Source organism: Hydra vulgaris, chromosome 14 (genome assembly GCF_038396675.1).
Source record: "Hydra vulgaris chromosome 14, alternate assembly HydraT2T_AEP".
NCBI lineage: Eukaryota > Metazoa > Cnidaria > Hydrozoa > Anthoathecata > Hydridae > Hydra > Hydra vulgaris.
In genome coordinates this window covers 42,652,504-42,796,682 of record NC_088933.1, presented here as the reverse complement: position 1 = coordinate 42,796,682, position 144,179 = coordinate 42,652,504, and the positions used below count along the sequence as shown (strand labels likewise).

The 144,179-nt window shown below is 27.9% G+C and overlaps 6 protein-coding genes across 6 annotated transcripts in view; 5 read left to right on the top strand and 1 right to left on the bottom strand.

Moving 5' to 3' along the window:
• The window catches only part of LOC100209760 (F-box/LRR-repeat protein 5), a 19,886-nt gene extending 4,162 nt beyond the window's left edge, over positions 1 to 15,724 (top strand). The window contains exons 3-9 of the mRNA XM_065818298.1: positions 12,028 to 12,126; positions 12,285 to 12,315; positions 12,658 to 12,904; positions 13,185 to 13,371; positions 13,507 to 13,589; positions 14,822 to 15,079; positions 15,189 to 15,724. Of these exons, the coding sequence (XP_065674370.1) occupies positions 12,028 to 12,126; positions 12,285 to 12,315; positions 12,658 to 12,904; positions 13,185 to 13,371; positions 13,507 to 13,589; positions 14,822 to 15,079; positions 15,189 to 15,438 (1,155 nt within the window). The 3' untranslated portion in view covers positions 15,439 to 15,724. The remainder of the gene's footprint in view (positions 1 to 12,027; positions 12,127 to 12,284; positions 12,316 to 12,657; positions 12,905 to 13,184; positions 13,372 to 13,506; positions 13,590 to 14,821; positions 15,080 to 15,188) is intronic.
• Positions 15,725 to 48,730: 33,006 nt separating this feature from the next.
• LOC100210201 (SLIT-ROBO Rho GTPase-activating protein 3) lies at positions 48,731 to 114,428 on the top strand. Its single transcript, XM_065817671.1, has 17 exons — positions 48,731 to 49,337; positions 56,328 to 56,526; positions 57,022 to 57,178; positions 71,412 to 71,474; positions 71,552 to 71,704; positions 83,717 to 83,845; positions 85,373 to 85,591; positions 85,968 to 86,069; positions 86,533 to 86,727; positions 86,880 to 86,958; positions 87,545 to 87,572; positions 87,986 to 88,113; positions 90,979 to 91,056; positions 94,109 to 94,243; positions 107,678 to 107,783; positions 110,096 to 110,358; positions 112,855 to 114,428. Exons 1-17 carry the CDS (start codon positions 49,268 to 49,270, stop codon positions 113,718 to 113,720), a joined length of 2,970 nt encoding a protein of 989 aa, XP_065673743.1. The 5' UTR covers positions 48,731 to 49,267; the 3' UTR covers positions 113,721 to 114,428.
• Positions 114,429 to 122,112: 7,684 nt separating this feature from the next.
• Positions 122,113 to 124,910, top strand: LOC136091145 (uncharacterized). The gene is made up of 2 exons (XM_065818128.1): positions 122,113 to 122,644; positions 124,807 to 124,910. The coding sequence occupies exons 1-2, from the start codon at positions 122,113 to 122,115 to the stop codon at positions 124,908 to 124,910; spliced, it is 636 nt and encodes a 211-aa protein (XP_065674200.1).
• A 15-nt stretch (positions 124,911 to 124,925) lies between these two features.
• On the top strand, positions 124,926 to 125,402 carry LOC136091144 (zinc finger MYM-type protein 5-like). The gene has a single exon (XM_065818127.1). The coding sequence runs from the start codon at positions 124,926 to 124,928 to the stop codon at positions 125,400 to 125,402; it is 477 nt and encodes a 158-aa protein (XP_065674199.1).
• A 5,615-nt stretch (positions 125,403 to 131,017) lies between these two features.
• LOC136091143 (zinc finger MYM-type protein 1-like) lies at positions 131,018 to 132,540 on the bottom strand. The gene is made up of 2 exons (XM_065818126.1): positions 131,912 to 132,540; positions 131,018 to 131,816 (listed from the first exon to the last, which is right to left on the bottom strand). The coding sequence occupies exons 1-2, from the start codon at positions 132,538 to 132,540 to the stop codon at positions 131,018 to 131,020; spliced, it is 1,428 nt and encodes a 475-aa protein (XP_065674198.1).
• An 8,684-nt stretch (positions 132,541 to 141,224) lies between these two features.
• LOC136073336 (uncharacterized) lies at positions 141,225 to 143,131 on the top strand. The gene has a single exon (XM_065818464.1). It carries the CDS (start codon positions 141,749 to 141,751, stop codon positions 143,093 to 143,095), a length of 1,347 nt encoding a protein of 448 aa, XP_065674536.1. The 5' UTR covers positions 141,225 to 141,748; the 3' UTR covers positions 143,096 to 143,131.
• The last annotated feature ends 1,048 nt before the right edge of the window (positions 143,132 to 144,179 follow it).

Below are 144,179 nucleotides of genomic sequence, written 5' to 3'. Positions count from 1 at the left end.
TTGAATATAAATTAGTATCTAGAACTGTTGCCTATAAAGCCTATGGAAATACGAAAGTTAAATTTTTTTGCCAACTTGTTTATCTGGTATTGCTAGTTTTCTACAAACAGTTGAAATATTATTTCATAATTCAAAACAGACTCTTTGTCAAATGCTTTTTCAAAATTCAAAACAGACTCTTTGTCAAATGCTTTTTTCAAAATTCGAAAGAGTCTGTTTAATTTTGTTCAAAAAAAAACAGTTTTTGTGTTTTCTTGAGCTTTTTTAATCAAAAGATTGTTGTGGATTTTAAGCATTTAGAAGTTGTATAATCATCGGTTGTTTGATGATGATCATTAATCATTGAAGTTGAATAGTCATTGATTTTATCAAAGCTAGACATAAGCTGCTGTGTACTATGCGTTGCTCAATGAGGAAATAGGCTTATAAATACAGAAGCATTCAAGATATTGAGCTGATTTTTTTACAAGACATCAAATTTTTGTTTATATTTCTATATTTAAAAGAAAAATATCCGGTTTTTATAAAAAAATAGTTTACTGTAATTTTTTTGTTGGTTCATCCGGATTAATTCCTCACTCTCTAAATTTCCTCTCTGGAAAATTACATTAGTCCGGATATTTTTATTCAAAAAACAGTAGGCACCAATATTTTATAGAATTTTACAAACTATATCATTAACACAATTTAATAATAAACAATATCATTAAACATAAACTTATTAAATTAATAAACAAATCTGCTATCATCTGATTTTTCGTTCTTCAGTTTCTTACAAAGTTTCTCAATGTTCTTATAGATGTTTTTAATAACTTGAAGCTATGAAAAGTTTTTTTAAAAATTCAACACAGAACAGCTTATCAGTATACTATTTTAGTTTGTGGTATAGATCTTTCTAGATTAGTTAATTACTAGTTAAAATTTATTAAATTATTTCTTGAATATTTTTTAAAAACAAAAAACAACAAAACTTTGAATTGTTATTATAAACAATATTGAGATTTCTTTACTAAAAAAAAAAATAAACAAAAGTAGTCTAAATTATTAACAATAGCATCACATTCAAAAAAACACTTAATATCAAATGCCACAAACAAATAATTAACTTATTTCTAGTGTTTTCTGCCAAGAAAGTTAGATGTGCATGACTAACTCGTGCAATTTTGCTTTCTTGTTTATTATCTTAAGTATCCTCCAACATATAGGAGGATACATAAAATACATCATAAAAGAAGCACCATGAGTTATATGTGCAGAATGTGACACAGGTATGGTTTTTCTAAATGTGTTATTAATAATGAATGCAAATAGATATTCAGATTTATGATTGAAAATCTATATATTCAGTCTTGTAGTCATGCTGTTTATATCAATGAGTAAATCTCGAAACAACTTATTTATTCACATTTAGGTGTTCTTTGAGGTACACTATAAATAATAAAAAATATATTAAAGCATATACAACACCAACAAAAATGTCAAACTTAGAACTGTTTTTATGAAACATAGTAAAAGCAATATGTGTGTGTGCGTGTGTATGTCTATATATTTATATCGTTGGTATACAAGGGAAAAGTCCATTTTTGGCAGTATGCAGTTATACCACCATTTAGTATTTTAAATTCTCTTCCGTTTCACACAAATTTAATAAATCAATTATTAATGAGTTATAAAGATCTTTTATTTCAACCAGTACACAAAAACTTATTTTAACTATTATGCAAAAACGTTCATTATCTCAAAATCTGTTATCTGTTTTTCGACTTGCATTTCCCTTGTATAATGATGATGTATATACATATATATATATATATATATATATATATATATATATATATATATATATATATATATATATATATATATATATATATATATATATATATATATATATATATATATATATGATATATATATATATATATATATATATATATATGATATATATATATATATATATATATATATATATATATATATATATATATATATATATATATATATGTATATATATATATATATATGTATATATATATATATATATATGTATATATATATATATATATATATATGTATATATATATATATATATGTATATATATATATAGGGAGATATATAAATTTATGCACTCCTGCTTATAATGTATCCATAAGTGTGAAGTAGTAAATCACCTGCTTTTAGTTTATGCTCACTCTGTTTGATAAGTTGATAACTCTGTTTAATCAGACTTTCTTATTAACTGCTGTTCCTCATATGTCCTAATCTATATTTCAGGATCTTTTTCTAATCTTTTATATATTATTTGTTATTATTTAAAAAGTTATGAATTGTATTTATTTAGCATTATATATATATACATATATATAAATATATATATATATATATATATATATATATATATATATATATATATATATATATATTTATATGTGTAAATATATATATTTATATTTACAAATATATAAATAAAAATCAGGCTTGGTCAGGAAGTGGAGCAATCACTCTCAAATGCTGACCACGGAAATAATGTTTGGTTGCTAAAAACTGGCCAGGTGTTTTAGTTGTTTTAAGAACATTTAAGTTTATGTATGTCCTTAAATTTTCGTTTTACGTGTGTGTGTGTGTGTGTGTGTGTGTGTGTGTGTGTGTGTGTGTGTGTACTCTCAAGTGCTTAATAGAAGTGGGTGGGGTGGATGTTTATAAATTAATTTTTAGAAAGTTTTCCCATCTACCCTAAGCTCATTAAGCCCTCCCCCCCCCCCCCTTGTTTATTAGTATTTAGTTGTTATCAACAAAAAAATTATTTCTCAAAACTAAAACCAAAATTTAAGTGAAAATTGGCCTTACGAATTAAAAAACATACTAGTGACTGATAAGTATCGAAACTTTCAGACTAAAATTCCCACCCACCCTTTTATTTCTATCCCCCTTGTATTAAGGACTCGAGAGTAACAGACAATATTGTTTCACCCTCTAGGACACTTCAGTAATGTAATGATTTTAAGGGACTAAATCTATGCAATAAAACTAGAAAACTGTTTTGTGCACAAACTACAGAAATAGTGGGCAAACAGCAATTACGCATCCCATAAGGAGACAGCTCAACAAAACTACAAGTTAAGGAGCTATATCCAACATTAGATAATATTGTTTCACAACACAAACATACTTACATGTGTGAGTGCAATGGTGTACTGAGTATTTATTACTAGTTTTTCAGCTTTCCATTTCGGAAGACCCATTTTAAAATCTATTCCTGCAGCCTCTAGAGGGTGAAAGAGTTTTTTAGTAATAAAAAGATTCTGGCATCACCATACATGCTGTCTGCTGTTCATAATTTTGGATCTAACCAATCCATTGATTCGAATATGGGATTTAACAGCGAACTAAATCTATTGTTTATCAATGAAAGAGTGATGTCGATTGCTGATTTTCAGCAATCGCCATCACTCTTTCATTGATAAACAATAGAACTAAGACATTCCAAGTTAAGATTAACCATGTTGCGGAGCTCAATCTTAACAAACTCTGGATTGGATTTTTTTCAATTCGTAGCCTTCTTTGAAACATGAAGAAAAAAGATTAGTTGTACCATCTTTTTCTTTGATTCTAAACTTTAGTAAATATGAATCAATAATATCATTGATACCTTTGTTGCTAAATTTGTTTAAGCTAGCCTTAGTTACATCCACTGCTGGTTTTAGTTCATTCACCTTTAACATTTTCTTTTTAAAAACCAACGATCATGGAGATAATTTTCTAAAATATCCAAATAATTACAAACTATACATAATAGTCTGTATTCATGCAACCGTTTGGATATACTAGAAATCTTAGCATGCATAACTGCTTTGGTGTCGCAATCTGCAAGAGCGTTTTCAAAACCCACAATAAGCGAAGGTCAGTTATGTAATAGTCTTGTAAAGCCGCGTCTCCTGTGACTTATAACGCGCGTTTCCGATATTTTAGGCAAGTTGAAGTATGTAATATTCAAAGCCTCAGTAGCTTTTTTAACCGCGCTTTTTAATTTTCCAGAATTGTGAAATAAACTAAAAATGGAAATATAAGTGTTCATATAATATAAACTGCAATATATCTTTTACAGCACCTTTTATAGCTAATTCTAAACGGTGGTTTACGCAGTGAATTTTAATTAGCCACATTCTATTGTTTTTTAATTGTGTTAACACTCCGTTATAAATTCTAAAATTGAGGCTTGCTCTGATTCAACGCGCACAAGAATCAACTCTTTCTCATCCTTTATTTTTCTAGCCTGTGAGCCATCGGAGAGAATTGATAAAAAACTTTTACCATTGATGATTTTAACAACTTTTTCTTTTACAGCACTGGCAATGCAGGAGATATATTCACGTGCTAAAAAAAGAAATTAGAATAAAAAATATGTAAAAAAAAACTTTTTAAAAACAACATTTTAAAAATAGACTAAAAAGTAAAAAATAAACTATTTCACAGGACTCAAGGACTTTGTGTACATACACAACCTGAAATATCCATTAAAGTCAATGACTGAAATTATTGGGCATCAATAGGAGTGAGTTGTACTTAGTTGCCCAATATTTTTAGTCATTGACTTTAATGGATATTTCAGGTTGTGTATGTACACAAAATTTTTGGTTTCGTGAAATAGTTTATTTTTTACTTTTTAGTCCATTTTTAAAATGTTGTTTTTAAATAGTTTTTTTTAAATATTTTTTACTTTTTAGTCCATTTCTAAAATGTTATTTTTAAAAAGTTTTTTTATATATATTTTTTATTATTTAACAGCGATTCTATTTATTTACGCTAAACTAAAGCTCTAAAAGTTTGTTGTTTGTTTTAATTACAATTAACGATTTCTTTTATTTACGCTAAGGGATCATCCATAAATTATGTAACACAAAATTAAACTTACAGACAAAAGACAAAGGATTAAAATTTTTCCCTCGCAGTGTCATTAATTAAATTAAGTATATCAACAACCTTTAAAGTCCCGCAAAATTCGCCATGCCAAAGAGCAAAATGATCTCTCACTTATATTTTTTAAATAAGTTTTGCGTTGCGTAATTTATGGACGATCCCTAAACTAATGCCTGGTTAGGGTTGTTTGTTTTAGTTACTTTTTTAAATGATTTCTTTTATTATTATGCTGACCTTGTGTTTGTTTTGCACGGACACCAAAAAAATAAAAAATAAACAAACCGACAAGAAAGCAAGTTAAATAAAATGTTGTTAAAAAAATTAAAAATCATTTAGAAAAAAAAAGATTGCAAAAGTTATAAAAAAATCAATAACCTGCTTTATTGTTGCATTTTCCTTCTTAAAGAAGTACACCATTAATTCTTTGACATTTTATCAGCGCCTCGAAATGGCTATGTGGCATGCTCGGTTTAAGAGCCATTTTATAGGCAGTTCTTAACATCTTTGATAATGCATCGCGGCTGTTATGTGGTACCGAGTTTTCTTTATCAAGATTGGTGACTTGACTACTTCCAGGATCTTCAGAATACCCATTTTCAATTTGTACTGCCAACCTATGACATTGTACTTTAAGATGGCGATCTACCTTTATTATTATCAAAAAAATTCACGGTTAAAATTAAATAATTCAATAAAAAGTCAGTTCTCTTTGCAAAGTAATAATATATAAGATAAATTCATGGCACATTATATAATACTTTATACATAATACTTTTAATGAAAAATAGTAAAATAACTATATTTATAAGTAAAAATTATGCTAAAATTATTACCTTGACTGTCAAATTAAAAAGTAAATCATTTTATTTTTACCTGATGTTTTGTCACCAAATAAGTTCCCTAAATAAAAAAATAATTCAACGCTCCTTTAACTAAAGTATCTTTTAATATAGCTGTTTTGTGCCTAGCACAAATCTTACACCATATTTTAACAACCAATCCATTTACTTTTGTGTACCCGATAACTGATTCTTTCCCCCAAGAAAGAAAAGTTTTTAAGTTCTTAGATATTGGTTTACTAGCTCTAAATTTTTTCGCTTCAGTTGATATTCTTACAAACTCGTTGTACTTAAAGTTACTTTTTTCTGTTTTAAATAATAATTAAAATTAGAAAACCAACTCACTAAACATCATCAGCAGTATTGTGAAGCAGTTCCACTTCCTCCTCATGAAGTATTTTTAACCATTTTAGTTGATTTCTATCTAGTTAATTTAATTTCTACTGTAACTCAATGATTTAATTATTTGATTTGTTCATCTTACTAAAAAGAATTGTTTCAAATATGTTAAACTTTTTAAAGTACTCGAAGCATAAAATAGTTGTTAAAAAAATTAACTTTTTTATTTATAAAATAATTTAGCATAAATAAAACTAAAACTAGCGTTAGTTTTATTAGAATCTTGTTGGAATTTTGGGGCTGGGGGCTATTTTTATTATGAAGGCCTTTTTTATGTACCACAGCTTAAAAATGACTTAAAAAAAGTTGTCTTGAATATTTTGGTGCCCCTAACATTGCGGGGCCCGGGGCTATAGTCCTCTCTAACCCCAATCCTCCTTAATCCAGCACTGGAAATAAGACACGAGTATATAAATAAAAATTATATTATACTCTCTGCATGGCCTACTATATAACACGGCCGGATTTGTTGCCTTGAACGCAAAAAATTAGTGGGCCGAAAAAACACGAGTTTGAAGTTTACAATGAACCGATTTAATAATCTTAAATTAAACTTTTTTTAATTCAAGTAATACTTTATTTTGCAATGCCAAAAAAGTGTTGTGTTGTTGGTTGTAGAAGTAATTATAAGCGAAAGATTGAAGAATGTTCCAGTAACAGCAACCACGTAACATACAAAACTGTGTTTAGTTTTCCTGATAGCAATCAGTTAGATCTTCGAAATTGTTGGATTAAGTTTGTCAACCGAGCTGATTGGAGCCCCACAGAAAACTCAGTTATATGTATCGATCATTTTGAAGATAAATATTTGAAAAGAGGTAAACGTATAACATTGAATTATTGCGAAAATCCTATACCAACAATTATTACCAACCAAAACATCCTATCAAAGCCATCTTTAATTCAATCAACCTCAGCTTTACGTAAGCCCCCTGCAGTTCGTATATATTCTCATCCTTTTCTCGATGAAACATACGATTTTAGAAAACATGATACAATTAAAAGCATTATAGATCTTAATGAAAGTTTTTGTCCAACAGGATTTTCATTTAAACTAGTTGATAACCGTGTGTTATTTCTTCGAATTTATTTCGACGACGGGGATGCTACTCCTAACATTGAGAGTATTACTATTGATAAAGACTTACATGTAAAGCTACATATGAAAGGTATCCCAGTTCCATTGCCTAAATGGTTTAGAGAAGGCAGTGTTTGTAAATTGACCAGTGCCAGTGTGCTTGTTAATTTTGTTTCTTATATGCATGAAGTTGCAAAGAACGTATCAAAAAGTGTATTATCAGATTTATATAAATTATCTCTTTATAAACCACAAGGATGTCCAATCTACACAAATGAAATCATTAGATTTTCTCTAATGCACAGATATACATCAAAACAGGCTTATACTTTGCTATTAGAAGAGTTTCCACTTCCTTCGTTGTCTTATTTAAAATCACTTTCAAAGGGTGGCATTGATCCATTATCAGGATTATTATTACTTTTGGAAAATGGTAGTATTAGTGCTGACTGTGTTGTTTTAATTGATGAGATGTATTTACAAAAATGTGTCCAATATCATGGAGGAAGTTTAATTGGTGCTGATGATGATGGTAATTTCTATTCTGTTATAATTGTGTTCATGGTGGTTAGCTTGAAAGAATCTATCCCCTTTGTAATTAAGGCCTGTCCAGAATTTCAAATTTCTGGTTCTATGATTAGTTCACATATAGAAGAAACGTTAGATACTTTATATAAAGCATCTTTTATTGTACGAGCTATAATAACTGACAATCATGCAACAAATGTTTCAGCATTTAAAATTCTACGTTTAAAGTTTGGTGAACAAGATAATGAAATATATTTTACTTTTATGGGACACCGGGTTTACAATTTATATGACAGTGTTCATTTACTGAAAAACATTAGAAATAATTTATTAAATTCAAAACGGTTTGTATTTCCACCTTTTGATTTTATTGAGTTTGATGATATTATTCATGTTGAAGCTGGAGAAATTTCTTGGAGTTTATTGCATAATGTTTATGAGAAAGATGAATTGTTACCTGCTAACTTAAAAAAAGCTTTCAAATTGTCTGCCCAAACTTTACATCCAGGAAACAACAAACAAAGTGTTCCTTTAGCTTTAAATATTTTTGATGAAACCACCTCTGCTGCAATCATCAGCTATTTTCCAAACGAAACTGCAGCTGCTGGATTTCTAAGGCTTATTAATATTTGGTGGACTATTTCTAATTCAAAGGTAATGTTTAATACAAACAATAGGATTGGTAATGCAGCTATTCCAGGTGACAAAAAGTCACAATTTTTTCGAGTTTTTGCAACATGGATTAATGAATGGAAAAACTTGCAGTTTCAAAGATGTAATAAGTATACTTTATCTGCTCAAACAACTAATGCATTAATTACAACACTGAAGGGTACTGCAAGTCTGATTGAAGATTTATTTTCAGAAGGATATAAATATGTTTTAACTAGCAGGTTTCAAACTGATCCATTAGAAAGACATTTCAGTAAATATCGACAAATGAGCGGTGGAAGATTTTTAGTCAGTTTACGTGAAGTTCAAAGCTCTGAAAAGATATTATGCATGAAATCCTTAATTAAAGCCAATATCAATTGTTGGACGAGCAATCTTAAACTTGATACAAAAATTGACAAAAATGAACTTTTAATAAAATTGGAAAAATATAGCAATGAAATTCAAGAGAATGAGCTTTGTCATGACTCTTACGAAGTTGCAATCAATATATCCGGTTACATCACGAAAAAGATTGGGGATAAATATAACAGTTCTAACTGTCTGAAATCATTAAGTTTCAATAAAGTCTCAACAGAATATCTGGAAATTCTTTCACGTGGTGGTTTAACAAAACCTTCCAAAGAATTAGCTAACTATGTTTGTAATGGGTTTATAATTCTGGACACTGTAAAGAAAATGTTATTAAAGTATTCCCATGATATAAAAAATGCATCCTTGCTAGCGCTAGAAAAATATCAACCAAGTGATAGTGATTTTATGTGTATAGAACATGAGGAATGGGGAAGGCATTTGGTAAACACAATTATTACCAACATATATTTTAACAATGAGCAACAAATTAAAAATGGAAACATTAGAAAAAATGAAGTTGCTGCCTTTAAAGTTCGACAAACCAAAAAAGACAAATGAATAAACCCATAACAACATAGTATATGTATATTGTTTTTTTGAGAAACAAAAGAAACTTGACTTGATTAATCTTTTTGTAATATATGTAAATGCTTTCAGTAAATGTGTACATTTAAAAATTATGCTAGTTTTACTAACATTTTTGTTAATTTTAGTTGTTTGAACCAATAATTTTAAGACTAAGATTTTGTAGATTAAAATTGATGGCTAAAATAGATTGTTCATTCGGCTTAATGCAATCATGATTTATTATTAGCTAACTGTTTTAGTGTTTGAAGGTTAAGAATTTTGGTAATAGTAATAATTATAGCTAAGAGCAAATTATTTAAATATTATTAATGTCTTTATAGAATTACCTTCAGGTTTTGATTCAAAAGCTAAAAACCTAAAATCGGACCACTAATTTTTTGCGTTCAAGGCAACAAGTCCGGCCGTGTTATATAGTAGGCCATGCTCTCTAATAAATAAAAAAACATTTGTTTCCTTATTAAGCAATCATAAGAAGTTACTTTATATAAAAAACGTTGCTTAATTTTATAAAAAAATTATAAAAGAGCAATGTTTCAAAAATATTTGTTTTAAACATGGTTTATTTTGCTTTAAGTTATTTTGTGTTAAAAGTTATTTTCTTTTCTTAGTTTTTTTTTTTTTTTTTGTAATAGTCTCTCATCGGTCCAATAATCATTTTTCTGCTTTTTTGTTTTTGTCTTTTGAAATGTTTTCAAAATGACTAAAAAATCTGGCCAGCTTTTCGCAACTAAATATTATTTCTGTAGTTAGTTTTTGAGAGCGATCGCTTCTGCTTTCCGACCAAGACTGATAAATATTTATATACATATATTATAATTTAATATTCATAGCTTATTTAACAATAATAATAACAACTTAATATATAAAATATGTTATACTCACAAGAGATACTTTATTGATTTTTGATGTTTTATATTTAGTTAGAAACAATTTTTTTCCTTTTCCACAAATTTTTATTAAATAAAAAGCCAGACTTTCAAAAATTTTTAACCATCATAAAGTGATAAAAACGTGAACTGCAAAAAAATAGCACATGCAAATACATTTTTGCTGGTGAAAATATGCCTTGAATGTTCCTTGTTAAAACATGCCTTGGAGGAAAATCATCAAACAAAAGTTTGCTGAGATTAAAAGTTGGCTGGTTTTATATTGCCATGTGGAAACATTAAACCACGCTTAACTTAAAAGTTATAATTAAAGACTAGGAACCAATGTACCGCTCCACGTCCAGTTTAATTTTTATATGTATTAACTAACCGGTTTTTTATAAGGTCCACTACAATGAATTGATTTTATACCTTGTTACTACAGAGGTAGCCAGAATTTCATTTTATTTCTAAAAAGTCTATTTATTGCAGAAAACTAATATAAAATATAAAAGTTAAAAGTTAAAAATATAAAAGTGAAAAATAAAAAACTTCCTCTGTAGTAACATGATCTAATCAATAAATCTTTACAGACACTCAAAAACAATGGTACAAAGATTTTTTTTTTCTTTTCTTGGATTTTAATTTACAAAATGTATCATTTATTTGATAATATGTAAAAAAATTGAGGAAATTTGGATATTATTGTATGTAACATAAAGATTTAGTGAAAACCCAGGTTTTTTTACCCCTGAAAATCCCGCACTTAAAAAGGCAAATTTAAAAAAATTTGAAACAAACATTTTTTTTTAAATAATGCTAACTTATTTCAGTTAAAAAATATTAAAAATAATAAAATTTAAATTTTTTTTCAAAAAAGTAAGTAAAATCCTATTTCCGCTTCGCAACTCATAGTGCTGTGGCTTAGAGTGGTTAGAGTTATAGTTTAGACCTCAAAATTCCAAGGTTTGATATCGGCTCTAGACATATAAGCAGTATTGGTGACAAAGTTAAATGATTGAGGCAGATGATTGGACAGTTAAATGGCAGATGATTGAGCAGAATTAGTAGGTAGTTTATTAAGGAAAAAAAGAAGTTTGAAGTCTGTAACAAAATTCATATAAAAGTTTAAAAATATGTCAAACCATTAGAAACATGTTTAAACAGAGATGATGAATTTCTATTTTGTTAACATTTTTTATAAAAACTTCATTGCATGAAAAAAATGTTTTATATACAAGCCTCAATCCAGTGCAACCTCAATCCAATGCAACCTTAATCCAATCCAACTCTTTCATAAACTACTTCTTTTTCAATCAATTTTACCTTTTGTCCTAGAAAGATTTGACAACTACTAATCCCATAAAGTCTTCAATATATCTAAAAGCATACAAGAAGTACCTTCCTTCATACCTTCAACCTTCCTTCATACCTTCAGCCTTCCTTCATACCTTGAGTCTTCCTTCATACCATCAGTCTTCCTTCATACCATCAGCCTTCCTTCATACCTTCAGCCTTATATAACACTAATAAAATCATAATTCATTGCATAATATTTATTGTTTAGGTTAATCAATATTATAAAAATATCAGCTAGTTTTTTTATAAAAGTACTGTATAAATGTATGGTATGCAAGCCAATTGTGTTGATTCATTTAGAGTAAATTATTGAGGAGACAATTTTTATAATTAACTTTGTTATTTACTCTTAACACCTTTATGATGAGATTTAGAGGCAGCCATTGTATAATAGTTTTAATAGAACAATAATGTTGTGTTTAATAGGTGTTGCAACCAATGTTACTGAAGTATGTTTCACCAGGGGAGTTAAAAAATATAAAAAATGTTGTTCTTCAGTTGCATAAAAGTCAAAAACTTGAGGAGGTTAATTCTTTGAATCTAAATTTATATTACAGTTTATAAGGTATTTATATGTTAACTAATTGGCTTAAACAGTTTAAATATTATTATTCCTTATTTCAAAAAAGAATATTGCATAACTTTGGAAAAGTTTTTAATTTTTTTTTATTTTAAAATTTTAGAAAATTCTTGATTTAGAAATTGAAAAAGAAGGTAAAAATTTTTTTAATTAGCATTCTTTAGGTAGTGTCAGTTTACTTCAGAGAAACCTTTAAACACAGAAACTTTTTAGTCATAATTAAGTAAAAATAAGTGAAAAGTATGTTTAGGTATAGACACAGCTTAGACATTTTTAGCTTATAGCATACCTATGTTTTTTTTGCCCAAGACTTGCAATATAAAGACTGTTTTGCAGCCTACATATTAGAATTTAACTATTTTGTATAAATATAGAAATAAAAAGTTTATTTTAATTTTTTTAAATTTTCATTTTTTGCAGCACTTAAAAGGTTGAATGATCAATTATAAATTTTTTACTTTAATTGTTGTTTGTAGATTCTAAAGTTTTTGATTTGCCAGTTGAACTTTTAATTAAAGTGTTTTCGTATCTTGGTCCTAAAGATTTATGCCACTGCTCACAGGTAGCTAAATTATGGAAATCTGTTGCAGTGGATGGTAGATTATGGGAAGTCCTTCACCCTATTCGATGGGCTAAAGGTGATTGGAGGTTTAGCTCAGTATCAAGTTCAGATGAAAACAACTGTGATTGCAGTCCAAACTATAAGTTGCAAACGTTTAATGAGTATTGTTATTATTTTTTGTGTCAAAAAAAAAACTTGAAGAAAGTTTAAAACATTCATATTTGCTTTTTAAATTTTTTTTTGTTTGACTTGACTAAAAATTGTTATATACCTGTTAATACATGTTTTAAAATTCCCCTTCATACAAATGTTTGATAACCAACCACCTTATTACACCCACCTACCCATCCCCCACGCCACTCTCACCCTCACATAATATGAAATGTTACTATGACTTTTAATTTTATTGAATTATAAAAAAAACATTTTGAATGTTTCTAGATATGAATCATTCAAATATTCAAATGATTATGAATCATACAGTGTTGAAAATGATGATGAAAATGATGAACAATTTAAAAAAGAAGTGAAAATATTAAATGGAATATCTTGTTATTTACTTCCTCATGTTGGAAGTTCTGTGAAATGTTTAGTATTGGAATGCAGCAAAGCTATTACAAATGGATTGGTTAGTTTTATTTAAATTTATTTACTTTAATTTTTTTACTTCTGTTACTTAAACTCTTGTTTGAATTTTAAAAGATTTTTAAAGTTTTTTTAAGTTTTATAAAATAAATATTTGTTACCTTTTTTTTCTTTTTAGCTGTTCCGAATTTTAACACAGTGTAAAAATCTTCAGTATTTTGATGTTTCACAAACCATTATATCTGACTTAGGTCTAATGGGGTATGTATCTTATGGGGAGGTAAATATGTAAAAAAAAAAAAAAAAATTAGCATGTAATTTTTAACTTGAACAAAAACATGCTGTAACATTTTAAAACCTGAGATGGCTACCATCATAATATTTCTGAAAAACATTTGCCCAAATTTTTGGAAGTTTTTATGGTCATTTTTTATTTATAACTTAACTTTTAAATAATAAGTTTTTTGAAAATGTTAATTTATTATATATAGTATAATGTATAATATATAATGTGTAATATATAATATACATTGTATGATATATATTATTACAAAATATATAATATATTTTCAATATATATAATATATTTTACAAAATATATAAGGTATTTTCATGAGTCTTTTTGTATTTTGCACCCTTAGTTATTAAATGCTCATTATGACTCCTTATTATATATTTTATTATTGTGGTATTATATATTACCATTTTCTCACATTTGTTATTGCAGTTTTTCATTTAGCAAAAAATCTTTATATATCTATTTAAAAAAAAAAAAATTTAATTTCTCGTTTAGCAAAAATCTGTTACGTAATTAAAAAAAAAATTTTAGCTGATTTTTTTTAGAAGAAAAATGAAAAACTAGCTTTAAAGTTGTAGCAAGCATCTAGGTTATGTTGCTGACAACTGTGTTTAGCAAGGGTCTAGGTTAGGTTGCTAGATAACTGTGTTTTGCAAGGGTCTGGGTTAGGTTGCTAGATATCTGTGTTTAGCAAGGGTCTAGGTTAGGTTACTGTCAACACTGTTTAGCAAAGGCCTAAATTAGGTTGCTGACAACGGTGTTTAGCAGGGGTCTAGGTTAGGCTTCGATCCAATATATGTCCAAAAAGTTAGTTTTATATAATTATTATCAGTTACTTATTTGAGCAATTCTTATTGTTAACTTAAAAAAAAATTTTTTCTCAAAAACTAAATTTGGAAATCGTTATTTAAAATGTTTTGGCGTATTTCCTACACATTGTTCTTAAATTATTTACAGAAAATTTTTTTAAATTAAACATTTTTATAAAATTTTCATCATTTTTTTAATTATCAAAATGTTTAGAGAGTTTGGTAACGATTTTCAAAAAGTTACCAAGCGCAACTAATACCCAGCAACAAACACAACAACTGCATCACCCACTAAATACTAGTCACATTAAGTAAAGCTTACTTAATGTGACTAGTATTTAAGGATTTTATTTAAAACCTAGTAAAAGTTGTTTGTTTAAACTTAGGTTATTTAAATCAGGCTGTCAGGAACTACGACATTTTGATGTATCTGGGTGTAAAAATATTACAGACAAAACTTTAGTGAAGTTATCAGCTTCTATTGGTAAAATGATAACTAAAAAATGTTGTGGATCTTTGTGTCAAGAAAAAGTCGTTCCAGCCAAAAGTTTTAATACTAGACTTTCTCCTAAAAAAAATCAATCAAGGCAATTGCAAACTTTAAGATTATCTGGCTGTTATAAAATTACTGATGTTGGGCTCAGGTATTTTTTACACAACTACTGATGTTTTAACAAGTAATTATTTGGTAAACGCTTTTCAGTATATATGTTGGTAAAGTTGATTAATTTAAAAACTTTTTTTTTTAAATAGAGCTCTTGCAAAGTATGGTGGTCTGCCTACCTTACGCCATTTAGATTTATCAGGTTGCATAAATTTGACTACGGAAGGCATTACCTTACTTGTTCGAACTTGTTTAGAACTTGAAGAGTTTTTTTATTGTGATAATTTGTCTGATGTTGATTGCAAAATTCAATCCCAAGGTTGTCAAAATAATGGTTGCGCCAATAGAGTCTGCTGTCGAACAATACCCGCTCGATCTTCATTTGATTTCTTAGGTTAAGTTATTTTGATCTATTTATTGTATAGTATTTTTACTTGTATTCAATTATCTTTATATTTTTACTTGTATTCAATTATCTTTCTAATCATCACCGTGTACAAATAATAAAATTATATTTATAGACAAAAAATAAATGTTTGCGTGTATTTAAAGTTAATCGGTAAACCTACAAAAAAAAATTGTTTTTTAATATGATTTGTTTTTGATTGTGTTTTATTTCTTGTATCTTGTATGCTTATGTATATTTGTATAATTATTTGCAATTAATTTGATTTTACCATTTTTACTTTGGCGTTCTTTGATTGCAAAAAATATTTTTTCAACTACTTTAAGGTTTTGGGACACTGTTTTTATGAACGCTATTTTTTATCACCATTTTGGGACAGTGTTTTTAAGAACGCCGTTTTTCCCATAATTTATAATCAATAATTATTTTTTATGATAATTATGAACTAATTCATAAATATTTCAACTTAAAAAATAGTTTTGGGTTTTGAAAAGTTTTCAGTAAAATACGATTATAGAGAACACGATAACCCACGATATAATTTTTGATATTTTAATTTTAATTTAGATGTAAAATACTGACACGCTTATAATTGTTGTTTTTTATTTTATCACTTCAATATATTTTTTTTATTTTTATGACAATATTGAAATGAAATATCAATATATTTCATTTCAATATTGTCATTTTCTCTGAAATAAAATTTTCTTATTAAAATAAAAACACGTGTTATAATAGCTAAAATGCTTGTTTGGTTGTTTAAAATGATTGAAAATGTTTCCAAATAAATAGCGCTCGTTGAAATTGTTTCCAAAATAAATTGCACTTGTTGATAATTTTCTTCCAAAATAAATGGTGGTTAGTTTCAAAAATTTTAACATCTTTTTTAATCTATTAATGATCAACTTTCAGTTTTATGTATGCGTTGTGAAATACTGCGGAAAAATTACAAATGAATGAGACCAGGCAATATTCTTATATTTCCTGATCTCACTCATTCACATTTTCGGATAGTTTTTAAAATAGCATTTAAAATATTATTTATGAGTCGTTTATGTGGTCTTACAGTGAAATGATGTAATAGTGTCGTTTATGTGGTCTTACAGTGAAATGATGTAATAGTGTCGTTTATGTGGTACTACAGTGAAAAGATGTTTAAGTGGTCTTACATTAATAAGTAGAGGTAAATATTTTTTGTACTATAAAAGTATAATCATGTTTTATGTTCTAAAACGGGGTTAGACACAAAAACTTTTGTTTTTTTATTTCGTCACCCTATCTGGACCCGAAAAATGGAAAATCTGTGCAAAAAACTGTTAATAATAAAACGAATAGTAGAAATTTTTGGTTTCAAAATTTATTTTGTAGTTCATAACAAAATTATCAATGTTTAAATTAATAAAATTTAGACAAAAAATTCATAACGACTCAATGTAGTTAAGTCACTTTTCAAAAAAATGCCGTCGATCGGCTATTAGTTTTTAATCAATCTATTTCCGTAGATATTTCCGTAAAATATCTGGTCTGCAAGGTAAACAATTAAATTGTTAAAAAGTAAAACATTTAAAATCTTACAGAGGACAACAAGCAAAGAAGATTTTATTTGTTATAAATTTAGTTGCAGCATTATCCTATAGGATAAAAAATTGTAAAATATATCTGGTCATTGTAATATTATGATATTATATTGTTATAATATATGAAACTAAAGTTATAACTTTAGCTATAAGGTTATGACTTTATTTTCATATATTTTGCCGTTTAAAAATATTGCAATAACCAGATATATTTTACAATTTTTTACATCAGTAACGGCAGGACTTCGAGAAGATCATAAGGATCTTATCATAAAGATATATGTTCAAAATCGATTAAAATACAATAACTGTAGTGAAATAATAATACACTTTCATGCAAAAAATTTAAATGCTATGATAAATTATTTATTATTGTTTTTTTAAATTTTTTGCATAAAAGTTTTTTATTGTTTCACTACAGGCGTTGTATTTTTTATCAAAAGTTGACCATATATTGTAATGGGCTTCATATATAGTTGACCATATATTTTAATATATATTGTATTAAATATAATTGTAATATACGTAAAGTGCATCATAAAAGTTGACAATATATTGTAAAGGGCTTCAGAAAATAGTCTTACCAAATTTTGATTTTCCTTCCAATCTGACTTTTGCTTCATTCAAACAGAATCTTAAAAAAATCGTCTTTTTAATTAAAAACATCTTTATTTATTTTTGATCGTATTTTTTTTTTTTTTTTGGTATATTGTTTCGTTTAACAATTCAACGATATTTTAATCTCGTTTAATTGTAAAACGAAAATTTGTCAAACAAAACAATATATAAAAAAACAATCAAAAATAAATGAAAATGTTTTTAATTAAAAAGACGATTTTTTTTAACTTTCTGTTTGAATGAAGCAAAAGTCAGATTGGAAGGAAAATCAAAATTTGGTAAGACTATTTTGTTCCAGAGATAAGACTATTGTGTTCCAGAGATAAGGACTATTTTTTTCCAGAGATAAGGACCTCGGTAAGAAACAAAAAACTTTTATGGCAAAAAGAGCAATAAGATTGTTATTGACCTAAAGATTACATTTATTTTTAAGTTTCAAACAATAAAGATGTTTTATAACACATTGTTTTAAATTGAAAAAGACCATTTTTCTAACCGGTGAAAAATGTTCATTTTCAGAAAAGGTTTTTAAAGAGTTTTATAGCAAAATCTAAACAATAATATACAATATATATTTAAATAATAATCTAATGGAATAGATAAGCACAATAAGAAATCCTTTTTTTCTCACCAGGTTCAATGCCTACAATCTAATGGAATAGATCAGCACAATAAGAAATCTTTTCTTTCTCAACAGGTTCAAATCTGTAATGTCTATTTCTCAGTTACAAATTAACTTTGTCGATTCGACTTATAGTGGGTTATACGCAATTTATGATGTAAGACCATTATACGCATGCAATAATTATCCTCCTGGACTCAATGTTATACTGTAAAGTTTCCAGAACCAATCCTACATTTTTCGAAAATGTGGGATGAGAGCAGTATTTTTACCTTCATTAAAGCTTTTTATTGATGATAGTGCTCATTTCCTTTTCACCTCTGCTAACAAATGTTGACTTTGGACATTTTCCTCCAAGTATATTGTAAAGACATTCAATGTTGTTTTGGGTTTTCCCACGCGTGCATTTCTTAAACAATGAGTCATTCCTTAAATCAATGAAAATTAAAAATGCATAAATAATAGAGTAATGACCTTTTTACCACCTCTTTTCCCTGTATCAGATTTTAATGAGCTTTTATTATAGATTAGATTAAGTCTTACTTTCAAGGTGATTTGATAAAAATATCAAGCTGAAAAAGATTTAAAAATCTTTATTTATTCGCTTTTTGTTTAATTTTTGCGGTCCCTTTAAGCATTTATAAAACTAAACAGAAGCTTCAGAGTCACATATACAATATTTTGTAGGGTCATCAAAACACACAAGGAAGTCAATTATTTACGATAATCTGATTTGGCAGGATAAATATTAGTGGAAGGTTGTCCTTGTTGCGGCAGGAGTCATCTCAGTGTGGTGACAAAAAATGCAAGTGAGATGGTAAAAAAAATTCTTGTCGTCTCTCCAGCCGTCTGTTTCCTTAATTTTTTTTTACCCTAGCTGAAGGCTATTCTCAATTGATCATAATTGCTTATCAAATCCTTCGCAAAGAAGTATTCAATGTTTGTTGATTTAGTCAATCCATTGAGCTCATCATCCATGGCAACGCGAAGAATGCAATCAAGCACATAGTGTTAGCAACCGATGAACTTAGATTTATGGTAACTTTTCTTTTCAAACATTTGGTGCAGCCGAACAAATGTCTGTCTTCTTACCAGAATTTTTACTTGTTGTATCGGCAACAATTATCACAATCAATCCCCACTGGTTAAATTCATCTAAAACATTGTGAAGTCTTTCTGCAATTGTTTGAGCTTATCCATCTTTTAATTTGAGCATAGTAAACTTAATTTCTTTTGCTTCATTCTTGAGGAACTCTACCTGATATTCGAAGCCATCAATGTATTTCCCGTCAAGTTTTATGCTCCATTTCTCCAGTTGAATTGTTTCTACCAAGTGTTTCTTCACCTGAGCAGTATTTATGCATATAGCTTTGTATATTGCTGACTAGCAAAGGGTTAGGAGTTCAATGTCCTCACCAAAAAGCTAGCAGTTCACCTTTGCTGCTTGGTTGGAAAACAGCTTCGAGATGTAATAAGGTGTCTTGCGATGCATGTTGGGTTATGCTTCCTCTTTCTCGTTGATGCTCAATCTCATTATCCTAAGAATTTTCTTTGCTGCTTTCGGATGAGTGGAAGCCCATGCTACTTTCAGACCAATCATATAGCGCTGAGCTGGTAAATGTGGAATCAGGTGGCGCTAAGCTGGTAAGTGTCGCTTTGATTAAATTCTTTTGCTTTGATGGATGCATGGTCTTGGCACTAGCAAGTTTGCCAGTGAAATAACCAACCTTGATCTTTGCTCTCAATTTGCAGTTTATACAGGTTCTCATCCTCTTTGCGCAACCATTTGCCTTTAACCTTAGTGGTGTTAAACAGTTTATTCAATGTATTAAAGTTTTGTTTTTTTCTGCTGTGCTCATAGTTTTTCAAAAGTTTTGCTAATTTTGCACAAATAACTTGATCAGATACATGTGAAAAGTTTAATGTTTTTTTTCATAGGGCTTACAGATCAACAACAATTATACTGCTTCTCTCTCTTCGTTTTTCGGTGGCAGATTCAAGAAATTTGAAGGGTCCAATGTCTTGTTTTTTCTAGGGCATGCTTTTATTTATTTTTTGTTCCAAAATCCTATAGGACGTAATTCTATGTGATTTTTTATGCATTGAAATAATAAGTAAATTTACTAAAATCATTATCATTAGATGTCACGAATAGTGATTTTGCTGAATACCAAATACCGAATACTTGACGCTTAGCCGAAACAACGAATGTTTGGCTGCTTCATTAAAGTGCATATGTAAACTATACTTTGGGTGTTACTGTTTCATTTGGGACTATGTTGTATTACAGCAGGCATTAATTATTTACAGTTACATAAATTTTTTTAAATATAAGTATATATCATACTCTTCAAAACATTTTTAAAAAATTACAAAAATAATCATTAAGGGATATCTTGCGTTTCAGATGTAAGTTCAGAAGTTGCTATAAATAGATATAGCATAAAGAACTCCAAACTTATAAAAAATGATATCTTCACTACAACTTGAATTTGAAGCATGGTTAAAAATTAATGGGAATGCCAATAATACGGTTACTTTTTCTATTGATGCACGTTCCAAAGCTAATTTCAAAAGATTAAATAAAACACAAAGAGCAAAATAATAATAATAAAAAATTTAAATGCTCTGAGGAAAGATTAAGTTAATGAAAAGTAACCCTTCTTAGTGAACGGCTGCTTGATGCTGATGAACCGTCACTGGTGTCTAGTAGCACCGGTAATGGTTCATCTCCACTTTGTAAGAAAAAGAAAATGTGAAACAATCAAACCAATCTCTACAAAACGTATGCACATATATAAAGATATTTAAAAAAAAAGTCTAATTGCAAATGAAATTACATGAAAATGTTGCTTAATTGGGACAGCAAACCCTTACAAATGGTGGTCAGCAAACGCAAATTATTATCCTAACAGAACTGCTAAAAAAAATTTTATTATTTGCCTATGAAAGCATTAATACTGAACAACTATTTTTGGAAGTATGTATAGTTTATATATGTATAATATAAAGTATGTATAATTTATGAGCAATTCGCAATCATTTCATTAAACGATCAAAATGTTTTTACTTATTACCAAAAGATTTTAAGTATCAATTATGCTAAATATTTGTTAAAATAAAAAATAAGAATAACTTTTTTGTTGCAATCTGGTATTCTGTATGGAATTCTGGTATGGAATAGTGAAAAAAGTTGTCGAATAGGCCTAATAATGAATAGTAACCAAATATGCTAAAAAGATTCCTAACACCAAAGCCTTATTTAGTAATTCCTTAGTACCTACGGATAATTTCATTTATTCTAATATGTTATTTTCTGATTTATCCTTTAAAGAGTTTGAAAAGGTTTACAAATACCTTCACAAAAAAAATAAAGCAATTAGAGCTGACGTAATTAATGGAAACTTATAGAGCGTTATGAACAGTTAAAAGTTATTCTATTTATAGTTTTTATAGCATCAATTTTTAAAAAAGGTGACAGAACTAATATTAGTAACTACCGCCCTATCTCCGTCCTTTCTACATTCTTAAAAATTTTAGAAAAATTAAGCATAATATATAGAGCCGTCCCGAGGGGGCGTATGGGGGTGTCTAAAATCCAAATTGGATCTATAGTTAGCAGTTGGCAAATGTCAGCCAACAAGGACCGTATTTTTTTTTATTAGATCTTAGTCAGTAAAAAATTTTCTTGGCCTTAGTCGGTAAAAAACAGATACGTCAACCTCCTTTAAGATCTTTTCGGGTCGGCCCTGAAAATAGAATGTTCCATAGGGTAATGATTTTTTTTCAACCCCATGCTCCTGTACTGTAGTTTGAACTTTTACCTAAAAAGCACGAAATGAACTATTATTTGCATATCTTTTGAAAAAAGTTCACCCCGCCATTGAAAAATCGATTTTAACATAAAATCGATTTTTCACTGGCGGGTTGAACTTTTTCAAAAGACATGCAAGTAATAGTTTATTTCGTGCTTTTTAGGTAAAAGTTCATCAAACTGCAGCACAGGAGCATGAGGTTGAAAAAAAGTCATAACCCTAATGTTCAATTGTTTTAATAACAATAATCTATTATACAAAAATAAATTTGGTTTTAAAAAAATAACTCCACTGAACATGCAGTTATTCAATGTGTACACAATATCTCCAATTCTTTTGAAAACTTTCAATTTACATTAAACATTTTAATTGGTCTATTTATATTGTTTGATACTATAGATCACGATATTTTGCTCCATTAATCTAAACATTACGAAATAAATAGCAGAGTTTTATAATGGTATCAAAGCTACGTATCAAATTGAAAACAATTTGTTTATTATAATGATATATATATATAAATATTTGTTAGGAATATCCTGTGGTGTTCCGAAAGGTTCTATTCTTGAACCACTTTTTTTCTTAATTTATTTATTTATTTATTTTTTTTTAAATTTTTTTTTGCCGTATAATACTATTTACAATGAGAAAAATCGTTTACATATATAATAAATGGCCGGAGCAAGAAGAAGACATACTGTTAACGGGGCTCGGTGATAAGACAGTATGTCTTATCACCGAGCCCCGTTAACATTGAAGCCGTCAGTTAATATTACAATTTAAAAACTTTAAACATAAAAGTATATATATATATATATATATATATATATATATATATATATATATATATATATATATATATATATATATATATATATATATATATATATATTTCTACAAAGATATTATAAAACTTATAATAAGATATTAAAATAACATAATTTTTCAATAACAACATATTTAAATGAAAAATAAAAGTCAGAAGATCCAACAAAAAAAAAAAAAAAAAAAAAAGTTATTAATTTTTCACAAAAAAAAAAAAAAAAAAAAAAGTAGATGAAAACCTATTCAGTTTATATATTTTTTTATTATTTTATAATCAAATTTTAAAATAAATATTTTAGATCGAAATTTTTTTCTAATAAGAAACGTTTACATGCTATTTTGAATTGTTCAAAAGATATGTTTTGAAGAATGTTATTTTTATTAATTTTTTGAAAAAATTCATTCCATAGAAATGCTCCACGATATTGAATTTGGAATGAACTGAGTTTGAAATAGAATCTTGGAACTACAAAATTATCATTTGAAAAATTTGTGGGGTACTTATGAGAAATTTTAGTAAAGTAAGAGTGAAATATATTAGACGACAAACCATGTTTAGATTTAAACATGAACAGCATAACTTGATATATGTTAAGTTTATAAACATTGTTTGCATTAAGTTCCATTAAGAAAGGCTCTCCATGAGCAGTTCTCTTAACGCCAAAAACAATTTTGCATGCAATTTTTTGTTTACTATAAATTTTTTTAAGCTTTCCATAGTTGCTACTTCCCCATGCAATATTGCAATAGGATAGATAACTATGGATAAATGAAAAATATATAATTTTTAAAGATTGATATTAAGAAATGGTTTAACTCTATATAGAACAGAAATATTTTTGGAAATTTTATTTTCAATAGATTTAATATGAGATTTCCATGATATATTTTCATACTATTCCCAGGGAGTTAACATTTGATTCTCTTTTAATAACTGAATTATTCATAAAGAGATTGGGTAATTTTAGAGGGAGGTGATCACTCTTACTAGGTTTATGAAACAACCAAAAATTTAGTTTTCAGTACATTTAATGAAAGTTTATTACAAATAATCCAATCATTAACTTTTATTAGTTCTTCATTAAATATTTTAAAAAGATCTTTTATATTTTTATTTGAGTAAAAAAGATTAGAGTCGTCAGCAAACAAAATAAGATTTAAAGTCTTTGAAGCTAAATATAAATCGTTAATGTACAACAAGAATAAGAGTGGTCCTAGGATGGATCCCTGGGGAACACCACAAGTTATAACTTTGTTTCCTGTTTCATTTTCTTTATACACTATGTATTGTTTCCTGTTTGACAGGTAATTTTTAAACCAGAGTAGGTTATTGTTTAATACTCCATAGAGTTCTAGTTTTTCTATAAGTATGTCATGGTCAACTGTGTCAAATGCTTTTGACAGATCAATAAAAACTCCTAGTGTATAACAATCATTATTGAACCCATCGGATATATAATTTATTAAATCGATTACTGCATGATCCGTTGAATTTTTTTTTTGAATCCAAATTGTTTATTATACAGTATTTTGTTTTTGGTTAAATATTTATTAAGCCTATCATACATAATACGTTCTAACAATTTTGAAAAGCATGGTAAGACAGAAATAGGTCTATAATTTGACATAATTGTGTTATCGCCAGTTTTAAAAATAGGTGATATTTTAGCAATTTTTAATTTCTCCGGTACAATACCGGATTGTATTGAAAGGTTAAAAATATGAAACAAAGATGGTTCTATGATATCGAAGATTGCTTTAACTACGTTCACGCTAATTTGATCAATGCCAGCGGATTTATTATTTTTCAGACTATTGTACGCATTACGCACCTCAGTTATATTTAAACTAACTTCTTTCATAGATATATTGGTTGGTTTTATATAGGATTTGAAATTTATGGTGTTTTTGGGATTTTACTTGCTAAATTTGGGCCAACTTCAAGGAAATAGTCGTTGAGCTTTTCAACGATGGTTTCTTTATTACTGATCATTTCCCAATCAATTTTGAGTTTTTGTGGCAAATTATTTTTAGAACATCTTTTTTTACCAATTATCTGGTTAATCACATTCCAAGTTTTTTGAGTGTTTCCTTGTGTTTTTTTTAGCATCTTAGCATAATAAATTCTTTTAGAGTGTTTCTTTGTTTTTTCAAATAAACTTTTATAATTTTTGTAATTTATTTCATTTGTGAATGATTTATGCTTTAGATACTTTTCATAAAGTTTTTGTTTTCTCTTAAATGATTTAAGTAAACCAAAGGTTTACTTAAATCATCTAAGTAATCATCTAAGTAAAATCATCTAAGTAAAAGTAAAAAACTTAAATCATCTAAGTCTTAAGTAAACCTTTGGTTTACTTAAATCATCTAAGAGAAAACAAAAACTTTATGAAAAATATCTAAAACATAAATCATTCACAAATGAAATAAATTACAAAAATTATAAAATTAATCCAAGGGCTTAAAAGTGATTTTGAATTTATAACTATTTTTTTTAGTGGAAATGCCAAATCGTAATATTTACAAAACTGCGCCAAAAAAAGATCATACGCCCTATTTGCCTCTTGTGATTGTAATATAAGGTCCCAATCAATTTTTTCTGATAAGAGATTTCGAAAGTGCAACAGGGAGTTTTTATTGATCTGTCGCATTTGGATTGTAGATTTTAAAGCAGAATGATTATCAGTTATATTATTTGTAATTAAGAATATTGGGAAATGATCTGTTATGTCAGTTTTGATTATACCAGATTCTAGGAGGCAACTATGAATATTATAAGTAAAAATATTATCAAGTAATGTTGATGAAGTGTTAGTTATTCTGGTTGATTTGCTTATTGTTGGAATTATATCATGTTGAATTAAGGTATTTAAAAAATATTGAACATTTACATTTGAAGAATGATTTAACAAGTTTATATTGTAGTCACCAGTTAAGTAAACGTGTTTCTTTGTTATGTTGGTGTTGCTTAAAAAAATTTTTAAATAAGATTTAAATATTTTAAAATTCCCACCTGGCTTTCTATAAATAGAATTAATGATAATATTTTTGGTTGCTTTATTTGTTATTTCGATGCACAACGACTCACAATCTGTATCATTAACATTGACGTCATTACGCAATATAAAGTTAATAGATTTGTGAATAAAGATACTTACACCGCCACCAACGTGGGTTTTACGAGGTTGGTGAATTGATACGTAGTTATTTAATTCATAATTACAATTTTTTTCATTGCTTTTTAACCACGTTTCCGTGAGACTAAATATTTTAAAATCGTGGTTTAGATCATGCAATAATAGTTTTAGATTATCAAAGTTTTTATTAATACTTCGAATGTTTAGATTTAAAATTGAAAAATTATTTATTTTTTTACTAAAAAATTGAGTAGATTCACGGACTGAATAATATTGAAATAGTCATCAAAGCTGCTATTTTCCTTATTAAAATTAAATAAAAAGTTGTCATCCATTTTAAAAAGAAAAAATAATAAAATAATTTCGTAATCACGAAAATAAGATATTAAAAAATTAAAATACTAGGATATTAAATTATTACTTTTCTTTGAAGCCCAATCGCGTATGATCAGCTTATCATACGAGATGGTTGCAAACTTTCCTGCCGCTCGTTCGATTTTCATCTGTTCTTGTAGATTCTTCCTAATTTGCACTGTCTCAGCGCAAAAATCTTCATTTATATAGATATTTTTACCTTTAAGATTAGTGGTCTTTTTAAGAATATCGATTTTATCTTTAAAGTCCAGAAGTTTTATTATTATTGTTCTTGGTTTAACTGAGTTTTTTTGGCCAGTTCTGTGTGCCTTTTCTATTTTAATGCCTTTAAGACCTAAATAATTTTCAAAAATTTTATTTACCTTCATTTCGCTGTCTTCCCAGCTTTCACCATCGTTTTCTTTAACTCCGTCAATTCTCAGATTGTTCCGCCGTGATCGATCTTCCATCTCTCTTAGTTTGCCTCTAATTTTAATAAATGCTGATTCGTTACTTTGAATTGCGCTTGTTGTTATACACTTCTCTTGTGAATTAACGTTTATATTATTTATTAGTGAATTAACGTTTATATAATTTACGCAAATAACTTTTATAAAACCTCAAATCTTTTAAATATTATGTTTGCAGATGATACCAATTTGTTTCTCTCTAATAATAATATTTACAAACTCTTTTCGACTATTAATGACGAACTGCAATAAGTATCAAATTGGTTCAAATGTAACAAATTAACCCTAAATATAAACAAAATGGATTTTTTTTTTATTCCCTCTGCAAAAAACGTTTCTTAACAACAATAATGCCGCAAATTTTATTGATCAACTTGAAGTAATAAGAGATTTAGTATTTATAAAATATTTAGGTGTTATTCTTGGCGAGAGCATCAAATGGAAACAACTTACTAATTACATTTGCGCTAAAGTGTCTAAAGGAATTGAAATCTTATACAAGGCCAGAATTTATTTAAATAAAAAAAAGTTTAACACAACATTATACTCACTTGTTCACAGTTATATAAATTATGCAATTACTGCCTGGGGTAGTACAGGGTAAGTTAAAACGTCTTTACCGCCGTCATAAACACGCTATGTGTTTTATCATTTTTGCAGATCAATCCTCACATACTAGAGTATTTTTGTAAAACGAGAATACTCAATGTATACAAATTAAATGTATTTATTTGTTTATGTTTCATTTATATGTGGAAAAAACGATTTATGCCCGTTAGTATTTAAGGATTTATTTATTTTGAAACCCATAAGCAAATACACCTTAAGAAATAACAATTTTGTAAATGAACCGCTTTGTAAAACAAGTTTAATTTTGTCTTTCATACCGTGCACCATATCTCTGGAATAAGATTATTTTACCAAATTTTGATTTGTCAATTACTTTTCCATTCTTCAAAAATAAATTTAAAAAATTCATTCTCTTAATTGAAAATATTTTAAAATACTTTTGATAACGTAGCCTTACAATATGTAATGAAATTTTATGATACAATGTGTATATTTTTATTATAGGTTTCTATGTAAAAAGATTCTAGCGATTAGATTATTAGGATCTTTTATAAAATACCTTAGTTTGTATTTTAATTTTAATTTAATTTTGTTATCTAGACTTCGAATTTATAAGTCTACGAATTTTACATGTTTTAAAGGACTTTTTTATGTTTACGAACACAAAACATTTAAAAAATATTTGTGACATTTCTAATTATCATCAATGCTAGTTATTGACAATTAGCTGCAACTTTGAAAACATTTAAAACTGCACATATTTGTAACCAAAATAAAAAAGCAACTTACAATATATATATTTTTTTGGTTACAAATTCCATTGAATTGTTGCATGAACAGTATTCATGCGACAAACTTTAAAAAAAGTTCGCCCTGTTTCATAAGCATGGTAAAGTCAAAAATATTCCTCTGAAATTACCCAATCTTATATACAACAATATAATAATTAAAAAGAAGTCATGCACAAACATGAGTAAATTTAGATTTCATGTTAAGTATATTGAAAGCAAGACATTTTATTTATATTTCACAACTATTTTGGTTTATGATTATTTACACCATGATACTATGAACAAAATACACTTCTGTTAAATAAAAAATTATTTTCAGAAAATACTGTCAAGATATATGATTAAAAAAAAAACAATTAAGAAGCGTATTTTAATTATTATATGAATATGTTATGAAAGACATTATTATATAAACTATATATAAAGTGCAGACGTGGCGCAGTGGTAGCGCACTTGCCTCAGAAACGAAGGATCCGTGGTTCAAACCGCACCTCTTGCGACATCGGTTTGGAAGGAGGAGTGAACTTCCGATTAAATACTCATCCGCAGTACTCTAGGATAAGACTTCTTTGGACACCTAAATAAAATTGCAAACATAATAATAAAAAAATAAACTCTCTTACGTAAGCCTGAGGCTTATTAGCCTAATATACACCAAGTGAAACTATTTATGTTTAAACCAAAGTATGGCTAATCTTCAAGAGCATTTCAAGGTTACTTTAATGAAATTTTTTATAAATATTCTTCCAAATTTGAAGAGAATAACTTTGTCGTACCTTTAAGACATCTTAAAATAAGTTCTTAACAAATTCAATATCGTAAGCTTTTATATATTTATATATATATATATATTTCGTCATCTTCGTAAGAGATTATTTACAATATTTTTTTAGTTAAGATGTGACAGGAGTATGCAGATGATAAAAGTCTAATCATCTAGTCCCGTTGTCATTTACATATTTAACAAACAATAAGTTATCATATATAAAAAAATATTAGAATCTCAGTAAAATAATCTTAAATGCTTTTAAATAAAAAGTGTTACATTTTTTTTTTTCAATTTCTTTTTTCTGAATACAATACAACTTAAAATAAAAAAATAAATAAAACTTAAAGATAAGTAAGGATGTAGAGAGTGATATCGCTTTTTAACAAAAGGAAAAGTGAAAAAAAAAGTTAAGAAAAGTTAAAATAAAAAAAAATATTTTTAAAATAAATACAATTTTAGTTACTTTTAAAAGTTTGAGATAAAGTTATAGTTTTACTATTATTTGGGAAAAATGAGTACCGCAAGTGTGGCCCTCGGTATATCATTGAGAACTTGGATTGTTTTAATTAAGTTTTTGGTACCTGATAATTTAAGCAAAGAATGCTTTGTTTGATATTTATGATCTATAATAAAGAAAAGGTCTTTACAAATATTAGGCAGCAAATGATATATTTTTTCAAGATACACGTTAGTCTTGACGGATAATGTTACAATAACTAATATAGCTATGAAGAAATAAAAAGTAAATAGATTTTAAACAGTTTTTATCAAGCATATATCTTGTATTATACATAATTCCAATACTTTTTGAAGTTTTACTTTATTTTAGATTAATATGCTCTTTTCAACTTATTTGCTAATCGATTAAAACTCCAAAGAATTAACACAGAATGTTGCAACCTGGTTTTTCTTTTGAACTATTCGGAAGTTTTAAAGGCAAGTCAGATTTAGAAGATTCAGAAAAGAAAATATATTTGCTTTTAGTTGTGTTTAGAGAGAGTTTGTTGGTTTTAAACCATTCATTAAGGTTGTCAAGTTCATACAAAGATTGTCTTATTGTTAGAGTGGGTATAAAAACTTGAGTTTCGTCAGAAAAAAGATTGAAGTTTAATATACTAGATGATAAGTAAATATCGTTGATGTAAATGTGAAACTCTGCGGGTATTGTTTTCTAATTTAGTGTAGGTTTTGTCATAAGATACACATTGTCTGCGATTTTTAAGATAGGAACAAATCCATTTAAAATTATTATTTTTGACTTCATAACTTTTAAGTTTGTACAAAAGAATATTATGGCCCACAGTATCGAAGGCTTTCGAGAGGTCAGTAAACACTCCAAGAGTATATTGGTTGTTTTCAAACCCATTTAAAATTTCTTTAACTATTTTAGTTACTGCATGTTCTATCGAGTGCTTTTTTCTAAATCTGTACTGATTATTATTTAGAACTTTGTGAGTTGTGAGATAGTTGTAAAGCCTATTATGCATTATTCGCTCTACAATTTTAGAAAAACATGAGAGAAGTAGGTCTATAGTTTTTTTTATTATTATTATTTTGTAATTTATTACATTTTTACATTTTAAATTTTGGTATAAAAATATAAAGTTCACAAGATTAAAATAAAAAAAGTAAATGACATTTAAAAAATTACAAAATCAGATTGATAAAAAAAAAGAACGTGGGGGCACTCGTAGAAGCCCGTTAGGTCTTGTCGTCTAGAACCGCTAACGTAAACGCGATAATTTCTCGTAAAAGATAAACAAGATATTTAAAATTTTCTTAAGAAAAAAATCCTTTGAAATATTTAAAACTGTTATATATACTATATATCCACGAAAAATTGCATAAAAGTTTTGATATATATATAAATTTTTATATATATACCAAGAAGATTAATAGAAGGTAAAAGGGGGATATGCAATTATTATATATAAGGAAAGTTGGAATACAGTGGATCGAGGGGCACAGTGAAGAGACATTTTCTCAAAGATTAGAATTTTGTTCGCCTTGATGATGTAATCATTTAATGTGCTCATATATTTGCGATCTTTATTTATAGTTGTTACCTCATAATTTTTGACTTGTTTATTTATAGTTGTTACCTCATAATTTTTGACTTGTTTATTTATAGTTGTTACCACATAATTTTTGACTTGTTTATTTATAGTTGTTACCTCATAATTTTTGACTTGTTTATTTATAGTTGTTACCACAAATTTGCTTTGGTAGTTTAGCTTTTCTTTTAACCCAATAATTTAATTGTCCCAAGAAATTAGATTTAAACTTAGTTTTTTTGGTAGGGCACAACGAATCGGAGTACAGTAAATAGGTTGATTCACTATGCCCTAATAATGATCTTAAAGATTAAATTCATGCATTTTTAACAAACAAACTACGTGAAAATGAATTTTTTAGCTTTAAGTTATGAATAATAATACTTTAATAATTTTTTAATTTTTTAATACCTTTATAAGTTTTGTTATCAAAAATTTTTTTTTTCTTCTTAATTTTCAAAATGTCTATTTTTTCGATTTTATACTAATCTAATTAATAAAAGTATGCCAAAAGTATAGTGTATAATGTCTTTACTCCCTCAGCCTCATCGTTATTTGGCTATGCTTCTATTAACTATTATTAATTCACAGCTGTATTAATTGATTCACTCTGCCCAAGTACTGGGGCACAGTGAATAACGTGGCACAACTCATTTTAAACCTTCATGTGGGGCGTTAGATAATAAATATTTGGGTTTTAATTTTTGCTCAATCTAAAAAATAAAGAAATCCACTGAGCCGATCCACTGAGCCACAACTTCTCCTTTTAAAAGTATATTACTAAATCATCAAGTGTGAAAATTGATTCTTTAGGTTTTTGTTTAAATGAGTTGTAGTTACATAGCATTACCCAGCTAGCACACTTACGTTGGGCCAACGTATGTAAAACCATCGTAAACGTCGGCTGTTTTTTCCAATGCAAAACCAACGTTGATCCAATGTCATTTGTTTAATAATGAAATTAATACCAATGGAACTAAAAACAGCTGGCTCATTTACATTGGTTCAACGTATGTAAAAACATCGCAAAAAATTGATTGTTTTTACGATGTAAACCCAACGTTGATCCAATGTTATTAAATCGACGTTGATTTAATGTGTATAAACCAACGCTGAATTAATGTATGTAAAAACATCGCAGAAAGTTGATTTTTTTTACGATCTAAACCCAACGTTGATCCAATGTTATTCACCCGTCGTTGATTTGATGTATATACATACATTGGAACAATGTTGGATTTTATACAGTGGATTAACGTTACGTTTGCAAAGAGAAAAGGCGGATATTCAAATATACATTTGTATAATTTATGAGAATTATTTTTCATTTAGATATTTCAGTTCATCATGGAAATATATTTGCTTATATATTTTTCTCTTTTTTATGTAATGAAATATCAAGCCACAAGCAAAACAAACATAAAGAATGTCTCTTTAATCAGATGCAATTGCATATCTATAAATGCATTTATACATGTACATAGGATTATACACGCGTTTAAATACATAATATTTTATGTTTAAATGTATATGCATAACATGAAAAAAAATAAATTCGGTTCCGATAAAAGGTAAATATAAAGTTGAGGAAACGTAAAATATAACGTTGAATCAACTTAAAATACAACGTTTTACCAACGTAAAATACAACGTTGTGCCAACGTAAAGTACAACGTTGAATCAAAGTAAAACATTACGCAATACCGACTTAAAATGCAACATTGAACCAACGTTGTTTTTTGGTTGTTGGCGATGTCGCATTTGTAACCAAAATGATATAAAAACAACGTTGGCGGTCGATGTTGGGCCAACGCAACGCACAACATTGTTCTAACGTTTTATCAATGTATGTGTGCTAGCTGGGTATCGTAATTTTTTGCAAATGGGTGGCCAAAAATAGTTTTAAAGAAATTAATAACTTTTGTTTAATTTTTTATCTTCATGTCATTTAAACTAACAGTTTATTAACTTATTTAGTTCAAACACCTGGACGGCGCTGCGTTTTGACCCAATTTTAAGAGTTCTTTATAAAAGTACAAATAACGAACTTTTTTTTTTTTTTTTTTATAGTTGAACTTAATGAAGGAAAAATTTTTAAGATTTGTTGGGCCCTAATGACTGTTTTTTTGAGAGACAACTCCGAACAACTAGCCGCGCCTGCGTTGGAGCAGGTACTTTGTAAAGTTAACCCATTATCCTCACAGACCTAATTAGTAAACTGTGTCATAAATACCTAATTAGTAAACTAGGTCATAAATACCTAAGTGGACACTAGTACTTCTACAAAAGTTTACAAACTTGTTTTAATTTTTAAAAAGAGAGTATTTAAAAAACTTTCTTCAAAGTAATAATTTTTAACAATTTTTACTCTTAATATTGATGTATTTATTTCACACGTCAATGTTTTCTTCTTCCAAATAATCTTCATTAGTAGCTTCTAAATCGTTCATTATTTTATCTTCTAAATTAATAATTTCTGTTGGTTCCGATAATTATAAGTCTGAGGATTCTAGTTCTGTCAGTTTTATTGATTCCTTATTGTCTACTTCTAAAATTAAAAAGCTCTTTCCTTTTTTCGGAAGTTTGAGTACAGTATACTGTTTTACTGTATACACAACTTATTGCAATTAAGATATTTTTGGAAATTTTAATAACTGTCTTATCAATCCCTAATATTTCCTTTTGTTCTTTTGGGTAAGAGAACGCTTTTCTGCAAACATTTCCGGTGGTGATGTTCCTGCTCCACTAACTGCGGGAAAATCAACTCGGAGATGCTTCCTTTTAAATTTTAATTGCTGGATAAATCTCTTTTTGTTATCGTATACTGTCTTGAATTCGCTGGTTTCTCTCCATTTTTTGAACTCGAGTTGGTATAAAATATATAAAAGACACTCTGGAAATCTTATCCAAGCATGTAACGGAGATATGTCATAGAAAAGTATACCTTTTTTTGCTGTAAATCCACTTAAAAACTTCAAACAAATCATTGCAGTTGGTTCAGCTCCACAAATACAACAGTACTGCGTTGATGATGTGTTTGTAATAATTACTAAAACCTTTCAATCAGAAAATAAAAGCATTCATGCACAAAATAAAATTGAAATCAATAAAAACAAACTTTCCATTAACCAATTCAATATTCACTGAATGCAAATCCAAAATTTCAATTTTTACTTGACGTTTTTTTCCTAAAACGACTACGGCAGTTTATTTGATGAAATGAAATTCAAACGACCCACAAAATCTTACTCTAATAGACATTAAGTTGGTACACAAAAGTCATTTTTTGAATTTGACACACTAAGCGTCAAAAGTGTAGTTATAACTGCAAACATGCTAGAATTTTGAGTGTCAACTCAATCGGAAAACGCTTGGTTGTACAAAGCCTGCCCAGTAAATCTATCCATATCCCAACTGTTTAAAACCAACATATTTTCACTTAGTTTGTTACTGATATCCAAATAATCCGTTATTTCTTTTTGCCTCATTTTTACAACTCTTTCAGCGGTATGATTCATAAGGGCTTGTAAATCTACTTTGACTCTTAAATCACTGACTTCCAAGTGATTATCCTGTGGACCACGCAACTTAAGTGCTTTTTCAACTGTTGAATAAGATGGATCTCTTATTTTAGATGTCTGTTTGATTCGTTTATAGCCAGGTACGCAAAGGTCTATGTCAACTATTATTGCAGAGACTTTTTCAGCTGTCATTTTATCGTTGTCATTTGTCAACTGAACAAGCATATGATGTGAATCTTTTTGATTTTTTTTAATTAGGTTAATTTCAAGCATGGAATGTTAATTTTAAGTTCTGGATAATAACACATATGCAAATAATTACCTAATTAAATGTCAATTATCAATAATAAACTTTGTATTCAATAATCATTTTCAATTGATTATTAAATAAAAGTCTTATGTAGACTTATGATCAATTATCACTTGGGAAAACAAAAAAATGAAAATTGGCTATAATCCAGGTAGCGCAAACTTCAAATAGAATTTTCTCCCATAGTCGCAAAAAGTCACAGCTAATTTTTTAGTTTCTTAAAAATAGACTCAATTCCACGTTATTTAATAATAGTTTGGTCGGTACCTTTTGATACTATATTTTTTGAGAGTTCACGGAAGTTGGAAGTGGTGATTTAAACTGTTTTTTTCGGCTTCCAACATCATGAAAATTGAAAAAAAAAAAGATTTTTTTTTTTTTGAGCATCTTAAGACGTATATAATTTGATGCTCTTTAATATATATAAAAAAATTATCAGAAAAAAAAATTATTCGCGAAACGCTGCAAGAAAAACAAAAACATGTAATTTTTTTTGAAAACTTAAACTTAGCAATCATTTTTGACTTTGATGGTCACTATCTCTGGGATTACTATCGCCAGAGCAAAAATATTTTATATTTTCCTTAATCTGAGTATTTTAAAGCAGTAGGAATTTAGTTTTTAAAAATCTGAGAACTTTTTTTTGTATTTTGGCCACCCCAAAACACGTAGTGCATTGTTCATTAAAAACTTGAAAAAAAGTTTTCAAAACTATTTCGTTCCATAAAAATGGTCCGCGAAAAGAAATGCAAAACGTACTATAATTTGTTTAAAAATATGACTGCTTAATAAAATTATCATTGCATAGAATGTATTTATTTTTATCTTTTGACAAACACAAAAGAAGCCGGGGAAGAATTGATTTTACATAAAAACATAAATCAAAGAACATTATAAACAAAGATAAATAAAAAAATAAAGTTGATATATATTTAATGCATTCATTTATCTTAAGAGGCTTTGCATGAGTAAAACGTTTACTAAAATTTGTTAAGCGTGCTAAATGCTTCTGATGATGATGAAGATGTTCAAGTTTGCTTTTGTTGGTACTAGCCACGGCCTACTTAATAACAGGCCTGAAAGACGCGCAAAAAAAAAAAAAACTGTAGGCGGATAATTTGTAAACAAATATGTCAATTTAAACAATTTTGTAAACAAATAAGTTGGGTTAAAATTTAAAATCCACTATACTAGCTGCTAAGTTGCTTGTTTTCAAATGTTGAGAGCTGTTTATTTTAAAATCCTTTTACAATAAGATAACATTTCTTAATCGATTAATTAAAAAAAAAAAACACTTTTCTTTAATAATATAAATGATTTCTTTTCAAATTTCACAAACCCTACAACTCCACAAAACATATTTTACATACATTTATATTTCTGCTCCGCTGTGAAAGCTGGTTCTTTTGTTGATCGAGGTGAGTAAAGCTTGCTATAGTTGTTAAATAATATGTTAGATAGTTTTTTTCCATGAAGCTTATCTATGTTTTCAAATCGATAAAATTCTGCTATCATCATTGTTATGTTTATAAAACTTGTCCTACAAACTGATAACATGATGTGATGAAAAAATACGTAGCAATAAATAACCCATTGACACATATTGTCTCCAGGTATCTTCAAGCCTCCTCTGTTGATTTCTTTAGTAAATTCCCCAAATTCTTCGTAATAGAACTGTGTATCATATTCATCTACATCATTTCTACTGATGTATCCTGAATATAAACTAAGGCCATTTTTACAGACTTAGACAAGGCTAACTCCATATTTGAAAGGTTATGAAACACATTTAATGGTATTGTTATCATTTAGCAAAAATCCACATTTCAAACAAGCATGTTCACAACTTGTTTGAATTCCATCAAAACCTGTGTTTAAATCAAAGAGAAGTTTTGTTTTCTTAATGTTTACTTTTTGTAAAACTTGTTGAACATTAATGAAATATGTTCCACCAGAACCTTGACGTAGCTTACTAAACATTTTTTCTATGGGATCACTCAAAAAATTTCCTAGACATACATATTCGTGTGAAGTGCTGAGGAGATGCTTAGTTAACTCGACCAGTCCTCTACTTGTGTATGCAAGAGCAAGAGCAGTATCCTTGGTAAGTTGTTTTACTCTTTGTCCTTGTTTTTTAGGAACCATTTTTTCAAACATACTTGCTATATCAAGTAAAAATTCTAATCGTTGATCATTAGGGTTATCAAAGACAGCCCTTTTTAAGTCTTTTGTTTTAACATCTTCGAACTGACTTCTTACATTTAGGATTTTGAAAAAGTCTACAACTTTTTCTACAAAATCAACAGTTCCACCTGAATCCTGCATTTCTGGATGAATTTTTAGTGCAGTTAATGTTTCAAAACAAAAAATCTTAAGACATAAAGCAACATTCTGTCGTTCTATAGGTTTTGGTCAGACAGAAACTTCATTAAGCCTTGATAGTTTCACAATAGAATTATTTTCTAACTCAACCAGCTTCTTCAAGTCAACCCACTTTGCAGTTTTTTCAAGGCTGCAGTCAGAATAACTCTTGCATTTTTTCAGTTAACCAATTGTTTCTAAGAGATTTGATTAAATGTACATGATCATAGAGCAAAAAAATGTTTTCAGTTGTGCGCCATGGAGAAATCAAATTGAATTTTTTAAAGAATGATTGATTTACTCTATTATTATAAAATTGCAACAGTAATGCCATTACATGAACGAATCAAATTTAACATATCAACAACTTGTTCATATTGAACATCAGCAGTTAAACAATACACTGGCAATGCTTTGTACAAAAACTTCTTTCCTCCAAATAATGAGCAAATCATAAAACTCAAAACAGAGGTTGCAAAATATTCTGGAGTATTTACTGCTTTTCCAAATAAGTTATCGCCTTGATACGTTAGTTGTGGTTTTACATAAACTTCATCGATTATAATAATTACATTTTTTTGATGAGGATTTTCTAGTTGCATAAAATATTTGTTGAGGAAATCAAAATCCTCTAGCTTACTAACCTTAGATATAAGTTTACCAAGTGTTACAATACTTGGCATTTCATAGTCATCTCTAATATGACTGTAAAGAGATCTTGAAATTGAAAAATATTCAAAAGCCCTACTTAGAATTTTTGGAGAATATTTCTATTACCAACAAATGTTAATGCATGCATGCTAACAACTTGTTGTAGGACAATGTTTTTTTTATGATCCATTTCAACATAATGTAAATATCTAATAGCTTCTAAAATTTGTAAATAAGATGTAATTTTATGTATTCGATTACTGCACAGTGGTATAATAGAGCATCTAGATCCAAAATGAAAACCTTCAAATCACATATCCATTTTAACTTTTAAAAGAAACTTTAGAATAGCAGCGGTATCAATATAATCAATACTTTGGACTATTAAACCATCATCCACTGTAAAAGATATTGCTGGAAATGGAATAACTTCTTCGCTTACTTTTAGGCAAAGATCATCAAAACAACTAATTTCATACAAATCCAAGTGAGCTGAAATTTCATCAGGTTTCATGTTACGCGTAGATGGTAGTGATTTTGTCATTGTTCTTTTTGTTGGTAGAGGTGTAGGAACTTGACTTTGAAATACACAGATGAAAATAGTTGGTGGATTTAAGGGACAAATTTTTCCATGAACGTGACAAGTTTCATAATTAACTGGCCAATGATTTTCACAAATGAATGTATTTGGACTATTTGGAATGTTTTCTCTTGGAATAGATCTAATCCATCGTTCTCTTTCTTGAGGATTACGGTTTTTGTTTGGTAATCGAAAAAGTTTAACTTTATGCTCTTTATCATAGTTACCTCTACAACCAGTTACACAACATTTAAAGGGCATGCTCTAGTAATTTTTGTTTTAAAAGATAACATTTTGCTAAATATATAAAATACAAATAAAATAATATTAATTATTAAATAATTACAAGCAATTGATTTTAAATATATATTGTATAGTATATCATATGATATATAGATATAATGCAGTAATTTATTTACATAATATGATCATATTATGTAAATACATTACTGCATTATATCTATATACATAACTGATTTAAATATATATATATATATATATATATATATATATATATATATATATATATATATATATATATATATATATATATATATATATATATATATATATATATATATATATATATATATATATATATATGTATATATATATATATATATATGTACATATATATATATATATATATATATATATATATATATATATATATATATATATATATATATATATATATATATATGTATATATATATATATATGTACATATATATATATATATATATATATATATATATATATATATATATATATATATATATATATATATATATATATGTATATATATATATATATGTACATATATATATATATATATATATATATATATATATATATATATATATATATATATATATATAAACACTAAAAATATATATAAACACTAAAAAAAACACAAAAATTTTCTCCATTTTTGTTTTTACAAACATCCGCCTACAGTTTTTTTTTTGCGCGAGCGTCTTTCAGGCCTGTTATTAAGTAGGCCGTGGTACTAGCCCATGCAATATTTACATAGTTGATATAGCTGAGAATAAAAGAGAAATATAATTGAGTTAGAGTATTCTTATTCAAAAACCTTTTTACTTTATAAAAAATTTCTATACTTTTTAAAGTTTTGTTGCGTAAGTTTTCAATGTGACTTTTCCAAGTAAGATTATTATCAATATAAACACCTAACAATTTTGTAACATTTACTCTGTTTATTTCGACATTATCAATGAAAAGAAATGGCGTTTTGTTACGAATTAATTTTTTTTTAGAAGGTAGATAAAAGAATCTCAGTTAGTGTTTTTAATGTTGAGTGTTAATTTGTTTGATTTAAACCAGTAAGAAATCTGGTTTAATTCTAGGATTATAAGTGTAAAGCAGTGTACGGTTGTTATTAGGAGATAAAAGTAGGTTTGTATCATTGGCAAACATTATTGTCTTTAATCTGGATACTTTATGAAGATCGTTAATATATATATAAAAAAGAAGAGGTCCGAGAATTGATCTTTGCGGAACACCACGAGAAATCTTTAGCAAGTTCATTGGTGAAGGAGCGCTAACGAACACAAATTGTTTGCGATTATTCAAACAACTTTTTAACCATTTAAGAACATTTTAAGTTATTTCGTAATCTTTGAGTTTTTTAAAAAAATTTCAAGGTCTATTGTATCAAAGACTTTTGATAAGTCAATAAAGATGCCTAAGGTATAATCAGATTTTTCAAACGAATCAGGGATACTATGTGTTAACTGGGGAATCGCGTGTTCTGTAGAGTTATTTTTTTTAAATCCATACAGATGGTTAAATAACAAATGATTGTCAGTAAGATGTGTAAACTCTGTTATACATAATTCTTTTTAGAATTTTAGAAAAAACTGGAAGAACAGATATAGGACAAAAGTTATTAACATTTGTCAGATATCCTCTTTTGAATATCGGTGTAACTTTTGCTACTTTAAATTGATCAAAACTCCTTATCATATTGAAGATGAAAAAATCCTAAAAAATTGTCTTTAATAATTCCGTTTGAAATTTTATTTATATTGATATTTATACCATCAAACACAGTCGGTTAGGTTTTAGCATACTAAAAGCAGTTTCAAATTTGTCAAATAATAGTTCAAAAAGTTCAAGATTAGTTGTTGTAATGGACGATACAATTGCATATCAATTTTTTTTTTATATTCAGAATTTTTTTTGTTAAATTAAGTCCGACTGAGACAAAAAATTTATAAAATCCAATTGTTATTTCATGAAAATCATGTATGATTTCATCATTAGTTTTAATGCCATTTTATAAAGCGCATGATTTGGATTTAGTAATTTCTCTTAGAATTTGCCATGTGCGTTTGGAATGGTTTTCGTTTTGCTTAAGTAAATTATTACAGTATTTTTTTTTTAGATTCTTTTTAAGTCTTTCAAAAACTTTCGCATAATTCTTGTAAATGGTTTTGCTTTTAATTGTCTTAGATTTTAAATATTTAATTTTTGTTTGACTTTCTTAGACTGTTCGTAATCCATGGCAATTTTACATTTTTCGGTTTTAGATTTAATTTACGTTTCGGAAAGTTTGCATCATATATTTTATAAAAAGATTTTAGGAATTGGTTGTAAGCTAAGTAACGTCAGATGAAGTATTTATAATTTTCCGATGAAGCAATGACAGTTGTTCCCTAAACAATGATAAATTTGCTTCGTCGTAGATGCATTTAAAAATGATTTGTTTGTCAATTGGTATTTCATTTGGTTCTATATTTATTAACGAAAAAATAGAGAAATGATCGGAGATTTCACTTTTATACCTTTTTTATAGATTAATTAAAAATATCGTTTGTTATGATATTATCAATTAGCAAAGCTGTTTTTCGGCTATTCTAGTTGGTTTATTTATTAATGGAAACGGTTCAAGGAAAAAATCCCCTAGGAAAAAATCATCTTCAAAGAAAAAAATTCATAAAAATATTGCTTTGAAATTGATAGATTGCCAAAACCCTCAGTTAATGTAGCGGCACTCCTTGCATGTTCTACCTATTTGTCTGTCGACGTTTGTACACTCCTTTCATGTTCTATCTATTTGTCAGTGAATTTATGAAAAATGAAGGACTAAGTTTGTGTATGTATTATAATTGGGGATTTTTTTTCAGGGCGATTTTTTCCTGCTACCAATTGAAACATTCCATTTTTAAATAAATTGTTATAAAAATTTTTTTATGGTGTACTTGATGTGATATTTAAAGCAATTTAAGTCGAAATCACCAATTAAATACTTTAATTTTTTTTTTTTTTGGTCAGTTTTTTTTTAATTGTTGTTTTTAAATAACTGTTAAAGTATTCAATTACCGTAAACCGGGGTAACTTTGGCCAGCGGGGTAACTTTGGCCATTTTTAAAAATTTTAATTAAACATCTATAACTTTTTAACAGTTAAGTAACGTTATACTATTTTTGTTTTATTTGTAAATGCAATCTTTCTTGCTTAAATTTTGATATGAAGTTTGTTGCAAATGCTCTTTACTATAAGTAAAAAAGAATGAAAACTACATCTTGGTAAAACACAATCAAAAACTGTAAAACAGAATGTTGTCTGGGCGAAGATAAAAATGATAGCAAACAACTCAGTTTTACTTCTGTTTTAAAGACAAAGGTTCAGATAACATTAGGTGAAAAGTTTTTGGCTCAAGTAACAACATTCTGGTTTTTTTACAGGGTGGTCAAAGTTACCCCGTAGGTTTATACTCTTTTGGGGTAACTTTGGCCATGTAAATAATATTCATTTTAAAGTAGTTTGATCGTTATTTATTATTACTAGAGTATTTTTTTGAAGCATGTTGTCTGAACAATTTATTTTGAAAAACAGTTTTTAGCATGAATGTATTTTAGGATTTTAAAAAAAGTATATTTTCTTGTTAAACTATTTGTTGTTGTTGTTGCTAAATCATAATTGTATTAACTTTATTACAAAATTAAAATTTATAGACTCTTATTTTTAAATTTAGTTGCAATTTAATAAAATTATATAATAGTTTAATAAATTACTACGTTGCAGTTTGCTTGTGTTGTTTATATTTACTTTTGTTTAAAGCTTAATCCCTCGTAAATATAACAAGCATAGTGTTGGAAAATGTGCATAAACACTTGTTCTAATACCAGTTCTTTTGAAAGAGTGTATGGGTGCAATTAATGAACGTATGTCTATTCATCAAGCCTCAAAAAGGTTTAGTATACCAGGAAGCACTATACATAATAAAATGAAGTCAACGCATAAAAAATGCATTGGTGCACCAGCCATATTTACTTATGATAAGGAGCAGTTATTTTCATCTAGAATCAAGGTTATGTGTGATTGGAGATTTCCATTAAATAAACTTGATGTTAAAATGTTATTTGCTGGTTATTTAAAATTGCAAAATTGTACTGTAAAAATATTTAAAAACAATGGTGATGATTGGGTCTCAAGTTTTATGAAATGTTCACAGTTAACCCATAGAATTGCATCAAATATTATAAGAAAACATGCAGCTATAAACAAAGAACAACTAAAAATTTATTTTGACAATATTAGACTTGAGCTTGAAAGAATTCCACCTTATAACATTTGAAATTATGATGAAACAAATTTGCGTGATGACCCTGGAAATAAAAATGTTGTTATGAAATGTGGAACTAAGTACCCTGAGAGAATAATGAATTGCAGTAAGGTTGGTTTCTCTATAATGTTTTGTGGAAATGGTGTCGGAGAAATTCTTTTGCCTAGATTCATATGCCTTCTGCCCAATTCAACCCATATGCTTTAACCTCTTGATATTGCATTCTTTGCACCATTAAAGAAAGCATGGAGAAGTATACTTCTAGTTTGGAAACTTACTTCTTGTGATAAAAAATTTGCAACGTTACCAAAAGAAGATTTCTCTAAGTTCCTGAATGATTTAATGACATCCATTAATGAATGTTCAAGAAAAAATTTAATAAGTTGATTTAGAACTTGTGGTTTGGTGCCATTTAATCCTAATCCAGTGTATATCAAGTTACCAAGTGAAAACGTCTTGAGTTCTCGTAAAGCTTTAGACCAAGGTCTTTTAGACATTAAATGAGAAAAAAAATGACAGTGGTGATAAAAAAGATGTTACACAAAGTAAAAATAAAAATAACATATCGAACATAAGACTTAAAATTGAACCAGGACAATCTATTTCTGTAGAATACGATAGTGAAACAGAAACACCATCTGAAGGTGAATCAGTCACTACTGAATTTATGATAGATTACTAAAGAGATGCCTAATTTTTTTTTTTTTTAAACAGAGTTTATGTTACAAATTGTTTGTTTATTCTTTAGTACTCTCTTATTTTTTGCTTTTTCTGACATTTAATAAAAAAAAAAAAAAAATAAATCAAATTATTTTAGCTAATATGTTTCTTTAATACTGTTTATATTTATTTTTATTGTTCCTTCTTTAATTTCTTGACATATTTTAGGTACCCATTTCTGAAATAAATGCTAAATGTAAGTTTAAATTACATTAAATGTGATTAATAACACTTAATTTACATCTGGTGCTAAAAAAAAATTCACTATGACAAAGTTACCCCATTGCCGGGTAACATTGACCACCTCATTATTTCCATAAAATCTTGGATTTGATGAATACAATGAATACGCCATTTTACTAATTAAATGATATTAGTAATGCACAACTTTTAGCATCAAAATAGTTTTGGAAAAATATTCCTTTTTTTCAAAAAGTTATCTTCTTTATCAAAATTGGTACAAAGTTACCCCGGTTTACGGTACGTCAGAAGATAGACGATAGCAACAACCTAAAATAGATAACTTTGAGATATCACTCAAAATATTGGAAGCACTCTAGCTAATTTCAAGAGGTCAGGTTAAAAGCCATTTTTAAATAAGGGTAAAAATAATAAATAAGGGGTATTTAATAATATCTCAAACTTCTTTAACAACCATAGGGCATACCATCAAGACCTGCGCTTTTGTTTGGATTTATCATATTAAAAGCAAGCCGAAGTTTATCAGGCAGTACCTCAAACTCATCCATTACGAATTCCACCTCTTTCAGATATGATTTATAGTTTTTTTTTTCCTGGGGTTATTTTGCTTGCTAGGTTCTAGGTTTATAAAGAAATTATTAAAACTGTCTGCTATATCTTTTTGATCATTAGTTATTGTTCTTTCATCCTCAACATATAAATATTTTGGTAAAGCATTACCACAGGCTTTCTTTTCTTTTCCTATCACTTCCTTTATTATATCCGAAGTTTTTTTGTTATTTCCAATATTATTTGGTAATAAATTTGAGAAATATTTTTTTAGCTTTTTTTTCAGGTTTTCAAACCGGTTTTTGTAAATTATATATTTTTTATCGTTTTGATTGCTTGTTTGTTTTTTTAAGCATTTTTCATTTATTTTTTTTGTTTTTTCTTAAAAGAATTAATAAGTCCTTTTGCAATTCATGGACTTTGTAGACTTTTGAGCTTGATTTTGATTTTGATCCTTCATTGGAAACGCAGTAAAGATTAAACTAAGTTTATTTCGGAAAAATATTCTTCATATTTTAAATTAAAAAAAAAACTTTAAATTATACACTTGTGAGAACTTTAAGGCTGAATGGAAACAGATTACGGATTTAGATTTTAAATATTTTTTTTTTAAAATAAGGTTAAGGTAAATAATTAGCATTTAAAACCATTGCTGCGTGTCTTCAACTTTTCTTACTAAAATTTACTAGTTTTAATTTAAAAATCAGTTTTTAATATTTATTATTTATAACAAAATGTATATGACGTAACTCTAAAATTTTTGTTGATTGCTTTCGTAGTTATCTTTCTTTTGTTGCATTTCTTTAATTGTTTCCATGGAAACTTGCTGAAGTATTTTGCTAAAGTTTGTGATTATTGTTTACTATTTATTTATTGTTTATTATTAATTTATTGTTTACTATTTATTTAAATATTTAGTACCCGTAAGTTATATTAGGCTGTTTTTTAGTAAATAAAGTGTTTTTTATTTAAATAATTTTCCATTTAATTTTTTGTAACTAACGGTGAAAAGTATTTAAACAAGTATCGCATGAGCGAAATTATAAGGGTCGAAGTAGGCGGAAAAATATTTATATATATATATATATATATATATATATATATATATATATATATATATATATATATATATATATATATATATATATATATATATATGTATATATATATGTATTATATATATATATATATATATATATATATATATATATATATATATATATATATATATATATATATATATATATATATATATATATATATATATATGTATATATATATGTATTATATATATATATATATATATATATATATATATATATATATATATATATATATATATATATATATATATATATATATATATATATATATATATATATAAGAAATAGGTATAGCTCTTCACAAACATTAAGCAGTGAAAAACTTTTAATGGAGGCCTGAATGAGCAAAGAAAGTTTTAAGTTTTATAACGCAATATAAATAAAGTTTTAGACCCTCCTCTTGCTTTGCAAGTGCCGCCAAGTTACTTTTTCTGAAAACATTCTCTTACCTGCGAGGTAACAGCTCGCAGCTAAGAGAATGTCTCCCATTATTCTGTAAATATTGGGTAATGACATGTGAACTGTAACAGAAAGTAGCTCTAAATGCTCAGATTTGTCTATTGTTTTAAATTCTCATTCATGAAGGGCAGCTTTTAAATAAACATTTGATTACTTTGGGATGGAAATGATTGATTGCATTGATTATGAAACTCTCATCCCACATGATGAAATGCCTATCGAGTAATTAAAATATTATAAAAATCTTAAAAAAAAATTAAAGTTTGCTTGCTTTACTGCTTATTGTATTTTCACATTTTGAATTTTTGCCTTTCATTTTTCTTATTTTGTTTTGTGTTTTGACTTATTCTAAAAGAAATGCGCATCATTAAGATAACTAACTAAAACGCCAGCTGCAAAGCGTTGGCGTTTTAGTTAGTTATCTTAATGATGCGCATTTCTTTTAGAATAGCAAGTGGTTTTTGATTAAAAATTACGTTAGGGATATAGAAATTGTATACCTCCGAACTGAGAGATAGACGGAGTAAACCTCTGTCTAGCTGCTCAAAGTTGCTTTATACAGTTAACCCCGAAAAACAGCAATGTTTGAAGAGATAAGAATTCACTCGTTCAAATACAGTTTAACACGTGCTTAAATGTTCAAAAACCTTTGTCAACTTGAACCAGGTTTATTTTTCGCACTTTTTAAAATTTTTTTTTAGCATTTTAAACCAAGTAATTTTATAGTATTATTGAACCAAGTTTATATCATTTTTATAACATTATTGAACCAAGTTTATAGCATTTTTATAGCATTATTGAAAAAAGTTTAAACATAAAAAAAAAAAAGTGTCAAATGACCAGAAGTACCGACTGGTACTTCTGGTCATATAAGAGTAAAAGTTATACTACACTGCTTTTTTTTAACAAAAGAAAATATTGTTATAACTAATATTAAACTAATTTAATTTTCGTGCAATTGTAGCGCCCGTTTTTACATCAATAATGTAAAAATGACTTTCGTAGGTGATAATACTGATCAATATCACATAACATCCAGTGAAAACATACACCAAAACGTGTTTTTATGAAAAATCAAACGAGTTGATTAATCTAGAGCCTCACGGCATTCGTTTTTGCAACCGTTTTTTTAATAAACTGAACAACTGTTTTTTATTTAGAAAATCTAAGCAATTAAACTAATGCATATTTTGCAATTAAAAAAAAGCTTATATTAGGTTCAAACATTTGTGCTCCATGCCTTAGTTGTATTGTGGACGAGTATGTGGAAGATAAAATAGTTTCAACTGTGTTACTTTCGTAACACAGTGACAAGAATCGAAATCGTGAATAAGGTTTTTGCAGAATAAAATAAAAAAAAAATCTTTTTTTTTTTTGGACTGCAAAAGTTATACCAAAAAAAAACAACTAGTGATTGTATCGGGGGAGGAGGGGGGGTGTCACCAAAGAGTTAATTACGAAAAAATTTAAAACAAGTTATATTGAAGCTTTGTACAAAAAATCTAACATTTGCAATATGTTATTTAGGTATTTTAAGTTGGATTTTTATACATATAGAAACAGAAAAAAAAAAAAGAATAAAGAAACATTTAAATAGACTAAAAACTTTTGTTGTTGAACATTTGTTGTTATTCACAACTTTACCCCCTGCAATTTTATTTAAATGCGTCAATTAAAGCGTTTTCTTAATAATAAAACGATCATAGAATCATTTTAGAAAGCGTTGAAATAAATTATTTATTGACTATATATATATTTTTTTCATTTTTTTTCATTAAAGTTTTTTTTAAATAACCTTAAATGTTTAATTTGGTATTTGTGGAAAAACTGATAAATTATAAGTTGTTACTTAAGTTTCGTTTAATCATCTTATTACGTTTCAGAAGTGACCATAATATTCATAAATGCAGTGAAAGTTTGGGAGAGAAGGGGGTATAAAATACGAAATAAGCAAAAAAATAACTGCTTATAAATTTAGATCAAATTAATTTGAATGTATAAACATTAAATGCTTAAGTTTATGTTTTGTTATTATATTATTACTTGGGTTGAAATTGAATTAAGATTTAAACCTTAATACAATTTCAACCCCATTAACAATTACTGGAGTTGAAAGTGTATTAAGGTTTAAACCAAAATAAAACTTCGACCCCAGTATTAATATCAGAACAAAAAAAAAAAAGCAACGAAAAAAAAAAAAAATCGATTTTTTAGATATGTTTTAATATTTTAATGGATTTGATATTAAAACAAATTTATTCTAAATTTCGCGGGTATTCTTTTTTTTTTAATTTTTTATCCGTTCTCAAAAATATCCTTAAAACTTTTATAAAAAGAAAAGGCCTTTCTTAGGGAACTTATTTGATCTGCTCTTCATTAGAACTTTTTTTGTTTTTGGATTAAATCAACAGAAATTTTTATTTATATAACATTTCGCAAAATACAATATATATATATATATATATATATATATATATATATATATATATATATATATATATATATATATATATATATATATATATATATATATATATATATATATTCTATAAATATTATTGATTACAAAAAATTTTAGATTACTGGCTTATCACAAAAATGCCAGTATAAGGCGGTATTGTGGTAACCTTATGCATTTATAAAATCCTTGGTCATCATGGACACTTATCATCGTGCTAAATAGCTATTTGACTCTGAAACCGTTCAAAAAAAAAGAATAAGGTATCTCCAAAATTGTTGAAAAGTTTGGCACTTAATAAAAATATAAGGCATTTTAAAGAAATAATATTTTTGTATCAATTTAAGCCTGACACTTGAAAGTCTGGCCGCTCAAAAGCCTGAACCGCTGTACGACGATAACAATGTTTTTTATTTCCAACGGGGTTTGATCGAATTATCAGGAAATAAATCCTTAATACTTAAGAGAGTAAATATTATTTATTTTTTTTCCTTCTAATTAATCTAATACATGTGAGTGTTTATGAAGTTAACGCTTGTATACATTTTACGTAGTTACTTCACATTAAAAAAATTTAATAAAAAATCTCATCGCTATTTTTAATGAAATGAACAGCAAGTAAATGGCCTGTATATTCGTTTCTACTTTCGCAATTGTTATCCGATTTTAAATTGAGTAGCTAAGAGTACCTTCAAAAAGAAAAAAAGTTCATGAATGTCTTCTACTGGTGAAAAAAACAAAAGAGATAAACAAGTATTACTTGATATTGACAATTCAGTCAGAGGTAACTCCATTTTATCTTTAGCTACAGATTTAGTCATTAAAGTGCTTTATTCTCGGTATTTTGAAAAAAAAATTACACAAATATAAACATAAGTAAATAACTTAGTATAATCTACATAAAGAGTGTTAGTATGTTTTAAAAGTTATTATATGTAATATTTTATTGTAATGTACTCTATTTAATCTACGTAATTTTTTTAAAATTATTTTTATGTCTATATTTAATTGATAATTTTAACCTTAAATCCTAATACTGTTATTGTTAGTTTATAATTAATCTTTTTGTATCATTAGATATTAGAATATTTGTTTAGTCTTGATAAATTTAAAAAAATTTGTAACGAACTATATTAGAATCATATTCCAGAAACATGTATTTATCTAAGATTTTTTTGATGGATTTTTTATTAATTTTTGCGCAAAATTACCTTCGCACTGTTTCTGGCATATTTTCATTTTTTAATAAGAGAAATCAGTTATAAATCCCTACTTAATTATAGGAATTTGTCCATTAATTATAGCATTAATCTGGTTATTTAGTGATCAACAGGTAAATATTGCTAAGGACATACTAGTACCTTACTAGGTTAGAGCAGTTCAGTTATGATTGATAAAACTATGTAGATAATAGTCTATTAAGAAATCCACCCAACTTTGATGAATGAGCCTTTTTTTGAAACATTTTAGGAAAGTGGTTGTAACAATGTAAGTTTTAGCTCGGCAATGTGTTAATGGTTAAATTAATTTTTTTCACTTTTGGTTAGAACCTTAAAAGAAGATTCAAATCAAAACTGATCAACATTTTTTTCATTGCATAAACAAAAATTTATTTTAAACAGAAGGCAACAACTTCAAATTTTAACATTGACCACAAAATCTTGGTCTATCAGAAAACCAGACAAACTATTTTTAGTTTGTAAACCCAAGGCAAAGTCATTAAATAATTGAACTGATTATCTATGTTTGTATAATTATTAGATTGATTATGTATCTTTACACATACAAGCTGCCCAAAATTTAAATATGAAAATGTCGAAAGTGATATAACAAATGTAATAACTTTATCGGCTTTTTCCCATAATTACCACTTAGATTACTTTTATACTACAAATGTAGTAGTGCGGTGAATTTTTTTATTTCGTTGATAGTGACACCTGAAATCCCTGGTAATAGTTCGTTTTGCGTAGTTACTAGCTTAAGTTTCTTAAAACATCAAAGGTTAACATCATTAGCTAGACTAATATTAATATGACAGTCTGATTAAAAATTATTTTATGCACATAAAAATTAAACACTTCAGGGCTCTCTTTTATATTTCATGAAACTACTGCATAATTCATATAAAAAGAACCTATAGCTCAAACCTTTTTGTATATATAATATTAGAAAAGTTTTAGTTTAAAATTATTTTTCAAACCAAAACTCATATATTCTAATAGTTATATAACAGCCTATTTTTTTACCATTTTGGTGCAAACTACAAAATCATGCAAACAATAGTTTTGAAGATGAAAAAGATGCAATTAATGGCCCCAATCCTCTTTTCTTTGTTTTACTAATTAAAGTATTAAAATTTATCTGGGTTCTGGCTGATACTGAAGTAGGATAAGAGCAGAGTTATCTTTATTAATGAAGCATTTAGAAGAATATTCTTATTATCAATTACAAATTGAATCGATATCAATAGCCATCGTTTGTTATTCTCTTCAAAATAAATTTTGGAGCTTTTACATATATGCCACCTTTGTCAAAGATGCTTTATGAAATTAAACAATTTATTGTTAGCAGTTAAGTTTATGCCATTTACAACTGTATCCAAAATATTAACTTTGAGTTTTCTTGTATTATATATGAATAAATATCAATATTTTTCATGTTTTAACTGTAGAAAAATATGAATTACATTTACAAAATTATATGAATAGGTGTTTTAAGATATATTAATATTAAAACACAAGATTGTAACACTAATCTAGTCTCACTGAGACCCAATTATTACATATCCATTAATAATAAAATACGCATAAAGTTTTTGCTACATAAAATCAGATGTATTAATTATCTTGTAAAAACCATTATTAGAGACCTTGTGGAAATCGGGAGGTTATAAACTGAATTTACATTGATAATATAAATATTGAACAATCTATTTCAAGTCTCAAATTACTGGACCACCTTGGACCGCAAAAGTATTTGACTATCTAAGTTTGACTTTAATAAAAACAAGTACTTAAAATATGCCGTCATTTAAAATCATTTTATTTTACATAACTTATGTGCAAAATAGTGTTGTAATAGCTCATTTGAAAGATTTGATTTTATTAAGTTATGCAATAAAAAGAGAGGTTTTAAAATTAACTGTTTTATGCTTATTAGTAGCACAAAAAACATTATCAAGTTAAAAAAAGTCGAAAAAAAAATTTATATAAAAAAAAGCTTTTTTATCCTACATCTTAGAAGCAAATGGCATAATAATTATATGACAATATATACATTTTATAAAGGCTGAATGTTTAAGTAATAAAATGGCATATACTAATATAATTTTTGAGAATGTATTTCCACCTGGTCCACTGTGTGATACTGGATTAATCAATAAATTTATGCAACAAAATAATAATCATATCAAAACCATTTTTTGTCCCAAAATCATTACTTTCTTGATATCTGTCCCGGAAAACATTTTTACAAATTAGTCATCATGCTGAAGATCTACTGTTTTTTTTACATCCAAAATTTCTTTGCAACAACTGGCAAATTGCTGTTTTGCGGAAAATCCTTTTTTTGCTGGCAAAAAAGCCTTTTATAAAAAGGCTTTTTGCCACTGCTTATTCGTCCAATTCATTCAACCAAAAATTCTGGCAATCTTCTGAATATTGTAAATAGTCAAAAGGATCATGTTTGAAGAAATGAAGGTGGTACAAAATATTAGGAGATTCAAGAATTTGCACCAAAGCAAAACTCAACAAAAATAAATCGAAAAGATATAAAGAAAATAAATAAAAAGATTAAATCTGCACTGTATCTGCTTTAAAATTAAAAGCATAAAAATAAAAATTTTACTGTATTTTATTTCTTTGTTTATTTTAAGTGTAAATGCTATTTCTGCTCTAAAAAAATTATACAAGTCAAGGAAAAAGAATGGTAAAAAGATTATAATTCATATAAATTCAACGAAAATAAAAAGATTTTTTGATTTATAATTTGTTCAAGAGTTTTATCAGTCAGCATATAAAGATATACTTTAATATTTATGCTAGAACAATGAGCAATTATTTATTTATTTTTTTAAATATTTTAATTAAACTTTACAATTTTTATTGGTACACAAGTAAGCGAGATAACTAATTGCTATTTATTTGTAAAGTTTGTTTTTTATTTTTAAATGTAACAAAACTTTGTTGTAAAATTATAACAAGCTTTTAATGATAGTGTTTAAATATAAAATATTTGATTGTATACACTACCCCTATTGCAACGGTGGATCCATTGATGTGGGAGGGGGGGGGCAACCGCTCTTAGATATTTAGGTTTATTTTTTTAAAGATTTATCACAGGATGTTCTTTGAAAACATAAGAGGAAATTGAGAGTTTGTTTAAAAGTAGCATGAAATTTTAATAAAATTAAGCAGTGCAAATTTTAAACTTTGGGCTTGCCAGCTCGCAAAACATTATGCATGGAAAATCTAACTTTTAACAAATGATCTGGAACCACCAAATCAAAAAAAATCTAAAAATGGCCCTCCATTACTGAATGGTCTGGCTCCGTCCTTGCCCTATTAATACTGTCTGTGCTTGCGTTGGATTCTTTGAATTGTGAACCCAAAAGTTTATTTTCTGATGAACTTTTTAAAGTTTTAGGAGACCATTTAAACATTTTTTTTAAGAAAATTAAATAAACTAAAACAACCAATCTCTAGTAATTCTTATTTACCTTGGACAATTAGGCAATTGAGTAAACAATTTCTTCCATTTACAAAGTTTTTCACCAATTACAAAGTTTTGCAATTAGTTTATTGCAATGTTATAAAAGGCATAATAAAATAATAAATAATAAGTTTAATAAACCTTGTTTTGTTTAAAAACTTAAATAATATTTTATAATAATAAATAGCACTTTATCAGGCTTGGTTAGGAAGTGAGTGCGATAATATTTACACAGCTTTTTAGATGTTTGAGAACATTTAAATTTATGTATGTTTTCATGTATGTTCGAAACTTTTTGACACGCTCAAATAATTAAATTTATAAATAATCTTTTGTAATCAAATATTTTAACATTAGCAAAGCGTTTTTAAACTAAGCGATGATTTACTTTTATTAATCGTTTATATAAAGAAAATTTTCAATTTCATGTTTTAAATTATATAAAGTTAAATAAGTTTTATTAAGAATTATAATAAATAATAATGTAGATTGATTTTTTATTCTTTAAATGTAAGTCTTTTAAAAATGTTTGTACAATTGATTTTATAAAAATAAAACTTTCAACAATAACTGTGTTTTTAATAAAATTAAAAAATAGTAATCATCAAAGTTAATAAAATTAATAATCAAATAAACAAACAGGAACTTACAGGCAACTGAACATAAATGTACATATATACATAGTGCATTATGAGTGGATGAACACCGCACAGAGGGTCGAACAAAACATAAAAATACAATTATATAAAGCGCTGCGCCAACAGTCCATATAGAGCAAAAACATACAAATATATTAAAAAGTCTACTCACTTAATACATCAATGGTATTGTGAAGCAGTTCATAAATATATTTTACCTTTTTAGTATAAATATATTTTACCTATTTAGTTTAACCATTAAAGTTTGTTAAATAATAAGGTCATTATAATATTTTTACAGTACTGCAATTATTTAATTATTTATTTTCTTTATCTTACTTAAGTAAAATTGTTTTAAATATTTTAAACTTATATTATATATTCCAAAATACGCAAAACATAAAATGGTTATAAAAATACATTTCCTTTTTTATTTATTATCTAATTCAACTACCGTTAGTTTTATTAGAAATTAAAACAAAACATAGGTACTTGAATAAAGAATTATATTATACGTTTGATGAATTGAAGAACGTTTGTTTGTTTACTAAACAATCATTAATAGTAAGTTGTTACATTTTATAAGTGTCTCTTTATTTTTTAAAAATATTATGAAAGAGAGAAGTTTAGAAATAATTTATTCTAAACATAATTTGTTTTGTTTTTTTCTTCGTTAAGAATTCATTTCTTATTTTAGTTAATTTTTTTCTCCCATCGAGTTAAATTTTTTTTTTGCGCTTTTTGAATGTTTTCAAAACATCTAAAAACCTGTGGTCATATAGAGTGCAATTGCACCAGCTTCCTAACCAAGGCTGCTTTGTTGTCTAGCTTGACTAAGTATTGAGAAATAATGTCAAATGTAGCAAAAGCTTTGTAAAAACTAAAAAAAATGAAAAATTTAACTATATTTCTCATAGTAGTGTAAATAATGAATTAGTTTCTTAATATACTGACTTTTAAAATTTGTTAATAAATACATATCAAGTCTTTTGGTTATTGTTAAAAATGACTTGAAGTATTTTTTTCCTTGACTTTCGTAGCTGAAAATAACAACAAATCTAAAAAAGAAAACAAAAACAGTGTAAATATTTTTCAATTTTTTTTTGATAACAAAAATAGTATATATAAATAGTTTAATGTTTCTTAATTTATTTGTTTTTTAAATAATATGTTTCTTTTCCAAATGTGTTTATCATAACTTAACTATACTAAGGCTAAACATTTGTATTAAACCTTCAAATCATAAATAACATTAAAATTACATGTCAATTTACATTAAGTAAAAATGTTCATTACATTTACATGTAAATGAACAGTTGTACTTAATAAAATAAACTATTATAAAATTTTAAAGCCTAATAACATAATAAATATATCAAAACTATTATTAGGCATTTGTTATTTGAAAATAACAAACGTCCTAAAAAAAAAAGAAACTAAAAACACTAAAATATTTAGGTATACTATTTTTTTCACAAAATTTAACTTTTTTTAATTTTCAAATTTTTTTTTAGATTATTTTATTTACATTTTCTATTTTGTATAGTGTTCATTTTTTTTCTTTGAGTATTTTTATTCTTTGTAGTTTCTCATAGCTTTATTTTGCTGCAAATTATTAAAACACTTACCATACAAAAATGTGGTCAAGTTTTCTAAAAATATTATTTAAGGCGTGGACAAACAAGGCGTGCAACTGCACAGAAACTCAAGGTAATTTTCAAAAAATAAAAAAACAGAGCTATACCTTAAAACAATGATTTATGCACAGCTCTGTGCAACCATCATTAGTTTTTTACCTTTTAGTTTGTTATTAATGTCAAATGAGGAACTGAAGGTACTGTGGTATAGCATTGCCAATTGCTATGCCTATTGGTAATGAAATCCTGTGCAGTTTTTTGTATTATTATTGTTATTATTATTATTATTATAGGTTGTTAAGAAAATTTACCAATTTATTGTGTTATTCTTAATAAGACTTAACTTGTTCTCTGTTTACAACCACTAAAAGTAAAAATTTTTAATAAAATAAAAGTTTCTAACTTTGATATTTTACGTTGTTTAGAAATATAATTGATTATTATTATTTTATTTAAGAATTTTTTTATATATATATAATAGGGTATATAAAATAAGTCTATATAGAATAAGTTGATTAAATTTATTTTAATATCAATGTCAAAGTGAAATTTTTTTTGTTTTGTTTTGTTTTGTTATTCACCTCCTCAAGGCTAAGAAGGCCACTACAGAAGAGGAGGCTACTTAATAGTGGTTATAACCCTCTCTCAACTCTCTAACTCCGAAACACGAACCTTGACGAACAAGGCCGTTGCGCAGAGAAACAAGTTGAAATATAATAAATGTTAATAGTTGTGAAACATTTTTAATATTTAATGACTATATATTATAAAATTTTATACTACATTTAGAATTGACACGCCAGTTTGCAGAACAACAAAGATCCTTAGATATTCGAACAGAAAATAAAATATTTTTAGTAAATGATTTGCAAGAGTTTTTTAGACGTCGTTCTGAGCTTGATTTAGAATATGGTAAGAGTCTTGAACGTTTATGTGACCGATTTACTGAAAGGTTTACTAAGCAGAGAGCAAACTATGGATTCAGCAAGTAAGTTCAAAAGTTTGTTTTTGTTTGAATTTTAGTAATTATTAAAGATATTTTAAATGAAGCTTTTTGTTAGATTTACATAAAACAGTTATAACAAATAATGATTATATAACCAGTTATGTGGAATGAAGTCATGCAACAGGTAGTTTTAAGTCAAGACATATGCATTGACCTTATGAACATTAATTAAACACAAGACGAACAAGCAGTGAACATTAATTATTTATGGAGAAGGAATTTTATCTCCATTATTATTCAACCAGCATATGAAATCACTTTCAATGACTTAAGTAAGCATTAAGCTTGTGTTAACCCACCTTAAATTCCTGATATTGACCAGTGAAGCCACATGAAATTGGATCTCGCTAACAAAAAAACAAACAACGAAGTTTGTATAATAAAAGCTACTTAAAATAATAAAGTAAAAAATATATTATAAAAATATTTAAAGAGTCAGAAATTTAAATTTTAAATTTATTTTATAATCTTTTATAGAAAAGACAGAGCCTCTTATGTTAACTTGTGGAGTAAATTACTTATTGATGCAAGATTCAAAGCAAAGACAGCAACTAATCTCAGTGAAATATATACAAAAAATCTAGTGATGAGATTGACTGAGATTGCAGAAGATGTGCAGCGTATTTCTAAAATTGTAAAAATTTATTTTAAATATTCATATTATATAAAAATTAATTTTAAATTTATTTTTCAAAAAAAAAAAAAAAAAAAAAAAATCAAATACAAATATTTATTTTGGCAAAGTTTACTATATTCACTATTTTTATCCATTATTTTAGTTTTATCTATTTTCTCATAAATTTTAGTAAAAAATAACAAGCAGCATATATATATATATATATATATATATATATATATATATATATATATATATATATATATATATATATATATATATATATATATATATATATATATATATATATATATATATATATATATATATATATATATATATACATACACAGTATATATAATATATATATAATATATATATATATATATATATATATATATATATATATATATATATATATATATTGTTAATATAATTACATAAAATGCTAAAATGCCTATATATATATATATATATATATATACATACACAGTATATATAATATATATATAATATATATATATATATATATATATATATATATATATATATATATATATATATATATATATATATATATTGTTAATATAATTACATAAAATGCTAAAATGCCTACATAAATAACATTTCAGAGTGGTTTGTGAGTGACCTTTTTTTTAATATTTTAATGGAATAAATGTTATTTTAGTCATTAATAGGCAAAAGTTCATTCATTCGTGCTACAGGAAATAATGTTTGAGAAAAAAAAATCAAAAAGTCATCACCCTAATATATATATATATATATATATATATATATATATATATATATATATATATATATATATATATATATATATATATTTATATATATATATTTATATTTATATATATATATATATATATATATTTATATATATTTATATATATATATATATATATATATATATATATATATATTTATATATATATATTTATATTTATATATATATATATATATTTATATATATTTATATATATATATATATATATATATATATATATATATATATATATATATATATATATATATATATATATACACATACATATAGCACTCAAAATTAGGGTCCTAACTGCCAACCTAAAAGTGTATGAGGTTGGCAAAAAACTCCTGACCTTTTTTTCTATGTTTTATGGTAAGACCTTTGTATCATATTTTTTTGCCCACCTGATGCCAACTTTTAAAAAAGGAAGGTCTGCAAATTAATATCGACCTCAATAATATTTTTCCTTATTTTGAGGACATTATGTATGTATGTATGTATGTATGTATGTATGTATGTATGTATGTATGTATGTATGTATGTATGTATGTATGTATGTATGTATGTATGTATGTATGTATGTATGTATGTATGTATGTATCTATGTATGTATGTATGTATGTATATACGTATATATATAAATATATACTTCCAAAGTTTCTCTTCAGCACAAAATGAGTAAATACTCTAATAAATAAGACAATTTTTTTAATTTTTGTTAAAATCATTTATTTTATAAATACATGTTTTGACTATATCATAGCCATCATCAGTTAAAATATATTAAAATGCTTAAATCAAGTTAGTAGAATTAAGTTGAATTAATAGAGACCTTATAATAAAAAATACAATAAAAATGCAATTAAATAATGTAACAAATGTTTTATAAAGATAAAAGAACCGGTAATGTTAAAAGGAACTAGATTGAATTTGTCATTTTTACATGGTTCATTTGTTTATTAATAGTAGGTTTTTCCCACTCTATGTACATGCTTTCTTTGAGTTTTAATATAAATTTGTTGGAGGCCGAATCTAAAATTGAAAAATTAGCATGATTAAAACTATTAAAACAGCTTTCATTTGAATGTATATGTTTATAAATGTGTGAGTTTTTATCCTTTTTTTGGTGCTTGATTATTCTTGTCTTTAAATGGTGAGTAGTTTCAATATAACAAGATTTACAGCCTGCGCATTCAAATTTGAATCCGCAACACTTCAACACTTAGGAGCTGATTAAATTTCTAGTTTGATCATTAAAAATAGATAGGTTGGTATAAAGCTTTATGTAAAAAAAAGATGATTCTTATTAATACTATTATCTAGTCCAATATTATAAATAAATTCTTATCTACTTGAAAATAAGTCTACTGTTCTAAATGCTGTCAACACAATTTTTACATAACAGAATTGGAAACTCTTAACATTTAATTAATGCAGTACTGATGTGAGTTGATTAAGAAATCAAATAAAGTTATTGAACTTAAAAAAATATGATAGACTTGATAAAATAAAAATGTTTCATACTAAAATCTTACATAAGACGTACAGATGAATTTATTTCTGGTTTTTATCTAATTTTGTTCATGTGTTTCTTTGGCAGAATTAAAAGTTATATTACTAAAATTCACTGATGATTATATTTTGAGGACGTCTCCTAATTGTACTTATAAAGTTAAAACTATGTCTATTGAATAAAAATTTTTGTTTTGGACTTTTTTAATTTGCAATAGTATTAAAATTTGTAATTGTGTTATTTTTGTTAAAGTTAATAATTAGTAATTCTTTTTGTTAGAGTTATCAATCTGATTATATAGCCAGATCAAGAAGTAACATATCATTATATTTAAAAAAAACTTTAAAGACTGTGTTTGTATTATGGATTATACTCAATTTTTTTTTAACCTTCACAATCACAATCACTGGTGTAATTATGAAAATAATATTACCATTGAATATCTATTTGGAGTTACACCTGCTGGAGAAAATAATCTTTTTTTATCTCCTGTCTAGGGTGGCCATAAATCAGACAAGCAAAGTACTATTTAGTCAAACCTCTATCAGAAACTTGAACCTGACTGTGTACTTGCTGTAGGCCAATCTCACGGTTTTTACAATGAACTATACAAATGAAAATAACCCAAAGAATGAAAAATACATCTGCAGTAGAGTAGACTATATAACTATTTCAGGAATACTGCATGCAACTGGAACAACATATTTGAAAACTTTTTGATGAATGATAACTACTCAGTCTTCATCAACAGTTACATACAGTTAATTTGCACATTCCATCAACTAAATTTATTGAAAAAAATATTCGAACATGCTAGAGGTTAAGGAGGCAGTTAAAAATAAAAGAATACTCTGGAGCAAGTATCTTAATGCAGACAATAATTCTTGCGAAGCAATTAAAAAATAACATTGAGTTGCATGTAAAAATATGAACAAGGTAGACCAATCAGCAACCAAAAAATATGAAAAAGAAATTGCTAATCAGTCTAAATCAGACCCTAAACTCTTACATGTACACGGAAGACGTAAGCAAATGACAAAAGAGTCAATAAGATCTCTAGAAGATAATGAAGGTAAAATTACGAATGAAGAAGAAATTGCCTACATAATAAATGAATGTTTTCAATCATTATTTATCACAGATACAAACAAACAAATGCCAGAATTCAAAAATCAATTATAAGTCAAATGCCAAATAAATGAATTCTCAATAAAACAATCATATGACCAAGAAAAGCTCAAAAACCTGATGGAATCAAAATCCAAAGATTATGACAAAGTGCACTCTAGGTGTTAAACACTATTCATCTTCTTTTGCTGTGCCACTCACACACATATTCCAAAAGTCTTTAGCTGAAAGTCAAATACCTGAATTATGTAGAAAGTTAAATGTCACACCAATATCAAAAGAAGGGAACAAATTAAAAAAAAAACTATCGGCCAGCATCCATCACATTTGTCCCTTGCAAAGTGATGAAGAGTTTCTTTTATGAAGCATTACATAAAAGATAACCTAATTACCAAAGATCAGCACAGCTTTTTCCAAAGCGAGGTTGTGACAATTTATTAGTAGTAAGAGACATCCCAATATCCCTAGATTATTTCACAGATGTCATCTATACTGACTTTGCAAAGGCATTTGACAAAGTATACCACAAGCAGCTCTTACACAAGCTTAAAGCATATGGCATATGCGGAACTCTGCTCAAGTGGATAGCTAACTGGCTAGTGAACAGACAACAGGGTGACAATCAGTATTCATAAATCAGATTGGGCAAAAGTCACAAGTGGTGTTCCACACTGTTCAGTGTTAGTATCTCTATTATTTATTCTATATATATACTGATAACAGCAAGATTTTAGGCTTAATAAAGAGCAAAGCAGACACTGTAACGTTACAAAATGACCTAGACAAAGTAGTTCATTGGTCTTAAAAATGGCTCATGGAAGGTAGAAAAATTCAAAGTGATGCATGTTAGGTGCCTAATCAACAAATCAACTCAAGACTACACAATGCTCGATCAATTAGGAAGCAGAAAAATACTTAAAGCACCAAAAATAAATGTGATCTGGGAATATTTGTTTCTCATGATTTGAAAATGAAATCTCAGATAGAATGCAGCTGAAAGAGCCAATTGCGTGTTAGACTCTCTCTAAAAAGTTTTTAGAGGCTGAGGCTTTTCCTTGTGGAAAGTCTTGTACACCATATACGTCAGACCACATCTTGGGTTTGCTATTCAACCCATCTACAACCTTCCCTCATCTACAACGAGATATATGTATCCAAGAATGTATTCAACAAAGAGCATGAAAAACAATCACAGAAATGAAGCATAAGTCATATGAGGAAAGGCTCTGTATCTTTTGAAGAAAGAATCTAGGTGATTTGATTCAGCAATTTAAAATCATTCACAGTATCAAAAAAATAGAGTTTGCTGTACCACAGGTGTATTCGCCATCAATATTAAATTACTGTCTACAAGGACACACATGATGATTAACTAAGCAAAAATTGTGAAGAGAGGAATAATTTCTTCACTAACTGCGTGGTAAATGCATGGAACACACTTTTGTTAAATGCAGCTTACCCAAAAAAAACACATTGATAGAAAAAATACACATTGATAGAAAAAACTAAAAATAAAGATTCTATCAATGTGAATTGATAGAAAACAAAAAAACAAATAACGAGCGCAACATCAGTAATGACAGTAATGACTTAATGACAGCCTGGTGTCACTCTACTTCATAAGAATTTTATACTTTTTTTGTTGAATTTAATATTTAATATAAATTTCTAATTTCTGAATAAACAAGTTCAAATTCATTTTAGTCTATGATGAAGAGACTTATGTTCTAGGTAATAAATTAGATAGCTAATCAATTAGTTCTTTGAAATTTGCTCCCTTCATTTTATTTTCTTGATTCATATAATTTGCAATCTTTTAAATTGTCTGTTAATCATTATCTTGCTTTATAAACTTCTTCTTTTTTCTTCCAGTAACGTCCAACTCTAAGAGTGATTGCTTACGGCCTTGTTGGAAGTAAAGATGTTATAGAGAAAAAAAAAGAGATGTAACCTTAGCAGATGTTAATTTTGCGATGGATTCGAGATATGGTTTCCAAGTAAGGTTGGAAGTAAAAGTTAATCCTAGAAGACAAAGGGTAGATGACTCATCAAGTACATTACTGTTCATAAATATAGGAAGATCTAGATTATTGAGAAAACGATTAGCTGAAGAAAATGGAGTTTTATCCAAGTTAAAGTTAACCAGCCACTGAGAGCCCCATGCTGTAGCAGAAGTGAGATCATTTTCAGGTATAGAATTAACAATAGAACCTTGAGGAACCCCTGATGTTACAGGAAATGAACAAGAGTGCTGTCCATCAAGGATAGCTTTTATGGTATGATTGGTAAGGAAGGATTCAATAGTCTTAAAGATGTAACCTGATACACCATAAGACGAGAGCGAATGAGAAGAAGTTGCATGCCAAACTTTATCATAGACAATACCGAAAGCAATAGCCTTAAACTCTCAACATCTATCTAATGCATGATAAAACCTATCAGTTAGTTATTTAATTTAACAAAAATTTAACGAAGTCAGCAGTAGAACAAGATTGAAAACTGTACTGATGATCAGAAAGTAAGTTATTAGATTTAAATTGAGACATTAAGTGTTTTTTAATTAAAGACTCAAAAACCTTGTTTATGATCGAAAGAAGACTAATGACACAGTAGTTAGACAAGCTAGATCGATCTTCAGAACTTTTAAAAATAGGGATAACAGATGTGGCTTTCCAGCAGGCTGGAAAATAAGGTTCTGATAAGCACTTGTTAAATTGTTTTGAAAGTATAGAAGACAGCTCTGGAGAACACTTCTACAAAACTATAATAGGTATGTTGTCCACTCCACCAGCTGTAGAAGAGTCTAAGCAGGAAATCACCTTAGATACAGAAGCTGGAGTGATATAAATGTCAAACAATGGATCAATTTGTTTGTTGGCTGTATCAGGTAGGATGTGATTAGTGGAACCATGAGATAAGATTGATGAAAAGTTCTCAGCAATCAATTCAGCTTTGTCTTAAGGTGAAGTAACAAAACCTGAGTCATGCAAGACAGGTGGAATAACAGATTTGCCCTAATAATTTTATAGAAAAGATCACAACTCTTAAGATTCTTTATCTATTATATCAAACTCTTAAGATTCTTTATAATTTATTTATCACTACAGTAGTATGTTAATATGTTTATTGATAATTGTGAAATTGAAATAGCTGATAATAGGCTTAAAGAAGTTATGAAAAAGTATACTAATTGGCAACTTGAAAATAATTGACACCTAATTAAAATAATTAGAACAAGGCAAGATGAAATTAATTGTTGTCTAAATATAAGAAATGCTGCTTGGCTAGAAGAAATTAATTTATACCAATATTAGAACAATATGGTTAGGCAAGTTGAAAGTAATCGACACAAATGAAAGAGGCATGGCGAGATAAAGTTAATCATCTGCTAAATGTGCGAAATGCTGCTAGACAAAGTAGAATGCAACATTCCCAACATATCATATAAATATATCTGATCCATTGTTACAAACACTTTTAAAGATTTTCCAGAAGTCTCTGGAGTATTTTTTAGAAAAAAATTATACTCCTTTTTTTACAATGGTTTCTAGCAATAGTAAACATATGTCTGTTTTCTGGAGAATTGTTTGGCGATAGATATGGAAGTAACAGTTATGATTGGAAATTGCAGCAGCACAATGAGAGGAAAACCATGGAGTAGAGTGAGGCTTTAATTAGAATCATCGAGAGAAAATAAAAGATTTCATGCCAACCTGAATCCAAGAAGTTACATAAGAAGCACATTTATGTGAGCTACCCAAGGGCCATCACAAAGAAACTCACGGAATGAGTCCCAGTCAGCTTTAAGATAGTTATATGAGGTACAATGATAGGGGGATTCTGATGATGAAAAAGAATGAGGTAGTTTTAGTTTTTTGATAAATATCGCAAAACTATATTTACATTTCTTTGTGACTAAATTTTACATTTTTAAATTTTAAAATCATGTTTAATTTTAAATCTTTTTATTTAAAAATAAAAGATGAAATAATTATTTTTTCTAACAAAAAATTAATTCATTTAGTTCCCGTTAAATGCTTTTTTTTATGACCTAATATTTTCTGAATAAATGTCACAAATGGTATTAAATAATAATTTAGGTATTCTAAAATAAGAAAGTTTTGGCTTAACCTAAAATTCTTAAATGTATTAAAAGGTAGATAAAGAATAATATGTTTGCAAGCTTATAAACATTATTCTTTATCTACTTTGCAATCAAACAGTTAAAATAGCTCAATTTTTTTTCTTCTAATGTTATTTCACCTCCCCAAGGCCATGAAGGCCTCTACAGACCAGGACTTAATTGTGATTATAACCTTTTCTCAACTCCATAACTCCAAAACAAAAACCTTGTTGAACAAGGCTGTTGCACGGAGAAACAAGTTGAGCGCGGTACTACCAGGGGCGTGATGGGGATTAAACTCTTAACCTCTCGCTTATAAAGCAAGCAATCTCTACCACTACACCACTGGTGCTTGTTATAGCACATTCTATATTTCTTATACAGTTGTTCTTTGAATAAAAAGTTAGCTTTCAATTGTTGAGTAAAAATTGTTGCAAATAATTTTTGAAATATTTATTCAACTTTACCATAAAGCTACAAAAAAGAATTAACTATTTTAATGCTTTGTACATTCATTTGACAGATAGCAATTGAAATAACTTCCTAATAATTTTTAAAAAAGTGTTTTGATGCATTTATAATTTGTGGAACAATTAAATTAGATTTTCAAACTCAAATTTGAAAAAAATACTTTTATAAATCTTAATGATTAACAAAAAAAAAAGGTTAATGTTTTTATTCTTCAAGTTTATTGACTTAACTTGATCAAAAATAATTCAATAACTTACTTTAATCTATTAATACAAAAAATGAGAATAGATTAAGTAAGATTGTGCACCAGGGTTGACAAAGACCCGGGTTTTCGAGCAAAAACTCAACTGTGTCTTAGGGTATTTAGTTTTTTGTTAAAGGTACTATTTTTTAGTAAAAAATTTGATTTATAGTTGTTTAAAAGCTCTTTTTCATTTTTTACAGCATAATCATTTTATAATCATTCAATGATTAATAATCATTCAATAATCAGCATTTCTTTCTGATATAAAGTTAATCTAATAAAAATAATAAATTTTGAGATAGAGTTATTGTTTTAAAACTTTAGTTAAGTAGATTATACGTTCTTCAACATTATAAAGAGAGTGGAATGAAGTGACTCCATCCATGAATTAAGTGATCCATCAAGTAGAGTAATATGTAATTAGTGCAAAGATAATGTAATTAAGGTGATTTCATTTAGCAATTTATCATTTTTAGAGTCAAGGCTATCTAAATCTATAGCATCAAATAAGTCTAACCAGTCAAAAGATAAGGAGCCAAATACGCTTTATTACTGATTATTTTTGTTCATCAATTGTTCAGTCAATTGCAATGGTGTTGTGATGGTAAATATCTAAATTTGTTACTATAACACAAGTAATCAGAAAGATGAACTGGGTTTAAAAATTGCAAGGATATGCAAGTTGCAAAAAATTGAATGTGATCAAATTTTAAGATGTAAAATATTTGTTTAACTTTACTTAGTGTTTAAGATTTCTCTATGTTTTTTAATTCTCGAGAAATGAGAAATTAAGAATGAGCTTCTTGAGAAATTTTGAGAAATGTCAAAATCGTAATTTTTTTTTAATTTTAATATAATTTATGTTCATAAAATGTATATGGACAAACATTAGATTAAAAAAATGTATATGGACAAACATTGGGTTAAAAAAACAGCATAACAAATATAAAAGTCAATTAACATAAGAAAAAAATGGTATAAAAATATGAAAAAAAAGATATACTCTAAAATAAACAAGTGTAACAAATTTTTAATTGTTATTTGTTAGTTAATTTATAAAAGAAAAAAATACTAATACAAAAATGTGAAACGAAAACAGCAATTAAACAAATTGTAAGCACATAAGTAATGATTTTTATTTATTGTTTTTGAACTAATATTTTAAAAAACATAACATATTCAATGACGTTTAATAGTCTATTTATTTTTTTTGTAACAAAATCATTAGCAGTCGAAAAATTACGTTCGTTTTGCGTTGAAGTTGGTTTTATTGTAGATAATACATCTTTTAGATTTTCCAAATTTTGTGACCTTATTCCAGTTATTTGAAATATGCTGCATTTTTTTTTAAGTGTCTGATAAAGATTTTGGTTATCATTATCGCAACGTTGGTGTGGCATAATTTCTTTTGTTGTATTTGTTATAGCTAAATTTAGTTGTTCTTCAAGTGATAGCTCAGTGTTGACATTGCTGCTAGTGGACGTTTCTTCTGTTAGATCTTCTTTGGAATCAGATGACCCATACAATCTGTTGAATATTTCTCTAGCAGATTTATAAATACCATTTTTTGACGAAGATTTTAAAAAAAAGAAGCATATTTTTCATCATTAGTTGGGTTATGTAAAAATTTGTATAAAGATACAACATTATCATTTCTCCTTTGACTTGTTTCTTCTTTGATATTGTTTAAGAATTCTCTACTTATTTGGTTCTTTCTACATTCTTCCTTTAATTTATAAAATAAAAATTTTAAGACTTCTTCGGCCGTTAATAATGTTGCATCTGCTTGACTTAAAGCTTCTACAGTTATTTGTGTTGGTTCTAATACAGCTAATAGAATTTCGGTCATTTGTATTTAATTATCTTTCCAAAAGTTGTTTAAATTTAATTCACTTAATGCATTTGCACACAAGTTTTAATTTTTAAGAACAGTTTCACCATTATTTCAATAGTATTCCAGCGTGTTTTACAGTCTAATAGGTAAGCCAATTCTTTTTGTACTTGGTCTTTTACATATTTTTGTAGAACCTCATTTTTCACTGGAGAATTTTTAAAGAGTTTTGCAATTTTTCATCTTCCTTTAATTGCATCTTTAATTTAGGATTTAAGTTAAAAGTTTTTGCTACATAACACATCAATTTCCAAACTTGAGCCATCTTCTGTACTTCCAACGCTAGCATCATTGTCTCTATCTACAGTCTCATGCTCGTCTAGGGATTTATTTATTTCATTTTTCGGTTCAGCGTAAAATGTTTTCAAAACTGCTAGATGTGTAGCATGATTGTAGCATAATTGCTGCAAGGCAGGTGATAATTTACTAAATTTCTTCATAACCGCAGTACCATCGCTCATAATAGCCACAATATCTTCTTGTAAAGATAGACCAAACTCTTCTAATTTTTGCGACAGTATTTCCAAAGTTATTTCTGATGTACAACTTCCTTCGATAAAAATCAAACCAAGGTTAAATGAATTATTTTCATTATTTCTGTATAAATGAACACCCATGAATCTATGATTTTTAATACTTGTCCATTCGTCAATAAATACGTTGAACTTTCTTTCTTCGTCCTTTAGTTTCTTTATAATCTGTACTATCTCTTCTTTCTTGCTATGGTAAAATTCCACCATTAATTGTTTCACCTCAGAAGGATTTTGAGGTAATCTGAATCCCCTGGCGGTCATACTTTGCCATATAAATTCCCTTTTAGTAATTTTATTAAACAATATACCATCCTCAGCACCCAATTTAGAAATCAATTCAGCCAGGGTTGGTCGTTTTACAAATTTTAAAATAGTTTGATTTTCAACTTTATTCCATTTATTTTGATGAGATGTAGAACTTTCTAATATGCGAGTGTATTTGTGGACATTTTCAAGATGTCTCCGTATACCAATCGTTGCTAAACCTTAGCATAATAATTTTCTTGTACATAAGTTGCAGTGTGCCTCATGGTTGTTTATTTTAAAATATGACTTAACATATTTGTAAGTTTTGCCCTTGTCGTTGTTGCTCATTTTTCCTATTAATACTCGAATAATTTAATAAATAAAATAAATTACAGATAACTTTTTGTAAGATTGTTTGAAAGAATCAGACAAAGCAAAAATTTCTTGAAAAATTTAATCGTTCTTTTCTTATATAAAATACAAAATTACTTGAAAACTTTTGCTATTATAGTATTTAATGTAAAAAAAAAAAGCAGAAAGAAAAAGAAAACCTTGTGCAGCATTTGGCTTACGCACATGCAAAGAACATAGAACTATAATTTGAATGAGATTAATCATTAAAGCAAATAATAGTTTTAATTTTTTTTCTCGAGAATTTTTATTTAATTTCATGAGAATTGAGAAATAAAAATAATGACTTTTTCTCAAGAAAGTATTCTAAACACTATTACTACTCTTATAACTTTTTTACTTAGGAAGAACGTTGGATAAAAGTCAAGAAGAAGAGACTGAGGAATGGATGAATGAAGTCTGTCCTGAATTTATGCAGCTACTATACATTTAAACTACAAGATGCTAATTGTTTCCCCCTTTATTTATTCAATAATATTGTAAAAAGTACAACATCAGTAACATTGGTATAAAATTATAGAAATAAATGAATCTAAATCTTCCAAACAAAGCCTGCAAATTTTTCAAGATTTTTACAACATTTTACAACAATTTGTCCATAGCTTAATTACAGCCAGTACTTTTTTCCATTGAAAGATTTTTCTTATCCTTTAGCATTATTTGGAGCAAAACTAGGAATTGTTAAGGAAGAGAAAAAGCTGAAATGTTTGTACAAATTTACAGACAATTTAAAATAAAGATGCATAATTGCTGATGGTTTGTTAACTTAACATACCTTTGTTTTAAATTTTTAAGTTTGAATATTACTGCTTCAAGTAAAATTAATTCTCATTAATTACTCACTAAACTCAGACCTTGGTGGGATTAAATAAGTGCAAGAGGGAAGAAAAGCTCTTCCAAAATTAACATTGCAAGCCATGCAAGCTGCTCTTCTAAACAGCTTTTACAAGAGCTTTTCACTATTTTGCGTGAGCTATCTGTTTATTCATTAAAGAAATTGCTTATTAAATACAAAATTCCATTTTATACTTGTTACAAGCATATGCTTGTAATGTTAATGTTACAAGAATATATACATATCTTGCGTCGTTTATCGCACTGTAAAAAAATTCCTAAAATGAGTGTTTTCTTTAGGTTTTCACCTTTACTTAATTGACAAAATGTTTGACAAACAAAGAGCTATAAAAGTTTATACTGTTTATAAAATTATTTTTATATTTGGAAGTTTAGCATAAAGTTTAAGAGTTATTACAACAATTAGAGATTCCACAACAAAAGTGTTTATTCCGCAACAGATCCAGCAACAGTGTTTATATAGTTACAATAACAATTTTTTTTTAGCAAAACATTTTGTGCATTGCATTTTTTTATCTTTCTCAATTTGAGACAAATTTATATAATTCATTATAATTAATATATAAAATATATAACTTTTTGCATAATAATTTATTACATAATAATTTTATATTATTTATATGCAAAATACAAAAAAAGCGGGTAAAAAAGCACATTCAAAAGAGTGTTTTACTTTTTCAAATGTACTCCTAAAAATGTTTAATATTAAACTGAATTTTAAATAATAGCTTTAATTTGTCATAAAAATATTTTTCGTGTGGTATATTTTCTAACCTTTAACTATGAAAAAAAAAAAAAAAATTATTATTTCTTCTTTTAGATAGTTGTCTAGCTTGTTTTTTAAAACTTCTCAAGGATGACGCATTTGCAACGTCATCTGAGAGGGAGTTCCATTTGTTGACTACTCTTTAGTTTTGACGAGAAGCTAGACATCAATAAGGTTTTTCAAGTTTAAATGAATGTCCTCTTGTAAATTTATAATTGTTTTTTTATAATTTAAAACATTTGCTTTTCAATTGGTGCTTTTTTTAATTTTTTTTTGCAATAACATCAAAAACGAATTGCAGTTTATTATGCAATAACTGTCCATCAAAAAAGAATTGCAGTTTATTATGCAATTACTGTCCATCAAAAAATTTGTCTTTTTTATTCAATGTTTGCACAAGAATTTTTAGTTTTTCTAGAAAATTTGTATTTATGAAAAATTATACTTTTGCCAGAGCTGTAAATTGCTCCTGTAAACCACTTTAGAGTAGTGTGGGCAAGAGCAAGAACTCTCACTTCCCCCTGAGGCTTTCTAAACTCTATTTTATTACCATTAGAATAATTGTTTAGCATCAAATCTTGAGTGTTGATGAAAATTATTTTATGAATAAGAAAGTTATAAATAAAAAAAATTTGAGAACAAAAATCCATTAGATTGGCATGGGTTTTAGCCATTAGATTTGCCATTTCATCCATTAGATTAGCATGGGTTTTTGGATGGATTTTTAGGTTTGGATTTTTGAGTACCAACCCTCAGTGCATGTAAACATTCTAGCAGTGTTTGTGCCTAATTCTCTCTATTGCTAGTCCAAAGAGTCCAGTCCAGAAAAGTTGTTTGTTACTAGTGAGAACTATTAAGAAAGATTTAGAAAACAAAATATGTAATAGAGGTATTGGAAATTATAGATACAAATGATAAGTGTATTGTAAATGAGTTTAAAATTAAATCAAAATTAGAAACAAATTTTGCAAAGATTTTATTTGTATTTTTTGCAACAAACTGGCTAAAAATTCAAAAGTTAAATTTTAGATTTTTGTGTTTTTGTTTTGACGTTTAAAATTTCAAATGACAAACCTAAAATATAAGTAAACTGTAATTGTAAAATTAGTGAGTCTTTAGTGGTTTTTATTTAAATGAAATAATTTTTATGTTTTTAAATATGTTTGTAAATTTTATAAGTTGCTTGTTCTATTTGATTAAATAAAAAAGTTTTGAAGTTTTTTTGCTTTAGATTTTGATAAGCTGCATTTGTTTTTTAATTGCATGATATTTATTTTCATTGATAGGTTAAAGACACTCATGCAACACTTCAACAGGAAATTGTGAAACTTGCAATGCAGCTTCAAATGGTATATATACTTAATTAGATAAAAAACTTAAAACTTTCTTTTCGACAACGTTGATAACTTGTATAATTTTTCATTAGGACATAAAAACATACTACATTAAACATAGCGAGTTTATTTTTTCGGAAAGTAAGTTCAAAGCAAGTGAAATAGACAAACGTAAAGCTGAAGACCAACCACAAAAAAAAGGAAATGAAAAAAGAATAAAACATTTAGAAAAAAGTGTAGAAAAGGTTAAATAATTTTTTTAATTTTTTTTAGATTAATTCTATATATATATATATATATATATATATATATATATATATATATATATATATATATATATATATATATATATATATTTGAAAGATGACATCTTGTATGAGAGTATATTATATATTATTTTAAAACATCAAGAAATACAGTTTCTCTCAATACAAATAATATTATTATATAAGAAATTTTTGCTGGGTTATGGTTACCAGCATCATCAGCTTGTAAAATATTACAATAATTTTTAATTAAAAATTATTGTAATATTTTACAAGCTGATGATGCTGGTAAAAACACTTATTTAATTTTTTCTATCTTTTACACAGTGTTTCTCCATCAGTAGGTTCATCAGGAAGAATGTCTAAATATTAAAAAATTTTCAAATTATAGAAAAAATTATTTAACAGGAAGTTGGGAATTGTTATAATTAATTATGTAATAACTGCAGTATTTTGCAACCAGGAAGTTGCATTAACATTACAACATTAACAACCAGGAAGTTACATTAACATTAGGTAATTAAAAATTCATGAAAAGAATTCTTTAGAATTTAGATAAATTTGGACTGGTCATTTGTTTTTATAGTTTTTTAAAAGGAACTTATTTTCATGTCTGCATTTAGAAATTAATTCTGATTTTTTATTCAGTAAATTCTCTTGGTCTAAATGAGTAATTTAATAATTTTTCTTGAAAACATGGTATATATTTTTTGGAAATGTTATTATAAGCAGGCGCAGTTTTTAGGATAGACCAGTTTAATTTAAAATTAATATTTTTTTCTTTTAGTTGCCAAATATATTTAGACAGCATAGTCTCTTTTGAGTATTTTTTATGTTTAAAAGATTATTTGTGGTTGGCATAACATTTTTTACATTTGCCCTCGGTTAAGCCAATATATTGTTTATCAGGGTTGTTTTGCGAGGAAACAATGCATTTGTAAATAATATTTTTTTGATAAGCATTTGCCATTCATAGGGCAGTCAAGTTTTTGCTTGCAGTTACAATTTTCTGTATTTTTTTTTGTTGAGAAATTCATTTTTATTAATCAATGCAAAATTATGGCCTTTTATAATTCTTTCAATATTTTTTGTACAGCTATAGCTTACTTTAATAGTGTTTCTGTTAAAAATTTTGTGCAATTTATTAGAGAGAGGGAAATGTTTTATCTAAAATTTCTGCTGTAATTGAGGGGTAAAAATCATTAATATCAAATTGTATAAATTGTAAAAATATGGATGTATATATATATATATATATATATATATATATATATATATATATATATATATATATATATATATATATATATATATATATATATATATATATATATATATATATATTATATATATAATATATATATAATATATTATATATATAATATATATATATAATATATTATATATATATAATATATATATATTATATATAATATATATGTATATATTTATATATTATATATGTATATATTTTATATTTGGTTGCTATGAATATCTAATTTTGCATAGCAACAACCTAATTTGATAGTTGCAGATTTTTTACTAGTGCTATATTCACTAAATTTGGCATGACTTTATATAAGTGATATACTTTATATATAGTTGCTATGGATAACTATTTGCTTAACAACCAGATATTTGCCTCAGTTACACAGAGTGAAATGGGTTTTAATATGGATTTTCAACTGCCCTAATTTAAATAACAATTAAAGTAATTCATTTTAGGTAAAGATTTAGGTAATTAATAATAGTAAAAAAAAAAGTAGTGCAAGAAAACATTAACAATTTAAACATCAACAATTAGTATAACATACATGCTGTTGCTGTTGTCACATACCATCTACCATGGCTATTTCAATGATATGCAATATACTCATTTTATTTCATTGAGTTAGCTCAAGATTTGCATTTCTGATAAAAGACTCTTCTTTTTCTGATACAGCTGTTGTTTCTTTACTAAATTTAATGCACAGTGGACAACAGTTCAATGTCGACGATGGCCTACGGTTGTACCAGATTATTTATTTACAGGCTGTAAATAAATTGAATTATTATATGATGAACAGCTGGCCTATTAGCATCCACTAAGTTGTTTAGCACCACAACAAAATCATATGTTAATTTCCAGCATGTTGCATTCCGAACAACCAATCTCTTAAAGTCGTCAGCTACAGCATCTGCTGTCACAGTGTTTCTGCTCTGCTGATTCCAAGGTGCTTGACATTTTGCAAAACTTTTCTGTAAACGGACTTAAAACTAAAATTCTTAAGAGCTTTTGTAGAATCAACACTTGCAATCAAGTTGAAAGTATGAGCAGCACATCTCATATGCTTTGGTAAAATACTTACATCCACAGATGAAGCACTGAGAATCGTTTTCAGTCCACATTTTCTTGATCTTCATCAACAGAATTTTCATCAGGGTTGGTTCTTTAATTTCAAATCCAGGAAGTACATCTAAGTCAATTGAAAACTGAATAAAAGCTTTTCAGATAGATTCTGCAATTAACAATTGTTGTTCTAGTTGCTTTACCCTGAAGATGAAACTTGTAATGGATCCTATGGCCTCAGCAACCATTTCAAATGTGTGATGACCAGTAAGTGCATGCAACAATGGCTTTGCATCTTTTCCTGTCTTTGGGATACAACCAATAAAAATGCAAATGTAAGATTGGTTGTGAGATGAGTAGGAATCAGCAGTTGTGGCAACATAATCACCCACCAATAGTCACATGCTTGGCCTGGGCATTTACATTCGTAAGAATTCACCTGTTTGTCGTGAAACTAGGTTTGAATCCACAGACTATTCTTTCATGTGCTTTCGTTTAGCACCACTTCAATCTATTGCCTTTCTCTTTGTTCTATATCGATCTCCTTCATCTCAAGACTGTACTCTTTTTGATGTTATTTCTGATCATATTGACCAAGCCCTCTCTCTTTATCCATCAGCTAATATAGTTGTTGTCGGTGACTTTAATGCTCACCACTCTGAATGGCTTGGCTCTAGTGTCAGTGACTCTGCAGGCATTAAAGCCCACAACTTTTGCCTTTCTCAATCCCTAACTCAAATAGTCAACTTTCCCACTCGCTTTCCTGACAACCCTAATCATTTACCTTCTCTACTTGACTTATGTCTTGTTTCTGATCCTAGTCAGTGCTCAGTTTCTCCACATTCACCCTTAGGTGCTTCTGATCACAGTTTGATCTCTTTAAAACTAATATCTCATTCTTCTTCATCACCTGAATACCCCTACTATCGAACCTCTTACAACTACAGTAAAGCTGACTGGGATTCTTTCCGTGATTTTCTTCGTGATGGCCCTTGGGTAGAAATCTTTCAACTTCCTGTCGACAAATGTGCTTCTTATATAACTTCGTGGATTCAAGCTGGCATGGAATCTTTTATTCCCTCTCGACGATTCCAGGTCAAGCCTCACTCTCCTCCATGGTTTTCCTCACACTGTGCTGCTGCGATTGCCAATCGAAACCGTTACTTCCATATTTATCAGCAAAACAATTCTCCAGAAAACAGACGTCTGTTTATTACTGCTAGAAACAACTGTAAAAGGTTTTGTCTAACGCCAAAACCCGCTATTCTCAGGTCATGAAATCTCGTATCTCATCTCAAAAATTAGGCTCTCGTGACTTCTGGAGAATCTTTAATAATATCAATAATAAGGGCAAATCTATAATTCCACCTCTCTTGTATGGTTCAGACTTTGTCACCTCACCTAAAGACAAAGCCGAACTGTTTGCTAAAAACTTTTCATCAATATCATCTCTTAATTCCACTAATTGCGTTCTACCTGATATTGCCAACAAACAGGTTGATTCATTGCTTGACATTCATATCACTTCAGCATCTGTATCTAAAGTGATTTCCTGTCTAGACTCTTCTACAGCTTGTGGCCCAGACAACATACCTGTTATTGTCTTGCAGAAGTGTTCTCCAGAGCTGTCGTCTATACTCTCAAAACTATTCAACAAGTGCTTATCAGAGTCTTGTTTTTCAGCCTGCTGGAAAGCCGCATCTGTTATCCCTATCTTCAAAAATTCTGGGGAGCGATCTGATTCATCTAACTACAGTCCCATAAGTCTTCTTCCTATCATAAGCAAGGTTTTTGAATCTTTAATTAACAAACACCTAATTTCTCATCTTGAATCTAATAACTTACTTTCTGACCATCAATATGGATTTCGATCTTCTCGTTCTACAGCTGATTTGCTAACAGTAATAACTGACAGGTTTTATCGTGCATTATATGAAGGTGGAGAGGTTAAGGCCATCGCTCTTGACATTTCAAAAGCGTTTGATAAAGTTTGGCATGCTGGTCTTCTCCATAAGCTTTCTTCTTATGGTGTATCCGGCAACATCTTTAAGATCATTGAATCCTTCCTTTCCAATCGTAGCATAAAAGTTGTCCTCGATGGACAACACTCTTCTTCTTATTCTGTAACTTCAGGGGTTCCTCAAGGTTCTATTCTTGGCCCTATACTCTTTTTAATTTACATTAACGATCTTCCAGATATTCTCACATCTAAGGTGGCATTGTTTGCTGATGATACTACTATTTATTCTTGTCGTGATAAGAAACCAACACCCTCTGATTGCCTGGAGGGGGCATTTGAGCTTGAAAAGGATCTCACTTCTGCTACAGCATGGGGCTCACAGTGGCTGGTGAACTTTAATTCAGATAAAACTCAATTTTTTTCAGCCAATCGTTATCGCAATAATTTAGATCTTCCTATATTTATGAACGGTGATGTACTCGACGAGTCACCTACTCTTCATCTTCTAGGATTAACTCTTACTTCCAATCTTTCTTAGAAACCATATATCAAATCGGTTGCAAAATTAGCATCTGCTAAGGTTGCATCTCTTTATCGAGCTCGCCACTTTCTTACTCTGGATTCTATTCTCTACCTCTATAAATCTCAAATCCACCCTTGTATGGAATACTGTTGCCATATCTGGGGTGGATCTTCTAATGATGCCCTTTCTCTTTTAGACAAGGTGCAAAAACGCATTGTAAACATAGTTGGACCTGCTCTTGCAGCCAACCTTCAACCATTATCACATCGTCGTAATGTTGCTTCTCTTTCTCTTTTCTACAAATACTACAATGGGCACTGCTCGAAAGAGCTAACGTCTCTTGTGCCATCTACTAAAATTCATTCTCGTGTTACTCGTCATTCAATTAAGTGTCATCCTTTTTCTGTGACTGTTCCTAAGTGCTCCAAAAACGCTTATTCGTCTAGTTTTTTTCCTCGAACATCAGCTCTTTGGAATTCGCTTCCTTCATCTTGCTTTCCTGATTCATATAATTTGCAATCTTTTAAATCGTCCGTCAATCGTTATCTTGCTCTACAATCTTCATCTTTTCTCTTACAGTAACTTCCAACTTTAATTAGTGGCTGCTTGCAGCCTTGTTGGAAGCGAAGATGTTTAAAAAAAAAAAAAAAAAAAAAAAACATGTGAAACTGATAGCAATCTAAAAAATTTATACATCACTTCATGAAATTTTTAATTAATCTAATGCAATTTCAAAAATTCAATTAAAAATAAATCTTGAATGATATGTAGAGATACATCTGCATCTCTAAACATTTTAAATTAGAGCTAAAATTATTAATTGATACTTTATTGAAAAACAATATTGGTAACCTTATCTAGTGTTCTTCCACTCAGGAAAATTTGGAAAGGGTCAATTTTGTATAAAGCTCACAAAAGTTGGAGACTTCACAACATGCATTGGTGCCATGTAACAATCAGAAAAATTGACAATTTTTTAACAACTTCTGATTAACTTCCCGTCAGCTCCACTTGTTCCCTTGCCTAGAACTTTAAATAAATATGGTTGACTTAACCTTTAATCTGCTGGGAATAATGAGCCACTTGTGCCTTCTATATCTGGAAAAGGTCGTGTTGCCTTGCCTCTTACTGAGCCTGCTTTGAGAGTGTTTTTAAATTAATTGAGCAAACCAGTATGAGTTCTTTATGAGTCCATATGAGACTTCATATTTGAAAGTGATGATTCATGTAATCTTATGGTAATTTTTTTGGGTTGACAAACCACACAATCAAAGAGCAAAATCTTTAAATTTGTAGCATCAGAAGAGAGGAACATAAATTACTTATTAACAAATGGCCAAGGGTTTTGCTTTTCTTCATTAGAGCTATCCATTTTGAAATTCTTCATTTTAAAACATATTCTATTGCAGAATAAAAGGTCATATGCAAGAATTCACAAATTTTTGTTATGGTTTAAATTGTGCGGAAAATAAGAAGTTAAATGGGAGTGGTTTATTCAACCGGCTTACACAGGCAATTGACGGTCAATTGTTTATTTTTTCTTTCTTAATTATAAGAAAATTTATATTTTTACTTTTTCAGTATCGCTCAATCTGTTATTCATATAAAGCTGATAAAACTATTATTTTTTTCAAAATAAAACTTATAAATATAAATTGAAATATTGCAAGAGCTATATTGCTTCAAGCGTAAACTCAAGAAAATGGTTAATAATAGAGTTATATCCATAAAAAAAAGTTTTTTTTTTAATTTATGAAAAATTTTATAAGATGTTGTTTAAAGTTTGTAATAATTAATGCTTTTTCATTTTTTTGATAGAATGAAAAAACATTTTGGTATAAAATCATTATAACAAAACAAACAAACAAAATTTAAAATATCAAAAGTGGCAATAAATAAATAAAAAATTTAATGTGTACTATTTAGCTAATAATTTTTTGTTTTGTATTTTAATTTTTTTTTAAATTACTAATTATTTTTATTGTTTTATGATAAATTGTCTAAATAAATATTCTTGCACTTGCAAGATGATAAATAAATTTTTTTTTATTATGATTTGTTTTTTTACGCGCCTATAATATCTTTTTTTTTACTTTAAATGAACATTCTTTTTTTTTTACTTTTACTGAACATGGAAAAGTTAGTTTAATAACGTTTTTTCTTTTGTTACATTTGTACAGTGTGTGGGAAAAGTTCGAAAACTTTTAATAAAGGATTGTATTACAGTTTTATTAGTCGAAAAAATATAATGACCTAAGAACATCAAAAAATATATACAATTTTAATTACAAAAGTTCATTTTCAAAAATTCCTCTATTTGCTCTGATTCAAGCTCTGAAACACTGTAGGAACTGATCAATTGCGGAGCGCACCATATTTTTGTCAAACTTGCTCCACACTTTCACCAAATCGCGCTTCAACGACTCCACTGACTTGTGTGGTTTAGAGCAAACCTTTGCCTCTAGAATCCCCAGATGGCGTAGTCGAGTGGGTTCAAGTTACGGCAGAATACGGCAGCTGTTGCTGAGGCGACCAAAATGCTGGAAAATTGTTTTTACAAAATTCTTGCATCATTCTTGCTTGATGTGCTGGCGCAGAATCTTGTTGAAAGATCCAATTTTGGTTCGGATAGGTTTGTTGGGTCCAAGGCAACACTACGGCTTGAAGAATGTCTGTGACATAGTTGTTGGCGTTGATTTTGATTCCATTTTTGTCAAAAATAAGCTCTGTTTTGCCCAAAAATGATACTTTGTTAGCCTCAGAAGACCCTGAAGCAAGTACGCGATCATTTTGAACTTTGTTGGCTTGCTCAACGCTGAAGAATTTTTTGTCTGAAAAAAGAACTTTTTGTTGAAATTGAGCACCATGCTCCCGTAACAACCTTTGACATCTTTGTTTTCTTATTTCGCATTTCTTGTCATCTAGATGCTGGGTTTTTTGAAGCTTCAAAGACTTAAGTTTAAGTTCTTTTTTGACAATATGACGGACACTGTGCTCATCAATGCTGATTTCTCTGGCCATATGTCTCATTGAACGGCGGAAATTTCATCGAATTCGGTCTCGGATCAGTTTGCGGTTCGCAGGAGTGTTGGCAGTGCGTGGTCTTCCACTACGAGGACTGTCCTTAGTGTGGCCCAACTCCTTGAAATGTTTAATTGCTTTAGACACCACAGATTTACTGACATTGAGTAAACGCACAATTTTGATTTGAAGTTTATTTTGCTGATGCTAGGAAATTATAGGTGTACAAATGTTTTCACGTTTGATAGACATCTGAAAATAAAACATTTAAGAATGTTTAATACATCATTCAAGAGAGAATTGAATAACAAATTCAACAATGTAAAAATATTAATAAAACATTGTTTTGCTCAATAAAAATTTTAAAGCAAAAAAAGTTTCAGAACTTTTCCCGCACCTAGTAAGTGACCGGGGTTGATGTTTGACCAGGGCCGGGGCTGGGTTTGATAAAGCATAGCCGGGGCTGGGTTTGATAAAGCATAGCCGGGGCCGGGTTTGTGACTGGGGCTGCATTACTATTGATATTCCTTATAAATACATTATTGTTATTTAAAATTCATGATATATTTTATATAAAGGTATATATATCATCTCATCGTCATCATCATCACCATCATCATCATCATCTCTACATCATCATTTCTAAATTGTCATCATCATCATACTCTTCATCATAATCATCACCATCATCATCATTATCATCATCATCATCATCATCATCATCATCATCATCATCATCATCATCATCATCATCATCATCATCATCATCATCATCATCATCATCATCATAATATCATCATCATTATCATCATCATTATCATCAAGCATACAGTTGATGATGATGATTAAGATAATTATGATGATGATGATGACAATGATCATCATCATCATCATTGGCATTGGCATCATTGGCATCTTAATCATTGGCATCATTATCATCTCTGATACACACTATAAATATAATTACTATTCTCATACTCTCTCTAAGATCATTGCTTCTTTTCCTATCTTTTAAAGACACCATTTATCCATCTGATCTACTTTGTTCTTTTTTATTTGTCATTGTAAATATTTATGAATTATATTATATTTGTATATATTATTTTTGTGACTTTTTCTTATATTTTCTTAAACTTTCATAACAAATTTTAACTTGAACAAAATAAAAAAAACCAGCAACAACAACAACAACAACAAAAATCCAGCCCCGGCTAGTAACCCCTGCAAATTGTGTTGTTTAGCCGGGGCCGGGTTTGCAAAAACCTCTGTTTATAGCCGGGGCCCCGGTCACTTACTACCCGCACCCTGTAAATAGCAAAAATATAAAATGTAATTGTCATGCAAACTTTTTTACGTAATCATCATTCAAACTTCATAAGTGGTTTTTATAACGTTAATTATTCCTTTTATCCTACCGCTTGTTTAAACATTAAAAAATGATAAATGGCTTACGTGAAATTGCTTACCACTTACGTAAATTGGCATATGTAAATGGTGCGCCAGTTTATGCTTTAAAATAAGGCCTGCCGTAGGTGTATTAAAAATCTTAAGCTAGCCAATTTTCATTACTTCTCTCAAAATGAGTATTATCATTGTTTGTAGCTATCAACTTTTTACATTATACTTTATAAAGTTTTTCACTAAAAATCCTCTAGTTTAATCTCTGCAGAAGCTAGAAGAGTTAATTTCAATGAAAAGAATAGTATATTATTAGAAACTAGTTTGTTTTATCATAAATATCTGTAAATGTCACTAATTTTTATATTATTACTAAACAAAAAAACGAAAAAATTGTTAGGTAAACAGTACAGTTTGTATTGAATTAAATAACAAACAAAATAACATTTTTTTAATTTTGTTTATGAGAAATTAAAGTTGATTTTAAGCAAATAACATAAGTTACAAGTCATTATTTTAAAATGTTATAGAAACCCAAATGGGAAAGTCAGGGGCAATGTATATAGTTCAAATAGGTTGTATACATATTAGATTTACTAGTTCTAGTATTTAATATAGGTTCTCGTAGGTTCCCTAAATTATGTGACACTTTTTATACAAAATAAAAGTATTAAATTTTAAAAGGTTTACCTTGTTATTTTAAAGCCAGTTTTTTTTTTCAACATCTTCGCTTCTAACAAGGCTGCAAGCAACCACTATTAGAGTTATAAGTTACTGGAAGAGAAAAAGTAAAGTTTATAGAGTATAATAACGATTGACAGATGACTTAAAGTATTGCAAACGATATGAATCAGGTAAACAAGATGAAGAAAGCGAATTCCAAAGAATTGATGATCGAGAAAAAAGACTAGACAAATAAGAATTTTTAGAGCATTCAGTAACAATAAAATGATGAGATTTAATTAAATGATGAGTAACAAGAGAATGAATTTTAACAAATGGCACAAGAGACGCTAGCTCTTTAGAGCAGTGCCCATTATAGTATTTATAGAAAAGAGAAAGAGAAGCATGATTAAGACGAAGTGATAATGGTTGGAGGTTGGCTGCAAGAGCATGTTCAACTATGTTTACAATGCATTTTTGCACCTTGTCTAAAAGTGAAAGAGCATCATTGGAAGTTCTGTCCCAGATATGGCAACAGTATTCCATACAAGGATAAATTTGAGATTTTTAGAGATAAAGTATAAAATCTAGAGTAAGAAAGTGGCGAGCATGATAAAGAGATGCAACCTTAGCAGATGCTAATTTTTCATTCCATTTGATATATTGTTTCCAATGAAGATCGGAAGTAAGTACTAATCCTAGAAGATGAAGGGTAGATGACTCATTGAATACATTATTGTTCATAAATATAGGAAGATCTAGATTATTGCGATAACGATAGCTGAAAAAAATTGAGGTTTATTTTAGTTAAAGTATATTATAAATGCTGAGTTAAAATGTATTATAAGTGGTGATAAATGATCATATACCTACTGTTATAAATGCTGATCTTTACTTTATATTTTTTTCCTAAAGCTTTACTGTTAAGTAGTTTAAATATATAAACTAATTCTGTAAGCTTATAAAATTTTAAAAGTTACTGTTTACTATAGCTATGCATAAAAAAAAAAGTTACACGCTTTTAAAAATTTTATTTTTTTATATTTTACAAAAAAACCACAACTGATTTTTATGGTTTTAAGAGATACTATACTCAAAACAATTTTTAAAATAGTAAATGAGAGTATTACAAATATGGGTTATCATGTGGTTTTGAATGTAATATTTTTTTTTTAGATTTTGTCCACCACCTGGCCCACTGTACATTGACTTAATGTCAATGCAATAAATGAATAATTTTTAACAAAATAAATGAATTATTTTAAACAAAGTACAGTTGAAAGAAAAAATTATCTTTGTTACATACAACAATTTCAAAAAATTGTTAAATAATAACATCAAACTTTAATGTTAACAACTTTAAAGAAGAAAAATGATTTTTTTTCTCTGCTCATTATTTTAAAGGCTGCTAATATTAGTTTTGTTATTAACTCTGGTGTGCAGGTTTAAACTAACTCTGGTGTGCAGGTTTAAACTAACTCTGGTGTGCAGGTTTAAACTAACTCTGGTGTACAGGTAAGTATCAATATCATAACAAACAGAGCTAAAGTTATATTTGACTATTTAAAACTTTATGGTAGGTTATTTTGGAAATGTTATGCAGATTAATCAGATTTTTCAGATATTACAGATTATTAAAATTAGAATATGCCTGTAAGTTAAAGTTAAAATTAAAAAAAAACTAAAGACAGAATAAAAATATGTCTTTATACTTGTATTTTGTACTTTTAAACCAAGCTCACAATTGATGTATACACACTTCACTTTGTCTAAAGCAGTTATATTATTCCATATATATGTAAACTCACTGCACTTATATCTAATTAGTAATTCAGTTGATAAAACAAAAATAAAAAAGCGAAAAATAAATAAAATATAATATTCATAATATAATACACAAGCTCAGAACTTTTACTTAGCTATTAGCACACAAGCTCGGAACTTTTTTTAAATAGATTTATTATATGCATTGCTGCCCTATCTTACTGTTTTGACAGTGGAGAGTGCAGATACTAAAGTTTTTAACTCTAAATATATTATGTTTAAAATTTGATGTTTAAATTGATTTTTGTAATTTTTTTTTTTTTTTTTGTATAGAAACAAGCCAGGTATTATGATTCTCAGAAAAATGCCATTCGTACTCGCAATCAATATATTCAGAATGTAGAGTCATTGTCTGCAGTACTTTCCAAGTATTTTGACTGTGATGTTTCAGAGATTATAAATGTAAGAGTTCAAATATTTAATTTTATTTTAGTAATTTTTTATGAATAATATATCCAATGCTTAATTGTTGTCAGCATTTTTTTTTTTTTTTTTAAATCATTTTTTTGATTTTTTTCCCAAATGTTTAGCTCAAACTTGTAAAATTATAATAAATTTTTATATGATGACACTACATGAATTTTATATTAAATATATATTATATATTTAAACAACTTTAAAATGTATTCTACAAAATAGAGTGCTCAATGTTCTTAAAAGAACAGAGCATTTATATATTAGTAGAAAATCACTTAACAAGAATTTTTTTTTTTAAATAAATTGTAAAATGAAAAAAAATTTTTGTTAAGTGATTTTCTAATAATATATATATATATATATATATATATATATATATATATATATATATATATATATATATATATATATATATATATATATATATATATATATATATATATATATATATATATATATATAAAAGTTGTTATTTTATAACTATAAAAATTATTAAAAATAATTTTTATAGTTATAAAAGTTTATATTGAAAATAAAAAAAGTTAATAAAGTTATAGGATATAAATTATAAAAAACTTTTAATTCAAAAGTATTTAATTATATTTGAAAACTTATAAAAGTTTTCTTGAAAAAAGTTAGAAACTTAAAGCTAAAAGTTAAAATATTGTAATAAAAGTAGCTTTAGATGTTTTGAATTTCACCTAATCAATGGTGAAAATTCTTTTTTTTTTTAAAAAAAAAAAGGTTAATAATATCAGATAGGTCAGGAAAACAAGCAGGCCTAAAACATAATGAGTAAAAAATGACTCACCAAATAAAAAATTACTGTTAAGTATGCAGGGGGCTCTAAGAATGTTAAACATGAGCAAGAATACTGAAGAATGTACTGAATGAAATGACTGAAAAGCATCAAATTCAAAACAATACTTATATCAGAATAACCATAACAGTGCTAGTGAAGACGGTATAGTCCTATCATTAATAAACTGGTTTAGCGACAACAAAAAGAAAGTAAAAAAGAAACAACATTCGGTGTATCTAGATAATCAGTTCCATTATGTTTTAGGATGCTTTAGAATAAATTTATTTTTAAAGTATATCTAAATATACTTATGCTATTTTGTATTAAGTAAGGTCTTGCCTTGCATCCCTGGTTTTAGAGGTCTTATCTTGAGTATGAGTGATACATTGCATTCACGAGGTTTATAATTAATTTTTTATTAGAGTTTACATTTTTGCTAGAATTATATTACGCTCATTTACTGTTTTTGTCTACTGTTTAAATTTTAAAAAATGTGTCATTTTCTGGTTTTATGACAATTTTTTTAGAAGTTAAAAAGAAAGAAATATTTATTGTTGTATAATGAGCGATTTGTATTTTTTAAATTATTTTTAATTTTATTTTAATTATATGTTTATTTTTTAATTATTTATATTTCTTATAAAAAGTTTTTTTTCTCTAAAAACTTTTAAAAAAAAGTTTTTTCTTATTTACAAAAGTTCCTTTTATAGAAGTTCGACCATAACTTTCATGACTCATTTTCTTCAACATTGCAAGCATATATTGGAGCAGAGATTCGTATGGCAAGTGCTCAAATACAATCTGCTAATTCATTAGCTCACACTGTGTCTGTCATGGATATAAAAAGCGACAACAAAATGTTTCTTGAAGATAATGACATATTTAAAGCAGGGATGAAATTTAGTTTTATCCCACATGCTGAAGATAATGTAAGTTTTTTATAGGCTTAACTTTTTCTCGGTAACTGCTCTAAATTTTGACTTACCTGTAACAAAGTTTTTACCAATAAAATAAAAAACAACATACTAAACATAGTTTGGTACAGCAAGTTAATTTTTCTTGAGTATTGCACTCTTCTCTACTTGGTTTGCTTTTTTGCCATAGCCATTAAAGCCTTTTAAACCTTTGTCAAATTTGTTGCAAAAATTTGGCAAGGGCTTTAAAAAAATGCTCGTCAAAAAATACAATTGTTTTTGCAACAAATCTTTTTTTTTTAATTAAATACTATAATGAAATTGTGATAACATTTTCATGTATGAGTTATTTTATTTAAAATTTAAATAAAACATTTGTTTGTTTTTTTAGGTTTTGACAATTACAGCTGAGCAAGCGATTGAGGCAGAACTCACACAACAACATAGAAAACTGTTTGATGAACTTAAACAGCTTGAAGTGGAAATAGCTGATGTTCGTTTTTTGTCATATCTCATCACTATATTATTAATTACTTTATTACTATTATTATTATTATTATTATTGTTATTATTACTATTATTATGTATTATATATTATATATTATTATATATTATGCTGTCACCAATTTTGTCTAATATAATAATTATAGATAATAATGAAGTAAATAAGTTACATTGTTCTAGAAAATTTCTCTCCTAAATTTCTCCAAAAAAATTTTAACTTTTGTAAATATAAAATAGTTATGCAGTATATTATTTTAATATATTTTAATTAATTTTTTCATATTTTAATATAAATGTGTAAGTATTAATTATAATATTAAGTGTTTAAAACTTATTGTTATAATAAATGGTAAATACTGTAAAAAAATTTAAACTGTGGAGTTATTAGTTTAATTGGGCTAGTAGTGTAGTAATTTCATTGTTAAATTCTTATGTATTACATTTAAATTTAGTTACAATCTTCAATCGAAAAACGTAAAAAAGGTCTTGAATCAACATATAAGAAGTATGATTCTGACATGAATGGTTTTTATCACATGGATATGTCAACAGGAAATGGAAGTTCTTCACCTAACAGTACCTTAGTTTCTGGGCCTCCTAGTCAATTAAAAGTAGATAAAGAAGAGTGGGAAAATGGCTTATTAGCTGTAAAAAAATTTTTTTAACTTTAGTTGCATGCTAAAAAATTTGTCATAAAAAAAGGGTTATCTTGTTAAAGATTAATGATTATACCTTTTTTTTTTTTTTAATGTCCTTTTTGAAATTGAAGAATTAAAATAAAATATTTTAAATGTTTTAGAAATTTAAAGAACTCATAATGAGCGAGTGTGTCCAACTTAGTGTACAAACAAAGTATAATATTCTTACAAAAGCATTAGGTATTATTGTTACTATCAGGGTTGGGTTCAAATGCATTTGATCGAATACAAATATGTTAATTCTAGATTTCCTAATACAAATTCAAATACAAATATATTAAATCACCATTTTCTAAATACAAATACAAATATTTGTGCTTTAGGTTGAAAAAATAATAAAGTTTTCATTCTTTATTATTTTCATTCTCATTTCATTCACAAGACTGATAAAATGGTCTACTAAATAGAAGAACTAAAACAAGTATTCTAACAAACATACCTTAAAAACAAGTTGATAATTTATTTTAGTGTTAAATATAAAATGTGTTAAAAATGAAAAAAAAAAAAAATTTTTTTTAATTTTTTCCCAAAAAAACACTGGGTAGCCTAGAATTGCAAATACATTTCAATCAGATACAAGTACAAATATTTAAGTTTTAAATCAAATACATTACGAATACAAATATGCCAGATTTGCCTGATTTTACCAAATACAAATGCAAATACATATTTGACCTCAACCCTGGTTACTATTATTATTTTTATTTTGGTTTTTTTATTATTTTTTTTAATTTCACATGATAAATGATTTAAAATTACTTTTAAGGTGAAATAACATCGGATGCCTCCAGAAAGTAAGTAGTTATATAACTATATAAAAATCTGTCAAATAAAACGTGATAAATAAAAATTGACTGTACAAAAATATAATTATCAATAAATTAATATCTTATGCACACAATATTTATAATTTACAATAAGAGAGATTTTATAATAAGAATCTAGGTTATGACTTAAATAAAAAAATTTAATTATTTTATATATTTTAAATAATATTTAACTTTTTATTTTAATACATAGCTTTTTATAAGCCATTTACCCCACTTTTGCAGTATATATTTGTAATGGGAGAGTAGAGTATGGATATTAAAATAGAGAGTTAACCTTATTGAAAGATTAATATTAATGATTCATTTGCATTCATTACAAAATTTACAAATAAATTTTTTATAATGATGGACAGAAAATAATATTTAATCTTTTTTAGCAACTCAATATCTACCGGAAAAAGAGCTGTAAAGTTGTTTGGAACAAGTCTTAAACAACAGCTGGAAGAAATGAAATGTGAAATTCCAGATATTGTTGAGAGTTGTACAAAGTACATTGCTAAATACGGTCAGTTTCTTATTTTATTTTTTATAAACTTATGTTTATAAAAAAAATTGATTGGAAATAAAGAAAAATCATTTATTTTATGGTTGCAAGAAATCAATGAAAATTTATGTCCTAATGACTTTTGAAACATCTTTAATGATGTCATTAACAAAGTCATTTTTTTGTCATTAATTTGTTTAAAGTTTAAAAGTCAAAAGTACTTAAAGAAATTTTCAAGTAAAAGTATTAGTACAGGGTGTTAGCCAGCCCTGTGAGGTCTTATTATACCTGGTATTCCCAAATGCTCATAAGAGATTTGTGTTAATATTAAATTGAAATTCCCAATTTAATGTTAACACAAATCCCTATCTATAGCTAAACTTTTTAATCTTGTCAAATTATATACAAAGTTTTATCATAGCTTTGAAAATAATTGCAAAATAATAATTTTTAAATATTGTTTTAAAAAAAGTAACTTAATAATGAAATATAACTTTGAAAAAAACTGCTATTTTAGAACTTTGTTTTAAAAATTTAAAACTTTGAAGAAATTTGCTGTTTTTAGCATAATTTATCTTTAGTTTTGCCAAAAACTAAAGATAAATTATGCTAATTCTTTAATAAAATATTAAAGAATTATAGATTTTAACTACAGTTAAAATCTATAATTCTTTAATATTTTTAAATCAAAAATTACTTGGGATTTCCCCTGCAAGTAACATAAATTGGCAACTCAAATTTTGCAATTTTTCGTTAAGTCTTGTAACACTATTGAGTACAATATTAAAATGTTATCAAGAAATAAAGTTCAATCTTAGAAAATAAAACAAATAAGCAAATGTTTTCTTCTGTAATCTAAATTACTTATATATAAAAATAAAGTTATGTATAATTAAATAAAAATTTGAGATTTTCCTTTTTTTTAGTTTTAAACAACATTATTCAAAAAGTTATTTAAGTTTATATTTGTTAGTTATATTTAATCTAAAAATATAAACCCGATCGTTTTTTATATGATTTCTTGAATTATAACTATAAATTTATATAATTAAATATAGACAAAGTATATACATAAATAAAATATACAAATAATAAAAAATATATGTAGTTTTTAAAAAAGGTTTTTCACATAATTGTATGCTTTTTTAAAGTATCATACTAAATTTAATAAAGAAAAATTTAAAATTTTTAAAAATAAGCTGTAAACATCTACTTTGATGTATTTTTTAAATAAAAGGAGAAAATATTATTAGATTAAAAGTACTCTTTAAGTAGTGAAGTAAAGATAAAAATTATCAATAAATGATGTTACCTAGGTTACATAAATAAAAAATTATTAATAAATAAAGTTACCTAGTTTAAATAGATAACCATTTAACTCTTTGAGGACCATAAGAGTTTTTATTTGTTTTTAAGCTTAGTTGCATGCTGCTTTACTTATTCTAAAACTCAGAGAATGGTTAAATAACATTATTATTTTAAAAAATAAATTAGTATTAACGTAAAGTAATTGAATTGGAAAACATATTGACCAAATGGTAGGCGGCATGCATAATAAAATGATGGGAAAAATATGTCCTTCTGTCCTCAAAGGGTTAATGATAACAATTAATGCAAGGGGTTTTCCATATAGTATGAATGCAGGTATAAGGGAAGGTGGTTACTCAGTGTATAAGGAAGGGGGTGTTAAAGAAAGCGAGTACATACACAGTTTGACTCTGGTTTTCTGTTTCTCCTAAAACTTGATTTTTTAAAAACGAAAAAACAAACATGGAACTTCACAAGTTTAAAAATCATTATTATGTATCATATCAGGTATGTTAAATTAAGTTTCATCCTTTTTCTGTGACTGTTCCTAAGTCTCCAAAAACTCTTACTAGTCTAGTTTTTCTTCCTTAAACATTAGTCCTTTTGGATTTGCTTCCTTCATCTAGCTTTCCTGATTCATATAATTTGCAATCTTTCAAGTCATCTGTCAATTGTTATCTTGCTCTATAAACTTCGTCTCTTCCAGTAACTTCCAACTCTAATAGTGGTTGCTTGCAGCCTTGTTGGAAGCGAAGAAATTTAAAGAAAAAAAAAACTTAAATTTTATTTTTCATGGTTTGAAAAAATTATGTGTTGATAAGGGGGTTGATTATGTAATAAATAAAGTGTGTGTGTACAGAGGGGGTAGTTTGGTAAAAGCATACAGAACAAGAGGGAAGGGAATTATAAATCAGTGGTTTTACTGCGTACATACTTTATGGATACACCTCACATGCCATTTAGTAATATCTGTAATATAATTATAAATAAATCAAATTATTATTTATATAATTATAAAAAAGGTTAAATAAATATTTTGATCCAAGGTGAAATAACACAAATAGATTTGATTTCATATAAAGAAATTAGGAATATTTTTTATAACGTTTAAAGTTATAAATTATGTTTTTGATTGATTTTGTATTTTCAAAATTTATTGATTTTAGTTTTTTATTATATTTTATTTTAATATTATATATTATATTGTTTTGTTTTTTTACTTATTTTTTTTACTTTTTATTTTATTAATAGTATTTTGTTTTTTTATATTGTTATTTTTTATATTTTATATATTTATACTTTATATATTTATATTTATATTTTTTATATTATATATTATATTTTTATATTATATTGTTTTATTTTTTTACTTTTTCTCAAGCTTATTACTTATTAATGACATCACTACATGAGCATTGAGATGCTATGTTTATTTGGTTCAATAATATTAACATTTATGAATATTATTTTCAGTTATTTTTTAATTATGATGAATAAATTAAAAATAGTAAATCGTTTTTTATAATTATTTAATATATTTTATTTTTGTTGTTATTGCATATCTTCATTTTAATTTAGGATTAAAACATCAAGGTATTTTTCGGGTACCTGGAGCATCGCAGGAGATAAATGAAATGAAAGTTGCATTTGAAGAAGGTTCACAAATATTTTCAGTGTTATTAATAGTTCTATGGTATCTATATAAAATTGAATTTGCTTCACGTGAAAGATTTCTTAATTTTTTACCTAAAATTTTCTTGTTTTGAGTTTTTGCCTGTTAACTCTCTAGACATCCGAGTTCGATCCCCACCACGTCCCTGGTAGTACCGTGCTTAACTTGTTTCTCCGCGCAGCGGCCTTGTTTGTCAAGGTTCGTGTTTCGGAGTTATAGAGTTGAAAAAGGGTTATAACCACTATTAAGTAGCCTCCTCATCTGTAGTGGCTTTATCGGCCTTGAGGAGGTGAATAACAAAAAAAAAAAAAAAAAAAAAAAAAGCATGTAATGATTTTGTATGATCATAAATGATCAATAAATGTTTTTTGATAAGAATATATAGCTAATATTTACTATTTATGTGATTATAGATGAACACTTTTTTGAATTAATTTATTTTCAAGTAAAAAATTTGAGTTTAAAAAAATCTATTTGATTAGGTTGTATATAAACAATCTATGTTGTATATAAACAATACCATCTTGTTTCTATACATTCTGACTATAGCAACCTCTATAGTGAAAATGTTACTAAATGTTTAAGTTGAAGCTTAAAGTTGTAAATAAGCAACTACTAAAATTTAAGCATTTATCATTACAGTCTAAATTACAAATAAATATAAAGTTATATCGAAATGTATTTATCGAAAAAGTGTTGTTGTATTATTCAGCTTAATTAAAACATAATATACAATTCTTATGTTTTCTTAGACAAAACAAGTCTAAGCTGAAGGTTCTTTTTCTTTTTACAGATGTCAAAAAGATCTAGAAGACTCCTCTTGATTGCTTGTTCTGCACACTGATTTGTTCTGTGAATTTCCAGTGTTTCCATTTTTTTTTTTTTTTTGTTAAAGATATTTGTAACTGACTGACAATTCCTTTCCTACTTCCAGTGTCTACATTCGTAGTGTCTGCTACAATTATCTTTATACTATTCCATAAATCGTATTTATCGTGAATAACTGTTATACCTTCCAGTTATATCTTTCAGTGATTAATCTTCTAGAGAAACAGTTCTTCTTTCTTATGTGACTCAAAAAATCATACAAGATTCTTCATCCAGATTGTCTTGTTTCTTTTAATAGTGGAAGTACTTTCTAGAACATTACGATTAAAGATAATCCTTGATATATTTCTGAAAAGCAATAAGAATGAATATAAGTGCCACTGTACTTCTATATTATATGACTGCCATCTGAGGAATACAGATTCATATACAATTATTAGTTTTGCTCAGTTAGACAGCTTGTCAGACATTTTAAATAATTATAATACTAAATTATTTTTTCCAGTTTAGGATGTTGAATGCTGGATCTTCTTGACTCATTGTATGGGTTTTGCTTGTGCCTCTGTTTTTATAACTAGGCAACTTATTTTATTATCTTCTCAAGAGGGCACAGCTCTAAAACTAAGTTTTATGGTTCTGAGGCTGGCTGGTATTCAGTATTCCTGAACTCTGAGGTAGCTCTTAAAGAGATTGATTCCGTTAACAGCTGTAAAATATATATGTTTAAGCTTTTAGTGTACATTATCAAGGCCACATTTGGAGCTCTTTGTTATGGCAACTGCTTGGGCTATTGGGCTATAGTGTACTGAGTACTATCTGAGCTTTGAGTCATGTTCTTTAACCAATTTAAAAACTATAAAATACAAAAAACCATCCTCATCACCAAGTTCTCTAAATCTATGATTCACTATTATTCGTGGTCTTTGAAGTAACTTTTCTTCTGTTGAGTCATATCTCTTTCAATGTTCACCAGACCTACTTGCTCCTTGTGAGACTAATTTGAGTTCATTTTGTGTCTTAGTGTCTCATTTTGTGATCTTATTGTTGATGGTTATCTTATTTTAATTCATAAAGACTCCAATAGTCACATGCTTGTGACTATTGGAGGGGGATTTACATCCATTAAAACTCACCAATTTGTCACCAAAATGTCATTTTCAATTTGTCATCCATTAAAACTCATCAATTTGTCGGAAAACTAGATTCTGAGACAATTCTTTTATGTGCTTTCGTTTAGCACTCCACTCTATTGCCTTTCTCTTTGTTCTACATCACTCTGCTTAATCTCAAGACTGCAGTCTTTTTGATGTTATTACTGATCAAATTGACCAAGCCCTTTCTCTTTATTCTTCAGTCAATGTTGTTGTTGGTGACTTTAATGCTCATCACACAGAATGGCTTGTTTTTGATCATAGTTAGTGCTCAGTTTATCCACATTCACCCTTAGGTGCTTCTGATCACGGTTTAATCTCTCAAAAACTATTATTCCGTACTTTTTCATCATCAAAATCCCCCTATCATAGTACCACTTACAACTACCTTAAAGCTGAATGGACTCTTTCCCTGATTTTCTTCATGATGGCCTTTTTCTATAAATATTATAGTGGGCGCTGCTCTAAAGTGCTAGCGTCTCTACTAAAATTCATTCTCGTGGTATTCCTCATTCAATTAATTCTCATCTTTTTACTGTGACTGTTTTAAAGTGCTCCACAAATTATTTTTTAATCAACTTTTTTTCCTCAAACATCTGTTCAGGAATTCGGTCCCTTTATCTTATTTTCTTGGTTTATATAATTTGCAATCTTTCAAGTCATCTATTAATCGATATCTTGCTTAATAAATTTCATCTTTTCTCTTCCAGTAACTTCCAACTCTAATAGTGGTTGCTTGCAGCCTTGTTGGAAGTGAAGATGTTTTAAAAAAAAAATTGTATATGTGTGTGTTTATATATATATATATACATTTTATATATATATATATATATATATATATATATATATATATATATATATATATATATATATATACATAATTGTTTCTCTTTTACTATTTATAATTTTTGTTTTTCTGCTATAGTTGTTTGTTAGTTAGTCAAAAATCTTTTAAATTTAAAAAAATGTTTTTAAAAAAATTTAGTTTCAAAATATTCAAGTTATTTTCTTGCTTTCATTTTATTATATTATTGAAGTTGATTTATATTTTCTATAGGTCGCAATCCATTGTCAGGTCTTAATCATTGGAAAGATATTAATGCAGTTGCAGGAGTATTTCGGTTGTACTTTCGTGAGATGTGTGAGCCATTGTTTCCCATAATTTTAAATCAAGAATATTTACGTGCTAGTAGTGAGTTGTTATGTTCTTAATTGTTAAAAATATAAAAATGTTTTTAAGATTTCCTTATTAAATAAAATATTGAAAAAATATTATCCTTACGTAAAGAAAAAAATTTGATGCAAATATTCATTTTCATTTATTCTTTATACTTTTTTATTTTTCATTTACTTACACTTGTTAATAGTAAAGTTAATTTTTTAGTACATATTTTAGCTATACTTTATTGATTGTGTTATTAAAAACTTACACTTTAATTAATAATAATGTTATGTGTTTATTGTATTAATATAGATATATATGCAGAGCTGGTATAAGTTATTGTCTTTTTCCAATGCAGCAGTAAACAAAGTTTGTTGCCTTCATAACAAACAAAACATAGAAAACAATTTAAAATATATATAATACACTTAGATAAACACAATGGTGATTAAATAACTTTTTTAAGGTTTTTGTATTAGTTCATAATAAATTGTTTCTTGTTAGCTGAAATCCAAACTTGCATTGCCATAGTCTTAATTCCAAGTGTACAGTCAAATACAAGCTTTAGGACAAATATAAGCTTCCCATTTCTAAATGTAACATACTTTGTGTTCTTTGTAACATACTTTGTAACATTTTGTAACATACATTGTATAGTGAGTATAAATTTTATTTTAAGAGTTTAGTGAATCAAAATCAATTTAAGAAATCTTTTTTTATGAATACTAGAAATTGTATATCCAATCTCAAGAAGTCAAAGTGTTTTAAATTAGCAGATGCTAATTTTGCAATAGATTTGATATATCCTGGAAAGATCAGTAAAAGTTAATAGAAGATGAAGGGTAGATGACTCATCGAGTACTTGCCGATCATGAATATACGAAGATCTAGATTATTGCAATACTGATTAGCTGAATAAAATTGTGTTTCATCTGACTTAAAATTCACCAGCCAATGAGCGCCCCATACTGTAGCAGAAGTGAGATTCTTTTCAAACTCAAATGCCCCCTCCAAGCAAACAGAAAGTGTTGGCTTCTTATCAAGACAAGAATAAATAGTAGTATCATTAGCAAACAATGCCACCTTAGATGTGAGAATTTCTGGGAAATTGTTGTAAATTAATGAAAGATTAGGGCAATAGATAAAACTTTGAGCAACCCCTAAATTTACAGGGTAATAAGAGTACTGTCCATACGTAACAAGTATAAGTAATAAATCTATATATTTTAATATAACAAGGATAAGTAATAAATCTTTATATTAAAATCTTAATTTAGTCTTAAATCTATATATATATATAGTATAAGTTACAAATATAAATAATAAAAATTTATACATTTATTTATTTTTATTGGCAAGGTCATTAATCAACAAGTTTCTAACATCTCATCTTCAGTCTAATAACCTACTCTCTAGCAATACAATTTTATTATTGTTCTAAGTCTGACTTGCTAACTGTTGTAACGGAGAGGTTCTGTCATGCGTCGGCGTTTAGAATGATTATTTGAAGGTTGTCTATCAAGACTGATTGGCGGAAATGATGAAAATCGAAAAGTAGATGATCAAATAATTTTTTGGATGATCAAATTTTCCCTAAATTTTTAATTTAACCAAATAGCCTACAGTTTAGGTGACATCAAATAGATTGTTTGTCTGAATCATAAACTTGTTTTATTTATTTTTTTCATAAATTCAAAGAAATAATAACATTTCTAGTTATATATTCATATTTAAAAGAATTTGCTTTATTCAAAAAAAGTTCATTTACAATTTCAATATTTTACATTTTCAATTTTAAATTTGCAGTTATTAACATTTAAACTGAAGATGGTTACAAAATTAACGCTATATTTATTCCACTAATCAAAAACGTTCAGTTTTTTTTATTCTGCTTTTTGCTTATTTAATATATTTTTTGGGGTTTTTTTAATATTAGGGTTTTTATTGTGAGGTAAAGATTGTTATGGTCTTAAAACTATGTTTAATTTAAAAATCGTTCAATTTTCAATCATTTTTAAATTTTTAAGATAATTTAATAACTTTAAGATTCTTTTTTTAAATGTAAGAATTTTTTTTTACTTATAAAGTTTGACTTGCAAATGCTGATGATCGAATTTGATCAGCCATAATTAATTTTTGGTGTTCACAGTATCATTTTTTTTCAAAAGTTGACAATCATTGGTTGTTGATTGACCATTATTTCTAGCGCTGCATGCATTTTATAGAGAGGCAAGGTGAGGGCTGTTGGTCTTGGCAAATTAAAAGCCTTTGATAATGCTTGAAATACTGATCTTCTCCATAAGGTTGCTTTATATGGTATGTCTGGGAATTTTTTTGAGATTATTAAATCATTTCTTACTAATCGCAGTAGTAAAGTCATCCTCAAATGCTAACACTCTTTTCCATTTCCAGTAACTTATGGGGTACCACAAAGTTCTAGATTGGTCCTGCATTGTTTCTTATCTACTAAATGATCTTTCTTTACAATCTTACTTAATTTGTTACATCTTGACAAAAAGTCTTTTGATTGTTTAGAATAGGTGGCTTGAATCTGTAACAGCTTAGAGCTTTTACAGTAAGAATGCTTCTATTTTTGCGCTCATCATTTTCTTACTCCAGATTCTATTCTCTACCTCTACCAATCTTTTATTCGACCCTTTATAGAAACATATTTGTCATCTTTGGGCTGGGAATTTTAATGATGCTCTTTCTTTTTCTAGACAATATTCAAAAACTCATTGTAAATGTAGTTAGACCTATTCTATCTGCCAAGCTTGAGCCACTATCCTATTATCATTAATTTTACTCGTTTCTACAAATGTACAAATGTACTTCTAAAATACAATTATGGCCGCTGCTCAAACACACTATTATCTCTATTTTCATCAACCAAAACTCATTCTCATTTGACTTCATTCAGCAAAGTTGCATCTATTTAATGTATCTGTTCCTTCATGCTCAAAAGATTTTTAACCATTTCTTTTCTTTCCTCACACATCAATACATTGGAAATCTTCCCTATCTTTGTATATGTGTGTGTATATATATATATATATATATATATATATATATATATATATATATATATATATATATGTGTATATATATATATATATATTTATATATGTGTGTGTGTGTATGTATGTATGTATGTATGTATGTAGATAAATGACTTAGCATATAAGCTCGTTGTGATTTTGATATCATAAAATTATCTTTTTTATTTATTTATTTACGGACATAAATTTTTTTAAACTATTGCAATAAAATAAATTACCGCAAAACAAGTTTAAATTACTAATTAGGAAGAACAAATCTACAAGTGTTATTTTGTAAATGTGGAAAGTCTATTTGTTTCAATTTTTTAATATTAAGTAATTAAATTTAATATAGCATTTTTTAATATCATTTAGCAAGTTAAATTTTTTTTTTACCAACATTTGTATGAGTGAATTAAATAGGTTAATTTTTTTTCCATCACTTCTTAAAATCCCTTTTTTGCAAATAATAATGATTTTTTACTTTTAAAATTTTATTAACAAACAAAAAATGTGACTTATTGCAAAAAAAAACAACAAAAAAACACAAATTAATTGCTTTACCAGTATTTTTTTGTGTGACAAACAAAGATTAAAGTTTCCAAGTAACAATTATTAAAAATTATGTACCATTGCGCTTTCACTTGTTTTATGACAAAAATGTTAAACGTACCTTTGTAAATAATTTTGATGCAGTGTTATAACATGTTTAGTGGGAATTTGAATAAACTTTTAATTCAAATTTTTTTTAAGTTATAAGGAAATTTTTGTTTTCACTTTTTTGATATTGCACAATCTGTTAATTATATAAAGGTGATGTCATAGTTACTTTTAATATTAGTTTGTCAAAGTTTAGTTTATTTGAGTGTTTCATTTTATAACTGTTAGCTTTTAGTTACCTTTAGTGTTTATCATTTTTTTCTATCGTTATTCTTATTTCTTTATATTGTTATACAATTTATTTTTGATTACAGACCACCACGATTAACCAAGTTTTAAATTATAAAATGTAGTCTTTTACTTTGCATTTATTTTATCTTTATTTCACACTTTGGTCACTTTAACTATTTAATACTGCATGTACATATATAAATACTTTATATATTATATGTACATATATATTTTTTTTCTAAAGATTATGGCATTTAAATCTCTCTGCAACACTTGTCATAAAAATATAACTGATAATCAAAAAGCCATCCAATCTTTGTACCTCATGGGTCCATGTGAGTTGTAACCATATTGATTTACACTCTGCAAGAATATATCCACTAGTTCATTAAACACTTTTGTGACTCCAAGTAATCATAAAAATATCTTTAAAGATCTAAATAAACTTCCTAGTCCTGTTAATTGCAAATACTATGATGTTATTGATCTCAATAAAACTATGCTTCCCAATTTAGAACTATATATTCATCTTAACATTGTTTCTCTACCTTTCCACATTGACAAACTCTGTAGTCCTGAACTTTAGGTTAAGTGGCAAGAAAATTGAACCTGTTAACTCAATTAAATATCTTGGTTTAAAAATTGATTTGCATCCTCCCTTTTTATCCCACTGTAAAGACTTAACAATGAAACTAATAGATCCAATGGCATGTTGGCCAAAATTTGTCATTAAGTTAATCTTGAAACACTCTTGAACATATACCATGCTATTTTTGGCTCATATATAAGATATGCATTATTAATTTTAATCCTAATGTGTCCTACCTAACTTCTAAACTATTAAAACTATGTGACTATATTCAACTTTTAAAGTGTCAATTTGTCTGGAAACAACAACACAATAACTTACCTTTAATTTTCATCTATTTCCTTTCCAAAAGTGCTCTTTGCTCCAATAATATTTTAAACCTGTCTGTGTCTAAACACTGCTAAACTCTCATAATTACAGACAAATCTATAAAATATTAAAGCATTAAAATATTTTGGACGGTCAACATTTTTATTTTTTTCTTTGTTTCAATCTTAAAAATATTTCTTTTTGACTTTAATACAAAAAAAAAAAAAAATACAAAAATAAGTGCTTGAAAGGTAAAGAATTCTTATTATTTTAATAATAACAATTTTAAATAAAATCAAAAGCGTAATTAGGCAACTGATAATTTTAAATTTATTTAAGAATAATTCATTTCATTGCAATAAATACTTTTTAAAAAAAAACAACTTCTTTTTATGGATTAATTTATATTTGTCAAAAATATATTTATTTTTACGATATTTCAAGGGAATATTGATATTAAAAACCATTATAAAAAATAATATTATACAAAACCATTTAAATTTAAGAAACAATGTTCTTTGTAAGAATTTTTTAAGAAAGTTTTTTGTGACGTAAGAATTTGAACATGGGTTTCCGAAAGGACGTCGTCACATAATCGCCATCATCCTGTTTTTTTTTTGTGGTTTTTTTAACATCTTCGCTTCCCAAAAAGGCTGCAAGCAACCACTAATTAAAGTTGGAAGTTACTGCAAGAGAAAAGATGAAGATTGTAGAGCAAGGTAATCATTGACAGGCGACTTGAAGGATTTCAAATTATATGAATCAGGAAAACAAGATGAAGGAAGCGAATTCCAAAGAACTGATGTTTGAGGAAAAAAACTAGACGAATAAGAGTTTATGGAGCACTTAGGAACAGTCATAGAAAAAGGATGAGACTTATTCAAATGGCGAGTAACACGAAAATGAATTTTAATAGATAGCACAAGAGACGCTAGCTCTTTAGAGTAGTGCCCATTATAGTATTTGTAGAAAAGAGAAAGAGAAGCTACATTACGACGATGTGATAATGGTTGGAGGTTGTCTGCAAGAGCAGGTCCAACTATGTTTACAATACGTTCTTGCACCTTGTCTAAAAGAGAAAAGGCATCATTAGAAGATCAGCCCCAGATATGGCAACAGTATTCCATACAAGGGCGGATTTGAGATTTATAGAGATATAAAATCCGATGTAAGAAAGTATTGAGCTAAATGAAGAGATGCAACCTTAGCAAATGTTAATTTTGCAACAGATTTGATATACGGTTTCCAAGAGAGATCGGAAGTAAGAGTTGATCCTAGAAGGTGAAGGGTAGATGACTCATCGAGTACATTACCGTTCATAAATATAGGCAGATCTAAATTATTGTGATAATGATTGACTGAAAAAAATTGGGTTCTTTCTGTATTGAAGTTCACCAGCCACTGTGAGCCCTAAGCTGTAGCAGAAGTGAGATCCTTATTAAGCTCAAATGCCCCCTCCAAGCAATCAGAGAGTGTTGGCTTCTTATAATGACAAGAATAAATGGTAGTATGATCAGCAAACAATGCCACCTTAGATGTGAGAATATCTGGATTGTTAATGTAAATTAAAAAGAGTATAGGGCCAAGATTAGAACCTTGAGGAACCCCTGAAGTTAAAGAGTAAAAAGAAGAGTGCTGTCTATTGAGGACAACTTTAGTACTACAATTAGAGAGGAAGGATACAATAATCTTAAAGATGTTGCCAGATACACCATAGAAAAAAAGCTCATTGAGAAGACCGGCATGCCAAACTTTATCAAAAGCTTTTGAAATATCAAGAGCGATGGCCTTAACCTCTCCACCTTTATCTAATGTACGATAAAACCTGTCAGTTATTACTGTTAGCAAATCAGCTGTAGAACGAGAAGATAGAAATCCATATTGATGGTCAGAAAGTAAGTTATTAGATTCAAGATGAGAAATTAAGTGTTTGTTAATTAAAGATTTAAAAACCTTGCTTATGATAGGAATTAGACAGATGGGACGGTAGTTAGACGAAACAGATTGCTCTTGAGAATTTTTGAAAATAGGGATAACAGATGTCGCTTTCCAGCAGACTGGAAAACAAGACTCTGATAAGCACTTGTTGAATAGTTTTGAGAGTATAGACGACATCTCCGGAGAACACTCCTGCATAACAATAACAGGTATGTTGTCTGGGCCACAAGCTGTAGAAAAGTCAAGCAGGAAATCGCTTTAGATACAGAAGCTGGAGTGATACGAATGTCAAGCAATAGATCAACCGGTTTGTTGACAATATCAGGTAGAACGCAACTAGTGAAATCAAGAGATGATATTGATGAAAAGTTCTTATCTAACAATCCAGCTTTGTCTTTAAGTGAGGTGACAAAGTCTGAATCGTACAGGAAAAAAATTACAAATTTGTCCTTTAAAGATTCTCCAGAAGTCAGAAGAGCCTAATTTTTGTGATGGAATACTAGGTTTAATGACCTGAGAATAGCGGGCTTTGGCGTTAGACAAAACCTTTTTACAATGGTTTCTAGCAGTAATAAGCAGGTGTCTGTTTTCTGGAGAATTGTTTTGTTGATAGATTTGGAGGTAATGGTTTCAATTGGCAATCGCAGCAGCACAATATGACGAAAACCAATGAGTGAGGCTTGACCTGGAATTGTCAAGAGGGAATAAAAGATCTCATGCGAGCCTGAATCCACAAAGTTATGTAAGAAGCACATTTGTCGACAGGAAGACGAAAGATTTCTACCCAAGGGCCATCGCAAAGAAATTCACAGAAAGAATCCCAGTCAGCTTTAAGGTAGTTGTAAGAGGTACAATGATAGGGGGATTCAGATGATGAAAAAGAATGAGATATTAGTTTTAGAGAGATCAAACTGTGATCAGAAGCACCTAAAGGTGAGTGTGGAGAAACTCAGCACTGACTAGGATCAGAAACAAAACATAAGTCGAGTAGAGAAGGCAAATGATTCGGGTTGTCTGGAAAGCGATTTGGAAAGTTGACTATATGAGTTAGGGATTGAGAAAGGCAAAAGTTGCTGGCTTTAATGCCTGTAGAATCACTGACACTAGGGCCAAGCCATTCAGTGTGATTAGCATTAAAGTCACCGACAACAACAATATTGACTGATGGATAAAGAGAGAGGGCTTGGTTAATATGATCGGAAATAACATCAAAAAGAGCGCAGTCTTGAGATTAATGGGAGTGATATACAACAAAGAGAAAGGCAATAGAGTGAAGTGGTGCTAAATAAAAGCACATAAAAGAATAGTCTGTGGACCTTGTTTCAAGACAAATGGGTAATTTCTTACGAATGTAAATGCCCAGGCTAAGCATCTGACTATTGGAGTCTTTACGAATTAAAGGAAGATAACCATCAACTCTACGATTGCAAGATGAGACAGCTGAACTCAAATTAGTCTCACAAAGAGTAAATAGGTCTTGTGAACTTCGCAAGAGAGAAAACTCAACAGAAGAAAAGTTACTTCGAAGACCACAATATCAGTGAATGATAGGTTTAGAGAACTAGGTGATGATGGTTTTTTGTGTTTTATAGTTTTTGGTACTTTATTCATTTTAAAATTTGTTAAAGAACTTGACTCAAAGCATAGATGATACTAAGTGCAGTTTAATAGCCCAAGCAATTGCCTCATTACTATTAATAAACCCTAAACCGTAACAAAGGGCTCCAAATGTGACCTCCGCCATGCACACCAAAAGTACAAACAGAGACACCATCCATGCGCAACATGGCACTGTTAATACTTTGATATTTTTCAGCTGTTGATGGAATCAGCCTCTCTGAGAGCTACCACAGAGTTCAGGAAACCTGACTACCAGCCAGTCGCAGAACCATTAAACTAAGTTTTAGAGCTGTATCCTCATTAGGAGATAATAGAATGAGTTTCTTAGTCATAATTACAGAGGCACAAGCAAAACCCATGCATTGAGTCAAGAAGATCCAGCATTTAACATCCTAAACTGGAAACAATGTATTAAAAATACATCTGCGCCAGCCTAATAGATGAAGGAGTGCCAGGCTGGTCAACAGATAGAATCTGTTTACCCAAAAGTCTTTGCCTAGGAGGCCTTCTACAAGACAGTAGTCAAATGCATTTAACATCTGCCCAAGATGAGTATTTTTATCAAGACACCATCTCTAACTTTTACTCAACCAAGAGCCCCAAGGCAGAGGGTGTTTCAAGTCGGAGTTGGCATCTCCTAGCCTTTGCCTAATAAGGCGTATCCTACAATGCAGCAGGACCTGAAACAGATTGTACTGAGTTACATGTTACCAGTAGCAGGATAACTTGACCTGACAGTGAAGTAGCAGGATAACCTGACCATTGTCGCAAAAGGTACTCTCGTTGTGTTGTTTTTCTGATGCTTCCCTAACTTTCCTATTAAAACTATTTATTTCTATTTTTAAGGTATTGCGACCATTCTAGTGGAAATTTCCTTGGCAAATTCTGGAATGTTCATCTACAGCTGAATTTTTCCTTTTATCTTGTTGTGCACTTGTTTGATGCTGGCATATTCAAGACGATATCTTCAGTCCAGTTTCATCTACATAACAATTGCCACAAAAGCACTCTAATTTGTAAACACTGGGATAGGAATTAACTGGTGGTGTAGCTTTATTTTAAGAACTAAATAGACTTTAGAGATTCTTTGGAGATTTGACACTCTGGTGCGTATCCTGCTTTTTTAAAAACTCAATGTAGCTTAGGACTGATTCCAGGGATCCAGGGTAAAGACACATTTCTTTTTGGAGAAATTAGGAGATGTTGATTTTTCATGAGATCTTTTTTGTTGTTAACACTTTCTTTCGTAGACTTAACTAGTTTTTCTAGACTTTTCCTCTCATAGCCGTTTTCTACAAATTCATCAATAAGAAATGACAACTCATCATCAATGTTTTTTATTGTGCATAAACGTAGTGCTCTATAAATGCAGCCAATAAAGACACCATTGATAATTTGAGGGTCATGGCATGAGTTTGTTTTAATTTGAATGTTCGTGATTGCATTTGCATTTTTGCGATGTATTTTAAAATTATATGTACCGGTTTTATTGTTGGTAACTGAAATGTCAAGATCGTTTAATATATTGGTTAATATATAAGTCGGCAGATTCCATTGTGTGTTGAATACTTTTGTGTTGTTTGTTAAGTTGATCTAAAAACTTTTGTGCATCTTGTTCTACATAGAGCCTTGAATGAATATCATCGATATATCTTTAAAATGTTTTCACATGGATGTTATAGTTAAGCGCCAATGAAAGAGCATTACTTTAATGGTATTGTAAAACAATAAGCAACTACCACCATAAGAGCTAACCCAATTGGTACGGAGTTTTCGAGTCATGAATATCATTTTCATATATTTTCGAGTCATGAATATCATTTTCATATAAAAAATAACAATGAGAAAGACAAAGTTTTAAAAGTAACCTGATCTCTTCAAAAGTTAATTTAGATATAAAGCTCTTGTTGTTTCTTAATCTTTCAACTAGTATAATGATTGCTTCTTTTATCGGGACGGAAGAGTACAAATTAACAACATCAAAGGAGACCTGAACCTTTTTCTTATCATTTTCCCATAATCTTGCTGTATCCACAAATTGTTAAGAATTTTTTAAACACGTTTTATTTATGTTTAGAATGGGTTGTACCATATTGACTAAATATTTAGAAACGCTATATGTAGGTGTACCAATTGTGCTTACAATTAAACTCATTTGGTAACCTTTTTTAGGCTTTTGGGCTTTAATTATTAATTTTTTCAAATTTAATTATTATAAATATTAATTATTAAATATTACTCCATATAAACAGTGATTATAAAAATTTGAACTTTGATTGAAAATTTGATTTGAACTTTGTGAAGAATTCGAATAGTTGGGTCAAAATTTAATTTTTTTGTATCTCCTAAGTGTTCTTTAATTTTTTCTTGAGCACTATTTCAATCGATTCAAACTAATCCAGATCCTTTGTCAAAGGGATATATCTGAATATTCATATCTTTCCTAATTTCATAAAGAGCTCTCTTTTGTTCATTGTTAAGGTTACTTTTAACTGGTTTAGCCATTTTTAAAATTGATAAAACTTCTTGTCTTAATTTAACTCCCTCTGTTGGTTTCTTACTATAATGCAATTTTAAGGCACATGATTCGGTAACTGAAATGATATCTAAGTATGGTATTGATTTTGGTGTTCAAACAAACTTAGGTCCGAGATCAAATAATTTTTTTATGTATCGGAATTTCTGAATTAGCTAAATTAGGCGTTACCTCTCTGATTTTCTTCTTTTTGTTGTTGTCGTTGTTTTTGTTGTTATTTCCCGCATTTTTATCTTTTAGATTCATATTTATTCATTTCAAATTTCAATGAATTCAAAATAGAAAAGTCTAGAACATCTTGAAGGTCCTAGAAAGTTCCATCAAAATTTTAATTATTGTCTGCAGCAATGGCTTGATCTGCAACAAGAAAAAAAACTAGTTTATAAAAAAAATCAATTTATCAATGGCAGGAACTTTTTGAGAAGTTGCTCATAAAATTTTGGAATGTAGGTTTATTTCTAACACAGTTTAAATTACAATGACTTCACAAATGGTGGAAAAAGCTGGGAGAAAAATAATAGCAAAGATAGAATAAAAAAAAAAGTACTCTTAAGAATATGTTCTTAATTACATACAATAATTTCGAATATTTAAAAAAATCTCTGAAGTTAAAGAAGAAAAACTTTCGCACTTTTTATATCTCTTGCTCATTAAAATTATTTCAAAAACCGTTATTAGTTTATCAGTTAATAATAATGTTACTCTTGTTTGCAGATACTATTTAAATTGAATATTTAATACTTAGAAGACACTAGTTTTAAACATTCCCCTTCTTAGTATTAAACAATTTGTTTAATGAAACAATTTTTAAAAAAAAATTTTAAAACATTAAACAATTTGTTTAATGAAACACTACTATAAAAATTACTAAATTTACATAAAACAAGATTTAAAAAAAATATATATATACTTTTTTTTAATAATCCTATTATAAAAAAAAGCACAATTTGTTATTTTTAATTTATCTATAAACCATAAGCACCAGAGTTAGCTTCATTTTTGTGACCATAACGAAATGTAACGTAGTCAGACTTCATCTTCCCAAAAACCAAAATTGAACGTAACGAATTTATACTAGCAATACAAATCAGTGGTTTTTAAAAGTTAATTAGGTTGTTCAAAAATGTATTTGGTTCAACTACGTTCAACTTTGTTCAACTACGTTTAACTAAGATGATTAATACAAAAATGCTGTAAATAAACGTAACGTAATTGAAACAAAACTACGTTACGTTTATTTACGTTCAACTTCGTCGACCGTAGTTAAACGTAGTTGAACGAACGTAACACTGATGCTTAATAAACCATTCATTTATTTTTTTGCAATTTTCAGCAAAACTTACGAGAAAATAAATAAAAAGATTAAAAGAAAAATAAAACAAATTGACAAAGTGCAGATAAAAGGAAAACAGTTCATAGTTAAATACATAATTTGTTATATATTATTATACTATTATTAAAATAATACATAAAATTTATTAAAGTAGTAATAAAATAAGAACTTCAATCTTTTAAGGATTCAAGGATTTTCATCATCAGTAAAATAAAATTAATTTAAATAAGTGAAGAAAAAAACTTAATATAATTTATGTCATTATGTATACGTTACATATGTTATGTGAATACATCTATCAACGAAGAGAATTAATGAGTTTAGGGTTGTTAATGCAGAAAACTTAATTGTTAATGCAGAAAACTTACAGTTTCTATTAATATGCAATAATTATTAAATAAAAGTTTTAGCAACAATAAATTTAATATATACTAGAATATATTATAACTAGCAGAATTAATATTATAAAATCAATTAATATTATAAAATTAATATTATAAAATTAATATTATAAATTAATAATTTTTAAATATTGAATTATATTGATATAAATTATTAATGAGTTTTTAATTTTTAATTATTGAATTGTATTGATAAAAAATAAATTTATTGGAACGGTTTTGAATCAAATATAAAAACCAGGTAGTACTAATAAATAAAAGGATTAAAGAAAAAGCTTTTTTTCGCTTTCAAACTTTTCAGTTTTTACAAACCGCTAGCAATTAAATTATCATAAACAAGAAAACTAGATTAAACTCTTTTTCAAAATTTAAATAATTTTATTTATTTTAGTATATACCTTTTTCCAAGTAACATCCTTATTATTTGTCAAACTTAGTTTTAAATCTCTGATTTTTTTTTCAACTGGTTAACCATGACTGGTAAGAATTCATTTTGGTATATATATATATATATATATATATATATATATATATATATATATATATATATATATATATATATATATATATATATATATATATATATATATATATATATATATATATATATATATATACAAACACCCGCACACACACACAGACATCTATAAAATACATAATCGAAAAAATATCCCAAAAAATGAGATGACCGGTAGTTCGACACTTTTTTGTGAGAACTATGTGGAAACACATGTATGCATAGGTTTTAACTATAGTCAACTCATTTTTTAGTATATAAAATTTTTATTATTCACGCAAACTTTAAATAGGCATAACTCGAGCTGCTGACCAAATTGCTGAAGCTTCTAGTATTTTAAAGAAGATAGAAACATGGAACCTTAATGTTATCAAATACATTTTGAAATTTCTTAATTTGTAAGTAGTTCAAGTTTAAAGTTTTTTAAAATTTTGCAGGAAAAATTATAAATGATTTTTCAAAAAATGATTTTATATATTATAAAAAAAATAATTTCCAGAGACATATATAATTCTAAAAAAACATTTGCAAGTTTTATGTCAACTTCTACATTGAAAGCAATAGCTTAAATCAAATTTTTTATAACTGCTGTCAAGATCATAAGTTTTTCAACACTCCTAAAAAAACTTAAAATAAAAAACTAAAAAAATAAAATAAATAACTTGAAAAAAATCTTGAATAGCAAAACTTTGTTTATTTTCGCTATTTAATGAGTTTTCAGTGACCTTTAGAAAACCACAACAAAACCCATATGCATACTTTGATAAACAGAAATGTTATATATTCAGCGACATTTAGAAGCCCATGGTCTCCACTAGTGCTTATTTTGTATAACAGAATGAAATAATGAGGAAAAAATAAACACAAATAAAATAAGACAATATAATTTTTATTTAATGAAGCTTTCATATTTAATTCTTTTGTAGAGACTTAATGATCTCCTACATAAAAACCTTATGTTTTCAAAAATTTTCATCTTTTCTATTTTGAATTAAGAAAGTCTTAGATCTACTTTTTACACTTTTCTATCTAAAAATGATTTTGATGAATGTTGATATTGTTTTCAAAACTTCCTGTTAATTCTATAATTTTAATGCTTAAATAAAAAATAATAATTTTAAGTTAAGTTAAATTTAAAGTAGTTTAATTTTTTAGAACCCTTCAGCCCTAAGATTTACATTTTAAGTTATCGTCATTTAAGATTTTCATCTTATCATCATCATTTAAAATGATTATTTCTTGATTTTAAAGACGTCAACTGCACCCAGCTGCTGTCTTGTAAAAGTTCCCCAAGGCAAATATTATGGGTTAGCAGAATATTTCTGTTAACCAGCCTCAAACCCTTTCTTTATCTAATAGGCTGATGTAGATGTGAACCTGTGTTTCCTGCCTGTGTAAACCATTGTTTCCTGCCTAGGATAATGAATGCTGGATCTTCTTGACTCTACTCTTAAATTTTTGCTTGTGACTCTTTGATAGTGAATATGCACTCTTCCTGTTATTTCCTGTTATCTCTCCTGTTATCACCTAATGAGTGAACAACTCTAAAACTCAGTTTAATAGTTATGAAGTCAGCTGGTAATAAGGTTTCCCAAACTCTGTGGTGGCTCTTAGAGAGGCTGCCATTTTGTGCATGAATGGTGTCCCTGTTAATGCTTTGGTGTGCATTTTCAAAGCCACATAAGGATCTCTAACTTAAAACTTTGGGTTTATCAGCAGAACTGAGACAACTGCATAGCTCATTGCTTGGGATAATGTGCTTTATTTAAGTAACACAATATATTAAACATAAAAACTTCTTCTTTGGGCTCACCCTTTTATTGCACTACTTGTTATTCCTTCTTGTCGCTTTTAAGTCTCATTCTACTTCCTGGTTTTCAACTTCTTGTGCAGCTGATATATCTAATTTTAATCATTTTTTTCAATAAAACAACTCTCTTGAGAACAAACACCTGTTTATTATAGGCTGAACTATTTGCAAAGACCTTTTTTTCTAATTCGACTCTTGAATTTTATGGCTATACTTTCCCTTTTATTCTAGTTAAACAGGTTACCCCATTGCTAGACTTTTAAATCACTCCAACTTCCTTTGCTAAAGTTATATCTCAATTAAACTCTTTCTAAGGCTTGTGGTCCAGACAACATTTCGTCTTACAAAAGTCTACTCTAAGTTTACTCCAGAACATTCTTCAATTCTCTCTAAACTACTTAATAAATGCTTGGCTGAAGCTTGAAATGGCATCTGTGGTTCCAATTTTCAAAAACTATAGATAAACATTTTCACCCCTCCAACTTTCATCTGACCAGTCTTCTTTCTGTTATTAGCAAGGTCTTTGAGTCCTTGATCAACAAATTTCTAACATCCCAACTTGAGTCAAATAACTTACCGCCAGATAATCAATACCTTCTTGGATTATCATTCACTACCAACCTCTTATGGAAACCATATAATCAATCAGTGGCTAAGTTAGCATCTGTTAAGTTTGCACTTCATCCATTTGGAACTCTCTCCCATCGTCATGTTTTCCTGACATAGAATCTGCAAGTTTTAAAGTCGTCTCTCAACTGTTTCCATGCTCTTTTACTCTATTGTTTGTTTTCTAGTAACTCCTAATTTAGTTGTGGTTGCTTGCAGCCTTGTTGAGTGTAATTAATTTGTATGATAATAATATGTTAATAATACTTTAAATCAGCTAAAAAATATTTTTAGAATTTCTCAGCATTCAGAAATCAATAAAATGACATCACATAATTTGGCTGTAGTGTTTGGACCTACTTTGATTCGTCTTCCAGAGAATGAAAATCTTCTAACTAACCAAGGACAAATGAATATATTTATGGATGTTCTTATTAATGATTTTTACCAGATCTTTCCTGAGGAACATAATGATTTATTTTTTGAAGATTCTGTTGATGGTAATTTAGATGAAGAAGAAGATGGTGGAACTGAAGATGAGCTTGAAAGCGAAGATGGTAAGGCTATTCTGAAATTTTGGGTATAGTAAAATTTAATAGATTTTAAATAAACTTAATATTTAAAAGTTTTTTAAATTAAAAAAAAATAGTTATATGATTAAAATATATCTTCTATTAATATATCTAGAGTTTTGAAAAATCTAAATTTATTTTTCTAAAATTATTTTTTTCCCATTTATTACCAAAATGCTGCCATTCCATCATATTGGTATTAATGTGAAAAAACTGGTGATGAGTTATTTTACATTTAATCTAAGTTCTAAAATCTGGCTTTTAAATAGAAGTAGCAAGATAACAGTTTAATAATAAGTTGTGAAAGATTTAAAATATATAAATTTAACAGGCTTTTAACTAATATAATCACTATTTAACTAATATATATAATCATTATATAACTAATATATTTAACAACTATATATACTCAAAATTAACTTATATACGTTATAACTTAAAATTAACTTTTATAGTTAATAAGTCTTTTGTTTAAAATCAACAGAAACAACATCTTCATCATTTTTATCACGATCACTAGGATAAACAAACATTATTAGTTAGAAGTTAAGATAATTTAAAAAGCTTCATAAGAAGTTTTTTTAATTGCAAGGTCATCTTGTTTTAACTTTGTGTTTTGAAAGTAGCTCAATCAACAAATTAACAAGATTAACAAGATCACTTTTACTGGATGGAGGAGGCTCGCAATATATCTTTGTAATATTTTGATTTTGCAGATCAAGAAAGTATATTAATTCCGTGGATGATGTGTAAATAAATTTATATTAGAGTAAAACAAGAATTTTCAATACTGAGATTTTACGTCATATTTGCATTAAGTTAACAGTAAAGTTAACGTTAGACAAGTTTTGTTAATGGTTTCATAAAATTAACAAAGTATTGACAGTATTTCAAAAAAATTTTGTCTCGTACAATGTTTATATATCTTCTAAAAGATTTTTATCTTGTTTAATGTTTTTATATACTTTTTATAAAAATCAGTTTTTTTGAAAAGGGTGGATTTGCTTGAGAAATTTTAAGCAAATCTACCCTTTTATTAAACACTGATTCATATATTTTATTTTTGAAGTACAACTTAACCTTCTAAGTGGCTCTTTTACATCCCCTGAAATGCTGCAGCCGTCTCAATGTCAAGTGTGCTGTAATTTGTTTATCAAAGTATTTGCAATAAATTTTTCTTGTTGAACCTTTTTTAAAATAAGATGAGTTTGATGTGTCATATTGAATGTGAGTTTGATGTGTCATATTGAATGTGAGTTTGATGTGTCGTATTGAATGTGAGTTTGATGTGTCGTATTAAATGTTGATTGTGAGTTTGATCAGTGATTGTGAGTTTGATCAGTGCTTGTGAGTTTGATCAGTCATATTAAATCTATTACTAATATTTGTATTATTAATATTATTGTTATTATTTACTTATTTCAGATCACGTAAATCCATAGAATATACAAAAAAAACTGCACAAAAAATCCAAAATATTATCTAAAACCGGTAAAGAACAGCATAAACAGCGTGATATAAAAATTTGTCGGTAACAATTTAACCAACTGAAATAAAATACATTAAAAAATAATAAAGAAAAACTTTAATCATAAATTATATAATAAATATAGCAAATTTAATTTATTAAAGTAATATAATTATTAAATTATCAAGTCAGTCTAAAAATATTTCACAAATAAAAGTACGTAGGTATACTAAACTGCATACAAGCTTTTAGTATACCAAATATACGGTAAAGTATACCGTAAAGTTGATATACGGTATTCTGTAACCGGTGGTTTCTAGTTTTTCTTTAAAAACTGATTAGAATAGAGTTGAACATAAATGATTTTTTGTTTTGAGTATTTTAGGAAAGCAACTTATTGGGTTTTTTAGCAAAAATCAGTTAAATTTTTTAAGTTTTCTTTACATCCTTTAATATATTTATATTGTTGTTAATTATTTATATTGTTGTTAATTATTTATATTGTTGTTAATTATTTATATTGTTGTTAATTATTTATATTGTTGTTAATTATTTATATTGTTGTTAATTATTTATATTGTTGTTAATTATTTATATTGTTGTTAATTATTTATATTGTTGTTAATTATTTATATTGTTGTTAATTATTTATATTGTTGTTAATTATTTATATTGTTGTTAATTATTTATATTGTTGTTAATTATTTATATTGTTGTTAATTATTTATATTGTTGTTAATTATTTATATTGTTGTTAATTATTTATATTGTTGTTAATTATTTATATTGTTGTTAATTATTTATATTGTTGTTAATTATTTATATTGTTGTTAATTATTTATATTGTTGTTAATTATTTATATTGTTGTTAATTATTTATATTGTTGTTAATTATTTATATTGTTGTTAATTATTTATATTGTTGTTAATTATTTATATTGTTGTTAATTATTTATATTGTTGTTATTTTTAAATGTTAATAGTCATTGCTATGATTATACATTTTTATGTAGAACTTGTTGAAGCTATTGCATTATATCCTTACACTGCTCGCACCAGTAAAGAGGTTTCTTTCAATAAAGGCGATGTTATTCAAATTTTTTCGCGAACTAACAATGACTGGTGGGACGCAAAGGTTAACGGTCAGTTTGGTTTTGTACCTGTGTCTTATCTTAAAGTTGTTGAAAGAACTTCGTCTCTTACTTCTGATTTAAATGAGGAAAATAAAAAATATATAAAAAGATCAGCATCATTAGATACAGCTGAAGAGGTTATTGAAACCCATATTGAAAGTAATGTATTTGCAGCTCTTGATCCAACTATAGAATCATCAACAGATTCGCGTCGTACTGCCAATGATAGGTTACCTAAGTCCCCACGAACTAATATTCCATCTCGAACGCTGAGTGAAAAGACTCATAATCGAATACCTATACTACCGCAATCAAAACCAATGGTCATTTCTCAGCAAGATATTCAGTCAGCAAAGTTGAAAAGTAGCAATTACGATGGCGAAACTTCAAAGTCTTTGGATCGGTCTAATTTTTCTAAAAACACTTTTAACGAAAAAGGTAAGCCTTGCGATACTCCAGTGTTATCTAGCAGCCTAGCTAGACAGTCACCTGTAAGTTCAGACTCAAGACCAAATATAACCACTGGTAGGTCTGTCCAAGGCTCTATAATTAAAGAAAATCCTGGACGTTCAGATCCTATACCTAGTTTTAAGCCTCCCCCTCCGCCTGCCTCAAAACCCAAAGGTCTTTCAAAAAAGAGTGACCCTAATTACGAACTTGCTGCTACAATTCACGCAGCCGCTGCTGCAAAAGCTCAAAGAAATCCAAATTATTGTGAAGACTCCAAAGAGCTGACACGTTTTTAGTTTGTTTTTTTAAAATAATTTTTCGTGTTGACTAAAGCTCTACGGAATGTTCACAATGGTAAAGATGGAAAAGTTATCTTATGAAACTGCGCTCCAGTGCAAATTATTCAGTTCTCAGCACACTTTAAAAAGATATCACTTTACTACGTTTATAGATGTTGTCTAATTGCTACGACAATAGTTTAATAATATAGCGACAATGACAATTTTTCAATAATACTTAGCTTGTTAATAATATATGTGTTTTGCCAATGACTTGAAATTTTTTTTTAGTTATAGTTGTTGTTCTGTATTGTTTATTTTTGTGAAAGATACTTTGATGAGTTTGTTTTTGTGAAAGATGCTATGATGAATTTGTAAGAGCTTTAATACATCGTGTTTTCAACAGCAACGTCAATATAGGGTTTGGATATAATTTTAACGACACCGTTGGCTGCAATAATTTTCTTTAAAATTTGTTTTTATAAAAACTGCTCATATTAGTTACATAATTTTTCGCATTTCGTAGGAATTTTTCTCTAATTTTTAATGGATTTTTTTAGCTTTCTAAATTTTTATTCGTTGTTATTTATATGAAACGTCACTATGTGAAACGTTATGTTTAACTATTTGATCCATTTTTTCATTTAAACTTTTTTAATATTGATGTATATATTGTCTATTTTATATAGTTTTTGTATTGATGTCAAAAAATCACTTAGCAAGTTATCTTAGACTTATAATTTTGAGGGGAAATATGAATTAATGTATTTTTTGGTACTTTTTTTTTTTTTTTTTGTAAACGTGTATTTCAGCGCAGTGAATTATACAAATTTACTTGTTTTTTCAAGTTGTTTTTAAAATCAGACATGTGTGAAAAAAACAAATCAAGGGAACCAGCGAGTCTCTGACACAGCTTGTACTCAGAAGTAATTAAATGCCGTGTGCCAAATGATTTATAGTATAGATTGGACGCATGTTTTACTTCACATCTATTTACTGTTTCCTATACTATTTCCTGTTTTTATGTTAACTTTATCGGATGCAATGTCAAACTAAATTTTTTATTGAACAACTTAGTTCTTTATTATTCCCTCGCTGTAATCATATAAAACACGCTGTAATTGCGCCGGAAATTATCAAAAGCAATGACTGCAATAATAAGTTTCTCAAAAAAAAAACTTTTTATAAAAAAACTAATTACAAAAATTATTAACATATTTTTGATACGGTTATTAAAAAGTCAATTAAAACAGCATGAACATGATCGCAAAATCCTTGTAACATTATTAGGGAAGTAATTGATACAAAACAAACAGTCAGAAATATTCTTCCCATAAATCAAAACATTGATAACAAAATTATTACAAATAAATCTTTAATTGTCGAAACACTTAATATTTTATCAGTCAGTGTGTGTTTCACTTTAGCGTTAAAAATAGAAACCATTGCACTATGGTTCAGCGACCGATCCAGGGGGTGAATCCCTTGGTATGCATCCCCTCTCAACCACCAGAATCTGAATGTCCTAAAATACCTTAGAAATTGAAGACCTTATATGGTATATAATATATATATATATATATATATATATATATATATATATATATATATATATATATATATATATATATATATATATATATATATATATACATACATATTATATACCCTATATGCTATTTAATTTGGTACAAAATGTAAACAAATTTCAACATCCCCTATCCCTTTCCACTCACCCCACCCTTTTTCTCCACAAAAAACTCCTGGATCCGTCACCGCTATGGTTTCTATGACCCAATTTTTTGGCATAAGTTGATAACTTTAATTTAAACATAAAATAACTAATGATTTTTATTTCTGAAAATTTATTTATTTATGAAAATGTTTTAAATGTGTTATAATTAAATTTTAAATAATTAAATCTCTCTCTCTCTCTCTCTCTCTCTCTCTCTCTCTCTATATATATATATATATATATATATATATATATATATATATATATATATATATATATATATAGCACATTGAACAGGCAAGACGTTTTTATAAAGCCAAAAAGTTATTTCGTATTAGATATTATTTTATAATAAAATATATAATACCATTATTTTATTATAATATATATATATACTCGATATATTTATTATGGCAGTTACAATCGATCAAATAGAGAAAATGATGATAATATGTTTAAGGAGTTTAAAAATGATGAAATATGTTTAAGGAGTTTAAAAAAGAAACTGAAAGCATGATAAAACAACAAGAAAAGAATGTGTTAAACATTATAAGTAGTAGCACAAAAATATTATACGAGCGATTAGATATTGTTGAATCAAGTATTAAAGAAAATTGTAAACAGATCAAAACAATAAAAAAAGAGGTTGAAGATATTAAAGTGAGTCTAAATTTTCACGAACACTTAATAGATGAAAAAATTAGGTCTGTCGTTAATTCACAAGAGAAGTGTATAACAACAAGCGCAATTCAAAGTAACGAATCAGCATTTATTAAAATTAGAGGCAAACTAAGAGAAATGGAAGATCGATCACGGCGGAACAATTTGAGAGTTGACAGAGTTAAAGAAAACGATGGGGAAAGCTGGGAAGACAGCGAAATGAAGGTAAATAAAATTTTTGAAAATTATTTAGGTCTAAAAGGCATTAAAATAGAAAGGGCACACAGAACTGGCCAAAAAAACTCAGTTAAACCAAGAACAATAATAATAAAACTTCTGGACTTTAAGGATAAAATCGATATTCTTAAAAAGACCACTAATCTTAAAGGTAAAAATATCTATATAAATGAAGATTTTTGCGCTGAGACAGTGCAAATTAGGAAGAATCTACGAGAACAGATGAAAATCGAACGAGCGGCAGGAAAGTTTGCAACCATCTCGTATGATAAGCTGATCATACGCGATTGGGCTTCAAAGAAAAGTAATAATTTAATATCCTAGTATTTTAATTTTTTAATATCTTATTTTCGTGATTACGAAATTATTTTATTATTTTTTCTTTTTAAAATGGATGACAACTTTTTATTTAATTTTTAATAAGGAAAATAGCAGCTTTAATGACTATTTCAATAAAAAAAACATTGTAAGTGAATACTATTCAGTCCGTGAATCTACTCAATTTTTTAGTAAAAAAATAAATAATTTTTCAATTTTAAATCTAAACATTCGAAGTATTAATAAAAACTTTGATAATCTAAAACTATTATTGCATGATCTAACCGTGGTTTACCACGGTTTTAAAATAATTAGTCTCACGGAAACGTGGTTAAAAAGCAATGAAAAAAATTGTAGTTATGAATTAAATAACTACGTATCAATTCACCAACCTCGTAAAACCCACGTTGGTGGCGGTGTAAGTATCTTTATTCACAAATCTATTAACTTTATATTGCGTAATGACGTCAATGTTAATGATACAGATTGTGAGTCGTTGTGCATCGAAATAACAAATAAAGCAACCAAAAATATTATCATTAATTCTATTTATAGAAAGCCAGGTGGGAATTTTAAAATATTTAAATCTTATTTAAACATTTTTTTTAAGCAACACCAACATAACAAAGAAACACGTTTACTTAACTGGTGACTACAATATAAACTTGTTAAATCATTCTTCAAATGTAAATGTTCAATATTTTTTAAATACCTTAATTCAACATGATATAATTCCAACAATAAGCAAATCAACCAGAATAACTAACACTTCATCAACATTACTTGATAATATATTTACTAATAATATTCATAATTGCCTCCTAGAATCTGGTATAATCAAAACTGACATAACAGATCACAGGGGCAGATGCAGGATTTTTTATGGGTGTTGCCTGTTTTTTTTCGAGTTGCCAAAATATAGTCGGCGATATTTTTTTGTAAACCCCTCCCCCGTGCTAGCAAGGGAGGGGGGGGGGGAAGGTTGCAAAAAAATATCGCCGACTATATTTTGGTAATCCGTCATCAAAGCGGCATCAGTACTTTATTATTACTTACTTGGCATTGTTCTCAATTACCCATATAAAACAAAATTATAAAAATATTGCCTTGGCTATTCTGTTCATAAATTAGACATTTTTTACTTGCCTAACTTATTTAACGAAGTGCACCAACGAGAAGGTAAGCCATAGGACTTTGCACTCCATCTGTAAACTGTCATGTGGCCTAAGGTTAGCCCTCCATTTCTGGATTCTTTCCTTTTCTTGATAGGCAATTAATGTAAAGTATTTGTATTGTTGCCTTAGGTTAGCCCTCCATTTCTGGATTCTTTCCTTTTCTTGATAGGCAGTTTATGTAAAGTATTAATATTGTTGCCTTAGGTTAGTCCTCCATTTCTGGATTCTTTCCTTTTCTTGATAGGCAGTTAGGCCAAATTTTTTTTAATAGGTTTTTTTTTTAAAATTTTTTATGTTGGTTTTTCTAATTTTCAATAAATATAAGATAAACTTAAATATAAAATAAAATACACGAATATAGTCAATAAACAAAAAAGAAATTAATAAACTAATATTAGGTAAAAACCAACTCTAAGCGTCGTTACCCTAAAACAGAAAAAATATTTAAAACTCTTTCTACATCAGGAATTATTTCTTGATGAATAAACATCAGAGCTAAAGAATTAAATCTTGACGCTGTCATGCGGCTTCGCATATAAGTTTTAAGTCTGCGTATAACAGAAATGCTCCTCTCGCATTCACATGTAGTAATTGGAATTGTTCCCATTATTAAAAAACCTTCCCTAATGTTTGGGAAACCCCCTCATATCAATAGACTTTAAAGTCTCTGTAATAGTGGATGGGATCACATATTGATTGTTCCAAAATGTTTCCCACAAATCTAATTCAGCATGAATTGATGTAGGATGAGGCATATCCGATATATAAAAATGCAAAAATTCCATAAAATCTGACTTCCAAAAACATTTTTCTTTATTTTTTTTTACAATAGTTGCAGGAATACCAGATAAACCTTTGTAAACAATCATCTCACCTTCATCAAATCTATCTTCTAATTCATTAATTGAATGATCTAGAAGAGGAGGTGATGGAATATTTGAAATAATCTAAAACTGTGTCAGAGGGATAATTATCTCTATAAACTTGTCTGCCACAGAGCCTTGGTTTAACTTCTGAAACATCAAGAGTCTTAGCTAGGTCAAGAGCAATTAAGTACCATTCGTTATGATAGACATCATTATTTTTTTTAAATCTAAAATTTGAGTTTTCAAACAATTTATTTCATTACACTGTTGTGATATATCAAATGCTTTAGTTTGGAGAACAACAGTGATGGCGTAGAAATAGTCCATTATTTGTTTTGTTAAAACTAAGCTCACAATAAAAGAAAAATTTGTCATAAGATTTAAAAAACATGAAGCTTTTGAAGAAGTATCAATATTATAACTCTTACCTTCATTGTATGCCATTTCTTCCATTGAATGAAAAACGGATATGTAGTTATCAAAAAAAACATCCAGACCTTTAAGTTTCTGAACCCATCTAGTTCGACATGTATCAATTAATTTTGCTTGACCAGGAAAAATGAATTTATTGAGACAGCAAGCACGTTTAGGTGATAAGTTAAAAAAATATGATATATCTTTGATTTGATCAAGAGCATTTCTAACACTCTGAACATTGCATGATTTACTAATAACTAAATTAAGTTTATGGCAAGCACAGTGAAGAAAAATAGCCTTTGAATTGATAAGTTTAATTCTAGATGAAATACCTTTTAATTTACCAGACATTGCCCCAGCACCATCATATCCTTGACCTCTACATTTTTGGATATCAAGACCAAGATCATCAATTGCAGAAATTATGTTTTGCACAAGACTAAGAACAGTTATACCAGATTTTCATTCAATAAACCGTAGAAAGTCTTCACAAATAACATTATCACAGTAAATGTATCTTATAACTAGAGATAGCTGTTCAACATTAGAACAATCAGAGGCTCCATCACACAAGATAGAAAAATAACCTGACTTTTTAATTTTCTTAATTAGAACTTCTTCGATTGTTTTTCCACAGCATTCAATAAGTTCGTTTTGTTTGGAATATTCAAGTAGCCATTTATGTAAAAATGATCGTTTTTTTTCCCACCAGAAACAGGAAAAACAAAAGACAAGTTAGGAATAAATATTTTATTAACTAGATCTAATAACATTGAATCATCTTTGCCAGCAGATAGATATCTACCGCGCTCATAGTAAGTAGAAACATCATAAAAAGGAAGACTTGAAGACTGATCTGATGCACAAGGATTACAATTAAGTAAGATTGGATTAGGAGTAATATCAATACCTACATCTACAATTTTAGTTTCATTATCTATGCAAAACTTTATGTGAGATTGAACTAATGATTTTTTATTTGAAAATAGATTTTTAGGAGGTTGACAAGATAAATTAAGAACCTTAGTGGTAACAGAAGAATGCGATAGAACACTTGGCAAAACTGAACATGATCCTCTTTTTAAATCACTTTTGACAAATTTCTTTAAGCATAAAACTTCTCTTTTCACAATAGGGACAAAATGATTTGGTGACCACATATCTTTATCCTTGGAAATAGAGCGACAATCAGTGTTACACCATAAAATACTCAGAATTTCTTTATTTTTTTTATGATCACCACGTGGGTACCATACTCACATTAATGAACTTTTTATATTTTTCAAGTCCAAATTCAGGATAAACAGAACGAATTTGCTTATTTAACACTGTAGATAATGCAATTAAACAAAGAAAAGAAGCAAATTTATTGTTTCTGCAATTGTTATAGGCTTCTTTTTTTATAAGTTCAGAAATATTTATATCATTTAATTCTGTAAAAGAATCAGAAGACTCAAATGAAACACATGCCATGAAAACACTAGAGAGTGAAGAAAAACTTTTAGATTCCACTTGGTTTAAGATTATTGGGTATCTTAAATAGAAGGTTGCTTTCTCAAACAACTCAACAGAAGTTAATAGTCGAAGAATTTCATGTGTTTTATCTGATGAATTTATTAATAAAGCAGCAGAGTTGTAAAGACAGTTACCATTTTCCATTGACCTGTAAAGTCATATCATATATAAACTAAATATAACTAAAAAAAAACATATTTAACTAAAGGTTATTTGTTAAGAATTATTGTTTTATAAACAAAATAAAACATAAAAAACGCGTTTAAACTCATACTTTAAAACAATATAGTCTTCATTTTCTTTTAGCATGGGAATAAAAGCTTCCATTTCAGAATTTCTTAAAGAAAGAAGATCTTTGTTTACAACAGGAAACTTTGAATTTAAATCTTTGAGATTATTACGAAGCTTTACTTTGCAAGTCGTAATATTAGGCAAATGCTTGGCTTTAATGGCATTGGATAACAACAAATCCATAATTGCAAACAAAAATAAAATTTGTATTAAAAATTACTTTAAACTAATTTTTGATAAAACTTCAATTAAATATTTATATACTTTTATTTTAAAGCTATAATTATTCGTATAAAGTTTTTACGAATAATTAAGGCGTTATTGGAATAATTAAGGATTCATTTTTACATATAAACGGAACCGAGAGAACCCTTTTGATCAAACGTTCCTGCAATTTTTTTTTGTTGTCTACCGAAAATTCGGGTCAAATGAATCCTGAAACAATAGGGATTTTTTTGGCCTTAATTACGGCAACCAAAATAAATACATTGCAATAACGATTGATAAAAAGGGTTCTTTCGGTTCCGTTCACTTTAAAAAAAGAATCCTGATTAATAGCGGCGTTTTGAACATCACGGAGGAGAACGAAGTCTTTGAAACATTGTTAAAGCCGTGTATGTTTTTCTATAAAGCAATATTTATTTTTTTAAAGAACTCATATATGCATATAAGTATACTATAAATTTAAGTTTAGTATTTTTTATATTATGAAACGGAATTTTTTATAACTTCTTAGAATATTATGGGTGAATCCTGGGCAACACAGGATACCCCCTAGATCCGCCCCTGAATCATTTCCCAATATAACTGATAATCATTCTGCTTTAAAATCTACAATCCAAATGCGACAGATCAATGAAAACTCCCTGTTGCACTTTCGAAATCTCTTATCAGAAAAAATTGATTGGGACCTTATATTTCAATCACAAGAGGCAAATAGGGCGTATGATCTTTTTTTGGCGCAGTTTTGTAAATATTACGATTTGGCATTTCCACTAAAAAAAATAGTTATAAATTCAAAATCACTTTTAAGCCCTTGGATGACCAAAGGTTTACTTAAATCATCTAAGAGAAAACAAAAACTTTATGAAAAATATCTAAAACATAAATCATTCACAAATGAAATAAATTACAAAAATTATAAAAGTTTATTTGAAAAAACAAAGAAACACTCTAAAAGAATTTATTATGCTAAGATGCTAAAAAAAACACAAGGAAACACTCAAAAAACTTGGAATGTGATTAACCAGATAATCGGTAAAAAAAGATGTTCTAACAATAAATTGCCACAAAAACTCATAATTGATGGGGAAATGATCAGTAATAAAGAAACCATCGTTGAAAAGCTCAACGACTATTTCCTTGAAGTTGGCCCAAATTTAGCAAGTAAAATCCCAAAAAACACCACAAATTTTAAATCCTATATAAAACCAACCAATATATCTATGAAAGAAGTTAGTTTAAATATAACTGAGGTGCGTAATGCGTACAATAGACTGAAAAATAATAAATCCGCTGGCGTTGATCAAATTAGCGTGAACGTAGTTAAAGCAATCTTCGATATCATAGAACCATCTTTGTTTCATATTTTTAACCTTTCAATACAATCCGGTATTGTACCAGAGAAATTAAAAATTGCTAAAATATCACCTAAAACTGGCGATAACACAATTATGTCAAATTATAGACCTATTTCTGTCTTACCATGCTTTTCAAAATTGTTCGAACGTATTATGTATGATAGGCTTAATAAATATTTAACCAAAAACAAAATACTGTATAATAAACAATTTGGATTCAAAAAAAAAAACATTCAACGGATCATGCAGTAATCGATTTGATAAATTTTATATCCGATGGGTTCAATAATGACTGTTATACACTAGGAGTTTTTATTGATCTGTCAAAAGCATTTGACACAGTTGACCATGACATACTTATAGAAAAACTAGAACTCTATGGAGTATTAAACAATAACCTACTCTGGTTTAAAAATTACCTGTCAAACAGGAAACAATACATAGTGTATAAAGAAAATGAAACAGGAAACAAAGTTATAACTTGTGGTGTTCCCCAGGGATCCATCCTAGGACCACTCTTATTCTTGTTGTACATTAACGATTTATATTTAGCTTCAAAGACTTTAAATCTTATTTTGTTTGCTGACGACTCTAATCTTTTTTACTCAAATAAAAATATAAAAGATCTTTTTAAAATATTTAATGAAGAACTAATAAAAGTTAATGATTGAATTATTTGTAATAAACTTTCATTAAATGTACTGAAAACTAAATTTTTGGTTGTTTCATAAACCTAGTAAGAGTGATCACCTCCCTCTAAAATTACCCAACCTCTTTATGAATAATTCAGTTATTAAAAGAGAATCAAATGTAAACTTCCTGGGAATAGTATGAAAATATATCATGGAAATCTCATATTAAATCTATTGAAAATAAAATTTCCAAAAATATCTCTGTTCTATATAGAGTTAAACCATTTCTTAATTTCAAGTCTTTAAAAATTATATATTTTTCATTTATCCATAGTTATTTATCGTATTGCAATATTGCATGGGGAAGTAGCAACTACGGAAAGATTAAAAAAATTTATAGTAAACAAAAAATTGCATGCAAAATTATTTTTGGAGTTAAGAGAACTGCTCATGGAGAGCCTTTCTTAATGGAACTTAATGCACTCAATGTTTATAAACTTAATATATATCAAGTTATGCTGTTCATGTTTAAATCTAAACATGGTTTGTCGCCTAATATATTTCACTCTTACTTTACTAAAATTTCTCAAAAGTACCCCACAAATTTTTCAAATGATAATTTTGTAGTTCCAAGATTCTATTTCAAACTCAGTTCATTCCAAATTCAATACCGTGGAGCATTTCTATGGAATGAATTTTTTCAAAAAATTATTAAAAATAACATTCTTCAAAACATATCTTTTGAACAATTCAAAATAGTATGTAAACGTTTCTTATTAGGAAAAAATTTCGATCTAAAATATTTATTTTAAAATTTGATTATAAAATAATAAAAAGATATATAAACTGAATAGGTTTTCATCTACTTTTTTTGTTTGTTTTTTTGGTGAAAAAGTCATAATTTTTTTTTTTTTTGGATCTTCTGACTTTTATTTTTCATTTAAATATGTTGTTATTGAAAACTTATGCTATTTTAATATCTTATTATAAGTTTTATAATATATTTGTAGAAATATATATATATATATATATATATATATATATATATATATATATATATATATATATATATATATATATATATATATATATATATATACTTTTATGTTTAAAGTTTTTAAATTGTAATTTTAACTGACGGCTTCAATGTTAACGGGGCTCGGTGATAAGACAGTATGTCTTCTTCTTGCTCCGGCCATTTATTATATATGTAAACGATTTTTCTCATTGTAAATAATATTATACGGCAAAATAAAATTAAAAAAAAAAAAAAAAAAAAAAAAAATTTAATAAATTAAAAAAACAATAATCAGCTTATGAAACTAATTTTCACGGCGTCGCTGCTGTTGATAAGAAAATTAATTAAAATTCCGCCTCTTGACACAAACTCTTAAATATTAAAGCTCATATACTGAACAAAAAAGCGCCCTTTAACACTAGTATACCTTTGATAACTTTTGAGCATTATAATTCTATTATGAGTCGAACCCAAATGTTATCTGGTGCTGAATTTAAAAAGAATAAAAAACAGCGCCAGGAAAGTGACGAGAAACTACAAAACTGTTTCAAAAAGTGGTTGGTAACAAACTCAGTGGAGAAACAAATTATTTCAGAGGATATTTGTATTGAAACTAATGACAATTCAACAGGTCCTATATTTGACTTTAATTGAGTTCAGATCATCATTTGGAATTAATTGAAGAGGAGATTTTCATCAGCCAAAGTCAAGAAGAATTTTGCACAACTGATTCAGAACCAACCAGGGAAGATGAAAATGCCTAGCTTTCAGGCAAATGAATGAGGATGAACTTTATTCAGAAATCGGAAGTGACCTCGGAAGAAAATTTTCAACATAGGGATTTAGCAACATGGCCTAAAATAACGGACAAAACAAGATGCTTTTTGATTGAGCATAGGCCAGAGCAAGACAGAAGAGAATTTTTCCCAAACACGCTGTGTGATTTTGACAACAGAATGCGACACTTCAGCTCAAAATGGTATGAAAAAATTCATCCCAATGGTAAAAAATTTGTTCGCACTTGGCTGCAGTACAGCAATAAAAAAGATTCTTTATTTTGTTTTTGCTGTTTGTTATTTTTAACAACAAAAACCAACAATTTCTCAGAAATTTCTAAAGGGTTTTATGACTGGAAAAAACTAAACCCAAGAATTCCTGAGCATGAAAACAACAATGAACACCAAAGATGCTATTCTGATTGGAAAACTCTTGAAAAAAACCTCAAGGAAGGAAAGACCCTGAATTCTGATCTGTAGAGAGTTATTAGTGGAGAGATGAAAAAGCGGAGTTATTTCTTAAAATTGTTGATGCAATTTTTTTCTGTGCCAAGAACAATCTTGCCCTTCGGGGAACAACAGAAAACATCGGTCAACAAAACAGTGGCATTTTTCTGAGCTTAATTGAGTTGATTAGCCATAATTATCCTTTAGTGGCTGAACACATTGCGTCCGTTAAAGCAAAAAAAACCACAACATCCTACTTTTCTCCTTGAATTCAAAATGAGCTGATTGAGTTACTTGGGCAGAAAGTCAGGAAAGAAATTTTGTCAAACATCAAAGAAGCTAAATACTACTCTGTTCTGTTTGACTGCACTCCAGATGCCTCTCACAAAGAGCAGATGACTCAGATCATCAGGTATGTCCGCATCAGTAATGAAACATGCACAATTAAGGAAAGCTTTGTGGACTTCATTGAATCTCACCAAAAAACTGGAAAAGGTCTTGCAACAGAGATAAGTGAAAAATTGGAGAAGGATGGTCTAAGCATTTCCGATTGCCGGGGCCAAGGCTATGACAATGGAGCCAATATGTCTGGAAAATACAATGGCGTCCAAGCTCACATCCATTCTCTTAATGAGTCAGCAAGATTTGTTCCATGCGCAGCTCACACTTTAAATCTTGTTGATGTTCATGCTGCTGAGATTTCCCCACTCATGATTACGTTTTTTGGAAAGGTTCAAGCCATCTTTAACTTTTTTTCAAGCTTCACGTCAAGATGGGAAAAACTGATGAAAACGTTGACCATCTCATTAAAGGGAAATAGTGACACAAGACGGTCTACCAAAAAAGAAGCAATTACACCATTGCACAGACAAATCAAAGATGTTCTTCAAGTTTTGGAATCCATTATCCACAATCCCATGACAAATGCTGTCACAGTTAGCAGTGCAAAAGAACTTCTCATTCATATTGATTTCAGTTTTTTGTGTTTGTTGGATTTCTGGTGTCAAATTCTTTCTCTAATTGACCGGGAAAACAAACTGCTTCAGTCAAAGACCATTTCAATTGACATTGCCGTAAAAAAATGAAATGGTTGAAGGCTTTCATTCAGAATTTTTGAGATGTTGGGGTGGACAATATTATTAAAGATGCCACAGAAAAAGCTAACCAGAGCGGAATTGATGGTGGCTTTCCAATTAAGAGGAAGTGCAAAGTGAAGCGAATAGCACTTTATGAAGCTGAAGATGACTTTCACCTTCTCACAGCAGAAACAGAATTCAGATCTCAGTGCAACTTTGTGTTTGACAGCATTATTACACAAATAGAGTGGCGGTTTGAGGCTGATGTCTGCTGTATCCTCTGATTTTGGCTACCTCAGCGGGCCTTCACTCTCTAAAAGTTCAGTGGATGAACTCAAGAAAAAAGCTGCAAATTTATCTCAAATTGACAAGGCAGATTTAGATTCTTCCGATTTCCAGTCAGAAATGGCAAGCTTTAAATATCAAGCTGCCGCAACAATGAACAACTTTGAAAAATCTAGCCCGATCGACATTTTGCAGCTCATTCATAAATATTCTTTGACCGATGCTTATCCCAACACAACAATTGCTATTCGCATCTCCTCGCCATACCAGTCACAGTTGCTACGTGTGAGAGAAGTTTCAGTAAACTTAAGCTCATAAAACACTATATGAGGTCAACAATTGGCCAAGAACGTTTGTCTAGTTTGGCTATAATTTCAATTGAAAATGAAGTGGCAAACAACATTGATTTTGATGATGTCATTAGTGAATTTGCCTCAAGAAAAGCCAGAAAAGTGGCATTAATCTAAAGTTTGTGCAACCTTAATGACAAGTTTTACTTATAACTTGATGTGATAAATTTTGTGATCAATAAATCATTTTTTTCGTTTAATTTTCTTCTTTTTATTTTTTAAGGAGGGGGAGGGGGAAGGGAGGGGAAGAGGGGGCGCAATTTTCTTTTCTTGCCCGAAGCGCAAAATTGGCTCGGTACGGCCCTGCTCACATGCCAGGCCGCACTTACAAAATTATATTTCACACTTATGGAGGAATTCACAGTTATGAAATTCATTCTTAGATAGTCGTTGAATTATAAATTTAACTTAATTTATTATCCCTACGCAGTTCTTCCAGTGTCTTTTGGTCTAAATATAAACAAATGTGTAGATAAACTGATATATTCTTTAGTATTTCTATATAAATTCTTATATAAGCATATCAATAAAATCAAAGGTAATTAAACCATAATTAAAATAAAAATTTAACTTTCTGGAACTCTGCATCGGTATAATTATTATAGTAGAGGCCTTAAAAAGAATTTTATATTTAAATTAAATTAACAAATAAATTAAGGTTATAGTGAAATCAAATTACCTAAGGGAGAAACATTGACAAGTTAAACAAACAATAGTAAACAATAAGATTGACTAAATTAACAATACTCAATAATTACATAATCTAAATAATCGTGTAAATAACAAAATGACGAAACAAAATCTAAGTGATAATGATAATTGGTATGTTATTTTTTCATTCATTTTTATTCTAATCTAAATACAAATTTTTTCATAACAAATATTTCACTAATACATTTTTTTTAACATTAACACTTGGGCAACACTAGCATTGAATATAGATAGCTACTTAGATAAAGACAAAAGTATTGTTGTTTACATTGTGTATTCATGTGCATACATGCTGTGTTTTATTTCGGATACCAACAAAGAATAAAGACAGTTTAAAAAAAAATCTTTATTAAAATTAAATAATTTTTTATTTAAATGGATTTTATACAAGCATTGATTTAACCCTCCGTTGGGTGCAGTCATTTTGTAACTTGAAAAGGCATGTTGTATCATATCATAAAACACTTCTGAAGTTGTTTTAATAAGAATATTATACTGCAAAATATAAAAAATAAAAAAATAAATAAGTTGAAATAAAATATACTTTAACATTCGATAGTGGAACTTCACTGGAACTATATAGGCACTTTGAGTGGACCACTTTAGTTTTGCTCATTGGTTACTTAGTGGACCATTAGTGGAAGCCACTAAAAATGGCTAGCCGATGACAAGCCACTATTACCATGTCTTATAATTATCGGCTTGCCATTTAAAGCAGCTGAAACTAATGGTCCACTAAATAACTGATGAGAAAAACTCCATTTAACTGCTAAAAAATGCCTATATAAATCCACAGCAAATCCACTTAAACAATGTTTGCTAGGTCTAAAAATAAAAAATAAAAAATTTACCAGAACAAAAAGGTATGAATATTTTCAAATTTAAAAAAAAGTAACATTCAAAGGCCTATTGTATCAATTTAAACAAAATGATAAAAAAATCCAAAAAAAGTTATTTTTTTGGATTTTTTTTTATCATTTTGTTTAAATTGATACAATAGGCCTTAGACACCGCGTGAAGGTAAGCCAGAGTCGTCTATCAAAAAAAGTGCAAGTCAACACTTGCTTATATTAACTAACTTACATCCAACAAATGAAAGCCAAGCCATGCTTACAAACTAAAAAAAATTAAAATAAAAAAATGCACTAGTGTGATTTGTATCATTAGCAACACCATTATACTTGCAAGCAATTATGTATATTAGGCATTCACTGATTTAATATAGATATTTAACATTATTTAAGCTATATCTCATAAATCTAGTAAAGATGTATAAGATAACCCTAAAGGCTTATATCATACTCACTAATAGCTATTTATTATGCAAAGTATAAGCAAGTTATGTCAATATTCCATGGCATGTAAAATATTTTAAAAATACTTATCAAAATTCCATATTATAAACAAAATAATTAACGCAGTCTGAAGCAATATGATGCAAATGTCCATATCTATAATTTATTAAGGCATAAACACTATCAAATGAAGCATAAACATTGTAAACATGGTGTATTAAAATGGCTATTAAAATAAATTTTGATAAAACAAAATTTTGTAACAATCATAAAAATTTAATCAAGAAAAGATCAACTCTCCTGTAATGACATCTGCAGCAAGCTGGAACTTTTTCATAGGATAATCAACAACTTCAGTTTCTTCATCTTTTCAGTAGGAAGTACTATAAATTATATCTTTTTGTCTTTTACTTGATTTTTCTACTCTGCCATCATACATCACAGATTTGGATGTGTCCGCATGGCACCATTGATGGCAGAGCTTCCTACCAATAATTCTGTCAAACATAACATCTTCCAAATCATTAAATTGCTTGGTTGACAAGTGCCTAAATGCATTCTTTATTTCAATAAAAGTTAGTTTGGACAGGTCTCTCTCTAACTGTCTTTTTCCCTTTTCATCCATTTTTTGACGTTTTGAAATCTCTCTCCTAAAAATCTGAGCTCTGATTTCAACATGTTGCAGTCAATTTCTCTTTATTTTATTTCGTGCAACCTGAATGGACCACTTAACAACTTTTTTCTCTAGACAGTTGGTCTAGACTGTCTAAAATAATATACAGTCTTATTCTTTTTACATCTTAATTTGTAAGATATGTAGCAAATTGTGGCATTAGGACATCTTCCTTTGGCATCACTAAACATACCGACTATCTATTCACTATTAATGTTGTGAAGCCTTGCACTCGCAGTCTCCTCCTTTAGTGTCTCTGTAATAGAAAGTCAGAAATACCTTTTTATATTGTCGCTTCAAGACAACTTGCACAGCATCAAGACAAGCAGAAGTTAATTTTTTAGGCTGGTTATCAATGAAGCTTATACAAGTGTTAGTGGTTAGCAATGAAGCATATATTGATTTTAAAATGTAAGGGGCAATAGTACTCCTAAAAAATCTGTTCTTCTGCGCAACAGTGCAGCTGGATTTGATTTACAATTTGTAATTATTAGCAAAACTTTTTGAACTACCTGAATACCAGAAACATTATCAAAAGTTGCATCCTCAAACATTTTCATCCTAGGGCCAGTAAGGAGTTTTCCAAACAATGCAAGCACACACATTTCTTTTATGGCAGTTTTATTACAAAATGCTTCTCTGAGAATCGCTTGCAAACTTTTACATTATACTGTTCCAACACTGAGGAAACGTTTTAACTCACTGTAAAAACTCACATAAAAATGAAACAAGTATGAAAAAGAATATGAAGCCTATTTCCACGATATCTAGGAATAATGCTTTGTAGTGGATCGTTTTCATCTAAAAAATTTCCAAATCCCTTTGGATCACCGTTAACGTCTATAAACCACATTTTGTTCATGGCTAAAATAGTTTTAACTGCCATACTCTCATTTCCAAATAATTGGCAATTCCAAATCTCACTCTCAAGAGACTGTAACGCTGAGCGACATGAAACTGCAATTGTTTAGGGTTAGAGTTAGGGTGCAAATGGCAGTTCAGCTCATTCAAATTCTTACCCCAGGTTGCACAAACTTTGCTTATAGTAAGATGGTTGACTGCAACTCTGTCTTATATTGTGTTAGATATATTGTCTATAATCAAATTACGACATTCATTCAGTGCCGGATTAAGGCTTTGTTGGCCCTAAGGCACATTTTAATAAGTGGCCTGAAAATACAGATAATACAGACTTTCCCACAAAAAGAAGAAAAGTAAAATTTAAAAAAGAATATTTATTAGGCAAAAACTACATAATTTAAAATTTTCGCGCTTTTATAACTGCAAATTTGTCAATTAGTTCTTTGAAGTTGACCTTGTTGAGCAAATCACTTTCAATGCACAGAAGTGAAAGTACAGAAAGACGCCGTTGAGCCATTGTTGATCGTTTTGCATCTTTAATTCTTTTCAATTGAAAAAACGAACGTTCTCCTGAACAATTGGTTGACATCAGACATAAGTAGATCCGGATTGCTATTTCAGTATTTGGAAATGCTTGATATACATCAGAATTGTGCAGCATTTTAAACATCTTCTGAGCACTTGAGTCAACTTGATTCTGTGCACTTGATCCTTCTTCATAGTTTCTCTCTTCTTTATACCAGCACATAAATTGTCGAAATTCTGTTGGAAAATCAGAACAAAGGTCTTTCGAGTACACAGTAACCATTCCTTTAACAGCAATGTCAATATCTTCATCGGTCATGGAGTCATACTCAGTCAGAACTCCAAATCTCTGCAGCACAATTGAGTAGGCTTTAGTGCGTTTCTTTAATGCATTTTTCAGCTGATCGATGATGACATAAAAGGTATTGACCTTGAAGTTTTGCTGGCTTGGCATCCCTTCCATATCATCTGCGGTATCTCCATCATTGATTTGTCTCTTACTCTTTGGTTGTCTTCGACTTTCAGATTTATATGTGCTGTTGCCACAGCAATCACCTGCCTTCTGATTATAATCATCAAACTTCTCTCGGCATTCATCCAAAAATATATGCAAGGTCTTCAGCAGACCAAAAGCTGGAGTTAATTTGATTGTAGAACTTTGCAATAACTTGCTATTAATGTTGAACCTCTGCAGAATGTCATTCCAAAGTTCACACAATAGGGCAACTTCAATAGTATCCATGTATTTGGCCAATAAGCCAAATACATGGATACTATTGCCTGAAGAGCACTTTGTAATTGGTGGTACCCCTTGAACACTGCTTTTGCAGCATCAGATTGAGCAGACCACCGGGTATTTGATGGGTATTTTGGAACAAAGCATTCTGGTTGGTTTTTACCATGGGTCATCATGACATCCCAACGATGTGTTGATGTTACAAAGAAAGTATACTGGTGATTCAATATGTTAAAAAATGAAACTGCTTCAACGCAACAATCCACAGCTGACTGGCTAACTAGGTTCAACGAGTGGGCAGCACAAGGAATGTAGTCCACTAAACTGTTTTTGTTTTTCAGGATTTGTTGCATCCCAATATATTTACCAGACATATTGCTGGCATTATCATATGTCTGACCACGGCAATTTTTGTAGTCGATGTCTTGATCTGAAAAGTACTGAGCCAGTGTGTCAGCAAGATTCTGCCCAGTTTGACTTGATATATTGATAAATGTCAAAAAACGCTCCACAGGCTGGTAATCCACCATATTAATATAACAAAGAATGATGGTCAGCTGGTCACAATGGGTAATACCAAGAGTGGAATCTACTGAAACTAAAAAATACCGTGACTTTGAAATCTCGTCCTTTATGAAACCCATAACTTGTTCACCCATTATTGCAATTAATTCTTCACAGATTGTTTTTGATAAATATGATGTGTGACTACGTCCGCGATTGCCATGAGTACAGATGCGCTGGGACAAAAATGGATCAAATTGACCAATCAGCTCCAAGATGCCCAAATAATTCCCATTTTCTCTGGAGCCAACAACTTCATTGCTACCTCAAAGAGGAAAAACTCTCTCACAAAAAAAATTAATAGTTGCAACACAGCGTGACAGGACATTTCTCCAGTAATTGCGCTGCTCCAACATATTGTTGTGCAATTGCTCGTCAACTCTCCCAGCAGCAACACTTCTTTAACATAAAGTGAGAACTGATTGTATGTGCTTTGCACTGATTTTATGGGATTTTAAGTATTGTGTCATATTCTTCCAATCTTTAAATCCTGAGCCAGACAACTGTGACCGGTCAGATGGAAACAGAATGCAGGGAAAGCAGAAGACACATGTCTTGGCTGGAGAATAAACAAGCTAGTCACGATCAACGATATCACCATTTGGAAAAACCCGTTTGAAGACACTAGAATTTAGGAAGCAATTCACTCCACTGTATTCCCGCTTTGTTTCTGGATAACTGTCTGCCAAGTTTTGAAAATGGATTGTTCCAGGGCTGATGCACATGTTACGCACATGATCTGTTATGTCACCAAAACTACCAACATCAATGGGAATGGTTCCTGAACCAGTATCAGCTCTGTCTTCAAATTCTTCAGTATGTCCAAGTTCAAATGCAATTTTTGCAGCCTCTTCCATGTGATCAATACCTACCTGAGATGTTGATGAGGATGGTGGGGAATTGAGAGTAAAATTATCAGTAGCATCAACCTTGTTTGTGGCAGTGAAAAATGAATTGATTTTGGGTATTTTCTTTAACAGTTTATCTTCATCATGCATTTTCTTCACTAACTCCTTTGCTCGCTCCCAACCACCTTAACGTATCGACATTAATCTAAAAGTAAAACGTAAAAGTGATCTTTAAAAACGTATTTTTATGTATTCAATAGCATGATTATTCGATTTAAAAATAATTGATTTATAAAGTCATATCATAAAATGATGTAAAATTTTAAAAATTGATTTCTTGTGAACTGCATAATAAGAACATACAAAACCTATATATAATATAGATTTTAACATTCGAAATAAACTTCATGCAAATTACTCGCTGGGATTGATTGTTTGACTTATTAATGATCTGCTTCTTATACCCTTAGGTCACAGAACTGAAATTCTACATGTATAGTGTATATACGTTTTCTATGTTATAGCAAGAACTAATTTATAAAATAAAATAGTATTAATTAGAATATGTAAAATGGATGTATGATATAATAATGATTAAACATATTGTTTTTTATATATATGATAAAAAATCATACATATATATATAGATAATAATGTATGATAGTGAAAGTCAAAATGAAAGTCACTCTGTATAGTTGAGATACATGGATCTAATCCATATTATATTAGTGAGCTTTATTATATTAATATCAACAATAAATAAAATATGTGACAAATATGTTTTGATAGAAACATTTAAAACATGTTAAACAAAGAAGCTATACCCAGTTCTTTCTGCAGTAAATGTGATGCTTTTTTTCTTCTTTAAACCTACTAATAAATTTAAAGGATTACAACTTTATAACAATAGTTATATCTAAAAGTATATTCATTTGCTAAAACCATTAGTTTTATTACTACGCTTTGTTATTATTTACGAAAGAGTTTAAAACTGTTTAAAACAAATGTTATCAAATTTCAAAAATATAAAAAAAACACAATATTTTATTCGAAATATTTTAAATCGATATTTTAGAAGAAAAATTATCACTTATAAAAATGAATTAGTTACAATTTTTGACATCGTAAAATTGATATATGAACAAAATGTGTATAATAATTGGAATAGTTATAATAATTTCATCAATGAAGATAAGACATAAATATAAATTTATGTATAAATTTTTTGTGGCCTGGATTTTTTGCTGGCCTTAAGGCATGTTCCCTATTTGCCCAAGGGTTAATCCGGCAATGCATTCATTAAAGCTACTTTTGTAAAAAATCTGAATAAACAAATGCGATATAATTAATTGAAGTGCATATGAGTCATTTTCTCATTCCGTCAACTCAGTTACTGAAATTTTGTCCTACAGTTATAAAAACGCAATTCTTGTACAAGTAGCATAAAAAACAGCACCGTGGGTAGTAATACTTATCTCTTATATAAACTAGCATTTTATTGGATATTTCCAACTAAAATTTAAAATTTTGTGTGCACAATTGTTAATCAAAAATTTCCTCTCCGTATATGTCCTGCATCTAGGACTTTAATGTTATACTCAATAATTTTTTTTCTTTTGTATTAAGGCTATTCGGGGACATAATTTCGTGCTTTACACATGCTAATATATGGTATTATAATACATGTATTAATTTACACCTTATCCTGTTGTAGCTTTTGTCAAAAACTTGCTGTCCCCACATTTTTTGGCCACTCCGTTATTACATTCTAAAATAGTCATAGGTTTGTAGTTTTTACTTATTTACTAATTAAAATAATGAAAAAAAATCCTGTTCTATGGAATTTATTAACACTTAAAGTTATATCGTGCTGCAAGCATTATTTATATAAAAATGAGAGCCTAATTACCTTATTTTAAAAACGATATTCTTTTTCGAAGTCTACTCCGTTACGCTTTTTCATTCCGCAAAATTAAACATTTTTATATGGCGTGTTTTAGTACTCTTTAAATCTTTTGGACAATATAGCAATAAAAGATTTTAAATATGTTTTCCATTGAGTAATAACAATAATAATTATGTCTACTCCGTTACTGTCAACTCCGTGATGCCCACTTAATAACGGAGTTGACAACAACATAACGGAGCTGACATCACAAAGATAAAAAAAATCAAAAGCTTTAAACTAAGCTATTTTCTGCATTAAATAAACACGTCAGCCATTAGGGACTTACTGCAGCGATAAAATATAATTACCTTGCAGCGTTAAATATACCATATGTACGCTGCGTTCTTTTACTTTCAAGTTATTGTAAGAGTAATTTGTAAGTATTTTAGTAAAAGGATTTCATTTATTGTTTGGTTTTTATTTACATTTGACTCTAATACGTTTGGCTTTTAAAATAAATGTAAATCTTGAAATATATTTTAATAATAATAAATAAGTAATAAATAAACTTTTGTTGTATTAACAAGTACACTTACTATACTTTTTTTCCAAAAGAAATACAACTAGGCATAAAACTTGAAAACTTCAAAGAAATCTAGTGCTGAAATTCAGAAAGCGTTTTGGGACAGACAATGAGAAAAAAATGCAGACATATTTCGTGAAAAGGAACGCAAACGTTGGCATATGTGGCGTGAGCAGAAGAAGGTTAAAGTGATATCTGTATTATCAGTAAGAAAAAGACGAATTGTTCGTTGTTGTTGGTGCGCAGAGAATGTAACATTTGTTTTAAGTCTCGTGTTCAATTTCAAGCAAAAGGATTGCTAAAAGATGAAAGTATTATAGTTTGGTTCCAGTGGGAAAAAGAAAAACAGAATTATGAAAAGATAGGAAAAAAGAAAACAACAAATGTTATCAGGAAAAGTGTGAAGCAAGGAACACTTAAAGATCTTAAATTAAAATTCTGTGAATCAATTCGAAACGAGCTATGCAAGCATGTTTTTATAATAAGACACCAGTTCAGAATGTACAAACAATTTAAAAAAACAGTAAATGTGAGCGAAGGTGTTGCACATATAGATTTTTCTGAGAACTATGTGTGCAAGAATTTTGCTGAAAGTCAATCTTCACATTTTGGAGCGAGTAACAAACAAGCTACATTGCACACAGGAGTAATTTATAAAATGGATGAACACCAGTCATTTACAACTATATTCGACTCTTTGAGGCACGATCCTCCTTCTATATGGGCACATATCTGGAACCCTTGCTAATTGCTATATGGGCACCACTATCTGAAACCCTTGCTAATTGAACTCAAGAAGAATAACCCACAAATTACAGATCTTCATTTTTTTTTGATGGACCAACCACACAATATCGGAATAAGCAAAATTTCTTCTTATTCTCCACATTGATATACGAATTAAATTTTAATTTAGCCAGTTGGAATTTTTTTGAAAGTGGACATGGCAAGGGAGCACCAGATGCGATAGGAGGATATGTGAAACGTCAGGCAGATCAATTGCTTAACATGGGTTGTGACCTTCCAGATGCAGAAAGTTTATTTAATTTTCTTAACAATGGGCATTCATTAATAAAGTTTTACTATATTGAGGGATCCAAAATTACTTCTTTTGACTCAAAATGTTCCAAAACATTAAAGGCTATTGGCACTATTAAATTGTATCAGCTAACACAGACAGAAAGTTTAATGCTTTGTATCGAGATTTAAGTTGCTTCTGTAAGAGGGCACATGCTACAATTTAAAGCGATATATGTTTTCCAAAAACAGTAGCATGGTAAAAAAATATTAGTGTATTTTATTATTTTGCTAATTTATTTGTTTCTATAATAATTAAATTTATTTTAAGTACTTCCGTGAATTTCTTTTTAATATTGCAGAATTTTAACAGTGATGACAGTATTACTTCGGCCAATGCAATGGATGTCAATGATTACCAATTTCAACATGTAAGCAACAATATCATTGATCTGGTTAATTTCGATGAATATCGGAAATTATCGAAAGACGGTTCTGTATTACACATGAATGATATTTTCTAAAAGTTCAGTTTACTTTGCGATTAGATTTTTATTTTAAGAGATGTAATTTTTCGTATATGAAATTTCGTATATGAAAATTCTTTATTATCCTAGTTATCATGAAACACACTTGATTAAGACATTTACAATGGTTTCAAATGAAAAAACATTAAAGTTGTTTGAATTATTCTTTTTTAGCATAATTTGAATAAAAAGACAGACAGATGTGTTTTAAAATAATGTTATATACTGAAAACGCCAAAAAATCAACACTCCTATATATAAAGAACTAACTTTAAAAGTGTCTTTAAATAAATCTCTTTAGTCTTAGATAAGCAACAGAAGAAACAACAACTTAGTTATCATTTTCAACTTCAACCACTTCGGTTGTTGACCACAAATAGTTTTCAGCATAAAAGTCTTCAAACTCAACTTTTCTCAAAATTTAGAGTGTAGTTTCTTTATGTCTGCCATTTATTCAATTTTTATTGGTACTTTTCCTGCATGGTATGCTTCTTGAATTGGAGAACATGTAACAATAACAAAGTTTAGGAAAACCTGTCTAAAGAAAAAGTAACGATTCATTATCTTTAATGACTGATTAATATCATAATTATGATATTAATCAGCCATTAAAGAAAGGTTAGCCAATAACCTTAGATGGAAGTTTTTGATGATATGTGCAGTACATATATGTGCTTATTGAAAAGTAATGCTTTTTGTCCTCTTAAACTTACTAACATTTGGTTAAAAAAATCCATATCACACGGTAGAAAGAGTTGCTCTACTATTGGGTAGAATTGCTCAATCTTATCAAATTTCTTTAATTTATTTATGACCAAGAGTAGCCTAGATAATGAATGCTTTTTATTTAGCCCCAACAATTATCTGAGAATAAGTGGAGTGCGGTAAAATGCCGTTTTAAGCTACGACCTACATTTAGACCTTTGCATCATATGCCTTCGTGATTATCAAAAACGTGTGCCATGTTACTTTTATTAATATTAACAAAATTTTCTAAAGGAAAGATTACAATTTTCATTAAAGTAGTTGAAAAACTTCGTTCCATCAAATTTATTAAAAAGTATTTTTCTTTAAACAACCTATACATAGTTTTAACATTATAGTGGCAGCTAGGTAGCATATAGGCTTTCCAATATGGTGACATTCCTTAGTTGGAAATCTTTCAATGTAATGTCTTCTAAAATTTTTGGTTTCTTCAGGTAATACTTGTTTTATATGACGTTTTTTTTATCCACGGGGTTTTTCCTAAACATTAGCAAAACTCGCTAACTTTCAATTCGTTTTTTGTAACAGCATGTAAACTTAAAAAAGTTGTAAAAACCACCTGCATTTGATTAGAACCCACCATAAAGTGATACTTAAAGGAAGCAATGTTTTTAATATATTCACTTAATCCTTTTTATTAATAGTCTCAAGTTGCCTGTTCCTTTTGCAGATTGAAAAACAGTTACTGCTTTTACACTGCGTTTTATTACAAATTTCAACCTGTTGTTAATAGATTCTTTACCTTTTATTCTGGCAACCTTTATAATATTTTTCTTCAGAAGTCTTGAATTTGTTTTTCTTTTTTCTTTTGGCTTTTTATCAAGAAACTTTCATCCGAATTTATTTTCATCTTTCACACATGTATTGTATAACGTTAGACTAAAAACATAAAATACTTTAAGTTAATATACAAGTTAATTCCTATTTAGGTTAAGCTATACAGTACAGTATAATAATATGACTAAGAACACAAAACATAAAGTTAATTTCTATTTAGGATATGCAATACAGTACAACAAAATAAACAAAAACAACAACTGCCTCATATCATTTGTTGCGGTCAGTGAGTAGCTACGTTTGCAGACGACAAAAGAAGAATTTTTATAAGTCAGTGACTCAACTCCTTCTTGCATGAACAGCTCTTCAATCGATTGCAGTTACTGTTATAACCAAGCTTCTGAAATGTCTAATTTTGTCATTATTAGTTGAAACCTATTCTTAAAACGTCGAAATCATTATTAGTTCAATTTTCAATGTGACTTATCTTCTTTTAGCATCACCCGATTTAAATGTGCTTTCATTTTTGAAGTAAACCTGACAAAAACAGAAGAACAAAACATTCGAAAAATATATACTGGTCTTTTTTTATTTTATATAAAAACTCAGTTCAACATTCGTGATAAAATAATAACAACTTACCGATCTCCAGAAGTTTACATCATTATTGCGCCATTGTTTGACTCACTTCAGACACTTTCATTCCCACAATTAATTTAGATTTTTAGACTGGCAGGCTTTTAAACCTAAATAATTTAATTTTCTTTAAAAAGTTTGCACATAGTTTTATTAGTTTAGTTATAGCAAATCTGTTTTCCAAGCAAAACTACTTTAAACTTGATTCTGACATTGAAGTAAAAGAAGGCCTTCATTGACATTTTTTCTTTTGCTTCAGTTTCTATTCTTCTTCTTAATTTTTTTGTGCTTCAGAAACTTTCAATAATTGTAATACTATTTTCTTTTGTTCACTTTTTTGGATGTCATTATTAATAAAGAGATTAGACATATTTATAAGCAGTATTTTTTTTTTATAGTTCAAAGAGGAAAGTGTCCATATCAGTATTTGAAGATATTTTTTTGAGCTCTCTGATCATATTATTAAAATGTATTTTCATATTTTTATATACTTTAACAAGTTGTCTGCAAAAGTTTGTGTTGTTAACAAAAATTTTGCAGATAACACAAATTCAAATTGAACGCTTTGTGACGAATATTAATGTATATTATGAAAAAAATTCATTATACCATGGATTCTTGTGGGACACAATACATTGTGTTTAATAACTTTAATGATAGAAAACTTTATTAAATGCGAATTTCTTTCGGTTAGAGAGATTTGTATGCGATGGCATCCAAACTTTTTAACAAAATTTTTTTATCGTTGACAGCTCAAAATCTTTTGATAAATCAATCAAAACACCAAATGTAAGATTTATATTTTTGAAAGTTTCATTAAAGTTATTTAAAGAATACGATGTTTATCGACTTGTTGTTCTTAAAACGTAACTGATTTTTATAAAGTTATTTATAGTTAACTATATAATAAATATGAAAAACTTAATTCAGGATAAAAAGAAAGTGAAAATTAATATTTCAGAAAATATAATTCCTGAAGATACTTATCAAATTTTAGTCCAGGTAATTCAATGTTGGAATGCAAAGCAACAGCGAACAATTTTTAAAAATACTCTTGAAGAAAACATTCCCAAGTGATATACTTTATTCTCTCTTTATATATCTTAAACTATTTTTATGTATTTTCACCTTGTAAACACATTTACAGAGGGTGTTTAATAAAAACAAAAAATAATAATAAAAATATATGCTTACACTCTGTTATACATTTTATTATTTAAAAAAAAACGGAGAAACAGGTATAGTTACATTTGCGATTTCATTAGTATAATTAATAATCTTGTTTATAACTTTTATTGCAAAAGAGTATATTAATTATCATTAAATTATTTTTTCCAACATCTTTGTGAGTACTTGAAAACTTGCTGAGAGGTTCAAACTACTTTTCTCTTTAATGTGATTACTTTTGTTTTTTTCCAAGACTCGTTTTTAGTTATGTTTGTGCTGTCTAAAATTTAGATGTCTGTTGGTTTATATATTTATTTATATAAATTTTAAGGAGAATTTAAAACAGATTTTTGTTGTTTTCGTAAGTCACACAATTGATAATTAGCGTAAAAAGTATTATAGGTGAGGTTTATGACATGATTAAAGATAATACAATTTTAATTCTTAGTGTAAATATTGGTCTTTGAAGTGTTTCATGGCACCATTGTTACGATTATTATTGCTTAAACAGATTTTTATTAAAGAGTTGTTTATAAACTAATTATTGAACATGTTATTTATTGACATTTAGTTAAACGAAAAGCGCTTGTAATTTTTTTTAATGTATAAATTGAATGTTTCTGGAATAGTTTGTTGCAGCCGTGGTCAAGAAGATTAGAAGAGCCTTTACAACGTCGAAGAATGTTGATTCAAGATTTTAGATTCAAATATCTTAATTAAATCCAGTTCTGAAGGTTATGAATTAATTACATCTGATCACATTAGTGCTGAAGGTTTTTGTTTATTTTATCATTATTCTTAGTCGGAATAAATTCTCCAAAACGGAGACATTTGTTCGGTAAAATTTGAGATCAAACGAATAATGGAGAAGCAGCTAACTTTTTTTAATGAGACTTAAAAATAATTTTTGTCGTAGATAACTTAACTGATTTCTAAAATCTATTTATCCAAACTTCATTAAATATTTTTTTAATTAAATGTTGCAAAACCAATATTGTTTATTAGATACCTAATTAGTATATAAGATGTTTTAAGTAAAATAGATATAGTAAAAAGAAAATCTTACAGTACACGTTTTTGATTTCACTTTACGAAATGATTGAATCTTCGCAAACAGACTTGTTAGGTGAACAAAGACAACAAAAAAAAGTAATAGTACGTACTTTATCAGCAGTTTTAGTTGCATCGACATTATTTGTACTTTTCGGCAATGGTTTGCTATTCGTGCATAAGAATAATGCAAATTTTCAACATTCGCGTTTTACAAGTGCGTTTGTTGGAAGCTTGCTTTCGGGAAAATTTATTGACATAATTGGAAGAAAGTTTACTATATTTCTGGCATTAGTATTTTATCTTCTTAGTTATATATTTGCGCTTCTTAGTTGGCAAATGTCAATTTTTTTAAAAGATACCTCCACAATATTTTGTTATATCGGAGCCATATACTATGGAATCGGGGTTGGAATGACTTCCCTTGTGGTCCCTATATATATTGCTGAGATATCATCTCCATACTTACGCGGGCTAATGGGAGTAATGTGTAATAACGCTTTAATTTTTGGAGCAAGTTTATTGTTAGTTATTGAATTCAAACTTTCGAGTCATTTATATTTTAATGATATTATTGGAATTTTGTTTTGTTTATTAGGCTTTTTATTGATTCTTATGCCGGAAACGCCAAGATGGCTTTTAACACAAAATCGCCGGGATGAAGCGCTTAAAAACTTATTTTGGCTAAGCGGAGAATTGCATGATGCAGAAGATCAATGTGTTGACATTCAAATAAGTGTACAACATCAGCAGATAATATCTGTTAATGATTATCGTTCACTGGGATTGTTTCGACCTCTTTTTATAGGAAGTTTGTTGTGTTTTGTTCAGCAATTCATTTATCACCAATATTCTTTTAATTTTCAAAAATTGTTAGAAGCAAAAGTAGTTGCATTGCCACTCTTTTTGCTGTTGCAGACTCTACTTGCACTACTTGGATGCATTTTAGTACATGCATTCCGCAGAAGACCCCTACTTATTTCTGGAAGCGCTTTTTTATTTCTGTATAGCATTATTATTGCAGTTTATTACCAGATAAAGCATAGTTTTAATGGCTCTACACTATACACTACAGTATTTTATGGTATTGTTTTCACTTTATCATGGGGACCGTTACCTTGGATAATTTTCTCAGAAATATTTCCCCCACGCGCTAGAGGAACTTTTGGTAGCATTGCTATATCTGCCTATTGGTTGTTAAACAACGTAAGGTACTTGATTACTGATTGGTTGATAGAAAATGAAAAGTATTCGTTTTGGCTCTTATCTGGCATTTATTTAATAAGTATTCCGTTAATTTATTTTATTGTACCTGAAACTAAAGGCAAAACATTAGAGGAAATTGAACATTATTACATTATGCACCGAACGTTTCGTAACTATTTGTTTTAAGTTACTATGAAAATATTGTATAAAAATATTCTAAAAGCTTTGCATAATGAGAGTTGTTTTATGAAGTTTCGCATTCTATAAAATTGCCAAACAAAAAGGAATAACTGTTTTAGCAATTTATTGTTTATTTTTTTCCATTTAATAATATATACAGTTTCAAAGCATATAAATAAAAATAAATATTGGCAGGGCAAGAAGAAGACTTATTTAGCCTTTTCACCGAGCCCAATTCTCACGTATTTACAAAAACCGTAATATTTAAATATCTATAGTTAACAAACTATTTATTAAAAAAAATATAAAAGTAAAATAAATAACAATTGGTTGCTATTTTATAAAAATATTAAAGAATCGAAATTTAAGGAAAGAGTAAGATCAAGTGAATAAGAAAAAATAAATAAGATATTATCATTTGCTTAAAACTTAAAAATTTAAACTAAGATTTAAAAAAAAAAGTAAATAAATTAATATACACCATAGAAATAACATAAATAAATATACTTCATAAAAATAACGTAAATAAATTAGAAAACACCATAGAGGTAATACCATAGTTAAGGTAATGAAAAAAAAATGTTAATACACTCAGTGACATAATTTTTGTATTAGTTATTTTTTTGTATTTGAGTTTCAATTTTAAAAAATATTTAAGATTGGATATATTAAAATCCATAAGTAAGAATGTCTGTTTTAATTCATTTTTAAACTGCTCTATACTAGTTTTATGTATATTTACAATCTTAGGAAACATTTTCCACAAGTAAGGTCCATGATAAAGAACTGAATATGAAGTTAGTTTTGAATTATATTTTGGGACAACAAAGTTGTTATTTAAAAATTTTGTTGAATATTTATGAAATATTTTGTCAAAATAGGATTGAAATATTTTAGGAGATAATTCTATATTTGTTTTATAGATGAACATTAAAACTTGGTGTATGTTGATTTTATAAATATTTAATGCTTCAAGTATATGCAGAAGATCTCACAAGGTATAGTTCTACCAGCTCACAAAACTGTTCTGCAATTTTGTTTTTGTTTACAGTACAATTTTTTAAATTTGTATGGTTTGTACTGGCCCATG

Bases quoted from the DNA above. Each gene is read 5' to 3' on its own strand.
- LOC136091145 (XM_065818128.1), top strand. From the start codon at position 122,113: ATGCTAAAAAAAACACAAGGAAACACTCAAAAAACTTGGAATGTGATT. The intron at 122,645-124,806 runs GTATTATGTATG...AATTGAGTTCAG, and splicing joins CTTTTCAAAATTGTTCGAAC to ATCATCATTTGGAATTAATT.
- LOC136073336 (XM_065818464.1), top strand. From the start codon at position 141,749: ATGATTGAATCTTCGCAAACAGACTTGTTAGGTGAACAAAGACAACAA.
- LOC100210201 (XM_065817671.1), top strand. From the start codon at position 49,268: ATGTCTTCTACTGGTGAAAAAAACAAAAGAGATAAACAAGTATTACTT. The intron at 57,179-71,411 runs GTAAAAATTTAT...TTTCATTGATAG, and splicing joins TGCAGCGTATTTCTAAAATT to GTTAAAGACACTCATGCAAC. The intron at 88,114-90,978 runs GTCAGTTTCTTA...ATTTTAATTTAG, and splicing joins AAAGTACATTGCTAAATACG to GATTAAAACATCAAGGTATT.
- LOC136091143 (XM_065818126.1), bottom strand. From the start codon at position 132,540: ATGGGTGAACAAGTTATGGGTTTCATAAAGGACGAGATTTCAAAGTCA. The intron at 131,817-131,911 runs GTATTTGGCTTA...CAACATTAATAG, and splicing joins CTTCAGGCAATAGTATCCAT to CAAGTTATTGCAAAGTTCTA.
- LOC136091144 (XM_065818127.1), top strand. From the start codon at position 124,926: ATGAGGATGAACTTTATTCAGAAATCGGAAGTGACCTCGGAAGAAAAT.